The sequence below is a fragment of the Mustela nivalis genome (genome assembly GCF_964662115.1).
Source record: "Mustela nivalis genome assembly, chromosome: 16".
Classification (NCBI taxonomy): domain Eukaryota; kingdom Metazoa; phylum Chordata; class Mammalia; order Carnivora; family Mustelidae; genus Mustela; species Mustela nivalis.
Window position 1 is genome coordinate 15671672 of NC_139035.1, and position 126251 is coordinate 15797922.

Sequence of the window (126251 nt, forward strand, 5' to 3'; positions counted from 1 at the left end):
ATAAATAAATAAATCTTCATTAAAAATAAAACTCCAGGGGCACCTGTGCGGCTGAGGTGGTTGAGCATCTGCCTTTGGCTCAGGTCATGATTACCAGGTCCCCACGTCGGGCTCCCAACTCAGCGGAGAGTCTGCTTTTACCTCTCCCTCTGCCTCTCCCCCTGCTTGTGCTGTCGTCTCTCTCTCACTCAATCAAAATCTTAAAAAAAATAAAACGAAGAAGAAGAAGAAGAAGAAAATACACTCCTTGTACTAAGAAGTAAAAAGACATCCTTCTCACCAGAGACAAGAAGGACTATGAAGCTAAGAAAACTATAGAAAAAACTTTATCACCTTTTTTCTAATCTACGACCTCAGCCCAAATTCTGCTTAGAATTCCTTATGAATAAAAGCTTCCAAACACGCTTTCTTTATCCTGCCAATGTCTCACAAATTTATTGTCTGTTTGTCTAAAGTGCATAAATACTGCCTACCTTGGGCGCCTGGGTGGCTCAGTGGGTTAAGCCGCTGCCTTCGGCTCAGGTCATGATCTCAGGGTCCTGGGATCGAGTCCCGCATCGGGCTCTCTGCTCAGCAGGGAGCCTGCTTCTCCCTCTCTCTCTGCCTGCCTCTCCATCTATTTGTGATTTCTCTCTGTCAAATAAATAAATAAAATCTTTAAAAAAAAAATACTGCCTACCTTGGTCATTTCTTTAGTTTTCAATTTCATTATCTAGCTTCTGGGGGCTAGATAATAATAAAACTTTGGATTTTTTTTTTCTCCTATTAATCTTATATGCATTTCTTACTCCAACTGGAAGACCATGAAGGGTATAGAAAGAATTTTTCCTTCCCTGCGCCTTAAACTCATCAGCCACACACACACACACACGCACTACTTTTTTTCTTTATCCTTTAAATAGGCTCTATGCCCAAAGTGGGGCTTAAATTCGTGACCCCGAGATCCAAAGTTGCATGCTCTACTGACTGAGTAAGCCATGTTCCCCATCAACTAATCAGGCATGATATGTAAATTACATGGAAAACATTGTCAAATAAGTAATACTTAGCCTTCTTTCTACTGTATTTTTGAGATGTGGCACATGTGGATAAAGTCATTCTGCTTCTGCAAAATACGGCCCCTTGTTGCCAGACTTTTGCCATCCTGGTGTTCTGGTAACAGTCTCCTTCTAAATTAGAAAAAATAAGGTACATAATCAATAGCTACAAATTAAACAAATATTTGGAGCTATGGAAACCCCTAGGTGGTCACTTGGTTCTTCCCGGCTACCTGGCAAATACCGTTTTCCAGTTTTTGCGTTACACCACGGGGCATTAAGATGAACTCAAATTATGAATTGACATTGGTAGACTTCTATAAAACTGTAGAAACAGTTTACCAGCAATGTCACATCTACCGGCCCATAGTACTGGAAAGATGATTTTTGTTTGTTCCCAGAGTCCTCCTCCCTCTCGACCCCTGAAATACCTATAGCGGGACTTCATTCCGTTGCCACTTAGCATGGGTTATCAATATGTTCCTGTTATGATGCGTGTGTTTTCTGGATAGATTAAAGCCTTCCCCTACTGCAAGGCTGATGCCCCCACAGTAGCAAAACAACAATAACTTAAAAAGTATATTTCCCACTTGGGGAAATGATCTCCTGTGATCTAACACCCACTCCCCTGGAAAAATCGTAACAAAAACCTTACAAACTTCTTGAAATTCTATCAGGGTATAACCTCCTGCTGACCCTTCTTTTTTTTCTTTCCTTTTTTTTTTTTTTTTTTTTAACATTTTATTTCTTTATTTGACAGAGAGAGACACAGTGAGAGAGGGAACACATGCAGGGGGAGTGGGAGACGGAGAAGCCGACTCCCCACTGAGCAAAGAGCCCGATGCAGGGTTCAATCCCAGGACTCTCATGACCTGAGCGGAAGGCAGCCTCTTAAGCAACTGAGCCACCTAGGCACCCCACTGCTGACCCTTCTTGTCCCCTGCTCTGATGCCCAACTACCATAACTCTCTAATGTCTTATCCTCAAGTCAGTCATGCACAGGTCAGAGAGGCCTCTCTGGATCCCAGTTCAAAGCAACCTGTTGGTCACAGCCTGAGTCTGGTGACTGGGTATTCTAGAAACATCATCAAAGGAAGACAGCCTTGAAGCGCACTAAGAAGGGACCTTACCAAGCTCTCCTGACTACTGACACTGCAGCAAAATGTAAAGTTGCTGGAGACCTAAATCAAATTGATGAGGAAGAGAAGGAGTGGACTTCAAGGTCCACTCCTTTCAAGACAGGTCCAAAATGACATATCAAGACTTCATACTTTATTTTTTAAATTTGTATTTATTATTTATAACTTTATTATTTAAAAAAAATTTTTTTTGAAATCTTCATACTTTAAACATAAAACCCTTTCTCTTTCTTTTCCTTTCTTTTACTCTGACGTTGCCCTGGGAAGATAACGCCCTTATCTTTATCTCCCAAGCCATTGCTGGGGGCAGCGCTGGGGTAGGGATTAGAAAGTGGGCGACCTCTGGAATTTAAAACAACCTTTTATTTTAGCCTAGGAGAAAATCTAACTGTGCCCCGAACTTTTCACAAGCAAAATAAGACATGTCATTGGTCACCTACCCTTAATTTACATTGTTGAGCTTAAAAGGACCTACCAGGAGGCTTTCCTGATTCAGGATTTCACTCCTTTTGGCAGGTCCTTTTGTCCCTAGTTAGAGACAAATGTAGATGAGGCTATGATTAAGAACTTCTCCTTAACTCCTGAAATTATTGCAAAATCTACCGCTAGAGCAATCGCAGCCCAGCAAAGAGCCTCACACTCTCTAGCCAAAGTCATCCTTGATAATCGAAGAGTCTTGCTTGTCTGTTAGCTAAGCAAGAAGTTATCTGCGCTATGGCTAGTACCTTCCAGGTCTGGATTAACACTTCAGAAGAAGCGAAAACTTGATTACATAAAACCAAAGAATAAATCACTTGGTCTAAAAGGGTGACTCCTTCTATAGAGAGCAAGATGGTGTGTCTGATGTCCAGCAGGGGCCGGGGTCAAGCCGTGACAGCAGCAGTTACCGGCACTGCAGCCAGAGATATCGCTGAGACCAGCACCAGCCGCCGACACCCCAGGGCTGATCGCGAGCACAGGCACAGGAGGTCCGCAGGGGCCCCAAACCCATTTAATCCCTTTGAAAAGGGGAAGGTTTTTGCAACAAACTGTCAGCCTCTCCAGACACTGAGCCCTCTATGTCTGACCATTAAAAGAGAAGCAGCTGCCCCTGAAGGCTCTGCTCCATGGATCTGTTAAAGAGCCCAGAACTGCCTGAACATCAGAGGCAGTGAGTGCCCAGCGCTGACTCGGCCCGGACTGAAGCCTCATCTCCACTGCGCACCCACAGACAGACTTTGCACTTGGTTCCCTAACTTCCTACACCCTTCTGTTACCTTGCTTGTCTTAGGTTCTGCTCTGTGTGCTGTGTAAGAACTCAAGTTTAATTTGAAATGTCATTGAGTTTGGAATCCTGAACCTGCTTTATAATTGTGGTTCAGTTTTCTTTACGAGTGAAAAAAGCTGCAGACATTGTAGAAAGACACAGCTCATGTGTGTACCTTCCTAGTGTGTGCACATGACACTTTCCATGAGTCTTTCTTTGATTATTTGATTTTGATTTGTTTGGGTCTTGAGACTATGGCTCTAAAGTGCAGCCCAGGGATACCTAGGTAGCTTAGTCAGTGAAGCGTGGATCTTCAGCTCAAGCCCTGATCCCAGGGTTCTGGGATCGAGCCCCGCCTCCAGCTTCTTGTTCGGTGGAGAGCCTGCTGCTTCCTCTGCCTCCCCTCCCCCTGTTTGTGTTCTCTCTCTCTTTCCCTGACAAACAAGTAAATAAATAAATAAAATCTTTTTAACATTTTTTAAAAAGTAAAGTGCACTCCAAATATGAGGAGTAATCCTGTTTATAGTAATCATGATAATCCCGCTCGCACATTGCTTTCTCTCAAAAGCTGTAACCACCTGATTGCTGTCGTTGACCACCAAGTAAATGATCTGAGACGGCAACTGTAAGGAACAAAGAGAATATGAAACTGAAGCCATGGAGTACCTGGGTGGCTCAGTGGGTTAAGCCTCTGCCTTCAGCTCAGGTCATGATCCCAGCCTCCTGGGATCTAGCCCCACATCAAGCCCCGCATTAGGCTCTCTGCTCAGCAGGGAGCCTGCTTCTCTCTCTCTGTCTGCCTGCCTCTCTCCCTAGTTGTGATCTCTGTCTGTCAAATAAATAAATAAAATCTTAAAAAAAAAAAAAGAAAGAAAGAAAAGAAACTGAAGCCATGACCTGTGAATATCAAGAAAAAAAAGTCATGATCCTGATGGGAGTTGATATTGGGGTCTGACAGTAAACTGTCAAGAAAGAATTCTTGAGATGGTTTTGGTGCAAAACGGTGGTTTCATTAAAGGACGGGGTGGGACCTGCAGGCAGAAACAGCTACACGGGGATTGTGAGGAATGACTGATTATATACTTTTTAGTTAGTGGAAGTTAGGGATAGGGTTAAGTCTAAGGAATTTGGAAGGAGGGCTCCCAGAACCTTGAAAGGCTAGCTGTTGCTGAGATAAGGTTATTTACTACTGTCTAGTAAAACATTCGGCATGAGACCCTTCGGAGTATATCACTGGGTGGGCCATAAGCTTGGAGGATGACTCCTAATATATATCTTCATGGGGCGGGGGGCGGTTACGGTTATCAGAGTGAAGTTACATTAAGCAGAGCAAAGCCACAGTAGGTCAAACATGAAAAGGAAGTCCTTGAGGAAGGTGTAGGAGTGTTAGAGTCCGAGTGCCTCCAGAATCCTGCTTGGAGACCATGCACCTCGGCTAAGTCTGGCCTTTGTTCCATTTTCCCCCATCAATACCACTCAAAAGAACAACAAAAACAGAAAGAACTTCAGTGGTAGCCAAGAGGGGCGCGCTATGCCTTAAATTTTGACCACGTCTTTCAGTTAAGCAGAGAGCTGATTGGAAGGGGTGAATTCCTAAAAAGAAAATCACAGACCCAAAATGGCATCACTTAGGCTGAGACTCCAAACTGGGGCTTAATACATCATCTCGTAGTCTCAACCTCCCCCAGAAAAGTAGTTTTAACTGGTTAGTCAGGAATTTTTTTTTTTTTTAAGATTTTATTTATTTAACAGATGGAGATCGCAAGTAGGCAGAAAAGCAGGCAGAGAGGGGCGCCTGGGTGGCTCAGTGAGTTAAAGCCTCTGCCTTAGGTTCGGGTCATGATCCCGGGATCCTGGGATCGAGCCCCATGTCGGGCTCTCTGCTCCTCGGGGAGCCTGCTTCCTCCACTCTCTCTCTCTGCCTGCCTCTCTGCCTACTTGTGGTTTCTCTCTCTCTGTCAAATAAATAAAATCTTAAAAAAAAAAAAAAAAAAAAAAAAGCAGGCAGGCAGAGAGAGAGAGGAGGAAGCAGGCTGAGCAGAGAGCCCGATATAGGGCTCAATCCCAGGTTCCTGAGATCATGACCTGAGCCGAAGGCAGAGGCTTTAACCCACTGAGCCACCCAGGTGCCCTGGCACCATGGGTTCTTAAATTCCGCAGGTATTTCTATCACTAATGGGCATATAATTGCTATTTGCCTTCCTTCTAAAATCACTGTTGTTCACTGTTCGGCCCATACGAAGGAAATGGATGCTAAACCTTTAGGAAACAATAGAGCTGACAGCTGCTAAGTATGAACCCCAGATGGGCCCCCTTATCCTTTCTCCACTCAATTTTCAAACCTACCTTCGTCCCCAACTGATACTATTATTAGGCAGGTGCCCCACAATCTGAGAAAGACAGTTGGATACAAAAGGGTGTTGAACAGTTATCAGATGGCTCACACGCTGGGCCAAGCAGAGGCCCTATAGCCCTTCTTCTCTTAACCTATTGACTTGCCACCAAATGGGATACAAGTGCTGATAGGAAATAGTTAAGGAACTAAAAAAAACAATTGGTTTTGTCTGTCCTACACGCGATTTCTGACCAAAATACTTGTCAAGTTGTGTACGATCTCACCAAAGTTCTGGAAGAAATCAGCATACCTCGGGAAAGTTTTCCAGCACTCCAAATGGATTTGATAGGTTTGCCACCAGTCTCAAGGCTATTCTTGCCTTCTGATATTGTCTGCCTGTTTAGTGGATGGTCTGACGCTAACCAATTGGAAATGCTCATGCCACAGCAATGGTAAAGAAATTAGTAACTGAGAGGCGCCTGGGTGGCTCAGTGGGTTAAAGCCTCTGTCTCCGGCTCAGCTCATGATCCCATGAGCCCCGCATCAGGCTCTCTGCTCGGCTGGAGCCTGCTTCCCCCTCTCTCTCTGCCTGCCTGTCTGCCTACTTGTGATCTCTGTCAAATAAATAAATAAAATCTTAAAAAAAAAAAAAAAGAAATTGTAACTGAGATTATTCCTCATGTTGGCATTCCTTTATGGATTGAATTAGACCAAGAAACTCACTTTATGACAGAGATAAACCACTTGCTTACAAAAACTTGGGGTCCTCATGAAAATTTCATACTCCGTATCATCCTCAATCATGATGGCAAGCAGAACATAAAAATCTAGACATAAAAGGGAACTCAGGAAAGTTCTGTCAAAAAAAATTGGACTAAAATGGCCAGAAACATTGCAATCGGCCCTTACTAAGACCCAGAATACTCCAAACAGGAGACACTATTTTGAAACAGTGCTTTGCTCCCCCAATACCTACTGACATGCTGAATCTGTCGATGTGACTACCTGGTGGATGAAATATAGAAGACGGATAAATGGCAAGGTATGATGTCCATGACCAGAAGAACATTTCCCCTGATGAGCTACTTGGGCTTTAGACAATCTCTACAGAAGCTCAAGGATTATCCCTTGTCTTAATAATGACAACAGTCAAATTCTTTTTCCCTTTGCATTGAAAAAAGACCCACCATTGGACTTCTCCTGAGTGATACACCAAGACTATATTGCAACCGAACTCTGTGGTTTGATGCTAAAAATGGCATCTTCATTTTTTTTTAATTAGATTTTAAAACTTGGGTGTAGGTGACACACAATGTTACATTAGTTTTTGGTTACAACTTAGTGATCTGGCAAGTTTATACATTATGCTACATGTACCAAAGTATAGCTACTATCTGTCCCATTACATTGCTAATACGATATCATTGACTATATTTCTTATGCTCTGCTTTTTATTCCTGTGATTTACTACTCATTCCATAACTGGCGACCTATATTCCCCTCTCCCTTTTATCCATTATGCCCAATGTCTCATCCTCCTCCCCCCGGCCATCATCAGTTTGTTCTCTGTATTTATAGTTCTAATTCTTCTTTTCACTTGTTTATTCATTTTTTAAATATTCCATTTATGAGGGGAATTATATGGTATTTGTTTTTCTCAGTTTGATTTATTTCACTTAACATAATACCTCTAGGTCCATCCATGTTGTCCCAAATGGCACAATCTCATTCTTTTTTATGACTATGTAATATTTATACAGACACACACACACACACACACACACACACATTTTCCTTACCTAATTATCTATTGATGGACACGTTGCTTCCATGTCTCGGCCATTGAAAATAATGCTGCAATAACATAAGGGTCCATTTATCTTTTTGAGTTAGTATTTTCGTTTTTCCTGCATAAATACCCAATAGAGCAATTACTGGATCATATATTTCTATTTTTAATATTTTGAGGAAGCGCCATACTGTTTTCCACAGTGACTATACCAATATACATTCCTACCAACAGTTCATGAGAGTTCCTTTTTCTCCACATTTTGCTTACAGTTATTGTTTTTTGTCTTTTTGATTTTAGCCATCCCCACCGATGGTGAACGTGATGCCTTCAACTCTGACAAGAGTAAAAGTAACTGTAGCATAGAAGTTTGCCAAATCACCATCTATTTTACAGATCAGCCCTGTACAATATGGGGTAGCTCAGCTGATGCCTTGTTAGATGGCCCAATACCACAGATTATATTTGCCTGGATCAAAATTCTGGTCTGATTAGGCCAGGTGACAAAACTAAGCTGTACGGCTGCCTGAACTGAACCACAGGCCTCCTACCTCAGATGTTTCTCAACTGGTTTTGCTCTCACAGATTGACAGAAGCACATGAAAAAAAGGAGAGGTATGGATGTTAACATTATCAATAGGAAAGGTCATGGAATGCTCTAGACCTTGAAGAGTATAGGCTCCAACCTAACCTTCCATAAACCGCACTATTTTTTTTTATTCCATGGATCAATCAAGTATATACAGAGTTCCCACCTTCATGGTCAGGATGATGTGGAGTTGGATACCTAGCTCCTTCACTCACTGCATACTCCACTCCAAACGCCAGCCAAATTACAAATGTGGGCTCCTTTATTCATGAAGTTGTGCCACATGGATGTGCCATTTGAGAACTTATAGAAAACTGCTTGTGTATCACAACTCCAAGGGTTTTTTTTTTTTTTTTTCTCTCAACCTTAAGGGTCTTACTCCCAATCTTCGGAGATTATTAATTGAAACAAGCCATCCTAAATCTCTCTATGGTAATGGAATAAGAGTCAATACCACCATGCAAACTTTGAAAATACTCTAGTCAGAAGTTAACAGCTTAGCCTCTGCGGTGCTTCAGAGTTGTCACATCTTAGCTACACTAACTGCCCAGCAAGGAGGAGTCAGTGCAATTGTCAGTGAAAACTGTTTCTTCTGTGTAAACTCAATGGGACAATATCTAACTTAAATCTACTAAGGGAAAGGATTAAAAATTTTCATCAGGTAAATGAAGTACAGACATTCTATTGGACTAATCTATTTCCAGGGTGGGGGGCCAGGACTGATTTAATGGGGTGTGGGAAAATGTGTTTTGATTTGTTCTTTTCTTTTGTTCATCTTCATTCTAATTGGTGATCTTTTATCTGTTTGCCAATCTCTTACCACTCAATTACTAGCTCGATTTCTTTCTCCACAGTGACCACCTCTGCTTTCAGTATAGGAGACTTCCAGGAAAGTTTCAGAGGAGAGAACTGTCCAGTCCCAGGGTGGGCTGCCTCAGGAGGTGCCCCAAAGGCATATTGATTATGTTGAGTTCAAATTACTTAAGAAATGGCCAGTGTAGGAAGAGCACTCTGACCTTCCTTTGTTTCTAGGAACCAAGAAATAGATCTCCCATGTGAAGAGTACCCTTCTCCTTCCAAGAGGTAGAAAGAAATAGGGAATTCAGGCTGAGAAGGTTGTATAAACCAACCTCATTGCTTTACCAATTTACAACCCAGCCCCAAATCCTGTTTAGAATTTCTTACTATTTGAAGCTCTCAAATGTAAGTTTTCTTTGTCCTATCAATTCTTTACAAATGTATTGTCTCTTTGTCTAAAAAGTATATAAGCTAGATGTCCTGGTTATTTCTTGGTTATTCAACTTAATTCTTAGACAAGCTGGAAGAATATTGGAGGGAAGAGTGAAAATTTTCCTCCCCAACAGGGATAATAGTAAGACACGTTTATGAAATAACAGAGAAGAGTGGGGAATTTTGATGGACAGAGACTCAAAAATCAGCCTTTACTTATTTAAAAAATGCTCTCAGAACTGTTACTACATTGGCACTAACTAATGAGGACTTTAGTGCCTATACTTGCAAGAGTTTGCAACATGTTCACTGTGGACTAAAACACCACAGGACCTAAAGTCTTATCCAATTGCATTTTGGACTCAGAAGTTCCCATGGTCTAAGAACAGATAACCCCCCCAATTCAAATATTCATCTGGGCATCCTATAAAGTCCTACAAAATACAGAGCCACTAACAAAAAATAAACTAATTATACTTGAACTGCAACACCACATCCTGGAGTGGGTAAAGCAGACCCCTGACAAACAAGGGGAACTCTTCCTGACAATAAGGTCCTAACATGGAAATGTTATATTTCCAAGCAAGGCATACAGATGGAGGGTTGACCCTCCCAAATAAATAAGGAAATTTCAGCAAGGCTGTTGATAGATTTTTCTGGGATATCGAAGCTCGCAGTTGGGACTATCCTGGTCCATGACACTCAACAAGGCATGGTTTACAGATGGGTCAGTCCTCATAATGCCACACGGAGTACACTGACAAGCTGTGGTCTTAAGACTAATGATGGTCTGCTCAGGAGAGTCAGTTCAATATGCTGAACTAATAGCCATAAAATTGGCTACCAATCTATTAAGGAGAATAAGAATAAGATATTTCTTTTCTTAGACTCATGAGCAATCACTAATGAAATAACTCTTTGGTCAGGAACATGGTCAGAAATCAAGTGGAAAATAGGAAAATATAGGTAAGGACATATGGCAGAAAATATCACTGGCTGAATGCTCAGTTTCTTCACATAAATCTCTGCACATCAGAAGAGCAAGTCTGAAGTAACCACGTTTAATAACCAGGTAGACAAACTCACTAGGAAAATGAGTGAGGGGAAGATTCCTAAAGTTTATGTTTAAAAAACACACTGAGGGATGCCTGGGTGGCTCAGTGGGTTGAGCCACTGCCTTTGGCTCGGGTCATGATCCTGGGGTTTGGGGATTGAGTCCCACGTTGGGCTCCTTGCTCAGTGGGGAGCCTACTTCTCCCTCTCTCTGTCTGCCTCTCTGCCTACTTGTGTGCGCTATCTCTGACAAATAAATAAATAAAATCTTTAAACAACAACAACAACAACACACTGATTTGTGGCTGAGGAAACCAATTAAAAATGTAACCATGCATGGGGGCATCTGTGTGTTTCAGTTGCTTAAGCATCGGCTCTAGATTTCAGCTCAGGTCATGATCTCAGGGTTGTGAAACTGAGCCCCTTGTGGGACTCTATGCTGGATATGGAGCCTGCTTCAGGTTCTCTTTCTCCCTCTCCCTCTGCCCCTTCCCCCGCTCACATATGCATGTGCACATGTACTCTATTTCTCTCAAAAAATACATTATATATAATGTATTTTATGTATACCTTACATAATACATTATGTATATATAATATATTATGTATATATGTATAATATAATATGTATATTATAATATACATATTATAAACTGTATATTATATATATAGATAAACCATACACAAGAAGGGCAAGGGATCATACAACCTGAACAGAGATATGCCAAATGATAGGGTCCTTGCGTGGGCACCTCAGCAAACAGCTCATGCTGACATACATAGCACTAGAACATGATTAGAGAGAAGAAATATGTACATACCTACCAAATACCTCCAAATTCAAATTAAGAAATGTGATCACTACTGAAAATTTAAAGCTTGGAGTCCTTTTTTTTTTTTTTTTTTTTTAAAGATTTTATTTATTTATTTAACAGAGAGAAATCACAAGTAGGTAGAGAGGCAGGCAGAGAGAGAGAGGAGGAAGCAGGCTCCCTGCCGAGCAGAGAGCCCGATGCGGGACTCGATCCCAGGACCCTGAGATCATGACCTGAGCCGAAGGCAGCGGCTTAACCACTGAGCCACCCAGGCGCCCCAGCTTGGAGTCCTTTAATGAATACTCCAGATGCCATGAAGCCAAAAGACCCCTCCAGAATAAACAAACTGATTCTATAGGAGCCCTGCCTATATCGGGATAAAGTATACACGTGCTCCATTGGAGTCACGTGGTGAGGAATAGGATTACTCAATCCCTACAGGAAAAATGATCAAAAATGCACCATCAGAGCATCAGAAATCTAGATGCTTACTGTGGTATCCCAGCCGTCGAAAAATCAGACCACAGCACCCACTTCACAGGAAGGGGAATATAAGAAAGCGCTATGGAACCAGGCCTAATATGAAACTTCCTCTTATCCATAACCCAACTGCCTCTGGATCAACGGAATGGTATAATGGTTTATTTGAGCAGAAGTTCAGGTTGCTTACTGATAATCTAGATATGAGAGATTATACCAAAACAATCTGGGAGGTGGCAAGAGCTCTAAACCGCAGATATAGAAAGGATGGAAAAATTCCTATTGAATTAGTATTGCAGGCACCCAAGAGAAAAGAATTAGCACTAACTAATTAATCTAAATTAATACCCTAGAATCTAAATTAAAAGGTAAAGTACTGATTGTTATTAGCAGCATGCGCGACTCATAACACCTTTAGAGAGATCAAAGGAGAAAGCATATTACATCAATTAATCACAATAATTTGATGCCACAGTAAAAATTTCAGGCATGAAAAACCCCATCTTTGGGCACCTGGGTGGCTCAGTTGGTTGGACGACTACCTTCAGCTCAGGTCATGATCCTGGAGTCCGGGGATCGAGTCCCACATCGGGCTCCCAGCTCCATGGGGAGTCTGCTTCTCCCTCTGACCTCCTCGCTCATGTTCTCTCTCACTGTCTCTCTCTCAAATAAATAAATAAAATCTTTTAAAAAAAAAAACCATCTTTGACAGTAGATGCCTAATATTTAGCCTAGCATGATGCAGGGCAACTGTGCTTAGGCCATCATAACTACAGATTTTCTTGGGCAGCAAGAATAACAATAAGGAATAAAAATGGACGCTATTAAAATAGGACACTCCCTTGATGTTGCAGGCAGGAGACTACGCTGCATGGTTAGCTAAGCGGGTCAGCACAGCACACTGTCTACCGCTTGCTATTAGCTGCCGTGCCCACTGCGGCTACCGAGACTCTGGCCATGCCGGCAAGAGCTGTGCACCATGGTTCCAAAGTGCAATGCCACCTTCTGGTCCAGATTCAAGGCCACTGTCTGTGACATCCTCACTTCCTTAACAGATCACCGTCCTGGTCACCTGATTGCCAATGAGGGCTCAGCATTACCGACATCGCCAGCATCACCAAGCCCAACCTCCCCACTCCACCCTTCTTTACCAGCACCGCCGACTTGCTGGGGAACCTTCGCTCAGTGGAAAAACCAGGTACTTCGGGAAGCTGATGCAGTAGGGCAAACCTCCACTTTAATCTCTGCAAGAATCAACAGGGATCCCGAACGTGGAAAAATGCCTACCGGATTAGTATCGCAGGCATCCACAGTGGTAAGAATGAGCACTAATTAGTTCATCAAAATGAATTCCCTGGAATCTAAATTAAAAGGAAAAGGGTTTTGTGCTTTTGTTTTCATGTTTGCGTTTGTTTTTGTTGAGAGAGGGAGAGTGCATGAGCATTAAGGGGCAGAGGGAAAAGGAGAGAAAGAATCGTAAGCAGGCTCCATGCTCAGCGTGAGCCTGATGTGGGACTCAGTCTCAGGACATGATGTCATGACCTGAGCCGAAATCAGGAGTCAGAGGCTTAACCAACTGAGCCACCCAGGCACCCCCCAAAGGAGAAGTATTGATTAAAAAACATAATGATACATACAGTACTAGGGAAATTATAGCACCTGCTGCTATAGTATCCCCAAAGGATCCTGAGGTGTGGGATGAAGATTGGCCTGAAATACTAACTGGCTTTTGGTCGTATGACCCAGCCCAGATACCAAGACGACAGGCAGTGACCTTTGTACTTCTCCCTCATCTTGCTGAAGCAAGAGGAACACTGCACACATGGCAAGAGACTCCATAAAAACGACCCAAACTTAATTCCCAGTTTTCATTATGTTCTAGCATTTCGTTGGTGAAAGAGCAGCGGCTGATTTAGATCTTTAAATATAAATAGGCCAAAAAATGGCTCATATATGCACTTTTTAATCTATATCCACTGCTAGAAAAATAAGAATAGATCCTTAGTCACTATATCGAGACATTAAAAGAGCAGGGACACCCTGTAAAGTGTATGGAGGACTCATAGGAAATGCAGCATAGAACACGTATCTGCCGTCATGGTACTTATCAGGCTCCCACACCCCAGATTTCTACCCCAATACTTATTGTATTGGAATCTACAGTAGTAGCCTATACCTTGAAATTTAATATAAATTTCAAGCCAGATATCAATCTCCAAATGTTGCTCTGTTTCATCTACATTTGTTTATTGTCCAACTTATACTCTATGACCAAACCAGATTTGCTAAAAGGAAAGAAACACATGTGGGTGCCTGCATGGCTCAAATGGTTGAGTGCCTGCCTTCAGCTCAGGTTATGACTCCAGGGTTCTGGGATCGAGTCCTGCATCGGGCTCCCCACTCAGCAGGGGGCCTGCTTCTCCCTCTCTCCCTGCCTCTCCCCTTGCTTGTGTTCTTCTCTCTCTCAAATGAATAAATAAAATCTTTAAAAAATAAACATAAAGGAAAGAAACACTTATAGTTCCTTATTGGACTTTAAAGAGGTTTAATTGGAGGAACAATGACAGCCACTTTTTCTCTATTTCAAATTGATCAAATCACATTTGATTTTTAAAATTTTGAAACCACACAATCTCAGTTGAACATATATGCATGGCAGCTTTGTCAACGTTGTGTACACAGATGGATAAAATTAGCACTACATCACAAAACAGAAATGAATACCACATGGAAGTAAATAGAGCAATGGAAATTTGACATAAAGCAGTTGGAGAAAATGCTAAAAATAATGAAACACTTCAAAAAGTTCATAAACTATATTTCTCCAAGTGTGGATTGTCAATATGAAGGTTAAGCTTGGTTGACATATGAAATCTTTAAAAAAGCTATAATCTCAGGGCAGTGTTGGTCACCTGAGATCATAGACAGCCCAACGAGAAGCAGAGTAGACACCACATATCCCTAGTGGTTCTGATTCCTTGGGCAACTGTGAAATCAGATATTGACACCTGAAGGATGAAACGTGACATTGGGTCCCACACATTTGCAGTTCCCCAGTATCAAAAGGGAAGGTGGAGTCTATAGGCTACGGAAAGATCCCTTATGAGAGAAGGAAAACACATTCCTGAAGGTATGTTGTTGGAATGGAACCAACACCTTTATGACTGTTGGACTTTTGGATATTCATACCTATGAAACAAGGACTGGTGATCATGGCCTTGGTGCCTCCTCCACCAGTTAATACATAACACAGAAACTAGACCAGGATAGGAGGCTCTAAGCCAAATCTCATGCTAGCCTATTGGGGTCAGGAAAAAATAAGGAACATAACATGATAGGATGTGTAAAAATAGAACAGGTAATGAATGCATCAGTAGAAGAAAAAAATATATTTGAGGTCAATGGGTGATAAAGGAACTATTAAAATAACCAGAGAACTATTTCACATTAGACCTCCTAAAATTAAGCTAATAAATATAGGGGTACCTGGCTGGCTGTTGGTGGCATATGTGGCTCTTGATCTCAGGGTCATGAGTTCGAGCCCCACATTGGGTATGGACATTAAGGAAGAAAGGAAAAAGGAAGAAACGAAGGAAAGAAGAAAGAAAGGGAGAAAGGAAGAAAGGGAGGTAGGAAGGGAAGAAGGAAGGAAGGAAAAAAGAAAGACATTTTGTTTTTAAAAATATCTTATAAAGGTAAATCATACATTAGAAGTCAAATTGTTTTGCTATTGATTAAGGAAAACTTCAACTTTTAAATTTTTATTTATTTTTAAGTTTTTATTTATTTACTTGACAGAGAGAGAGCACAAAAGCAGGGGGAGTGGCAGGCAAAGGGAGAAGCAGACACCCCACTGAGCAGGGAGCCTGATGAAGGGCTTGATCCCATGCCCCTGAGAAGGTGATCTGAGCTGAAACCAAGTGTTAGACACATAACAGACTACACCACCCAGGCACCCTGACATCTTCAACTTTTAATATTTGCAGGCTGTGTTCCTAGACTTCCAGGGAAGCTTTACTTCCACATTTAACAAGATCACAGTGACTTGGCAAAACCTCAAAGCATGGGCTCTCATGTCTCCCCTGAGCACACAGTGTTCATCTACTACTTTAAAGAAAGTAACCAAAAAGGAACATTCTGAACACAAAAGAAAAAGGAAGAAAGTTCTCTGGTTTCCCCACAACTGAAGTCATTCAGCCCCGACGTATACTAGAAACTTAAGGTCTGCAACTTTATGAAATGTCCTTTGTCTAAAAGTTTGTAACTTTTTATGTAAAAAATGTGGATAACCCTACCCCCAAATCTTCCTTTCCTGGATCTTTGTGAAGATAGCCTGAGCAGCAGCTTGGCTGGGCTTGGGCTCCAACAAAACTCTCTTCTTCTTCTTCTTCTTTTTTTTTTTTTTTTTTTTTAAGGCATTCTAGAAGAGTTGTTCTCTTGGCACTGGCAATACAAACACGAAGTAAATGGTGTCAGGATGTCCTCATCTCCTCTGTCCCCATGGATGAGATCTCAGAACAGCTGCTGAGGGGACTGCCGGGGTTTGTCCAAAGAGGAAGAAGAAGTAACTACGGCAAGGGGGCATGTAGACGGCAAACACGGAGTTTGTGAGGACCAACCGGCAGTGTTGGGTCTGGGCAAGCCTACCATTTGCTCATCTGAAATCGCGACCTGAAAACCACGGGTCCTGGGGAGTAAGGGCAGCTCTTTCACGAGCAGTGGCCAAAGCCATGCTGCGGCTCCTGGCAGATTCTCTTACCCATCAACACCATCCCCCTTGTTCTCTAGCAACGTGCACCGAGCTCGGTCACAAGGGACATTTACTTCTGCACGGGCCGCACCTGCTCCCCCAATGCCAACTCATGTAAAGGCGCATCTCAGCTAAAGCTGAACTTCATTCCTTTCATCTCCCTTTACAGGACTGTGATTAATTGATCATTGGTTTGGATTAGGTCTTCATGGTTTATGAGAAGACATCCAATGGTCTTGTGAAATGCACAAACACAGTGTGTGGTGTACATTAATTTGCCTCCCCAAAGAAAACAATCTTCAGCAGGAATATGTGCATTTGTGTTTAGGGCCAAGGATTACTCGGATGCCCTGTGCCATCAGCTGCATCAGTGGCCTGCCCTCACTCAACACTTTCTCTGTAAATTGTTTTCTGGCTGGTGTGAACTGGGAGGCCCATTCATGTACCGGGCATGCTCCTTGGGCCGGCCAAGGGCAATCAGACCCTCCATGCCTGCGGAGCCTGGACCGTCCCCAGGCATCTGCATAATCTCCTGGACAAGGGATTCCCTCCCCCCCCAAAAAAATCTTGCTGTGGTGGCACCTTTAAACTGGTGACAGTCCCATCTGGACTGGCCGCCTGGTGGGGTCCCAGACTTACCAATAATCAAGATGCCCAAGTGTCTTTTTTTTTTTTTTTAAGATTTTATGTATTTATTTATTTATTTGAGAGAGAATGGGGGAGGGGCAAGGAGAGAGAGACTCTGAAGCAGACTCCTCGCTGAGCTTGGAGCTCGACCCCACGACCCTGAGACCACGACCCAAGCCAGAATCAAGAGTGAGACACTCTGAGTCTCACAGGTGCCCCTAGACTCTCAGGTGTCTTTTGGTGAAGGACCCCCAGAGCAGCCCACGAGGCTCCACCCTGGCCAGGTGGTCCAGATTCTTCCAGCAGAGTCTTCTGAGAAAGATGGAACATCTGTGTAGATCAGGGCTGAGAATCAGGCAGGTGGCGTGGACAACTGAGAACCCACTCGGAGTCCTAGATTCTCCATACACTTCCCCAGTTCCAAAATCCTGCCGGCCCTGTCCCGCATAGCCTGCCTATGAGCGACACACATCCCGTTAACCGGATCTGGGCAGCCAAGGCCCTCAGCCTGCAGAACTCAGGCAGTCCTGGCCCTCTGTAGAGGCTCCGTGGCAGAGTAGCCCACTCACTGAATGTCTTCCTAAAGCAGCAGAGAGAGAGCACACATGCAAGAGTGAGCGAGGGTACCATCAGGGGCAGAGGGACGTGGGACTCGATCCCAGGACCCTGGGATCATGACCTGAGCTAAAGGCAGATGCTCAACTGACTGAGCTGCCCAAGAGCCCCTAAAGCAACAGGCCCCACGTGGCCTGACTGCCAAATGAGGGTCCCAGGTTTCTGTTGCAATCAAGTTGCTAGGAGTCTCTGAGGTGCTCTCGGAATGCAGTTCTGGCCAAGCAGGCCAGATTCTCCCAGCTCTGCCTCCCACCCTATTCTAAATCCCCGGCTGTCCTGACCTGTGAAAACTGTGCGTGCACAGCCCACCCTGTGTCATTGGGCCTTGGGCTGCAGGGGGCTCTACCGGCCTGGTGGGCTACACCTGGACCCCAACCATCTGTTTGGCCTCATGGTAGAGGGAGCCTTTCTGTCGTCTTTCTGAGACGGCAGCTTTAAACTGGTGACAGTTGGTCCCCATATGAACTGGCTGCTTGAGGGGATCCCAAGCCTTAGGATTAATCGGATGCTGTGTTCTCCCAATACCCCCTCTTGTGACCTGGCCTCACCCGACATGGCCCTCTCCCAGGTCACCGGCTCTCCAGGCCTGCAAGGCCCGCTCATGTGCAGTCCGCACTCTGTCAACATTTCTCTGGCTGCCGAGGCCCTCTGGCCCCTAGAGCTCAGGCAGGATGCCCACCATCTGAACAGACTTAACAGTGGAGGAAGCCACCTTCAGCAACCACTCTGAGCCCACAGCTGCAAATGGTGCCAGTGCGTATGTGGACCTGCTGCCCGATGCGGTTCCAAGCTTCTCTACAACCCAGGGTTCTCAGGTGTCCCCAAATGGAAAATAGACTTTCCTGCCAGCCTGGGCCCTGCCTGGCCCCGCTGAGAAACCTCCAGCTCTGCTTTCGAGGGAAATATTCCAGCATGGGAGGATAGGCCTTGTGGGTCAGGCCTCTGCCTTCTACCCCCCACAGCCTCCTCCTCTGACCTGGCCTCACCCAGCCCTGCCCTGCCTCAGATCACCGGCCCCACTGACTTCCATACACACACAGCATACATCCGGGAAGTTGGCCTCGGGCTGACCTGGTCCTGAGAGCTTATGAAACTACCACAAGGCCTCAACCTAGGGAGAAATTGTTTCAAGCAAACAGCTACAAATGAGAGACAGTGAATCTCAACATGCACTTGCCGCCTGATGAGGTCACAGGCTTCACAAGGAAACAGGCCTCCCGGCTTTCTCCCCGTCAAGAGCTTCTCTGTCCTGCCTACCCAGCCCCTCCTTCACGAGGCAGCTGTAAAACCTCCATATCGGCCTTTGGTAGGTAAGCCACGTGATTAGGCCAACATTCTGGGCCCCTATCAGCCCTCTCCTGGACCTCGGCCTCTCCTGATGCCTGCTCTGTTCCAGGTTCCAGGCAAGCCTCACCTGTACGTCCCCTCAGCCACCACTGGGTAGCCAGGGCCCCCCAGGCCTGCGGAGCTAGGACCCAGGCCCAATCACCTGCATTGCCTCAGGGTGGAGGTAGACCACCCCCCATGAAAATGGAGGGGACTGAAATGGGCTACCGTCAGGCCCCTGGAGGACCGACTGCCGATGGGGCCCCAGGCTACAGTGGCCACCAAGCTCCCAGATGTCTCTTATTGGCAGATGCCCCAGTCAGCCCACCAGATCCAGCCCTGGCAAGGCAGCCCAGATGAGCCCAGCTCTGCTTTCAGGGGACTATACCTGTTTGTGTAGCTTAGGGATCAGGGTCAGGAAGATGCCAGTTATCCGCCATAACGTCCAGGCCTGTCCCATCATTGCACTGTTTCAAGAATGGCTATCTGACCTTCAAGGTTTACTCACATGCAGTCTAACGTCTTTCAGCCGGCCTTGGCCTACAGGGCCGCTCCAGGCCTGCGGAGTTCCACCCCGACCTCAACCACCGGCTTGGCCTCAGGGTGCAGAAAGCCCACCACCCGAAAATCTTCGAGAGGCACCAGCTTTACACCAGCTGCAGTCAGTACCCGTCTAGACTGGCTGGCTGAGGAGGTGAGGCTCCCACAGCAAGTAGGGCCCCCAGGCGGCTCTGACTGGAAGGTATCCCAGCCCTCCTGCCCTGCCGCCTGGGCCCGCAGCACACATCCCTCCAGCTCGGCCTCCGGAGGGAACAGACACATTTGTGTAGAGTGGGACTTGGAATTAGGCGGAGGCCAGGTACCACCAATAACCTGGTCCTGTGACCAAGCCTCTCCCAACACTCGCCCTGCTCCAGGCCCTGGGCCAGCCTGCGCTGTGTGTCCCGTGCATGCGCCGTCCAAATCCGTCAGCCACTCTCCGGAAAGCAGGGGTCTACACGCCGGTAGAGTAGGGCCCATCTCCAACCGCGTGCATAGCCACAAGGATGTTGAGAACCCACCCCCCAGGCCTCACCGAGGCAGCCGCTGACATGGGTGAAAATCAATGTCATGTAGCCTGACCGTCCGCGCGGGGCCCTGGCTTCAGCAGCAGGCCGGGCTCCCAGCTGTTCCTCTTTGGAGGCGACCCCGGCTTGTACAACCCACTCCGGCCAGACAGCTCGGGTGACCCTGGTTAGGTCTTCAGTAGGAACATGCACGTTTGTGTAGGTCAGGGCTGAGCACCGGGCAGTTGCCCTGTCACCCCAGGAGCCCACCCCAGGTCTCTTGCCCTGTTCAGAGCCTTCGCTACCCTGATCTGCACCATCCGCGTACTGCCGTGTGCACCTGTAAGACGCCCGGCAGCCCCGCCCTGCGAGCCTGTGCACCCCCGCCCGGCCTCACTCACCATCGCTCTGGGGTGGCTGCGGCAAGAAAATGGGTAACAGTCGGTCCCTGTGCGGTCTTGCTGCCTGACGGGGTCCCCGGCTTCACAGGTGACTCCTAATGGACCGATACCCTGTCCTGCCTGGCCTGCCTCTCCTCACAAGGGAGTCAACAGCCTCCAACCGTGACTTAAGGCGGGCCAGGGGGCCATACTCCACAGTGGTAGGTAAGCCTTGCCCTAAGGCCGAAGTTCCGACCCCTAAGAGCCCTCTCTTGTGACCCGGCCTCTCCTGACAGGTGCCCTGTCCCAAGTCCCTCACAACAACAATCTACTCATCCTGGAGATGCACATTTCATATCCCATCAGCCGCCCTTGGGCGGTCAGGGGCCCCCACACCTGTGGAGCTACAACCCGTCCCCAACTACTTGCTCAGCCTCAAGGATGGAAGGGGCCCACCGCCCCCCTCGGGACATTGCTCTGTGGTGGCTACTGAAATGAGCGACAGTCAGGGCCCACATGGACTTCCTGTGACGCCCACATGGACTTCCTGTGACGCCCACATGGACTTCCTGTGACGCCCACATGGACTTCCTGTGACGCCCACATGGACTTCCTGTCTGCTGGCTCCCGGGCTTCTGCAGCAGCTGGGGCTCCCAGGTGGCTCTTAGTGGAGGCTACTCGCCCGTTTGGTGGTTCCGACCCGACAAGGCATTACAGATGATGCCAGGGAGGCATTCCGCGGGAATAGGGACATCTGCATCTGTTAGGCTGTGGAGTCAGGCAGTTGCTTTGTAACCCCAAGAGCTCTGAATACCTGAATTCTCCTCGCCCTGCCAGTTCACTGGCTACACCGACCACTGCGATCCACACATGTGCACACTTACACTGTCGGGGTCTTGGGCAGCCTTGGTGCTCCAGGCCTGGAAGCTTAGGCTGGGCCCCCACTAATTGCATCGCGTCTCAGGCGTCAGGAGCCCGCCCTCCAAAATCTTTCTGACTTGGGGCACCACACTGGCCACAGTAAGCCCCTATGTGCAATTTATTATGCCTTTTGGGTCCTGTGTGGACCCATTGTCAAGGTTCACAGGTGTCCCTTAGTGAAGGACACCAAGCCATCCCGCAGCCCCCTGCCACACCCTGGTAAAACCGTCCAGATTCGTCGAGCTCCGCCTTCAGGGTCAGACTGGTCCCTAACCATGTATATAACGTCCTGGGTGTAGGGAGACCACCCTTTGAAAATCCTCGTGAGGCAGCAGCTTTATCCTGGCAACATTCTGTCCTCATTCATGCTGGCTGCAGAGTGGAGTCTCTGGATTTTCCAGTTATCAGGGCTCCACGTGGCTCTCAGTGAAGGAGACCCCCAGTGGGTGGGCCAGGACCAATCCTGGAAGGGCAGTCCAGATTCCTACAGTTTCATCTTCAAGGGAAGTACGCCCATGTGTGGATGTTAGAGCTTGGAAGTAGGAAGAGACCACGGACTCCCAAGAGCCAGCTCTGGCCCCTTGATTCCCCTGATCTTGCCTAGTCCCAGCACCTGGTTTTGCTGATCTGTATGATCTGCGTGTGTGCGGTGTCCAGCCCATCAGCCCCCCATCCGCATCACGGGCCTCCAGGAGCCATGGCCCAGGCCAGCCACCATCATGTAGTGTCAGGTGTGGAGTGAGGCCGCCCTCCATTCTGTGCTCTGAGGCAGCTGCTGAAATGGGTGAGCCTGTCCCTTTCGGACTTCCTGCCGGCTGGGGCCCCAGCCTTCTGCAGCAGTCAGGCTCCAGGTGTCTCTTACTGGAGGATATGTGGGCCAACCGCATTTTCCACTCCCTGCCCTCCACAGCCCTGACAAAGCAGCCCAGAATCCTCAGTGTGGCCTTTGCAGAGAATATATACATCTGTGTAGGTTAGGGCTTAGAATCAGGCAGATGACTTAGACCCATGGTGGCCCGCTGCCACACCTGGACTATCCTTACACTTACCCTGTGCAAGTGCCCGGTGACCTTGACTGCTGTGAACTGTGCGTGCACAGTATGTGCCCTGCCATCCAAACTTGGGCCAGAACTCTCCAGAACTGTGGAGCTCAGGTTCATCCCTAGTCATCCGCATGGCCTGAAGTGTGGAGGGAGCCCACCTGAAAATCACTCTGAGCCATCAGCTAAAATGTGTGGCAGTCCCCATGTGGACTGGCTGGCTGTCGGGTCCTGGGCCTCTGCTGTGATCAAGGCTCCCAGTTGTCTCTTACGGTAAGATACCCTAACCAGGCCTTGAAATCCAGCCTAGGCAAGGCAATCTACACTCCTCCAGCTTTGCTTTCGGGGGAAATATTCACATTAGATGCCACCGATCCCCAAGAGACCCTCATTGAGATCTTGCTCTTCTGACACTGCCCAGTTCCAGTGACCCTGGCTGCCCTAATGAGCACAGACCCTATCAGCAGTCCTTCCCCACCACCTGCACAGCCCCCGGGCAGAGGAGAGTGGCTCCTCGGAATCTTTCAGAGGTGACAGCTTTAAACTGGCAATAGTCCCCATGTGGACTGGATGCCTACTGGTATCCTGGGTGTCTCTCAGTGAAAGCCATCCCAGCCAGTGTGCCCACCCCACCTTGGCAAGGCTGTCCAGGGTCCTTCAGCTGTGCCCACAGGGCAGTATGTGTGTGAGCGTAGATAAAGGCTCAGAATTAGGCAGAGGCTTTGTGCTCTCAACAGCCCACTCTGGGAGCAGCCATCACCCAGCACTGCGAGGAGCCCTCGTGAAGTCCGTTCACACCCCTGCAGCCTGCCTGGGGCAGTGGAGACCCTTCAGCTCTGCAGAATGCCTACTGTTCTTTAACCATCTCTATCGGCTCCATGGTGGAGGAAGCCTGCTCCCTAAAATCTTTCTTAGACGTTTGGTTCATACTGGAGAAAGTCCCCATTTGCTAGCTGCCTGATGTGGTGTCCAGTTTCTCCAGCAAAGCTCCCAGGTGTCTCTTCGCGAAGGCTAACCCTACCAACAGCCCTCCTTGGCAAGGCAGGACTGAGTCCTCCAGCCTTATCTTCAGGGGAACTACTGAATTGCAATTGTGTAGCTTAGGGACTTAGAATCAGGCAGATGCCATAGTGCCCCAAGAGCCTGCATTTTAGACCCGGCCTCTCCCAACACTCGTGAGTGGCAAGTTCCGTGGTTTCCTTGACCTGCACCACCCATACATGCACAGCACAAGCTGCTGGCCAGTCTTGGGCAACTAGAGCTCCTGGGCCTGTGGCGTTCAGGCCCATCCCCCACCACCAGCCCTAACTTGATGTAACATCAAGTCCTTGTTTTGACTGCTTGATGGAATCCAGGGCTTATCAGGAATCTAAGCTCCCAGGAGTCTCTTGGAGGATGTCCCCGCTAGCTTGCCCAGCCCTGCCCTGGCAAGATGGTTCAGATTCCTCCAGCTTTGCCTTCAGGGGAATATGCGTATCTGTGGAGGTTAGGTCTTGAAATAAGGCAAATGCTGTGGATGCAAATGCCCCATGGCCAGTGGGAGCCCACCTACAAAAATCGTTGAGGCTGCCACTTAAAACTGGCAACAGTCAGGGGCACCTGGGTGGCTCAGTGGGTTAAAGCCTCTGCCTTCGGCTCAGGTCATGATCCCAGAGTCCTGGGATCGAGCCCTGCGTCAGGCTCTCTGCTCAGCGGGGAGCCTGCTTCCTCCTCTCTCTCTCTGCCTGACTCTCTGCCTACCTGTGATCTCCGTCTTTCAAATAAATAAATAAATAAATCAACCAACCTGGCAACAGTCATTCCCCGTTGTGGTGGGCTCCCTGATGTGGTCCAGGCTTCTCCAGAAATCAAGCCCCTTAGGTGTCTGTAATCAGAACATACCCAGGCCAGCTCTGCAGGTTCAACAGGGTCATGAGCTGGAGGGGATAGGTCCCAGGCTTGCTGAGCCTTACCACAAAGCTTGGAGGCTTTCAAAGGAAATATATTTAAACTATTTTATTAATTTTTAAAAAATACAAATAGAAACAATAGCGTTATTACTTTAGGGATAGGAAGTCCCTGGAACTTCTCTGCCAATCTTTGAAAACGAACTGGGGAATTTAAATTTACCACAAAGGTGAAAAACCTCCAAAGTTCCGAGACAGTGTCTAGTTCTACACCAGTTTCTTCTAGAAGTCTGGTATCACTCAAGAAGTAATTCGTCTTAATGCAGAATGTAATTAGAGTTTTTCTGTGATAATAATTAAACAGTGATGTATGGTATCATGTATGGTATCAGATGCCCACAAGTCCCTGTTCTAAGTCAAAAAAACAGACTCCAAAAGTAATAAAAGATTAACTACCAGATACACAAAAGAAAATATGGAAACTTGAAAAACAAAACAACTGAATAAAAATTAACTTAAGAGGACATTAGATAATAAATTTTAATTATTTCATATTTTAAAAATATAAAGTTTTGTTTTAAAAATAATCATTTTATTCATGAACAGAGCCAAAAGTAATATACTGCTTCTTTTTAAAAAGTAAGTTTTGAAATAGTAGATAGAAAACTGACAATAGTTTTAGTTGATTGCACTTATACAAGGAAGGAAAAGTGTTTTTTTAACAAAGCCTGAACATTAAAAAAAAAAGTTCCATTTTAAAAGCTTTTGCTAAATTATATTGAAAGGAAGTGATGAAAAACCATATTCAACTGAATGAAGAAACAAAAATTTTTGTTTCATTGGTGATTCGAATCACTGATAGAGGAAATAGTTATACACATTTCATACTGGTTCATCATAGATCTGAGGTAGCACAAGTCAGCAGGCCAACAGAACAATTCTACAAGGCACCATTGGTTTTGTGTGACAGAACACTAGCTGGCACCTGAGATCTAGAAATACAGAAAAAATTCAAACGTGGTATATAAATTTTTCTTCAATTTTCTCTGATTTTATATTGGATTGATACTGATATGATATTTACTTTGTCTTTTTGTTCAGGCAGGTCTTTCCTCAAATCTACTTGAGAGATTCCTTCACAAAGTTGCAAATGTAAATAGTTCTTTCAGGTATGTCCCTACACTCAACTGAATGCCACCTTAAGGCCCTGGTTAGAACAGATTTATATGTTTTTCCTATGACAGATATTTTCCAATAGGTTCCTCTCCCATGTCTCCGTAATCTGCTTTTCGGGATCAATAAAAATCCCTGTATCTTCCTAGTGTTTCAAAAACTCCTTCCATGTCTTAATCATGTGACTTCCTTCATGCTTTAAGCATCAAAATGCTTAAAGCATGAAGGAAGTCACATGATTAAAGGATGGAAGCATTCTGGAAATACTAGGAGGACCTATATACATACACACACATATATATTATATATACATACATATTCTGCTCTCACAACAGCAGAGGCCAAAACCTAGTTGCAATATTCCAAGATCATGGTAATAGTCCCCAGGTATGCCATGTCATGGAACAGACCTTTCCTTAGGTCAAGATAATTTTATTAGAGTTCTGCCTTCAGAGCTGCAATGCCAATCAACTACTATCTCCATGAACACTGTTCTCAATCTTTCTTACTATCACAGAACACGGTTCAACAACTAATATTGGTCACTAAAACCTCTTGGAATCTATTTTATCATGTATGCTTCCTTTTACAAAGTATAACAGCTCTTGCATTTCTTTAATTGTTAGCCTAATGGTATTTCTAACCATCTAGTCGAGAAATGAGCCGCATTATATAATGTTCCATCACTGTGCAACAAGTAAACAGCATGGTGCAGTTAGTTACTGTACCCATATAAAACCTACTGTTCAATTAGTTCCTAAAAATCTGTTCTGCTTAAATGGCACTCAAACTCTCATCCTAGACAATTATAAAATTCCATTCAGGGGAGACAGAAATGATGATCAACAGAAATTAACAACAGCATCAGAAATATGCTTACCAAATACTAACTTATACATTCTTTTTTTTATCTGTACGTCTTTATCTTTCATAAATAGCATGTCTGTACAATAAACCTATATTTCATCTTCTTCCAACACATAAGATTTAATACATTCATTATTTTCCTATCTTCTAAGTTTTTTTTTTTCACTTAATCAGCAATTTTCAAATTTCGTTATCAGTGGAACTCTTTGTTCCAAGGAAGTCCTATGGAGGGAGACTCCCACTATATAAAGTGGTCAAAAGCAGAACTTTCTGCTCTGATCAGTAGGGGAGGGCTGTCAGTAGACACAGCTTAGAAACCACTGCTCTAAAACATTCAAGAAGCTGAAGAAAAGACATTGTCCACTGGAACTTCTTCATTTCCATGATTATAAACCATCTCCCCCTTGTTTCCACTTTTTAAAAACATTTCTTAAGGACAGCTACTTTTACCTCAGCCCATTAATGGGATAAAAAGCATAGAGTCTTACATATAGCTGAGTATTTGAATTCTTATTTCTTTTCACACTATTCCAAAATGCAAATTAGTATAAGATGTAATCCCATGACTGGTTATTAAATAATTAATAATTAATAATTTTAATATTTAAGATGTGATAGAAAAAAGTTTTTAATTACCATTGCTTCATAACTGTAATTGTTCTAGTCCAAGTCCAACACTAGCCAAAAGGCTCGTTATCAAGAAAACAAAAATCACTCTGTAGTCATTCTGAGCAGGTTTTATCTTCTCATGTAATGATTCTGTGGCTATATTTTTGGATTAAAAAAAAAAAGCTTCAGTTATATATTCTATGCATATTTTAAACATGATTGGCTTGAAAGGCCAGGAAAAGAGGTCACGTTTTGTCAAACTTAGAAAGATAATACAAAAGGTTAAAAATGAAAAATTTTTTTTTCTAAAATAAGCTCCTTTGTGCTTGCCAGGCTTTTCATCAACCTCCTTCCACAGAAACAGGTTTTTAAACTGACTTTTTAATAAATCCGTGCCTTCCGAAACCCGACTCGGTGCTTAGCTTATAAAAAAACACCCCTGTTCTTCTATGTTCCTCACAGGCTGGACGGGCAGCACCAGGTGTGAAATGCGGCTCCAGAGCCCACTCAGCTTGTCCGAGTCCATGTGGTTGAAGGAGCGGGGAGTGTCGGAGTTGGTAAACCTGGCCCAGAGTAAATCTCTCACTTTTTCCTCAGTTTCCCTTGGGCCAACACTTGCTTCTAATGTTTCCTCCTCCAGGAGAACAGTCAGCACCAGGGCCACATCTTTGAAGGCGGCATTCTCATGGTCACAATACTTGTAGAAGATCAGGGTAGAGCCCGCGGGAAAGGATTCGAAGTGGTGTACCACAGCAGCCTTCTGGCCATTCTCAAATCCCGAGCTCAGCTCCATGTCAACCAATTGCTTGACCGTGTCACTGTCCTCCAAGGTTCTTCCAGCCCCGTCGATCTGAATGGCGGAGACTTTCTGGAAGGAGGTGTAGGCGTCTGCGACGAGGTGACTCAGGCACTTCAGGGTCTCTCTTCCCTCTTGAGCTGCTGTAAATATGACGGTGGCCGGCTCGGTGGGGTTCGAAGCATTGAGGTGCTTCTGGAGAAATTTACGTCCTCTCTGCCACAAGAAGGAGCTCTGGCCTGGGAATTTATCCTTCAATTGGCTAAACTGAGCCAAAAAGGCCTCTAAAGCTGGATTTTGGGGCACTTGCTGGGCTGGAGAGGAACAGTAGCTATTAACAAAACTTACCAAAGCAATAGTCATAACCATGAAGCAAAGAAAGATGGAGCCTGTCAGAAAATGGGATAATAAAATACAAAATTAGAACATCGACCAGAAACAAAACATGTGGTAAACTGAAATGCATTAGAGATACTGTCAGATTTTACTAATTGTGGAGAGTTTCTTTTGCCTATATCCTCTAAAGTTTGAGATATTAAGGTCTACCAAAAATACTTACTCTCTAATTTCTTAAATTATTTGAAGGTAAAATATTTTTGTTAAAAGGTGAAGTGAAGTTTATGTATTTGTTGCTATAACTAATGATGTGACTTGGAACTATTGGGACAGTCTTCCACCTTCTCGAAGTACCATTACCCACAATAAGCTAATTCGTTCTTTATGGGTCAAAATGTGGAAATGCCACTTGAGAAGTTAAAAAATACTCTGTAATAAAAAGCAGTTTTAGTTTCTTATTTATGAAAATGGGAATTCCCATTTTGTTAAGGATGGTGAAAAATACTCTGTAATAAAAAGCAGTTTTAGTTTCTTATTTATGAAAATGGGAATTCCCATTTTGTTAAGGATGGTGAAATATCTGCCAGGGCCCCTAAAGGAAAAATCCTTAAAACTCTATTGCTCTATTTCACTATTAGTTATTATCAAACACTTTTTTAAAACATATTAAAACAAGCCAAAGAGAAATAAGAGGCTTCTAAATTGGTTAGGAAGATGTAAAACTTTCACTATTTGCAGATGACACAATATTCTATATAGAAAACCCTAAAGAAACCACCAGAAAACTACTAGAACTCAAAATTGAATTCAGTAAAGTTGCTGGATACAAAATCAATGTGCAGAAATCTGGTGCATTTGTATACACTAATAATGAGGCCGCAGAAAGAGAAATCAAGAAAACAATCCCACTTGCACACCAAAAATAATAAGATATGTTGGAATAAACCTAACCAATGAGGTGAAAGACCTGTACTCTGAAAACTAAGGAACACTGATGAAAGAAATTGAAGATGGCACCAAGAAATGGAAAGACATTTCATGCTCATGGACTGGAAGAACAAATATTATTAAAATGGCCAACTGCCCACAACAATCTACAGATTTAATGCAATCCCTATCATAACATCAACAGTATTTTTCACAGAACTAGAACAAATAATCCTAATACGTATGGAACCACAAAAGGTCCCAAAGAGCCAAAGCAATTTTGAAAAAGAAAAGCAAAGCTGGAGGTATTACCATTCCAGACTTGCAGGTATATTATGAAGTTGTAGTGATCAAATAGGACGGTACTGGCACGAAAACAGCCACGCAGATCAATGGAGCAGAACCAAAAACCCAGATATAAACCCATGCTTATATGGTCAATTAGTCTTCGACAAAGAGGAAAGAAAATCCAATGGGGGAAAAAGATGATTTCTCCAACAAATGGTGATGGGAAAACTGGACAGCTACATGCAAAAGAATGAAACTAAATTGCTTTCTTACACCATACACAAAATCAAATTCAAAATGGATTAAAGAACTAAATATGAGACCTGAAACCATAAAATCATAAAATCCTAGAAAAGAACACGGGAAAGTAAGACCTCTGACATCAACCATAGCCACACTTTTCTAGGTATGTCTCCTGATGCAAAGGATATAAAAGCAAAAATAAACTATTGGGACTACAACAAAATAAAAAGGTTTTGCACGGCAAAGGAAACAATCAACAAAACTAAAAGGCAACCTACCTAATGGGAGAAGGTATCTGCCAATGACATGTCCGATAAAGGATTAGTATCAAAAATTTATAAAGGGCTTACACCAATCAACACCCAATAAACAAATAATCAAATTAAACAGTGGGCAGAAGAAATGAAGAGACATTTCTCCAAAGAAGACATCCAGATGGCCAACACACCCATGAAAAGATGTTCAACATCATTCCTCCAGAGAAATGCAAATCAAAAGTACAAATAGGTATCACTTTACACCTGTCAGAATGGCAAGGTCAACAACATAAGAAACAACAGGAAAAGATGGCGAAGAGGCGGAGAAAGGGGAAGGGTCTTACACTGTTGCTGGGACTGTCCACTCCAGTGGTGCAGCGTCCTCAAAAGTTAAAAACAGAGCTACCCTACTACTCAGCAACTGTGCTATTGGGTATTGACACAAAAAAATACAAAACACTAACTCAAAAAGATACACGCACCCCTATGCTTATTGCAGACAAATTATGGAAGCAGCCTGAGTGTCCAGCAGCAGAGGAGTGGATATAGATGTGGAGTGCGTGCATATGTACACACACATAATGGAATATTATTCAGCCAAAAAAAAAAAAAAAAAAGAAGTCTCGTCATTTGCAACAACATGGATGGAGAAAGTATAAGGCTAAATGGAGTCAGTCAGAAAAAGGCAAATACCATGTGATTTCAGTCGTATGTGGAATTTAAGAAACGAGACAAATGAGCAAGGAAGAAAAGAAGAGACAAACCCAAATCACAGACTCTACAGAGAGAACAAACTGATGGTCATCAGAGGGGAGAGGTGAGAGGCGGGGGGGATGGGGACACAGGTGACGGGGATTAAGGAGGGCACGTGCCGTGTCGCGCACCGAGTGATGGATGGAGTTGCGGAATCACTAGCCTGTACACCTGAGACTAACAGAACACTGTAAGTTAACTGTACTGGAATTGAGACAAAACAGAACAACACACTATAAAACAATGTTAAAACTGTTGGAATCTGTTAGTTTTCTAGTTCGAGTTTTCTCCTTTTCTCTGAGGATTTCTGAATGTGAATCAACACAACAACAAGACCAATTTTTTTTTCTCCTACCATAACTCAAAAGATCCTTTTTATCCATCTTTTTTATGGTATCCGGTGCATTCTCTTTGTTTTCTTCCAACTCTTGTGTTTCTTGCTGATGACTCTCAGCCTCTGGGGAGAAAAGGAATATTATTTGCAGAAAATATACTAATGGGGTATCATATACTTTAAAACTCTTACCAAACCAAATTATTAGATTGAGAGGATTTCTGTACTTTGTAAAATCTTATACAAAGCTAACTTTTGTTCTGTCTTTTCCTTAAGGCTATTACTTTCACTCTACTTAGAAGAATAAAATCAAGTGCTGTAAATTCATGTAGGGTTACTGTTGCTACAGTCACTATTCCTCACTGGTCCTCATGTCAAGGACAAAGAAACAAGCATCCTAATATTACAGCCAAGCTTATCTACAATGTGTCTCGAGAAAATGTTCAAAATTAAAAAGGGATTTAAGAAGTGTTAGCTGCGGGCACCTGACTAGCTCAGTTGGGAGAGCATGCACTGGATCTCAGGGTCATGAGTTCAAGCCCTACACTGGGTATAGTAGAGCTCACTCAAATAAATAAAGCATAAATAAATAAATAAATAAATAAATAAATAAATAAATAAAACGCTTTAAAAAATTAAGTGTTAGCTGAACACAAGACTCATTATCACAGAGCAATGGTACTCTTAACTCCAGGCTTCAAGTCATGTGGCAAGACTCCAAGTACACAAAAACAGAGACTCTTTTAAGTTTAGAGATAGGAGAGATTACTGTACAGTTACAAAACAGCTTACAAAAGCAAGTTTGAACTTCTTAGTGAAGGAAGGACAAAAAGCAAGGAATACAAAGTAAAGAAAATTGGTGAATTACATAAAAATGTAGGTGTGGGGCGAGATAGCAATCTTAAAATGTGAAAAGGAGGGCAGTATTTTGTAGCCCTCTCGGTCACTCTACAGCCAAGATGTGTGCTTACGGTGTATGTACTCCATTAACATGAAGAAATAAGATCATCTCCACCTATAAAGGGTCGTGTATTTAGTCAAAGCCCACCCCAAAAAATGGACTTTAAAATATCATATCACAGACTATAAAAGGATCTTTACTGATCCCCTCCTGTAGCCCCACCTTACCCATCATGGCAAAAGGTCTAGCAATGTTAAGGGCTTTGCCCAAGGTCACATAAAGAGATGTGGCTAAGCTGAGATTAGAACAAGGCTTCTCATCTGCTAGGTCAGCTCATTCCATTATATATATATATATATATATATATATATATATATATATATATATAATATATATAGATATATAGGAATGTATGGAATGTATGGAATATATATATATAATGGAATGTATATATGTATGTAATATAATGTATATATTATATATATTATATTATATTATATTATATTATATTATATTATATTAAGTTGCTTCCCATACATAGCCTGCATTTTTAAAACAATATTTTCTTCCTCTATTCAGTGAACCTGCATACTGGTGAAAATCTGATGGAAGATTAATAGTTCATACAAGTCACATTCATTCATTTATGTAACAACTATTCATAAAGTTGCTTCTCTGTGCCCAGTGCCACAGAAACACAATGAATGACAAAGACATAGTCCTTGCCTTCACTGAAGTTACAAACTATCCTAATGATTAGTGAATGAAACACATTATATTATTTGAGATCTGTCACTGACTTATTGGGAAACATGAATTTCCAGTCCTTAGTCGAGTCCCTGAGGCAGAATGTCTTACTTTTTATATTCCTTTGCACTTGGCAAATAGGCGTTTTAGACTTAGCTCTTCTGTGTACTTACGAAATACAAATCTGTCCATGCAATTATAGACAGTGAGAGCTAGGAGAGACCAGCTTTTGGATAGCTCTTATCTAACCTTTTCATACTACAAATAGGAAACTGAAGTACCAAGGAGTTAAGAGACCTGCCCAGGGTCACCCAGGTTAGCAAGTGGTAGGGCCACAACTAAAACTCTTGTGTCTTTTGTGTTCCAGTTAAGGACTTAGCTGCTGCAACTATTATCCTCATAGAAGATAGGATGTTTACTCTCCTTAATATACAAGTGGGGGAAATCATATAGAGAGAAATTAACCGACCTGCTCAAAGTCCTATAAAATATGACTGAGTTAAGGGCACTGGACCATTGATGCTGGTTTTTAAATATACCCATCTCTTGATTTATGCAGCATTTAGTTTCAAAAAAAAAAAAAATTTTAAAAATGTTAAGTAAAACTGTGTTCCTAAAATAAAAAAAATAAATAAAAGCCAGAGGTGAAGTTTTAAAAAGTCAATCTCTTTTTAAAAATCATACTACATTACTACAAACAGTAAGTAAATAAAAATAGTTTAAGGGCATCTGGTGGCTCAGTCAGTTAAGCGCCTGCCTTGGGCTCAGGTCATGATCCCAGGGTCCTAGGATCGAGCCCCACATCAGGCTCCCTGCTCAGCGGCGAGTCTGCCTCTTCCTCTGACCCTTCCCTCTCTCATGCTCTAAATCTCTCTCTCTCTCTGAAACAAATAAAAAAATTTTTTTAAAGTTTAAAAAGGCAGTTTATGTGTTGGAAGCTACTTAAGTAGTGCAATGAGCTAGTCAACGAGATGAGAAACCTCACTATAATCTCAGCTCAGTCGTGTCTCCAAGTGGCCTTGATCCTATGAAGAGAAGTTCTCTAAAAAGTTATCTAAAAAGAAGGCCCCTGACCTATGCTGTGTCCTCAGCAACAGAGCAAGACAAAAGTCCGATGGGCTTCCTCACCTGGTGCCAGCCGTCGCCTCCTCACGGAAGGGGAATGCTCAGGGCTCGGGGCACCCCGAGGGTCCGCGGCGGGTGACTCCGGTGAAACTCCAGGTTCGCTGCTCACCTCCTCAGGCAGGGCTGCAGAGCCGCTCTGTAAGACTGCATCTTCTCTTTCTACCCTGTCACTTGGAGATCTGGTGGGTTCTGGTAGGTTCTGTTCTTCCTGAAAACTCTGGTTGTTCTCATGTTGTGTTTTAGCCTTTGGATAGTCCCCATAATTTGTCCCATCTGGACTGTCTGATTGATCATCTGTGTCTGCACTTCCTGTACCTATGGTTTCTACCCCTTGGTGGACGACGTCATTGAGACCAGAGGCAGAGTCTGGGGTCTGAGCTTCTTCAATGGTACTTTCGGGGACTGTGGTCTCCTGTGCCTGAGGACTTATTGATACGTCATTTTTCAAATCCTTTTGAGGGGCTATTGAGATAAAAATTTATAATTTTTATTGAAAAAAATTCCCTATTTTTTTGTAGTTTAACAAGGTCCCTGATTAATAATAAGGAATATGTGTATAGATTTGATGGTTTACAGGCACTCTTCCTAAACATTACTTCTCTTGATTTCTACTCCAGGTGGTTAAGACAGACTTACTTACTATGTGTTAATAAATCTAATAACACTAATGTAGAACTATTTTGAATGACAGAACCAATTTTTGGTTTATTAAATACATCCTCTTCCCTAACAAAATAATGAAAATAGGCAATAATCATCAAGAACAATTAAAACCACTATGCAGGGACGCCTGGGTGGCTCAGTTGGTTAAGCAGCTGCCTTCGGCTCAGGTCATGATCCCAGCGTCCTGGGATCGAGTCCCACATCGGGCTCCTTGCTCCGCAGGGAGCCTGCTTCTCCCTCTGACTCTGCCTGCCACTCTGTCTGCCTATGCTCACTTTCGCTCGCGCTCTCTCTCTGACAAATAAATAAAATCTTTAAAAAAAAAAAATAAATAAAACCACTATGCAAAAAGCTGATGAGACATTTTATAATGAATGAACCAACTGATCAACCTTAACATCACAGAAAGAGGGAAAAAACAGACATCATTAACCTCCCAGGTCAGTGCAGTGGGAAGTGCACTATACCACCTATGAAGTATTCTTGCCAAATGAACTGGTATCTGATCAAGATTCTAGAGCTACGGGTCATGATCTCAGGGTCCTGGGATCGAGCCCCGCATTGGGCTCCCTGCTCCGCAGGAAGCCTGCTTCCCTCTCTCTCTCTCTCTGCCTGCCTCTCTGCCTACTTGTGATCTCCGTCTTTCAAATAAATAAATAAAATCTTTAAAAAAAAAAAATTCTAGAGCTAATTACTGGCTTCCATGAAATATTTGGATAGAGGAACATATTAAATCATGCATCAAAAAATTAACATAATAATTACTATAATAATAAAATCGATTATTGATTAAATATTTTAAAAAATCATGCCTCAGACTTATAATCGGTAAAACCCCAAATGTGAGAAATTCAAAGGAACAAGAGACTGTTTCTTTCTTTCTTTTTTTTTTTAAAGATTTTATTTATTTATTTGACAGAGATCACCAGTAGACAGAGAGGCAGGCAGAGAGAGAGGAGGAAGCAGGCTTCCCTGCTGAGCAGAGAGCCCGATGTGGGGCTCGTTCCCAGGACCCTGAGATCATGACCTGAGCCGAAGGCAGAGGCTTTAACCCACTGAGCCACCCAAGTGCCCCGAGACTTTGTTTCTTAAATAAAAGCAAGAAATAAAACTGGCAAGAAAAGGAAAAAATGAAAAATGAAGGGTGACCTATTAAGAGAAACTTAAACAGAAGAAATATGTCAACCAAATGCGATGTGTGGCCACCTGTTTAGATCTAGTGTTGAACACACTGTTGAAGAAATATTTATGAGATAAACAGGTAATCTGAATGCCAGATGTTTGGTGATACTAAGGAATTACTGTTCATCTTCAAGTACAATATATTGTGATAATTTTTTTTAAAGATTTTATTCATTTACTTGAGAAAGAGAGCGAGAGTGAGTACAAGCTGGGGGAGCACCAGGTGAGACAGAGGGAGAAGCAGACTCCCTCCCCCCTACCCCCCTCCCCACCGAGGAAGGGAGCGTGATATGGGGCTTGATCCCAGGACCCTGGGACCATGACCTGAGCTGAAGGCAGATGTTCAAGTGACTGAGCCTCCCAGGCACCCCGTGATAATTTTTTTAAAGCATCTTTTTAGAGATAAGAATCGCATATTTAGGGGCGCCTGGGTGGCTCAGTGGGTTAAGCCTCTGCCTTCGGCCCCGGTCATGTTCTCAGGGTCCTGGGATCGAGTCCCACATCGGGCTCTCTGCTCAGCAGGGAGCCAGCTTCCTCCTCTCTCTATGCCTGCCTCTCTGCCTACTTGTGATCTCTGTCAAATAAATAAATAAAATCTTAAAAAAAAAAAAAAGAATCGCATATTTATGACTAAAATTACATGATGTCTAGAATTTGCCTCAATTCAAGAATGTGGGAGAAAGGAGCAAGACTACAGATGAAATAATGTGTTGACAGCAGATGACGTCATTTGATGGGCATGTGGGATTCATCTCATCTCCGTCTCCATGCTTATGTATGTCTCACATTTTCTATAATAAAGCTTAAAAAGAAAGCAACCTAAAAGATATATCAATCAAATATAGTGAGTAGTTCACTAAAAAAAAATCCCAAACCCCAACTGTGGAGAAAAAAAAGATTAGGGAGAAAAAAAAAAAGGTATGAGGTAAGCGGGGAAATGTACATACTGATTAAATGTTTTATGATATTAAGGAACAACTATTAATATCTTTTTCAGGTGTCATATGCTATTTTGGTTACTTTTTTAAAAAATTATCTATAAGAGACGTAAACTGAAGTATGCACAAACAAAATGATATAATGCCTTGGATTTGCATTTAAATATTCCAAGGCAGGCAACATGATCAGCATTATAGGAATGCCTGGGTGGCTCAGCTAGTTAGTCATCTGGCTTCGGCTCAGGTCATGATTCTGGGGTCCTGAGATCGAGTCCTGCATCTGGCTCCTTGCTTGGCAGGGAGCCTGTTTCTCCCTCTGCCTGCAGCTTCTCCCCCTACTTGTGCACACACACAGGCTCCCTCTGACAAATAAATTTAAAAAATGTTTTTAATCAGCATTATGTAGGTTATAATTGAAATTTAGATGTTGAGGGGCGCCTGGGTGGCTCAGTGGGTTAAAACCTCTGCCTTCAGCTCAGGTCATGAACCCAGGGTCCTGGGATCAAGCCCTGTGTTGGGCTCTCTGCTCGGCAGGGAGCCAGCTTCCTCCTCTCTCTCTCTGCCTGCCTCTCTGTCTACTTGTAATCTCTGTCTGTCAAATAAATAAATAAATCTTTAAAAAAAAAAAAAAGGAAAGAAAGGAATTTAGATGTTGAAATTACCATATTGTTTGCCTGAAACTAGTATTACACTGTATTTCAACTAACTGGAATTAAAATAAAAACTTGGAAAAAAAAAAAAAGGAATTAGATGTTGAGTATGTGGGAATTCATTATAGTACTAACTTTTATATATTTTAAAATACCCTCAATAAAAGTTTTAAGTAAATATGCCCTCTTCTGAAATATCTACTTACTTTGCCTATTTTTATCTTCTACCTATACATACAAGCAAGATAAAGAATTTAAATTTCATCTTTCCCTATAACTTAAAGTAGATGGAACGTCAGTTTTCTTGATTTTTAAAAATATAACTCCAAAAATTAGTCTACTGTCCCTACTGTATTTTTCCTAGGTTTCAACTCCTGGAATCTCTAAAACATTAATCTTCCTCATAATTCGGGTCAGATACTATGGTAGACTTCTAAATACAAAAGAATAAGAATAATCATACCAAACTATCAAACTTTTTTACTTCCGAACTTCAGGCTTCCATCATCTGAGATCCTCCCTTAGAAAAGATCTAGATTCCTATAGCACAGATCTGGACAAACCAGTGCTGTACAGACTAGTCTTACCCTCTGCAGGATCCCTAAGTCCTCTGTCCGCCATGTTTGTGTTCTAGCTCTTCAGACTTTGGGATACTTTTTGTTAGTGTCTGGTTTTTCTTGTGAAGATGTCTTGTTTTCTTCTTGTCCCAAGTCCCAACAGACTCATGCTTCCCGTGGACCCAGGAAACAAGGCATTTATACAGTGACTAAAATAAAATGAAAAAAATTAAATGACTTTTTATTCATACATGGAATAAATGCCAATTTTAGCTTTATTTATTCAATCTGTTTAGTTTGAGTAATAGTTCCTCTTTGAAACCTTTCTAGTGAAGAAGAAATGTTTTCTGGCTTTGGTGAGGAGTCAAATCCTTGACAAGTAGAAAAAAGCTTCAGATTATTAAATTTTGCATAGATGCCATAATCTCCTAATACATTCCACTGAGTTGAAAGGATGGAAAATACTAAATGACCAGAATCTTAAAGACAATGTCTTTGAAAATGGAATAAAAAGTAATTCTAAGAGTAGACATTTAAGTCACTGCTCAGTTATTCGTCACTACAGATTTCCTTTATGTCTTCAATTTCTGTCCCATACAAATCTCTCAGCCCATCAGCAGCTTTCACTTATCATTACTAAATAACAATGCACAGGGAGTACACCTACAAACTAAGGTAGCTGCCTTAGGAAATACATATTAGGAGTTGTATCACTGCCTTTGCAGAGATTCCCTCACAGTGTTCTTTTTAGATCTCTTTAATGCCTTTCCATATGGTGCTCAAAGAAGACTGATGTATAATTATGAGCTATATACAAAAGGAATCAAAATCAGAGGCAATTCATAATCAATAAAATATTTCTATTATCATATATACTATATATATAGCATATATATAAATATTATATATAAAAATCACTTTTTTGGTCAGGAACAATAATACCAAAAATTACTTAACTTGTCTTATCTGTAAAAATGATTAAGGACTGCTATGAGGATTAAATACAAAAGTATATGCGAAATAGGTTTGGAAAGGGTTACATTTTTGATGGCCTAGTTGAGAGGCTAGCCAGCTAGCATCGTGTCTTTTTCACCAGCACTCCTCTGTAAAATTTAATTTTACGAGTTGAATACTTTAATCCCAAATGCCTGGTATAATGCCTAGGGTAAAGCAGACTCCCTATTTTAATTTAAAAGAATATGGATAAATAAATGTATGAATGCATAGAGTGGAGCCAATTATAAACGTGAAAGGAAGGGAGGAGTTAGAGACAGGCCTTCTTTCTGCTGGTGTAGACATTCAGAGAACATGTCTCAGATTTGGAGAGTTCGTGGTCACCCTTTTATCTTCTTCAATCTCCTAAGACTAGGCTTTCAACTCTACTTTTCATCAGCATGATATGTTGCAATGAGGGTTTCTCTCCTATCCTAGGTTCATAATAGGAAATAAAAAGTCCCCAGTCTTTTTCTCGTTAAAACACTTTTTTCCTGTTAGCCCAAACCAGGAAAACGATGGGTAAAACTTTCTTATGCACCAGTGACAAAAATTTTAGAAAACAAAGATGCTATTCATAATAACAATAAGGAATCTCATATTAAAAACTAAAAGATACCTGGTAATAAATCTAACAACAGCTATGCAAGAAATTTAGAATGGGGTGAATTTTATGGTATGTAAATTACACCTCAATAAAGCTGTATTTAAAAAAAAAAGAACTTTAGGAAGAAAAGCATAAAACTTTATTGAAGGACATAAAAAAGACCTAAGTAGAGAGATACATCATGTGCATAGACAGTAAGACTAAACCATTGATGCCAATTCTTTCCAAATTAATCTGCATATTCACTGTAAATTGAAACAAAATTGTAAGACAATTTTTGGATTGTTGCATGTTTCTTAGAGAATGGACAGCTGACCCTAAAATTCACACAGAGCAGTAAAGGATTAAAAAGAGGTAAGATAATTCTGAGGGAGGGGAGCTATCTTTGCCCCATACATCAAGACTTATTATAAAACTTACAGTAAATAAAAATGATAGGGCAATGGTACAAGGAACAAATAGAACATACAGAAGAGAGAGCCAGGAAATATATGCACACATAGATAAAGGAAACTGGCTATAAGCGACAAGAGGGAAAGAATGGATTAATGAATAGTTTGAGGACAAGTGACAGTTTAAATGGGAAAAAAATAGATTTCACCCTGCCACCCGACACAAAAATCAATTCCAGATTAGAGACCTACACGTAAAGAGAAAAACTTTCAATTTCTTTATAATCTCAATGTTTTCTTAAAACAAGATATAAAATACACAAACCATAAAGGGGAATTCTGATGTAATCACATATTAATGCTCATTTCTATACAAATCATCAAAATCGAAGTTAAAACATAAATTCACTGACTAGAAAAATATCAGCAACACATATAATAATCAGCAGGGGATTAATATCCAGAACACATAAAGACTCCTAAGAGACAGATAATGCTATGAAAAAGTGGACAAAAGAGTTTAACAGTTTTAACAAATTGTTAAAGCGAAGAGGAAACCTACCATTCTAATGAATCAATAAGAAGAGTGGTCAAGGAAATGCAAAACAAATTAATGACATACAACAGCTTTTTACAACCATTGAGTGGCAAAAACTTCAAGTCAGGCAATACCAGGTTTGGCAAGGATTTGGATATACAGAGTTCTTAAATGCTACTGGCAACAAGGCAAACTGTTACAACTTTGGAGAGCAATATGGCAATATCTAGTAAAGTTAAGATGTGCATGTTCTACAAATTGTCAACTGCACTTTCAGATTTATGCCTCAGAGAAACTTTCGAGGTTGGTGGCAGCATCGCTTAAAATGAGCAAAAATGAGAAAACCCCCTAAATGTCCATTAATAAGGAAGTGGATTTTAAAAAACTGTGGTATATTCTTACAATGTAGTAGCATATATGGCAATTAAAACAATGAATTATAGATCTCAAAAATTTGTAGAAGTACAGCATTATCATTTTTACATACAATTTAAAAAATAAATTTATACTACATCGTGTTTCAAAAGAAGTGTACAAATGGCATAAATAAGAACCACTGATACAAACCACAACCACGGATGTTATCTAAAAAGTGTAAGTTAAAGTCACACATAAAGGAGTATTATGCCAAATGATTTCATTTATATGAACTTCCAGAACAGGCCAATCATGGTCTATGGTGACAGAAGATCTATCAGTGGCTCCTGGGGAAGAGAACTGACTGGGAAAAGGCATGAGGAAACCTTTTGGGGTTAAGAAAGTATCTCATATCTTTATTGAGGTGGTGGTTACGTTTATCATCAAACTTAAAATCTGTACATTGCATGTACCCTCAATAAACTTTATTTCCAGAACTGAACATTATTTCCAAACAACTGAATGCTTTCAAAAATACATTGCCTGCTAGCTAGAATGCAGCCAATACACATTCTGTAGAAGGAACCATCACAGATCTTTCTATAATCTTACAAATGCTCAGCATATACCTTTCTCGTCACGAGGCACACATTCCTGCAGCCCATTTCATTCAGGCCCTTTGTAACAGATCACTGTTCACAGCTGAAATGGTATCCCCTCAAGGCTACAAGGAAGAAGTGGTATAAACATGGAGGTTCTCGACACATCCTTGCAAGAAGTCACATGGTGGGGCACCTGGGAGATCTTGAGGCCACTATTCCCAAAGCAAGTCACCTTTCGAGCGGTGTCTGATCCATATGAGGAAATGGAACCTCTGGACTGATGAATGAAAGTGAGGCAGAGCCTCATCCTGATGGAAAATGGCAATGTTGGAGACATTTTGCAGCGGCAGGAAAAACCCTTCCATAATCATGTCCACAAAAAGACTCCTCTGATGGTATCGTTTGCAAAAAGAACTGAAGAAAACCCATGTGCTTCATATGGCACAATATTTACTTTCAGCAAATCCCTTACAAGTTTGTGAAATGTTGATTTTCGGTGCCCCATACATGGATGTTATGATTCATTTTGCCACTTAAGGAAAACACAGCCTCACCAATGGTGACTATCTGCACTTCCCTGCGACCCTGAATCCTGCAGCAAAAGTTGTATCATTTTACTTTAACAGTCTCTGCATGAGGGCTTTAAATAGGATAAAGCAATAAAGTTTTATTCTCCCTTAAGGAAGAACGCCATAGATGGTACCCTGAAGGATGCTTTTCTTCATTTCCACATCCTGGGACTTCTCTAAATAGGGACACAAATTTGCCTCCCTACTTTTCCTCTGCTGCTGTGATTGCCTTGGGCTCTTTTAAGATGTATCCTTTCTGTTCCATCCATTGTAACAATGGTAATGCTTTGACAACTTGGTAAGTGTTCACAGACTAGTACACTGCCTGACCTTTGCATCTTTTAGTGGACTCCAACACACATGATGAAGTGTCGTAAGGGGAACTCGACAAACTGGTGCACATTACATCTTTATGCACAAATGTTACTGGTGTTACTGAGTTGATTGTCTTTTATTTAAAGCAGTCGATTGTCTTTTATTGCTCTGAACCATTGTTTAAATACATATAAAATAAAAAATTAAACACAGGAACAGGAAGGATACACATCAGCTTCCATTTGATGCTTGCTTCTGCTGATGGAAGGACAGAAACAGGATAAGGACAAGAACGGGTTCCAACTCTATTTGTCAAGTATCTTTAAAAAAAAGAAACTTGAGGCAAATGTAGCAAAACATTAATGTATTTTAGATCTGGTTACCTGGTGAATGTTATTTTCTGGACTTTTCTATATGTTTGATATAGTTAATACTTTTTTAAAATGAGTAATACAATGCATCAGCCTCTGTGAGGAAAAGCATCAAAAGGCAGAGCCTATGATGCTTTTGCCTTTGAGCTCTCAAGCAATGAATTTATGCTACACAGGCCACTTCAACCACAGCCTTCCATGCATTTTGTCACAAGCAGCTGGGAGGAGAAAGGACAAGAAAAAGCTTCCTGTGAGAACAGTATCAGGGCTGGGAGAGCAGCAGGACTTCACCCAACCTCTACTCATCCTGAAAACCTCTGGTCCCACCATGGGGACCAGGCAGGAGGGAGGACGGGAGGGGACAGAGACCGAGAGGAGACCTGGGGAATAAAGGGTAGGTACCAGGAAGCACTGGAATCTGTAACACTTAAGCAATATTTTTTTTTAAGGATTTTATTTATTTTAGAAAGAGGGAGAGCAAGAGGGAACATGAGTGAGCATGAGTGGGGGAGGGGCACAGGGAGAGAGAGAATCCCAAGGCGGGGATCAATCTCATGACTCCAAGATCATGACCTGAGCCAAAACTAAGAGTCAGACGCTTAACCAACTGAGCCATCCCAGGTGCTCCTACGTGGTATATTTAAAAAAAGAGAGAGAGAGAGAGAATCAGAAGCTCAGCAGCTAAGGACAAAAGAGAATCAGTCAATTCAAGACAGTAATTTAGATATAAATTACTAACATGACTAACATGGCAGTCAGGGCCCAATAAATACATATTATCTTCTATTTTTAAACACTTTTTTTTTTTTAAAGATTTTATTTATTTGAAAGAGAGAACAAGACAGCAAGAGCAGAAGCACAAGCAGGGGGTGTGGGAGAGGGAGAAGCAGACTTCCTGCCGAGAGAAGGGAGTCCTGTGTGGAGCTCCATCCCAGGACTCTGGGATCATGACCTGGGCCGAAGGCAGATACTTAATAGACTGAGCCACCCAGGCCCTCCTGCTTTTGGTGTCATTTTAGGCTCTAGGGATAACAAGCAGGTATCCTGGCCCTAAAACGATTTATAATTCTGCTGTAGAGACAACATAAAAAACATACACAACAAAAATAATTGGTAACATTTATTGAGTGCCTTGTTTATGCCAACAGCATCCAAAGCACTTTATGTATTAATTCATTTAATCTTCACAACAGTCTTATGAGGTCTGGACCATTAATATTCTTACTATTTTACAGACAAGGAAACTGACAAACACAGAGCTTAAGAACCTTCCCCCAAAACACAACTAGTAAAGGCAGAGTCAGGATTGGAACACAATCTGACTGTGTGACCCAAGCTTTTACCCATGCCACACACACACACACACAAAAAAAAACCAGAAACAAAAAATGCCTATTGTAAACATAGTATAAAGAGCCTGGTGTCTAGTTCTGAACTGTGACTCTGGATCCTATGACCTGGCTCAACCTACACGTAATCTTTTTTTTTTTTTTTTTAAGATTTTATTTATTTATTTGACAGAGAGAAATCACAAGTAGATGGAGAGGCAGGCAGAGAGAGAGAGAGAGGGAAGCAGGCCCCCTGCCGAGCAGAGAGCCCGATGTGGGACTCGATCCCAGGACCCTGAGATCATGACCTGAGCTGAAGGCAGCGGCTTAACCCACTGAGCCACCCAGGCGCCCCACCTACACGTAATCTTAAAAGTTTTCTCAAACTGCTTGTTTTGGTGCTGCGGAAAGTCTCAGGTGATGTAGTAAATCACACAGCAATTACACCTCCTACAATAATGACTGTAAACGAGCCTGAGAAATGTGATAAGGATTTGCTTGGGGTCCTCCATCCCTGTAGACTTGTCTTTACACCTAAGACATACCGCTGGACTCAGCTACAGACTCCACCTCAGTTATCTTCCCTGAAAGGTACAGGTCCTTCGGTCCTTCATTGGAAGGGACTTAAGAAGTTTCCGGTAATTCAGCATCAAGCTCTAACAATTGGCTTTAATCCCTCTTTCTGCCTCATTCTCCTGTACCTTTTCTAGTTCTAAAGACTTACTACGCGCCCCAGGATTGGCATGCATTATCCCATTTCAAACCCCAGAGTAGGAGGTAGGTATTACTGCACTACCTATGTGGCAGATAAAGTAACTGGAGAGAGAGAGAGAGGTTAAAATGCCCAAAGTCATCTAACAGTACTAGAATTTGAAAATACACACAGGTCAGATGGTGGCAAGACCATTATTTTTCCTATATAATAAGCAGTTTTCAAGCTGTGTTCTCAGGACTTCGCAGACAATCCAGGGCCATCAGGGAAGACTGAAGAAAACAGGAGGGGTATGGTGCATCTCACTCTTACAGATAAGTGTAACCTGCTGTTTGCCACACATTCTTTGGATTCCATGGAATTCTTTTATGCCTCCCTGCTTGCGTGGGCTTCTTTCTCCTCCTATCACTTAAGAGATAATCTTAACTCAGTTACCCCCAATGCAGGAGAGCCTCCTCTTTAGTAAGGTTACTTCCTTCCCAGGTTACCCCAGCACATGTCTCTGAATATTCCACTCTCAGGTCTGCCATAAAATAACTGGAAGTGGTTTAACAGTCATTTAAAAAATGGCCACCAATACATGTAAGTAATAGTATCAATTCTGCCACAGTATGAAGATGATTAATATGGCTCATATAATCTAAAATAGCGGATAACCCTCTACAACATTTGTTTTGAGACTTAATTTTAGGAATATATTTATACTTTATAATTCACTATCTGGAACCATGAATTGGAACATTGTGGAGTATTTTAAGCCAAGTAAAGTCATACTAAGAAGACCAAAGCGGAAGAGCTACAAAGTCCCCTGGATTTTCTGCTTTGCTCCATTTTATGAACTCTGTCACACTGTTATTTCTGAGAGCTGACTGTGTAACACGTTATGCGATGATACAATCATGTCTGAAGGTATTCTTAAAGTAATTTTTAATATTTTTGACTCTTTTCTCCTGTCCATATACTCACAAAGCTCAGAATGACACCACACAGAACTACAGCAGTCCTGATTATTTTAATGAGAAACATGTGACTAATAATCTGAACTAGCACAGTCACCTACCGGCAGTCCTCCAGGAAACCTCTTTATGTGGTAGCAGCAAAGTACAAGAACTATCAACACCTTGTGGTATTAGGAGTACTCAGTTCCCATCCTTTGAAGCCAGATAACTAAACACCATGGAGGTGCTACTGTTGTACTTCTCGAAGTAGCCACAGAGCACCTGGGTAAGAATCTCCTGCACCACTACTTAGAAATGAAGATTCCAGGACCCTGTGAGCAACCTAAGGAATCAAAATTTCTCTAAGATCAAGAAATTTACATGTTTTGACAAACTCATCTAGGTACTGATTTGGAAATCAACAGGACAAATCCGTCTACTTTTTCTTAACTATTTAAAGGAAAGACTGGTTAAAACAATCTTTGGTTAAAACATTTTGCCGAGGGGCACGTGGGTGGCTCAGTGGGTTAAGCCTCTGCCTTTAGCTCAGGTCATAATTTCAGGGTCTTGGGATCGAGCCCCGCATCAGGCTCTCTGCTCAGTGGGGAGCCTGCCTCCCCCCGCCCTGCCTACTTGTGACCTGTCAAATAAATAAAAATCTTAAAAAAACAAAAAAACATTTTGCTGACTTAAAACTGCACGCATGTAGAGTGTTTTGGTCAGTATGTGTTTGAAAAAAACGTAGGGACCAATAATATTGGTCAAAAGCATTACCTCTAAGTAAATTTTCACTTTTTACAAAGAGCTTTAGTACCATAAAGGAGTTCGTAACCAAAGGTTAATGATAAACTAACTCGTCTTCACTCAGTTTAGCAGTCCACACAGTTTATTCCGCAGTAACAGGAGAGAACGTCCATTGCAACAGACATAAGGCAGATACAGGGTAGATCTCTGGGATACATCCTTTATACAGATGAACAAATAACTTTGGGTTTCACAACATGTGGCAGGCATGATTTGTTGCATACCAACAGCCATTCATTCCTCCCTTCTCCCTTCCTAAAAGGACCATGGTTTTATTAGGGGAGACTATGTGCCCTACCCACCCAAGCACTGCTAACCCCATTCCCCTTTGCCAGGTTCCCCCGGCTTATGAACCAGTACTTTCTAATGACACATAAGAAGAAATCTGTGAGGGACTTTTAAGATTTTTTTTCCCAAATAAAAGACACAGACTTGAAAGGCAAAAGCTTTTGCTTCCTACTTCCAGCCTTTGGGAATGAAATGTCTGAATAGCAACAGCCACACTTAGGCTCACCCAGGAAACAACTATAAGGACAAAAAAGCCACCATGATAAGGATCCCAGTGGCGAAGAACAGAGCGAGCCTGGGACCTTAGAACATTGTTGAGCTGCTACACAAGCAACGGGTTATCTAGAATCTTGGGCGGAATTTTAAAATTGTTCAGTGGCCTCTGAGATGTTTTCAACAGAAATTCTAAGTTTTCTCCTGTACTCTAAGTTCCATGATTCTCATCAAGTGAAGGCCAGCATGTGGTCAATGTCCAGCAAGACATTCTTAGTTCTCAGAAAGACGCTTCCTTTAGACTGTTCCTCTTGTCTGTGGAGTCAAGCTTGATAACCCCTTGCCACTTATCTCATAGCACAAATACTTTTCCATTTCCAGGGGAGTACATTCTAAGTTCACTCACCACTAAAACAGGACAGCCTTTGCTTATGTGGTGTCAAGTAAGTAAAGACAGTGGCATTTCTGCATGTTTTTGTGTATCTTATGTAGGTATTACCACTGGTTAATGTACAAGAGGTGGAATTTAGAACAATGCAGTTTCTAATCAAAGTATCTAGCTGTTTTACTGGAATCCTCTATAATCCAGCTTCAAAGTTGCTTTCCCACAAAAGTTACCACTAAAAGTATCATTATGGTACACACAGTACAGGGCCTCTCCTCCAAGACTATCCTGTCATATATCCATAGTAAGGCTGTGGAGCTTTTTAGGATGGGGAAGCTAATTCCAAAACATGGGGAACATAGATTAGACTGGTTCTAGATGAACAGCCCAACTGGAATACTGATTAAATTCATGCTGAACAAAGTATGTGTAGACAATGAGAATAGATCCAACAATTTAAGCAGTTCCCCAAGGTAGTGACAGTTTAGATCAGACTTAGAAAGGAGACATCTTCCCATTCTTCCTTGGGCTACTAGTACAAACTCTAGAGTCTCCATGATTTTGACTGCTTAAGAAGTTACTTGTTTTGGCCAAGTTTTTTGTTCAAGGTTTTGTCCGTTCTGGTCAAGATTAACTGCAATGCAGGGTTAAAGCCAGCTACTCTAGAGTCATGTATCCTTTTTCTAACCAGTGGAGGACCCAGAAGAAATGGGTGGCAAGCTTTTTCAAAGGTCCATCTGGTAAGATTTTGGGGAGCCCACTCAAGTGGGAAAGACCAAGGCAGAACAAGGCTTCTATTAGCAGGATTATCAGGGTAACATTCAGGGCAATAATCAGCTCTGTTAATGCGGTCTAAGAACACCTGGTAACATTCATTTTCAACAAGTTCAGTTTGGTACAACCAGTGGCCTAGTTCTAAACTAGGGAACCACTGTTGCCCACAGTCCGGGCAATGTGAATTATCTGAGAACATCTGGGCCTAGAGAGGTAACACAGAAACCAATGTAACAGTAAAAGGCAACAATGACAAAGAGAGATACCCAAATAACCAGTCCTAGTACAGGTCTGGTTGAGCAATTTCTCAGTCCAACCAACGATACTTGGCGACCGGAGTTAAATTTGGCTTGCACCTCCGTGCAATTCTTCAAGATTTCGTTGTCTATTTTTCACTCAACTGCAACTCAGTCTCTGAACTCACGGGCCGATCCGTCTAGTGTGATCAGTCACTCACTAGCTGCACAGATTCAGAATAGCTCCTTCAAATCCCAGTTTCTCGAGAAAAGACAGGGCTCTAGTCTAAATTGGTTATTTTTTCTTGTGTGTTATCAGCTGGTGGTGTCATGCAGAGGCACTTGGCTTACTCTGCTTTGCTGGTAAGTTATTATATCTGCTTGGTGAAACAGAGCAGCTGACAGGTCCAATGGGTCTTTTGTGGGCGCTGGCACTTGCCGTTGTAATACACGTACCCAAGTCTTAAGGCCTTGGCACTTTACAGCGATGTAGGGGGGTCAGGAAAACCTGGTAGAGTCCTCTTGAATGTGGATCCAATGAAGTCTTTCTTGGGAAGACCTTAATCAGGACCCAGTCACAGAGAAGTAGCTGATGCTGAGTTGGTTGAAGCCTCTGGGAATGCTTCACATACCTGTAAATGATAAAACTTCAGACGACTCATATGGGCTTTGAGTTGCTCATATTATTATTAGAAACATGCATTTGGAAATCAATTGGACCAGTCAAGGTGGATGAAAATTGTCTTGTGGGTCTTTTTATGACAATTTCATAGGGGTTCACAACAATTTATCCATTGGCAGTTAATCTTATGCGTATTTTGGGCACTAGGAATGGTTTTTTGGTTCACTTAGGATTCATACTAGATTGGGTGGCTCAGTCAGTTGGTTAAGCATCTGACTTCAGTTTAGGTCATGATCTCAGAGTCCTGGGATTGAGCCCCAGGTGGGGTTCCCTGCATCTCCCTCTCCCTGCCACGTAAGCACTCACACTCTCTAAGCCTCTCTCTGTCAAATAAATAAAATCTTTTTAAAAACTTCTGTACTAGCTTAAAATTTTTAGGGCTGTATTTCTTTCTTCTAAGTCCTTCTGCACTCCAGTAATCGTAAAGTCTGTATAATCATATTTTATCTAGTAAAACTTTGAGATTTCTTGTGTATCTTTTTTGTGAAATGGGTACCATATATGGTATTCCTGTAATGTGTGGACTAACATTAACAATGGTGACAGCTTTTCTATAATGTACTTTAATCCATCCAGGAAAATGCTTACAAAATCATCAGGAAATATTTTTAATAGCTAACTGTAGGAAGTTGGGAGGAAATCTTTCTGAAGGCTAAAAAAGAAACCAAGAGGGGTATGTCTCATTACCCTTATCTATCTTCATTATTATATTTAAGAAAGAAAGTAAGGTATAATCTTGAGCAGTAGTTCTGAGCAATTTTTGGAAAATATTTAGAAAATCAGTTGGAATTTGCAGGTGCTATCATCATTTTTATACTCCTTCATGACACTTAATATAACAAGTAAAAAAAGGTGGGGTTCTAGATGCATGAACAACTACATAGCCACCTCGGGAATGCTATAGATCAGAAAATGACATAAACCTTGCTTTTCTCCAGTGCTCTTTCTTGTGAATTCTGAGGCTTGATCCTGTGAAAGCATGCAGAGACACTGGGGAAGGCATAAGTGCTAAAACTGTATAAAGATTTGGCCTGAAAAGCAGCAGTGACAGCCTTAGTTGTGGTCAAAGCATTTTCCTTGCAGACCTTCAATAGTAGCTGTGACTGTCAGATTTTAAAATGAAAAAGTTTAAAAGGCAACCAAAGAGCCTCTGACAGTGCTGCAACACAGAGCTCCTATTCTGATGAGAGCCCAGGCTGAGGTGAGGCAGTCAGTGAAGGTACAGGAAGTATTTTCTGAGGTGAGATAACAATGCATGGGTGTGGGCCACCAACTCAGCTCCTCAGGCAAAGTGAACAGAAGGTGTGACAGGGTTCCTGACTTGATACCTTTGTTAGTGACAATACGGGGCATAAAAGATTTCCCGAGGGCCTACTGACAAGAGCCACCACAGTAGAAGTTTCAGTTGCTGAATTGGGAAATCTTCCATGTTTAGTACATGGCAAAGACAGATGATGAATAAAACCCACACAACCATGGGGTTCAACATAAAAGTTAGTAGTAAAGTTATATGGCTAAGTCTAACGTTGAAAAGATAAAGAATTTTGGATTTTTTGAGTGAAAGGGGGATATGCAATTGAAATCACAACAAGATACTATTTCACATCCACCAGACTGGCAAAAATTAACAAGGCTGACAACTGGGGCTGTGTATACTCTAGGCACAACCACCCTCAGGATTCCACATCTCCACTGGCAGTGGCAGAAGGGAGTCCTAACGCTCCAAATACTCAGAATAAACCCACCTTTCCCCCAACTTTTATCTCTCCAACTTCAACAGTCAACAAAGCATTAGAGCTCCAAATACTCCTCAATTAAGAGAATTCTAGTGTTCCTACGTTTCAGACGAGACAGCCCCTCCCCTGGTCCTCTAAAAACCACTATGGGCAAGTGTCAAAAGGGGACCCCAAAGCACTAAGCTTACATTAAGATTACTTGCCACCATCCTCCTTGCTCACTCTTAGCCTTACCACTAACGGATGAGTGAAGAGGGCCTCTTGAAAATGGTCCCCGCGTTATCCTCAAACCCCACCCCACGCCCACTCACAGCTTCACTACCCCTGATGGCCGACCAATCTCATCATACTGTATCTCTGTTTCTACTGACCACTAAGCGAAGCCCAGGGCTTCCTGGTTGTACCTCATCCCCTTAATCTCTAATCCCCATATACGGCCAAGAGCAGCCAAGGTAACATCCCCTTTTCCTTGCCTTATGTTTTCCATTTTGATATATTAAATATTTCAGCTCTTTGTTTCTACGAAAATATACACTCCTTGAGAATAGCGCTTTTTGTCTTTATTTACTGTTGTACATGACCAATAAACATAGAAAGAACAAAAAATCGAATGTGAATCCTTATACCATAGAAGCATAAATTAGTACAACCATTTTTGGAATTAATTTGGCATTATCTAGTACAACGGAACATATACGTGCTTCCTATAACTCAGTAATTCCACTCAAGTATATACCCTAGAAAATTTGCACATTTGTGCTTAAACATGTGAATGAAAATATTCATGGTAGTACTACGTGCAGTAACAAAACAGGCAAAATGGCCATGAACACTAAAATGGATAAATAAATCGAGGTACAGGCATACCTCATTTCATCGCACTTTCCTTTACTGTGCTTCCTAGATACTGTATTTTCAAAACATGAAGGTTTGTGGCAACCCTGCATCACCAAGTCTGTCTGCACCATTTCTCCAACAGTATTTGCTTGCTTTGTATCTCTGTGTTACATTTTGGAAATTCTCACAGTATTTCAAACTTTGCCATTATTAATTATATTTGCTACGGTAATCTATGATCAGTGATCTTTGATGTTATGACTGTTACTGTTTTAGGGTATCTGAGACCATACCCATAGAAGACTGTGAACTTAATAAACGTCTTGTGTTCTAACTCACTAACTTGCTCCCCTGACTCACTGTTCCCCCATCTCTCCCCCTCTCCTCGGACCTCCCTATTCAGAGACACAACAGTACTGAAATTAGGCCAATTAATAACACTACAATGGGCCCTAAATGTTCAAGTCAGAGAAAGAGCTGCATGCCTCTCACTTTAAATCAAAAGCTAGAAATGATTACACTTAGTGTGAAAAGCATGTCCAAAGCTGATAGGCTGAAAAATAAGGCCTATTGCCCCAAACAGCTGAGCTGTGAATGTGAAGGAAAAATTCTTGAGGGAAATTAAAAGGGCTGCTCCAGTGAACACACACATGATAACAAAGTGAAACAGCCTTCTTGCTGATATGGGGAAAGTTTAAATGGTTTGGTTTGAAGATCACACCAGCCACAACATTCCCCTAAGCCTAAACCTAATCCAGAGCAAAATCCTCTCTTGAATCCTACACAGTCTGAGAGACAGGAGCAAGCATAGCAGAAAGCAGAAATCTGAAGCCAGCAGAGGTTGGTTCATGAGGTTTAAAGAAAAGAAGCGGTCTCCGTAACATAGTAACAGTGCAAGGTAACACAGCAGGTGCTGAAGGAGAAGCTGCACATGGTCTGGAAGATCTAGCTAACTTACTGAATGAAGGTGGTTACACTAACAGCAGATTTGCAATGTAGATTAAAGCAGCCTTCTACTGGAATAAGATGCGATCTGGGACCTTCAGAGCTAGACCGAAGAAATCAATGCCTGTCTTTAAAGGACAGGCGACTCTAGTTAGAAGCTAATGCAAAGGCGACTTTTAAGTTGAAGCAGCCACTGCTCATTCCAAAAATCCCAAGGCCCTTACTAATGATGCTATATCTACTCCGCCTGTGCGCTAGAAATGGAAAACAAAGCCTGAATGACAGCACATCTGTTTACAACATAGTTTACTGAATATTTTAAACCCACTTTTGAGGTCTACTGCTCAGAAAGAGATTTCTTTCAAAATACTCCTGCTCCTTTAACAACGCACCTGGTCACCCAAGGGCTCTGAGGGAGGTGTACAAGGAGATTAATGTTGCTTTTGTGCCTTCTAACACAATGTCCATTCTGCAGCCCACGAATCAAGGAGTAACAGACTTTCAAGTCTTACTACTTCTGAAATACGGCTATGGCTGCCACTGGAGAAGGATTCCTTTCATGGATCTGGGCAAAGTAAACTGAAAACTTTCAGGAAATGATTCACCATTTTAGATGCCATTAAAAATATTCCTGATTCACGGGAAAGGGCCGAAATCAACATTAATAGGATGCTGGTAGAAACAGATTCCAATCCTTATAGATGACTGAGGGGTTCAAAACGTCAGTCGGAGGAAGTAACTGCAGATACGATGGAAATTGCAAGAGAACTAGAATTAGGAGTCAAACTGAAGAGGTGAGTGAATTGCTTTCATTTCAATGGATGTGAAGTTGATTCTTATGGATGAGCAAAGAAAGCAGTTTCCTGAGATGGTATCTATTCTTGAAGATGCTGTGAAGACTGTTGAAATGACAACAAAAAAGTTAGAGTATTACATAACTTCGTTGATAAAGCAGTGGCCAGATTTAAGAGGATTGAGTCCAGTTTTAAAGAAGTTCTACTGTGGGTAAAGAAGTTCTACTGTGGGAAAGTGCTGTCAAACAGAATCACACGCCATATGGAAATCATTCATAAAAGGAAGACCCAACTGATGCCCCAAACTTCACTGTTGTTTTATTTTAGGAAATTGCCACAGCCGCCCCCCCCCAGCCTTCAGCAACCATCACCCTGGACAGTCAGTAGCTATCAACATTAAGCTAAGACCCTCCACTCATTAAAAGCTCAAATAACGGTCAGCATTTTTTTAGCAATAAATTATTTTTTAAATTAAGGTATATACATTTTTAAAAAAACACAATGCTACTGCACAATTAATGTACTACAGTACAGCGTAAACAGAATTTTTAGGTACTTTGACTTGACTCCCTTTACTGAGATACTTGCTTTACTGCAGTGATGAGGACAAAAAACCCTCATTATGGCTACACAGTGGAATACTGTACATACAGACACAGATGAAACTCAAGAATATTAAGCTAAAAAAATTAAAAGTAGCAGAACACCCCATCCCACCCACCCATACACTTACACAGTTTGCATTTACATTAAATTTCAATATATTATCTAGGAATATTCAATAAAACTATAAAAGAATGAACGATAAGCAAAGGACAACCATTACCTTTGATGGGAGAGGAAAGGGGATAGGGCTGGGGAGGGCATATTAAAAGCACTTCAGGGACGCCTGGGTGGCTCAGTTGGTGAAGCAGCTGCCTTCGGCTCAGGTCATGATCCCAGCGTCCTGGGATCGAGTCCCGCATCGGGCTCCTTGCTCGGCAGGGAGCCTGCTTCTCCCTCTGCCTCTGCCTGCCATTCTGTCTGCCTATGCTCGCTCTCTCCCCTCTCTCTCTGATAAATAAATAAAATCTTAAAAAATAATAATAATAATAATAAAAGCACTTCAAAGATAATAATTTCGGGGGATGGGCAGATGGTGTAACTGGGTGATGGACATTAAGAAGGGCACGTGATACAATGAGCACTGGGTGTTAGATGAGACTGATGAATCAGTAAACTCCACCTCTGAAACTAATAATACACTGTATGTTAGTTAACTGAATTTTTTAATTTTTTTAAATTTTTTAAAAAGATTAATTTTTTTTTAACTCAGTGGAGGTATGAGGTTCATTGCATCACAATTGTAATGGCTTACAGAATCTCTATTCAATATGTTATAATTTTAAAAAACTACTAGTAGAGTGGAAATAGCAATGGGCTAGAAAGAGAGATTTAGCAAAACCAGAATTCCATATTGTGGACAAGGAAGAGCAGCAGTAGTTACTTTGCCCAGAGGGTAAGATAAAAAGGATAAAAGCCTACAGAAGGATACAGATGTGGGCACCTGGGTGGCTTAGTCTGTTAAACATCTGCCTTCAGCTCAGGTCATGATCCCAAGGTCCTGGGATGGAGCCTGCTTCTACTTCCCTCTGCCACCCCCTCCTGGTTGTGTTCCCTCCCTCCCTCAAATAATTTTTTTTTTATAGGAAGGATACAGATCATCATTTTTCTCATAAAATTGTAAGCAACTACCTCTTCATAGAAATAAAAGAAGCCTACCTGGTGCTGGTGTGGAAAAGAAAGCTCATCTAAGCATATTCCCATAAAGGCATGCATCTGTGTGCAAGGATTTTCACATGGTGCCTTTGTGCTAAATTAGAAAAAAGAACTCTTCTTCCAAGTAAGCTGTAGCCCAGAGAACCTCACGTAGCCCGGTATTCCACAGTAATCCTTTGTCAGTGAGATAATAAGGCTGACTAACAATAACTAACACCAAGTACCACTACTCATTCTAAGCACTTTACATATATTATCTCATGTAATCCTTACAATAATCAATTTTATAGTTAAGGAAACAGAGGTTGAGCAACTTGCAAAGGTCACAGGTCACTGCAGAGAAATCAGTATCTGAATCCAGGCAGACTGGTTCCAGAGCCTGTATAACTTAAATACCAAAGATAGTACCTTTTTTTTTTAATTACATAAATGATGTTTATTTGATTTTTTAAAAATTAACATATAATGTATTATTTGCTTCAGGGGTACAGGTCTATGAATCATCAGTCTTACACAATTCATAGCACTCACCATAGCACATACCCTCCCCAGTGTCCATCACCCAGCCACCCTATCCCTGCCCCCAACGCCCCCGCAACCTTCAGTTTGTTTCCTGAGATTAAGATTCTCTTAAGGTTTGTCTCCCTCCCGGGTCCCATCTTCTTTCATTTTTTTCCCTCCCTTCCCCCCATGACCTTTTTGAAGCAGAAACAGTTAAGCTTTAAAAAACCCCTTCACAAACTGTTTGCTACTCTTCAATGGTGCGGATGGAGAAAATCACCTACCACAATTTTCCATTTCCAGACAAAAAGATCTAGGATAGGTTTAGGGAGTCCTGAATCCCGTGAAATTACATCAGGATTTTTTATGTACACTTGTGCTTTTTTTCTGGAAAGAGAACAGATACTTTTAAACTCCCCAAAACCATTAGGTTGTTAATGGTTCCTAATCATTTTACTACCAAATGTAATTTGTATTCCAGCACATCCCTCCTCAGACCTCATTTTGGAAGGATGTTTAAACAATGAGCATTCTTCCAATAATTTCATTTTCTCATTTTTTTAATTAATCAGATGTCTGCCAATGTCAATCTGCCAATCAAAACTTCAAAGAAGATAATTATTGTTACTAGCCCTAGTTTAGAAATTTTCAGTATTTTAAATTGCAGATAAATATTCAAAATGCCTCTATCATACAGTTGCAAAGAGTTACATATTCTGGATTTGTTTCCTTCCTCAACATGTTATTAGCTTATGTTAAAAGGAGTTCATTTAAAGTAAATATATGATTACTACTTGGCTTGTAGAAATGCTGAAAATACCTTGACAACCACCATTTCTCTACTGATTAAACATAATTGTTTAAGTTACCAAGGGAACTAACCATGTAGTTGGCTCAACACCAAGTACTATAGATATATAAAGAAAACTCTTACAGGACTTCCAGATGTCCAGGGAATCCAGATTGGAAACAATGCTTTGGGTAAAGGTTAAAAGTCTTCAGATGGATATTAAAAGACTGTACGTAGAGTTTATAGGAAATTCTGGAAGACCCACAGAAGCAGAAAGGTTTTCAAACCTTTTAATCAGCAACAGTGGGTAAAAACCAAAGTTTAAAGAGTTTCTCTACTACACAAATGCTATACAAGAGGAAAACAAAAAGCAGGTTTTTCTGTGTGTAAGGACTACAATAAAGTTAAGATCGATTCTTCGTGAAACTTTGGAGACAATTTAGAAAATAGCACTTTAACTGCAAAATGAAAATGCTATTCTAACCCACTGAAATCTGTATCTACTAATAACGGCACCTTAATACACATTAAATATTTATCTTTCCTAAATATTCTATTTCATTCTTTGTTATTTCCTGAATGTCTGTTAGTAAGCAAGCTCAAATCTGCCTTTGTCAGACAAAAATTCTCTTGTTCTTTTTATGGTAGGATAATGTAAGTCTCAGACTGAGTCAGGATTGGGGTGACTTCTCCAGGCAAACATATTCCTTAGAATTCAGCCTCTACTAACTCTTTATATAATATGTAAAATCAGAAGACAAATATACAGAAAAAATATAAAAATAGAAATTAAACCATGAGTTCCCATTTTAATTATTTTCTTCCATGGAGTATTACATTCTAAGGTTAACCAATTTAAAAAAAAATACCTCTTTTTTATATGAGACAATTTCTCTGATAAGTTTCATACACAAATCCAAACCATTCAAGTTTCCTATTTTGTAAGTAGTTTGGAATTTATAGACAGGAGATTAAGGAGTATGGGGATAAACAGGAATGTTCTTTTTAAATTCTCATAATCTAAAATAATTGTGTTAAATATATCATGAAAATAAATGCTCCTTAGAAAGTCTTCAGACTGTTTTGTGAGAAACTGTTTCTAATTTGGCAGAGCTAGAATCGGTGAGAAAAGACAATCAGCACAGATTGTGTCAATCTTCAGCACAACTTACCACATACACTGTTCCCTGTTATGAAGAACACATGAGCCAAACAAACAAACAAAAAAACAATCCTAAGTTAGAAAACAGCTGCCTCTCACTCCAGCAACTGACAGACAAAAACAGGTTTAAGAGGCCTGCAAGCATACCCTAAAACAGAACAGCTGCTTTAGACGTTTATGCATACATTTCAATTGACCTTGCCGTAATGGCCCAAAAGTTATGGTTCAAATTCAAACACCAACAGTAAAATCTTTAAGGTTAATACACAACTTCCAATAGTGGGACCTAGGGCCAAGTTCGGGTATTTCTATTCTTATACGTAGGCTATTTGTGTCTGTGTTTAAAACTAAATTTCTGGGACGCCTGGGTGGCTCAGTGGGTTAAGCCGCTGCCTTCAGCTCAGGTCATGATCTCGGGGTCCTGGGATCGAGTCCCGCATCGGGCTCTCTGCTCAGCAGGGAGCCTGCTTCCCTCTCTCTCTCTCTCTGCCTGCCTCTCCATCTACTTGTGATTTCTCTCTGTCAAATAAATAAATAAAATCTTTAAAAAAAAAAATAAATAAAAATAAAACTAAATTTCTAAGTCTTGCCCACTCCTCTGGACCATATTTATGGTCATAATATGCCAGTATTATTCTCTATCTCGTAAAAAAACTAAAATCTTAAATAAAAAAACCAAGAAACTAACATTGATACAAGTCAGTTAACTAAACTACAGACTTTTCAAATTTCACCAGTTTCTCCACTGATGTCCTTTCTCTGTTCCAGATCCGATCTGGGATCTCAAATCACATTTAGTTGTTAATTCTCCTGAATCTCTAAACTGTGACAGTCTCTTAGTCTTTACAGTTTCTTTTGTCTTTTGTGAACTTACTTGTCTTTGGGACCTTGATACTTCTGAAAAGTAACTGTCACTTATTTTGTAGAATGATCCTCAATTTGGGTTTGTATAATGTTTTCTCGTAACATTTCTCATGCATTTTTGGCAGCAGTATCACCAAAGAAATGATGTTGTATCCTTCTAACTGCATCATATCACTGAGTTCATGATGTCCATGTCCTGCTACTGGTGATGTTAACTTCTATCATTGGGTTAATATGGTATCTCCAATGCCAAGTTACTACTTTTCCTTTCCAGCTGTAATTATCTTGAGAGAGTTTTTCAGAACATTCAGATATCCTGATTTTCCTCAAACTTCCATCCACTAGCATTATAAGTGAATTCTGTCTGTAGTAATTACTACAAGGGCACCTGGGTGGCTCAGTGGGTTAGGCCTCTGCCTTCGGCTTGGATAATGATCTCGGGATCCTGGGATGAGCACCCGCACTGGGCTCTCTGCTCAGCGGGGAGCCTGCTTCCTCCACTCTCTCTCTGCCTGCCTCTCTTCCTGCTTGTGATCTCTCTCTGTCAAATAAATCTTAAAAAAAAAAATTACTCCAGTGCTGTATGCCTGTTGATTTTCTACTTCCTGCTTTTCATTCATTTCATTCATTGGACTTCTTCAGTTAAGAAAGAGTTGTCCCTTTTCCTGTTTGTTTACTCAACTATACCCATTCAACATGGATACTTAACTTCGTTCCCTGACTTAAAATTCAATACTACCATTATTCATTTTGTTGCTCAAATTGTTCCAACTTTGGCCAATTTGAAGGTCCTTCAAGTTGGTTCCCATGTCCTTCCAACAAGCCTCTACATTTTTTTGAGCATTTCCTTAATTTGAAGCACAAGATGTTCTAGGCTCCCTGCTTCAGCCCTGGGATCAACAGTGTTTCAAAAAAAAATCCTCCGTCCTTTTAGCAAAAGATAGTGCTTAAACCAAAGTTTCACTGTCAAATCAACAAGTTGGATAGCCACCACTATTTGTTTCCTTACTAAATTCATTAGCTGGGAATCATTAGCGTCATCTTGGAGCGTATTAGAAATGCAAATTCTTGGACCTGACCCCAGAGCTACTTTAACCAGAGTATTTGAGAGGCTGGTGCAGGCTATGTTTTAAGAGGTTTGCCAAAAGATTCTAATGCTTCACTATGAAGTTTGAGAAACACTACTTTGGAGAAGATTTCTTTTAGTGTAGACCCTATGTTTAATAAACAAGGGAAAATTTACTCTTAGTAACTAACCTTGTATATAAATCATACTTTTACTGACACAGCTAATAAAACCATAGGTGAATGCTTCACTTGTTCAGACAGTCTACACTTCCCTACTCTTCACTATTTTCCTATAAAAAGTTTTTTAAAGTGGTTACAGTAATTACAGATACTGTTATACTTTTATACAAAGAAGTTTTAAGTCAGCCTCCGGGATCAATTCCTGCTTACATATACGACCTAACTTCCATACACTGAAGGTACGAAGATAAAGCCCTTGCAGCACTGTACTCTAAAGTCAGACTGCCTGGGCCTGCACAGTTGTTGGTGAACTCCTCTCTATGTTTTCTGTTTTCTTAACCACAAAAAGGAGTAACACTACCTAGAAAGAAGAGGAACTGAGGGTTAAAAAGATAATGTACCGGGGCGCCTGGGTGGCTCAGTGGGTTAAGCCTCTGCCTTCGGCTCAGGTCATGATCTCAGGATCCTGGGATCAAGCCCCGCATCGGGCTCTCTGCTCAGAGAGCCTGCTTCCTCCTCTCTCCTCCTGCTTTCTCCTCTCTCTCTGCTTGCCTCTCTGCCTAGTTGTGATCTCTCTTTCTCTGTCAATAAATAAAATATTAAAAAAAAAAAAAAAGAAAAAGATAATGTACCACACTTGCCACTATGAGGACACAAAAGAAGCCCTCCAAAACTATTGTTTTGAACTTGGGCTAAAATAAAGTTCTGCTGTTTCTTCACTAGTAGATCAGAATAAAGGCAGACCCAGAGAGCTCTATCCATATAAAACTCTCAGAAGTTAACAAACCGATCTTTCAAATTTGACTTTTTTGTAAAAAGGTTATTATATTTACATTACGTATACCTATGGTGAAGGGCTAAAGGAATATATTTAAAAAAAAAAAACAAAAACAATTTGATCTGTTGAGGTAGTGGAATTATAGGTGAATTTTCTTCCTGTTTTGTTATCAAAATCATGGACCAACTCCCTTAGTGTTAGTAGCCCAATTAGTATTACCAGTTCCCATCTATTGAGTCCTTAAACTATCCTATTTAATACTCCAAATAACTCTATGAATCTCAATTTTGGAGATGAGGAAAAGAGCTCAGAGCAATACAGCAATCTGCCCAAGTCACACAGTGACAGAACAGGAATTCAAACTCAGCTCTGACTCCAAACTCAGTCATGATCAATGATGGGGACAATCATTCTTTATTCACAAAAAGCTTGAGGGGCGTCTGGGTGGCTCAGTGGGTTAAAGCCTCTGCCTTCTGCTCAGGTCATGATCCCAGGGTCTTGGGATCTAGCCCCACATCGGGCTCTCTGCTCAGCGGGAAGCCTGCTTCCCCCTCTCTCTGCCTACTTGTGATCTCTGTCTGTCAAGTAAATAAATAAAATCTTTAAAAAAAAAAAGGCTTGATTTGCTGTGCAAAACTTAAAAGTGTAGTCACTGTATGGACTTCCGTCTTGTGGGACACAATAGTAGTCATAAGATGTAAAACACTAATGAGATTTTAACACAAATTCTATATGCAAAATGAGACAAGCAAACTTCCCGTCAGGAAATTCAAATGGAGCTTCAGAGAAAGGTGGAGTTCCACGGTATACAGTTTAAAATGATGTCTCAGGCAAAAATGAATTACATACAAGACACAGGACATTACTAAAATACTCCCAAATCCTCAAGTATTATTAGCTAAATTTGTAAGTTACTCTATTCATAAGTTACAGGAGCTCTCTGGCTAGTATTTTCTCTAAGGTAGCAAGGAAGATACGTGAAATAGAACTTAAGTGAGTCACTCATGGTTATGTGATGAACCAGCAGTGAAACTGGTAATCAGGTTGTGGACTCTGCCTTCAACATAATAAAAAAATTACTGAGGAGAGGATCTCAAAGTTTCCGTAGCAAGTACCAGTTTTTCAAACCGTTGTAATCCACAAAGGTGCTTCCAAGGGCATTTTTAGTTCTTCTACAATGAAGTTCCTTTTTTTCATTAAATGATTTTCCACTAGCCATGTATATGCTAATCATGTACTTAAAAAATAAAGCTTATAAATATGGGTAGATTCCATGGCCCTAAATATTTTCCCTGCCCCCCAACAGCCCCAATTCTTTAAAAAAAAAAAAAAAAAAAAGGAACAAGTAAAGGGTTTCTCATACAGATCAAAAATAAAATGTTTTAAAACTCAGAGACAAGTAAAACTGAAACAAAAGCAGTATGTAGAATCAGATTAAGAAAACTCCATGTAGAAAGTCTAACAAGCCTGACTGGTAGAACACTATACAGTTTCCTGAAAGAAGAAAAAGGGGTAAACTTTCACAATGGGTATAAAATGCAACTGAGAAAAAAATATGTATGTACATATATAATATATAAACAAAATAATAAATGTAGGTTCTTACCAAAACTTCAAACTTAGCCTTTTTTTTTTTAGCACCATTAAGGCTAAAAAAGGTGGTGGTGGGGGGAGAGTACTGTTTTATAGGATAAAGATGACGACGAATAATGAGACCCTGTTAGGCATGCAGGTAAAGAGTGTAATCTCCATCTGCACTGGCCGATTTCCCGTTTATATTTTGAGACTTACAGAATTCTACTTCTCGTCTCAAAGTCCAAACCAAACAATTATCCCCACCTTAATTTGTTTAATGTTCGTAAGATTTGATTTCTCTTTACTCCAAAACAAAAATATGCCCCCAAACTGCTCCGCTTAAGGTTTTTTGCAGTACGGGGTGGGGGTGGGGAGGGATTATTTCAGAAAAATCTCTCCAAAGGAGATATCAGATCAAATATTAGCACACGGAAAAGTTGTATGTACATTTTACTTACTTACAAATTCTAGCTGGGTCTTAAACTGTGAACTGTCAACGTCAGGGGAGCCCTTCGGGTGTTCTTTCCGCTCCACGACGCCGCCGGGCTGCACCCCTGCTCGGACGCGGCCGATCAGAACGTCTTCCCAGCCCCGGTCCACGTGACACGACCTCCGCGGGGAGGGGAGGAGCCCGCGGAATGCTGGGACTGGTAGTCGGCCCGCCCCTCCTCCTTCTCAGGACGCGCCCCCCTTCCTCCATTCTCCTCCCACCCGCCAAAGCCCGGGCTAGAGGTGTGGCGAGTGCGCCCCACAGAGCCGCCCGGGACCAGCTCCCCTGCAATCCCACAGGAAGGCACCCATCTCTGCAAGACGAGCACAGACTCTAGCCCTTATAAATTTACAGGCTGAAACAACCCATGGCACCAACTCTGTGAGGAGCACTACCCAGTAATGGCAAGCACCAGGCAGACGTGACTTGGAACCTCTGCTAGGTGTGTGTCCGCAAACGAGAGCTTAATCCAAACCTCAGTTTGCTTGTGTCAAATGGGGGCAAGGCTCTTACATACATACCTCATAAGGTTATAGTAAGCAAACGTGCTAATTAACGAACGTAACGGTATTTGCTAAATGACAGTAGTAAATTTTTAAAAATAGCTATTATCTTGATTAATTATATAAATGTTAAGATTGAGAGACAGCAAGGAATTTACGCTAGAACACATGATCAGCCAGGGGCAGCCAAGGAAGTCTAAAATTCCTGTTCCTGATCAACACCAATTCAAAACAACGCAAAGAAATCCCTCTTAAAGCTCACTCTTCCTTATTTTTTCCTCGTAACATTTCTGACCAAGACACTATTTTACTTACTTTGATTTTTATCTGACTCCCATAGAATATAAATTCCAACGCAGGGTTGGTTGTATTTTAGTCTAGTCTTTCACTGCTTTATCCCCAGAACCTAGAGCTGGGTTTGTCTAGTACAGAGCAGAAGCTCAAGTATTTATTTGGTTAATGATTCTTCATGTAGTGGTGATTTTGGGTGCCTTCATCTCTCATTCTTTCTGCTGAAATCACAGAAACACTGTGATTTGGGAACATTCCTAGATGCTGCAATTTCTAATTCAACAAAGAATAAGTATTATATCCCACTTACTTCCTTTAACTTTTTTAAATTTCAGTATAACATTTCCAGCTAGACACTTTCATTTGTATTAAGTCTTTAAAATATTTTTCCTTTTACTTGTGAGAATGGGGAATGAATGGAGTAAGCTACTATTTCTTTAGTTACTTTCTGAATATTTTAAATCTTTAACTTGTAACAATGTTGCTTTTTTAAGATACAAAGTTCTTTCCCTACTGACCAGAAATGTGATTATGCACAAAGAACTGATAGATGCTTTCTCAGTAAATAACTGGATTTCTGCTTACCCTAAACAAAAAACTCTGGTACAAAAATTATATTATTTTTAAATGTTTCTTTTAGAACAGCTGCTTTAGAAATCCAGTGTCAACAACACTAGACTTCTAGACCTAGGCATGAGAGCTAGGTATATAAATAGATGCCAGTCATTTAATCTGAATTTTAATTTTTTGTGTATGTCTTTCTCCAAATAAATGGCAAATTCCCTAAGGATAGAGAATACACATTAATTTAACCCATACATTTACCAAACGTCTATTCTGTGACAATATGGATGTTTGATAAATATGTAAATTAAATTCTTTGTTAGAATCATTTCTTCTCTTACCTGTCTTTTCCTGTGATCCACTGAATTCCTCTATATATCTCAATATATTCCTCTATATTTTCCTGTGATCTCACTGAAGTAACTGTCTAACCTCCAGAGCTCAGGTTCCATCTTGGCATCAGTGACCCAGCAAATCCCTTACACTATTGGCTATGAATCTACTGCCTCTAATGTCACCTCTTATGGGCCAGCCTTGTAGTTTGGAAAATATCTACAGCAGCAAATCTGGTTTGACAAGAGCTTAGCTCTACCTCACAGTGACGAAAGCTGGTATTTGTAAGGTTGCTAGGTGTGGGAGACAGGTATGGCAGAGCTAGGAATATGTATGTTACGTAAGCAAAAGAGAGAAAATCCTAAGCAAATATATGTGTTATCATCAAAGTTACCATACCTGTGACTTTATGATTCCCTATTTGTTTCTTTGGAAAGCCAAAGCCATTAGTTTCTTTCTTAAGCCTTTACAAGCATCTAGTGTAACACAGTACTGATTATTCAATAATATGAAGATCATTTTCTTTGATTGTTCAGTAACATATAGAATCTCTCATCCTTTTTCTTAGTATGTCCCCAAACCTAAGTTTAAAAGGCTGTGTCCGAGTTCCTACATAGAAACTGTACTGGTAAGTGTTTGAAAGAGGTACTTACTATGCATTAATGTTCATAATATGAATTTTGTATATTAATACTATAAAGTTTTATATTATTTGATTACATTATGAGACTTTTATTATGTTAATAATGAGCAATATAATAGGCACCTTATAGAGAAATCATTACTTAAATAAAAGCCAAGTATTACCAAGTATCAATTTCTTCAGCATTTTATCAAAGAATTAAGTCCCACAAATTTTCTAAATACTGTATCATTTTATCCAAGCTGACAACGGAGAATACACTTTTAATTTTCCCTTAAAAGATTAAAAAATAAGTAGCACCTCCTTTGTTACTCTTCCTCCAATTTCTTTGGCTATGTTGTATATTGTAAACAAAACTAAACTAAGCTCCTGACAGGCTAAAATCTAGGTAACTCTAAAGCATGTAACCAGGTCTGAAGCCGAAACTTATGAACTATTGGTGAAAACATAATAACACCTGAAGATTAAATTGAAATTTTTGCCCAGTTGCAACTGAGTCGCTGAAAAGCATGTTTTTTTTTTAAGATTTTATTTATTTATTTATTCGACAGAGAGAAATCACAAGTAGACAGGGAAGCAGGCTCCCTCTCAACGCGGGACTCGATCCCAGGACTCTGGGATCATGAGCTGAGCCGAAGGCCGCAGCTTAACCCACTGAGCCACCCAGGCGCCCCAGCTGAAAAGCATTCTAAGGTGATTTAAAGTACTTGAAATAAACATCTTCAGTTTTCAGAATCATTCATTGTAACTGGTGCCCGAAATTACAATTTTTAAAAAAAGATTTTATTTACTTATTACTTAAGAGATCACAAGTAGGCTGAGGGACAGGCAGAGAGGGGAAGCAGGCTCCCTGCTGAATAGAGAGCCGGATGTGGGACTCGATCTCAGGACCCTGGGATTATGACCTGAGCCGAAGGCAGAGGCTTAACCCACTGCGCCAAGCAGGCGCCCCTGAAATTACATAATTTCTTTACTCACTAAAACCAATTCTGGAAAGCCCTCTAAGAAGACAAGTGTATATGTATGAAGTAACCTTACTCCTTCTCCCAAATACTGATCTTCTCTATGTCTAAATTTGACTAAATATCTGCAGATTACCCGCGTCTGTAAACATGGTACAGAGAGGTGAAACACGTTAACTCTTACCAGGTTCTCTTACTTGGTAAACTAAATACAGGAAACCCTAAGCCAAGTTCAGTAGATCACATCATACCCAGAATCAACATAACAACGGATCACAAGTTAAAATTTTATTGCTCTTACTGAATCCGAGTATTTATTTCTCAATGTCCATAACGCGGCCCCACCTGGGTTTCTGAACAGTGCTACCGGCACAGAGCCTTCACAGGAAAGCCCGAAGACTGCGGAAACTCTGCAAATGGAAATCCACCCGAGTGTGTGCGCGCCTGCAGATACGATTTGGGGCTCTCAACAGGTGACTTAAACTTTAAAACTCGCTGCCTTCTTAAGGAGCTCAAAACTGAAAATTTTTCCAAGAAAAGACGGCACTTGCCGACGTACCCTTAAACCATTACTCCAGAAACACCTGGAAAGGCACGGCGCAGGTAGCAGTCGCTCAGAAACGTTCCAGGAAAACTGCGCAACAGCCGAGGGGCGAGGACAGAAACTTCTGCCCCCGACTTTCGCTCGGCCTTTCCCAGACCCTCGGAACCCGGTGGCAGGACCGGCGTCTCCCGCGTGCGGGTAACACTCGCCCCGAGCAGCTGGGTTCAGGAAAGGCAATCTGCCCGGCCAGTTGTCCCGTCTTCGTCGTCCCCTCCCTCCCTCCCCCAAGGCCAAGGACAGCGACGTCGTCCTCCCTCTCCTCCTCTTTGGTGCCTTCAGCCAGGAGGCGGGAGTGACCCGCAACAGCTGACCCGGCACAGGCACTGCCTCTCCCACAGCCCTCAGGACACACCATGGGCCCAGAGGCGGGTTTGCAGCACAGCAGCGACGACGCAGGCGGCGGCCCCGGCGACTCTCAACTGCCTCCCTGACCACCGCGACCACCGCCCAACACCACGCGAAGTCGTCGCCACCAACGACAGGACGATCTACGGACCCCCCCAAACCACCTTCGCGATCGACTCAAGCTACGTCAACAACTATGGCGGGCGACGGGCGGCGGGCGGAGCCGGGGAGGGAAGGGTGGGGGATCTACGTCACACCCCGGGCCCCCCTACGGGAGGGGAGACGCCGGCTCGCCCCTCAAAATGGCGGTGGCAGTGACGCGCCTGCGTACGGAACTCCTTCGCCGTCGCGCCACGGCCGGCGGGAAGTGAGGTTCTCAGAGGAGCCGCCAGAAGTGTACGGCGACTTCGAGCCCCGGGCGGCCAAAGAAAAGTCCCCGGCGAGAAGACGAGTCCCGCTAGAAGAGTTCCGGCCTGATTCTGCAAAAGAGGAAGTGAGAGAAAGCGCCTACTACCTTCGGTCTCGGCAGCGGAGGCAGCCGCGCCGCCAGGGAGCCGAGGAGATGAACACGCGAAGGACTGTCCGCCAGCAGCAGCAGCAGTCACAGCGGCCCCTGCTCCAGCCGTCTCCGGTTACCACCAGGAGAGGGTTACGGGACTCTCATTCCTCCGAAGGTGAGGCCGCGGGAGGGAACAGTCTCAGCCGCGAGCCGGGGAGCGAGCGCAGCGCGCGGGTGCGAGCGGCGCGGGTGCGCGTGCCCGGCGGGCGGGCGTCCCCGCGCAGCTGATCCCCGCCGGGGCTCCGGTGGCTCCGCGGCGCGGATGGGCGGGCGCCCCCACGCGGGGTCCGCCCCGACCGCAGGCGGGGAAGAGGCGACGGCGGGAGGCTTGGAAAGGCGGTCGGGCGGAGCGACCTGAGCGGGCAGCTGCGCGCATCCCTGGGCATCACCTTGGGGGCTCCGAATCGCCTCTTTCCCGCAGGCCTTCACGGGCGCACGGCGGGTGGGGGAGCGGGCGGGACAGCGGAGCACTTCGGGCTCGGTTTCACTTCGGTCCCCTCTGTCCTGCGGATGTTGCTACCAAGACCACTTCCATTTCCTCTAACTCTCAGAGGCCACAAGTCCCCAGCCGAGAGTTAGGGTGCTGCTGTAACCCTCCAGTCCTTTCCCATCGCCACCCGAGTCGGGGGAGAGAGGGGGGAAATTTGGTCAGTGGGCGTTTCGAGGGATAGCGTAGTGGGTGAATGGACTGGAGACACCCCCCCCCCCCAATATTTACACCGAGGTGGGTTAAGGCAATTCTACGGAACTAGATCCCTAATGTCTGCTAAACTTGAACTCTTTCTCAAGTATGGTGGTCTCTGCAAAAATGCACCGCGTTGGGGGCCCTCGATGTAATCTCATTGGTTAAGTAGCTCGACAAAACGAAATTCTTAACTAGTTTTCCTCTAAATGGGCAGAAAGGATGTTGGCAAAGCGAGTGTGTGGTTTTAGGTAAGTCACAGGGGAAGCAACTCCCTTAAGCCGTCTTCTCCCACCCACCACCTCTTCCCCATCTAACACTGAGTCACAGGTGAAGTTGGTGTTGGCCCCCAGTAAGGCACCTATGAGCTAAAATGCCCGGGGATTGAATCACAATGGAATTACATAGTTAGTGGTAGCCCATTGCCAGATACGAAGAGGAGGTGGATTGTCAGCTCAGAGCGGAGTCCTAGACAACGCCTGTACCTGCTGATGCATAAAGTGCGGACACATTTGAAGATGCGTTGATTTTGAAAACTTGACATTAAAGAGATGTAAGCTGTTGTTGGGTGGAGCTACTCAAGACAGTTTAGCCCGCTTAGTTTTCTCTTTCAAGATTAGAAACTTCCTAAAGACAAAGATCCCATCATCTTTGAAGTTAATTTTATCTCCTTCAATATCTGAAGACCCGCTTTGCACTGGGCCGGCAATAGATTACATTGTATTGACTCTGCCGCAGAGCCTAGTGCAGTTGTACAAGCTAACTTTTTTTTAATACATAAAGAATTTATTTCTATATTAGTCTTTGAGGATCTAAACATTCTTCACACTTCTGCTTTCTTCCACATCATTTCTGAAACTCTGGCCCATCTTTTACATTTCTAAATTAATATACCTTTTTTGTAAAGCATCAGAGCTGAATAGTTGATTTTTATGCTGCGTTAAAGAGTAGTTATACCTGAGTTCCTTTGTTCTGGTACTTCTGATTACATATTTCTAAAGAAATGAATTACTTGCATTTCTGCTTATATATTGTGTAATCTCTACCCACGTCATATGTTCTGAATATTGACAAATGTCATGTCTGTTTTTAGAGGATGAACCACCTTCACAAACTATTTTAAGCCAGACTGTCCCAAAGAAAACTATCCAGAGAACACCAGAAATTCCAGGTAAGAAAAGTGATTTTGTTTGTTGCCTTATCTGCCAGCTTCTTTGTATGTATACATTATAGCCTGGTTCATCCATGATCCCAAATCATAACTTAAAACTTAGAGGTTCAGCGAATCTTCTCTATAGATTGTTTCTTGGATTGAACCATACAGGCATATGTCAAGAAAAGATGGGATGGATACTGATTACCAGCCACTTTGCATATGGTCATTCATTCACATAACTCTGCGGCGTAGATGTACCCATTTTATAGGTGAGGGAACAGGAGCTCAGAGAAGCTAAGACTCTTCCCTACAATTACATGATGTATGATGAACCAGAATTCATGTCTTCTCCAAAGCCTTTTCATTTTCCCCCAAGTACCTCATTGTCACTCTTCTCTGTAACAATTAGCATCTCAGTGAAGTTCATTAAGTGTATCTTGCATGAATATGTCGCACTACTTTCCATTTAAAATGGACTAACTGGGGGGTGCCTGGCTGGCTCAGTAAAGCATGGGACTCTTGATCTCAGGGTTTTGAATTTAAGCCCCATGCTGGGCATGGTGCCTACTTAATAAAAAAATAAAATGGATTACATAGTCTGGATGATAAAATCATGACATGATATGGTCAGTATTTCATCAAATCTAAAATGTCATCAGTTGTAAAATTCACAGCATTGTTTTATGTACCACCTAGAAGGGAGAAATGCTGCCAGTTAAACTCCTAATATGTCATAGATGATATGATGCCTCCCAATTTCAGAGATGTTAAAGTGTAAGAATATTTGTGTCAATTAGTATCAATGTAACATAGAAGTGGGCTACATTGGTAGTCTACTTGAGTTTTAAAAAACTGTTTAAACTATTTTAAAAAGCGGGGGAAAGGATTTAGTTCAGTTATTAATGTTTAGTATCCTTTGGTTTTTAGTTCCATTTATTTTCAGTTTGCTTTTTTTGATATCAGGAAAGTCCCACAACCATAAATAATGGTAACTATGAAATTGACCATCCCTGACTTTTTTTTTTTTTTTAACTCATATCTTGACTTGTTTCCTTATCCATTGCTCTGATAAGATAATGCTTTGGGGTGCCTGGGTGGCTCGGTCAGTTGAGCGTGTCACACTCTTGATTTTAGCTCAGGTCATGATCTCAGGGTCTTGGGATTGAGCCCCACATCAGCCTCTGCACTCAGCGTGGAGTCTGTTTCAGAGTCTCTCCCTCTTCCTCTGCTCCCCCTCCTATGCATGCACATACTTTCTCTCTCTCAAATAAATAAATAAATAAATCTTTAAAAAAAAAATTATGCTTTATAATTTATTCTGTTTAGAATAAGGTTCAAGTTTAGTTCCAAATAAACATACCCTTTATATTTAATGCCTATGTTACTGTGTTAAGATTATAAACTCTCTTGGGAAAATGCTTTGAGGGCACCTGGGTGGCTCAGTCAGTTAAGTGTCCAATCTTGGTTTTAGCTTGGGTCATGATCTCTTGGGTGGTGAGATCAAGCCCCGTATAGGGCTCCCGGCTCAGCAGGGAGTCTGCTTAAAGATTCGCTCCCTCTGTCTCTTCCCTCATTTGCACACATGCCTACTCTCTCCCTCCTCCTCTCTCAAATAAATAAGTCTTTAAAAAAAAAAAAAAAAAGACTAAAGACCCAAACCAAGGGGCCACCTTCTAAAGCAGCCTAATAAAGACAACTACATCATTTGACATCCTGTTTTTGTAAGTTATGGTAAACATCAATTATATTAATTTAGAACAGGTATAGAGTTTGAACTCTTCTTATTGTTCTAAGTTCCAGAATTGATTTATTTTCACATTAAAATAGCCATTGGGTTGTTCATTCAGGTTAGTCCATGTATACTTATATAACTGTTCTGTAATCAGATCATTCTTTTCTGGAAATCATGAAGCTGGTGTTACAATGTGAAATTATATTAGAATTTCATTTTTTCTTACAGTTAAATAGATACTTTTGTTCTAACAGTTGGGGTTTCTAGCTAAACAATCATAGATAAATTTTTCTTAATGCCTACTATTTTGTCACAAACATTTGATTCTTTGGGTGCTGAACATTTGATTCTTTGGAACATTCTTTCATTCTTCAGATATTTGTTGAGCATCTACTTTATGCCAATCCCCATGCTAGGTGCTGCGGATGCAGTGGTGAGCAAAAGCCATCAAGGGACGAAGATTGCTACAAAAGAAGAATACTTGCTATTTTATTCTCCAATTCCTCTCTTTGGCACTCTTTCTCCTTTAAGTAACTTATATAAGGCTATGTATATCATAGAGCATAGGGAAATTGCTTCTTAAAAGATGGATCTGAAATAGTAATTGATGTCTGTAGATTAAATTGAGCTTTAGGTTTTAAACCTGAAAAGAGTGGGAATACAGAAGAGGAAAAGAGGAAAGTTGTAATGATGGGATTATGAACGTGTAAAGGATTTATTTTTAAAGTTATTTCTTTAAGTTCCAATACCTGATGTGTGAAACGCTAGCAACTAAGGTAGATAGTTCATAAAATCTTAAAGCTGGAAGATTGAGGGAAGTCATCTACTCAAAGTTTCTATCAGTGCAGGTTGTCAGCATCCGTACGTATAGTCCCTGATCATTTTCACTGAAGTGGAAATCATTGCCTCACTATCTGTTCTGTTTTGGAGCCAACAGCAATAATTTATTTGTTTAAGTAATGAACTAAAATCTACTTCGTTGTAACTTCCTCTTATTGATCTTAGTTCTGCCTTTTTTGAGCTATGTAAAATGAGTGTAATCACTTCTCTACATCTCTGTCTTTAAGATGCATAGAAACATGCTCAGTAAGTATTTTTTGAACATATGAGCAGCTGACCCTTCAGAATATCTCTTCTAGATACTTTAAAGGGGAAATTGGGTTAAGTCAGTTTTGTCAAAACAAATACAGGCAGTTAGTGTAACGGAGGGGACCAGTGATATCCAGTTCAGAATGGTTTTCACAATTATACCGAGACAAACAGAATGCCTTTTACAGAGAGAGATGAAACAAACATATTATAATCCAAATTTAGATATATATTGGACTTTAGTTTACGTTGTTTAGGGCTCTCTGATAAAACACACCTTGGTTTGCTAGGTTAACATTTTATCTAACGGGATTGGCTTTTCCATTAACCCTATGCCGTTGAACCTTAGTCTGAAACAAATCCTGGCTGGATTAACATTTCATTTAAAATTAGAGCTTGAATTTCTTGAGTATACCTAAGGTTAAAATTTGGACGGACTATATTAACTCTAAGGATGTTAACCCCAAAATTAAAATATGCCAGGAATAATCCCTAATGAGGATAAGCCCCAAATGGAATAAATAATTGAGTTGCTGTTGCAGTGCAAATTTTGGTTCTTAATTGGAACTATTAGAAGAATTTTATTTGGTATTCTTTTCTTTTTATATAACTGTGGTCTGTTCAGAAAAACTGCTTATTTTTCCATCATGTTCATAAACTTTTTATGGCAGGAAACTTGTCTGTAGTTCACTATTATATTCCCATACTTAATGAAAGGCTCAGAAAAACCTTTGTGAAATAAATAGATGATTGTATAATAAATTTGTATGTTTGACATTTCGTATTTTTTTAAATGCGTTTTTTCTATATTAGTGGTGAGTGAAGATCCTATAATCAGCCTGCGTAGACCCCCTCTAAGAAGTCCAAGATCTGGTAAGAGATTGTTTTGTCTGTTAACTGTTTTATAAATATAGTTTTATTTTTAAATAGGTTAGTACTTGTATTCATATGGTTGAAAATTTTAAAGTTATTAAAATACACGATGAAAAGTCTCCCTACCTTCTCTGCCCTTTACTACTAAGTCTCCTCATCAGAGACAACCAATGTCTTCAGTTTCTTAGGTCTTTTTTAGAGATATTTTATGAAGATACAAAGAAATTCATATATTAATGATATTTTCCTCCCTTCTTAACACAAATGTTAGCCCAGTGAACACTCTTATGCACCTTCCTATTGTCTGTTTTTATTTTTACTTACTTTCCATATATAAAGGGCTTCCTCATTCTTTTTAAGAGTTTGTTCTTATATGTTGCTATGATTCTTTTTGCTAGCATGATGATTTTAAACTAGGATTGGGAACTTTTTATTCTTCCCAGCATAGTGCTACTAAAAAAATCAAGACTGAGGCTTTATAGCTCAGGGCTATAAAATTTTTCTGCCTCATTTTTATTTCTTTTTGACTAAGACCTCTAAAAATGTTGCCCTTAAGTTGATTTCATGACTCTGAAAGAAAACTAGTAAAGTTATTCCAGGCAGTTTACTTCTGCTTCATTTTCAGAGTTTATTAGTCAATAAGGGTGCTTTATCATGGGAACTAAAAAACAACCTTATTTATCTTCCCATTGGGTTTTTACTTCTCAGTCCTTTTCTTTAAGAAAAAGTTAGGATGGTTTGCATTTTTTTTGTTTGTTTTTTGGGTTTTTTTTTTTTGATGGATGGATAACTGTTATTTTAAGTATTATAATGATAAAGATCTGTTAAGGTTTTGATGATGAACCTGTGGTAAAGTACCATATGATGCATTTCCTTTTAAGCTCTAATCATTTTCTTGCTATCTCTCTTGCAGATTCGACATACAAAACAAATGGAAATACTAAAATGAGTGAATTAGGTTTGTTTACCTCTAATTTTTATAGGTTTTTTTTTTGAGGGTTTTGGTTATCAGAATACAGGAATATACACATTTAGTCACAGACTTGAGAATATTATTTTGTTCATTATCTTAGCTTGTGGGACACTGTCCCTATGGCCTTGATCTTTCTTAATTGCCCTGGTTTTTAGTCTCTGAAATTACATCATTTGTCATATTATTTAAATTCATAAATGAAGATGTAATAACATACATTTTAATTTTTATTAGACTTTGTTAAACTCAGACTCCTGGGAGAAAAGGGATATCAACTTTGGCATTCACATTTTTTCTTGATTTAGAAAGTAAATTCAAGATGTCTTTTGCAGTAAGTTCAGCATCCTTTCCGATGTTTGCTGAACTGGTTTAAATGCTTTTCAGTGTTTGCTTTGGTGTAGGACATGAGATACCAAGAGTGAACCTACATTGATTGTGGTTGGACTTAGTTTTAAATTTAGAGATGAGTCAAAAAGGAAGGAAGTCTCCCCTTTTTTTTTTTTTTTTTTTTTTTTTTTTTAAGAACTAGTTGCAACTTCTTTGAAATTCATCTTTCACTTAGGCTCAGGCTGATTTCTTAAAGATTTCAGGATTTAGTGTCTGGCTACTGAAAACATTCTTTACATTATGCAACTTACCCACCAGAGTTTCTCAAATGCTTTATTTAAACCCCCCCCCCCCAATTTTTTTTAAGTTATAATCTCTTAATTGGAAGAGAAGTTGGAGCTGAAATAATTCAGCACTTTTACTTTCTATTGTAGATTTTTAAATTATTTTTATAAATACTTTATAATAAGAACTAACTTTTTAAAAACTGCTTTCCGGTTTAAAGAAAAATTTCTACAGGATTGCCAGAGAATGGCGTCTTCTGATTCTTTTTTATGGTAATATTCTTAGAGTATTAAAAGTGGCTATTCATGGAGCTTCAATATTATTGATATCACCAAACTGTTTTTTATACTCTCCTGCTTGCTGCCCCATCCTGACCCTTTCTTCAAAAGCATGGTTGACATTGAATAATCTTAGAGGTACCTCTCTTAAAGGTATCTGTATGGGGAGTCAGCTTCTGAGTAAAATCTTACCTGCAATTCTGTTTTTGTACAGTCTATGAGCTAAGAAAAGAGACTTTGTGTGGCTGGCAGAGTCTCAAATATTTACTATTTGGCCCTTTATGGAAAAAGTTTACCACTTTCTGGTTTATATCAGTGGCAGGAATAGAGACCACAAATCAGCCAAAGTGACATTTGTTTAAGAGTAAATTCAGACAGTTACATACTTGCCTGGACGCAGATTTATTGTAGCACCCCATTATTAGCCTCTGTGGACACCACAAAAAGACAGGAGATACAACGGCTCCTGTATTCTAGCTTGTCTTCTCTTTGGGAAAGCATGAGAGTTTGATTTATGAAATCTATCTTTGTCCTCAGACAAAGCACAAAATAAAAGTTTTATTTCCTTGCATATCCTTCACTTCTCACACCAACACATTCGATAAGTCTCTAGGAATAGAAAGTCTGTAGTACAAATATACCTGGAACTTTGTATTTTCCTTAAAAACTGTAGCCAAGCAAAAGCAGGTGATACAGTTAGTAGTTGGTTTCCACCAGAAGAGATGGTTGTAAGTGATCTATTCTTATAACAAGCAAGTTCCTAGGACTTCTGAAAGTACCTTTCCCTAATTGGATGAGATTATTGGAAAAGTAGTACCTCCTTAACAGCTCCTTTAATTATTGCCATTTGTCTACTAAATGGCACAGCTTTTACGATTTTTTACCCTCTTGGGCCCACTTTATTTGGAATCGGGGGTGGGGAAGGCTCTAGGCCTGCTGGGCCTGCAGCAGTGCTCACACTGGGCTGATGTGCCTATTGACCCTAGAGCCCACTGTGCCACTCAAGGCAGTATACTGCTCCATGCTGTGTCTGTAGTACCACAGGCAGCCCATGTGGCCCATGAACAATGACCCATTGGGCTAAGGGCCCATAGCTCCTTCGGCGATAACTGGTTGAGGGCAACCCCTTTGGTCTTGGAGATCTTGTGGTCCTGATGGAATGGCATCCCTTTGCAGACCAGGTAGTAGGTAATGTCAGTGGCCAGAATGTCTAGGCTAAGACCTGTACCATGTTCTCACAGTGGATCTGAGGGACACCGGTGGTAGGGAATGGTGAGTTCTGGAGATCCTGGGGGGTGAAGTTGCCAGCCCCAGGCCCAAGCTCTACTCCCCTCAGCCAGGATGTCCCCACCTATGGGCGGTTGTACTCAGACCTAGCCTATTCTCTCTGTTTTGCCACAACTTTATAATATTTTAACTATATTTTTAAAAATTAAGGGTATTACTGCTCCAAATAAGAGTTTAATTTCTCAAAGATTCTGTGTAAGCATAGTGAAGAATAATACCTTTAAAAAAAATAAATGTTTTTAACCTTCTACATGTAGAAGCCAAGGAGTTTAAAAAAGAGGAAGATGAATACAAAAGAGGGAAATGAAATTAAAACTTTTGTATAGTCCTAGATGCTGCTGATTCATCAGTTGTATTTAAATATTTATTCTTTGCAGCTTAGATTAAAAAGATGAAAACGGAATGTTTAAAACCTTGCATGAAACCTAATCATTAAGCACTAATTTCACAGTATTTTCTTGAGTTGTTAAGTAATGTTGTCATGGTGTGAGAAATATTTTTTTTTTTAAGATTTTATTTAGTTATTTGACAGACAGAGATCACAAGTAGGCAGAGAGGCAGGCAAAGAGAGAGAAGGAAGCAGACTCCCCGCTGAGCAGAGTGCCCGATGGTGGGGCTTGATCCCAGGACCCTGGGATCATGACCCGAGCCAAAGGCAGATGCTTTTAAACCCACTGAGCCACCCAGGTGCCCCATGGTGTGAGAAATATTAACGAAAGCCTTAACTTAAAAATTTATTCTGTGATATAAAAATCTATTCATTTATTAAATATTTTATTTTTAATAACCTTCTCTATATCAGTGACTGGCCTAATAAATGCTAGAACCATAACGAGCCATGGGATTTTTTTTTCTCTAGCTCTTATACTCATGATCTAATGGAAAAGAAAAACCTGTTGGGAAAATTATTGTAATTTTCTAAGTGTTAAAATGGTGCTATGTGTATGTGATAGCGTGGAGGAGAGGTTGGGCAGGTTTCATGAAGGAAATAGCATTTGACCTGAATTTTGAAGGGTCAGTAGCAAGCAGAGTGGGGAAAGAGATTTGCAGGTACTTGTTAATGTCTTGTAATAGACATCTCTGTTTATCTTCAGAGTCTGTGCAGTATGAGAAATTAAACCCTTTTGCATTAGAGACAATAGTCTCAGATTAGCTGTGACTCTGAGATATGTTAAATAACTTCTAGGATGACAGTAGACTTGGAATTCTTGACCTTCATTTACTAAAATGAAAACCATGTTAAGCATCTGCCTTTGGTTTGGATCCTGGTCCCGGGGTCCTGGGACCGCGCTCTGCATCAGGCTCCCTGCTCAATAGGAAGCCTGCTTTCCCTCCTCCCAATCCCTCTGCTTACATTCCCTCTCTCACTGTCTCTCTCTCTCTGTCAAATGAATGAATAGAATCTTAAAAATATAAAGTTAGGGAAACTTAGTTTTTAAAAAATTGTAAATATAGTCAAGACAATGGGTAGACTGACATAGTGATGATTATTATCAAATCAAATAAATGTATAGGTTTTATTATTATTTAGAACATCTAATTCATGACATATCTTTGGATTATGCATAAGGCACAAGGATATTAGTGATATTATCAAGATAACCGTGTTTAGCAAGTTACTGTTCGTCTTGAATACTATTGATAAATATTATTAGAAACATAAAATTCTATAGAAAGGGCTTTTAAAGACTAGAATCAAAGATTTAAAAGTGTTCAAAAATCGATAAAATCCATGATATATTGAATACTTCAAATATAATGATAGAAAAAATGGGAGCTCCCTTATATAAATTGGTTAAAAAATTTCTTAAATTATCCCGCAGACTGATTAGATAATACATACATAAACAAAACAAAGGAAATTGAATTTTCAGCAACCTGTATATGAGGGATTGATTATTAGGTGAATTGGCTCTAAAGAAATTGACCTGGAGTTTAAAAAGTACATGGAAATAAATTAGGATCGAAAAGGGAAGGATAACTGCACTATACATTCCCCTCACACACACACACTGGTAGCTCAGTGAAGGAATATACAGATTCTAAAATCAATTCAGCCTTAAATTTTGCTATACCAAATAATTTTTTAATTATATAAAACAATGCCCTAATATAAATGTGACTTCAGCAAAACTGCTTTGTAAATGAGTTACACTTAGAGGTTCTTGGAACCTGAGAAGAGTTCAGCACTCTGTCTTTTCTTTATCCTTAATTTATTTTAAAAATTGAGATACTTCTGGTTTCCCTCCTTGTCCACGTGTAAGAAGCTTGGAAGTCACCATGCCAACCTAACAATAAACACAACTGAAAAATCAAAAGCTCTTTTTGGATCTGTGAGAAAGGAGAGAACGCAGGGCAAATCCTTGCCTCCCAGAGTAGAGAGACAAATACAGGATATCTTGGCTTCCCAAGAGCAAAGACTGAAAAGTGGAGACCTCTGCAGGAACCAGTTCTGGGGTAGAAAAACCTGAGCTATAACTGATCAATTGTAGGAGGCTCCATGTGAAGTCTGAGAGTGAAAAATGCCAAGGGGACCCAGTCAGCATGGTGCCCCCACTGTACTGTGAGGTTTACCTCCAGGAGCTCAACCAAATCCCCATAGTAAGTACCAGAGAAAAATTCTCTCATGCTTTGGCAGGGAGAGGGGGGAAAGGAATCATTTGGAAATATATCCGATTAACAAGGCCTGCCTTCAAGGCAGTCGAGTTAACCAGAGCCTGACCTACTGGAGTATTATCAGCATGCAGCTGGGGGGAAGGAAAATAACATACGGCAGGCCACTCTAGACAACCTGTCCCACCTAAGGAAGAAAGAAAAACAATGAGAACCACTTGTGAAGTTCACAGTTCAGAGGCATAAACTCACTGAAAGACTAAGAATCACAGGACTCAGGAGCCCTCCCTTTCCCTCCCCCCAGACCTCATCACTGCATTTCTGAAGGCTTGTTTACAGCAGTTCCTTTTACCCAGTCCACCATGTTCAGCTGTCAGGACAGAAGATTAAGATTTGGTGTCAAAACATACACAAAGGTGGGTGCCTGATTTCGGCTCAGGTCGTAATCTCGGGGTGGTGAGATCAAGCCCTGCATCAGGCTCTGAACTGATTATGGAACCTGCTTCAAGATTCTCTCTCCCTCTTCCTCTGCCCCTCCCACATTCATGTGCGTGCATTTGTTCTCTCTCTCTCAAAGAAAAAAAAGGGAAAAGACCTATCAAAGGGCAAAAAATAATTTGAAGAACCCACCAACATCAGAACCAGATACAATAGGAATGTTAAGAGTTATAAGACCAGAAATCTAAAACAACTATGATTGATTTTGCTAGAGAGTCTAACGAGTAGAGTAGACAGCATGCACAAACGGACAGTGTAAACAGAAACAGAAATCCTAAGAATCAGAAAGAATCGCTAGAGATAAACACTCTAATAGAAATGAAGACTGCCTTTGACGGACATCATAGATTGGATATGGCTGAGGAAAAGAAAGTTCTGTGCTAGAGGGCATATCGATAGACTACTCAAATAAATGATAATGTGATACGATAGAGGTGTTAACTATGCTGTGATCGTGGTAATGCAATATATAAATGTATTAAGTCAGTGTGTTGTAGACAGACTTACACAATGTTTATGTGTCAGTTACATCTTAATTTTAAAAACCAGAATTCTCAACCAAAAAGAAGTATCAAGGACTGAAAAAAACACCACCCAAGGACTATATAGCTATAAAATGTTTAACACACATAATGGGAGTGGCAAAAGAAGAAAAAAGGACACAAGAAATACTTGAGACAATAATGATTAAGAATTTCTTCAAGTTAATGTCAAGATGCCAAATCACAGATTCAGGAAGCTAAGAGAACACCAAGCAGAATAAATGCCAAAAAAAAAAAAAAAGAGAGAGAGAGAGAGAGAGAGAGAAATACACCTAGGTGTTTATCATTTTCAAACTACAGAAAATCAAAGACAAAACCTTAAAGAAGCTAGAAGAACTGACCTATAAAGGAAAAAATAGAAGAATTACATTCAAATTTTCTTCAGAAACCATACAAGCAAGGAAGGAGTAGAGTGAATGATTTCAAGTGTAGAGAGTAAAAGACCAAGCCTAGTACCTTGCAAAATTACCATCAAAGGTAAAGCCTTTAGCCAGGCTAACCAAGGAAAAAAGAAAAAAGAAGAGATAAAACTAAGAAAAAAATGTCACAAATTACTATATATAGAAGCAGAGGAATTGCTTCCCAGCTCATCCTGTGAGGCCAGTATTCCCCTAATACCAAGCCTAGACAGATACAAGAAAACAAAACTACAGATCAATATCTCATGAACATAGAAGCAATAGTCTTCCACAAAATATTAGCACAATGAGTCCAAACCAAAAAGAATTGGGCATGTGACTGGTTCAAGTCAGTAAAGCTTGTGACTGGATCTGGGGGTTGTGAATTTAAGCTCCACATTGGGTGTAGAGATACACTACAACCAAGTAGAATTTGTCCCAGGCTGGTTCCACATTTGAAAGTCTATCGCATAAACAAACTAAAAAAGAAAAATGACGTGATCCTGTTGATATATATAGAAAAAGCATGTGACAGAATCCAACACCCATTCATGATAAACAGGAATAGCGGGGATCTTTCTCAGTTTCACAGTACTACAAAAAATCTAAACAGCTAACATCAAAATGGTGAGAAACTGGAAGCTTTTGTATTATTACAAGTGCTAAAAAGAAATAAGCTGTCAAGCCATGAAAAGCCATAAAGGAACCTAAATGCATACTTAGGCAGAGATGGTCCTGCTCACCATTCCTTATCAACATTGTGCTGGAAGTTCTGGCAAATGTAGGTAAGACAAAAGGAAACAAAAGGTATACAGGTTGGGAAGAAAGAAAGAAAACTGTCTTTGTTCAATGGTAATAGAATCATCAATGTAGAAAATCTAAAAGAATGGACAAAAATAGGAACTAGTAAGTAATTATATAGCAAGGTTGCAGGATGCAAGGTTAATATACCAAAGCTAATCACTTCTACATACCAGCAAAGAACGAGAGAAATTTGAAATTGAAAACACTACAATTTATAATAGCATGCCCTCCCCAAATGACATACTTAGCTATAAATCCCAAGATTTGTACAAGATTTATATGAGAAAAACTATAAAACTGAATTAATAAAATCACAGAATTTTTTTTAAAAAATAGAAATATTCCACATTCACGAATGGGAAGACTCAGTGCTGTCAAGATATGGCTTCTTTTCTACTTAATCTATAGATTCAGTGTATTTGCAATGAAAATCTCAACAACTTATCTGAAGTTACAAACCTCTGCTCTGCAAAAGATGATAAGGAGACAATAAGAACAAAAGGCACAGACTGAGCGCAAATACTTGCAAATGACACATCTAATAAAGGACAACTATCCAAAATACACAAAGAACTGTTAGCACTCAACAATAAAAACACAACCTGATTGAAAAATGAGCCAAAGACTTAACAGACACCTCAATGGCAGATACACAGATGGCAAGTAAGCGTATGAAAAGATGCTCTACATTATATGTCATCAGGGAAATGCAGTTTAAAACAATATACCGCTACATATCTCTTACAATAGCCAACATCCAAAAAACTGGCAGTGCCAAATGCTAACAAGAATGTGGAGCAAGAAAAACACATTCATTGTTAGTGGGGATATGAAATGGTACATACACTTTGAAGACAGTTGGATGGTTTCTTGCAAAACCACATTCTTACTATATAATCCAGCAATTACATTCCTTGGTATTTACCCAGAGGAGTTGAAAACTTAATGTTTACACAAAAACCTGCACACATATATAGCATCTTTATTCATAATTGCCAAAACTTGGAATTAACCAACTTGTCTTTCAGTAGGTGAATGGATAAATGAACTGGCACGTCCAGACAATGGAGTGTCATTCAGTGCTAAAAAGAAATGAGTTATCAAGCCATGAAAAGACATGCAAGAACCAATTATGACTTTCTGGAAAAGGCAACACTATTGGGACAGTAAAAAGATTTGTGGTCATCAAGGATTCGGTGGTGGCGGCGGTGGTGGTGGTGGTAGTAGGGGAAGGATGAATAGAATGGAGCCCAGGATTTTTTTAGGGCATGAAAATACTCTGTATGATGCCGTAATGACGGATACATGTCATTATACATTTGTCTAAACCCACAGAATGTGCAACACCCAGGAGTGCACTGTAATGTAAATTAGGGCCTTTGGGGGATTATGGTGTATAATATAGATCCATCAGTGGCACCACTTCTCAACAAATAGACTACTCTAAGGGGAGATGTTGATAATGGAGGAAGGAGGCTATGCATGTTGGGTCTGGACCATATAGGAAATCTAACTACCTTCCCCTCAGTTTTACTGTGAATCTTAAACTGCTCTTTAAAATAAAAGAATTAATTTAAAAAGTAATGATCATTGCTGACCGTATGCCATTATAAACTAGACTGATGTAGTGGTAGATGGGCAGTAGACTAGAAATCAAAAGAGCCCTGTGTTCAAGTCTTTTTTTCATCTGTTCTGACACCCTTAGAAAAGTCATTTAATATCTATGAGCATTACCTAGGAAATTATTCCCTTATGACCTTGTGAGAATCCGATCGCAGACATGAAGGTTTTTAGAAAATTAACTAGCAGCATTTAAATATCAAGGGCTTAACTATTATGAAGATAATGATGTAAGACATAACCACTGATTTTTTTTTAAGAAAACCTCTTTTTGCATGCTGTGGGGTAAGTTATAGGAATAAAGAAAGTAAACTGCTGTATAAAAGACAAGTACAGTAATACATGCTTAGAAAACTCCAAATGGGAATTCCCTCCAAAAGGGAATGATACCTTTTTATACAAATGGAAATATTCATTAAAAAATTTAAGAGAATAGCACTAAGGCATATTTGGCTTTCCATTTTTCGTCTTGGAAAAGAAAATTGAAAAGACAGTCTACCTAAAGATCTAGATTAAAGTGGAATCTAATATACCAGATTCTAGCTTTTTAAGAGTAACAGTTACTATGTGCAGTTACAGTTAGTTATACCAAAAATTTTACAAATATATTTCACATATTGATGTACATTTGCCACTCTTACAGTAGGAATAGTTTGACCAGTGTTATATTAATATAATTAAACTGACCTGAACAGAAGATTCCTAAATTCACCATAAAATTTGTTGACACTTGTCTTTCACAGTAGTTTTCCCTTTTGGAAAGCAAATACAGGTTAAGATAATTAGAGGGAAAAGAAACAGATTTCGGCTTTGTGAGCAATCTGATTCATGCTACTTCTCAAATTGTCAAATGCAATATTTTAGCCCAATTAATGCAAGGCCACATTTGGATTTATCTCCCTTCAATTAAAAACCTTTCAGAATACCCCATATAAAAATACTACATTTAAAATTTGTTTGATACATTGTGTCATTTGTCTTTGTCCAGATTATCTGCCTCTGAGAAATAGTGGTGTTCATGAACTTGCTGGAGCTACACAGTTTCTTTCCCTCTTTCTTTGTTTTTGGCTATATCAGTGCAATAAAGAACTGGTTTGTCAGTTCTGCCAGGATGGTGGGTGTCTTAACAGTGTGTAGGGACTCTGGCAAATAGGAGAATGAGAATACAGTTAACCTATATAGGGACTGGAATATTTGTCCACAGAGAATTTAATGTTTCCTGCAACAGGTTACATTTTAGAGTTCAGATGGACCTGGCAGCTAAAGGAAAAATAAACTTTCTGATTCTAGTTTCTGTCAGACTTATTTCTCAGATAACCTAGAGGTAAATGATACATATATTTTTAAGATTTAATAGAAAAAAAGTTGGTTGGTCTGTCTTTGTGTTCCCTTTCCTAAATTACATGCTCTTACTTATTTGAGCTTTAGCTTTTGGTATTACATGTGACATGTCTGCTTTTCTTTTCTAGAAGCCACCAGTATCCAACAGAAAGTCAATTTTTCTGAAGGAGGTATTTTCTTCTAAAATATTCTAAATCTTTTTTTTTTCTTTTTTTTTTTTTTTTTTTGCCCATTAACATGAGGTGCAGTTTTGATAGTACTTTAGAAAGAGTAGAAAATAGTGTTTTTCTTCGGGAAAAGAAAAAAATCCATGCTTATCTGAACTCATAATTGGGCAGGTAAAATAGGATAAGAGTGAGGGATGATAGTCTTTATATGCATTTTAAGCATCTTTTGTCTGAGTTGTTCATTTTAAGCAAAGTTAATAAAAAGATTCTGGCATATGTTGGCCTCTGACTATGGTATTAAAATAATCATTTTTCCAAAATCAGCCTGTAAATAGTACAATAAATTTAGTCCTATTTTAGAACCCACATAATCTAAGGTTACCTGCTTACTAGATTTTGTATATAGATATATGTGTACATCCCCCTTTCAGAAACACAGAGGGACATATGTATACACGTGTGTGCCTATATAAATCTTATCTATATTTACACACTATATATAGTTCCCCCCATAATGTAGAACTTTTCCACTACTTAATGCTCAATTGTTCACTCTTTGACTCTATAGTAAAGCCTCAGAATATAATCTTATAGATATTACTCTGAATATCTGTTTGAGAGATAATTATGTGCCTCAGAGAACATTAATGAGCCCAATTTTAGCTTGTAGGAAAATTTGCGATCCAGAATAGTAAGCATAATAAATAACAATTCTATATCTGATAATTCGAGAGGTCTCATTTTAATGTTGAATTACTTGTTTTTTAATCTAGATCATTAAAGTATTGAGTAAAGACTCTACTAGTGTATGATTTACTTCTTTTTAGGAGAAACTGAACAGGATGATCAAGACAGCTCTGACAGTGATATTACTACTGTTAAGGTCAGATCCGGGGATTCTCTTGATTCTGGAGGTAACATTGCTTTATATACGTATGACTTTATCTTAGGAGCTGTCTTTTTAGTTAAAATATAAAGGTATTTGTGAATTTGCTTTTTAAAAAAATACTTCAAAGTGTTTTATTAAAAGTTGTGAACTTTTTTACTATTTATTAAAATTACTGATTTCATGTGTGCATCTAATTAGTACTGTAATGCCATGTAACAACTAAATAAATAAGTCACTTTTTAGCCTACTTTGATATTAATGGAATAGAAGACACTTTTTGTGCTCAAAAGAAGAGTTATTTGTAGTTTTTTAAAAACATATTATAGAGGGGAATGCCCGGGATGGCTTAGTGGGTTAAGCATCTGCCTTCAACTCTGGTAGTGATCTCAGGGTCCTGGAATTGAGCCCCATGTCAGGTTTCCCTCTTAGCAGGAAGTCTGCTTGTCCCTCCACCTCTGGCCCTCCCTCCTCTTGCATACTCCTGTGTGTGTGTGTGTATGCACACATTCTCTCTCTCCCTCTCAAAGAAATCTTTAAAAAAATTTTTTTACATCTTATAGAGAAACTGATCTCATTGGCATTGGTACTCATTACACCAACAGGAATGTTAGTTAGCTTTTAGGAAGTTTTAATATACCTAGGTAATTGCTTTTATCTCTGGATTGTTCAAATTCACGCCAGGTCAATAATAACAGTTTATGATTGTTCACGTGAATTTGTGTAGTAAAGGAAAGAAGTGACTGAAGAGAAAAAATACCAATTGAGTTTTAAGAGGCTGCGGAACCAATTTGTAAACTCTGCAGATAATAAATTTATATTTTAGTCCTATGAAAGAGTCAGTTTTTACTTTCCCCTCACTACCTTTTGAGAATTTCTGTAATTCCTGTTTTACTTCATCGTTCCATTTTAAAAATAAGCTCATAAGCCGGCATATGGGCATTTGGTATTCTCTCTGTTTTCCACCCTTCCTCATTTTCCCCCATTCTTTCTTGATACAGAAATCCCAAAGGAGATATGCACCATTCTAGCATAGTGGTTAAGAACATGGGCTCTGGAGCCTGAATCCCGGGGTTCCAGTCCTCCTCTACTAGGTTGGTGCCCTCGGGCCATTGTTTAACTTCTGTGTTCCTCAGTTTCCTCATCTGGGTTTTTAAGAGGTTAAATTAAGTCACATGTGCAAGCACCTAGAAAGTACCTGTCACATAGTAAGCACTGAAATTCATCGTTCTTATTAGTTTTGGTATAAGTATACACAAAGCTCTAAAAATTAGAGACTGATTAAGCCATTCATATAGCCAATAATTTGACGCCATTGCTACTAGCATATAGCTCTTCTAAACTACGTAAACCACAGGCTCTGTGATCCCTTTAGAATTCTAGTAAATTCTTAATGAAGCATATACCCGCATGTGGAAGAAAATTCTAGCTAAAGAACAAAAAGGGGAGCATATTAAGAAGAACACATATTTTCCTAGATTATTTCTTGGGCTAATTATCACAGAAGAGGTACAAGAAGAAACAAATGAGCCAAGGGGGAAAAAGAGAGAGAGAGGCAAAGAAACAGACTCTTAACTATAGAGGACAACCCGACCAGTAGGGGAGGGTAGGTGGGGAATGGGTAAAGCCGGTGATGGGATTAAGGAGTGCCTGTGCTGTGCTGAGCACCAGGGAGTATATGGAAGCATTAAGTAACTTAATCCTACATCTGAAACTAGTAGTATACCATATGTTAATTAACTGGAATTTAAATAAAAACAAAACAAAACCAGATCCATTGGAGTGCAGGAAGAAAATACTAGAATTTCATGTATATTTATATTTCATCCATTTAAAATGTCTTTATTTTATAATAAATGCAACATATTAGTTAATATATTATTTTAGTAATATGTTTTAGAGATTGATGCTTGGAATTTTTTAGTAATAGAATATGGTAAGAAAGGGGCGCCTGGGTGGCTCAGTGGGTTAAGCCACTGCCTTCGGCTCAGGTCATGATCTCAGGGTCCTGGGATCAAGCGCCGCGGCATGGGGCTCTCCGCTCAGCAGGGAGCCTGCTTCCTCCTCTCTCTTTGCCTGCCTCTCTGCCTGCCTCTCTGCCTGCTTGTCATCTCTCTCTGTCAAATAAATAAATAAAATCTTTAAAAAAAAAAAAAGAATATGGTAAGAAAAATATTTAGCCACCACCTTGAATATGCTCCTGCTTCCTCAAATGCTCCTGCTTCCAAGATAACAATCTGATTGCTTTTGAACAGGTTTAGTTATGATTCCCCTCTTTATATGAAAACAAGTTTTTAAAGAAGAGTAGACTAAAATATATAATGTATTGGCCACTTACAAGAAAAATTTGAGGCAAAATGTGTAGTAATGATTTCAAGAAGATCCATGATAAACTAAATGTTCCCAACTCAAAGCTTTTATTATCTCACTTACCTCATGCCATGTTCCATATCTTACATTTTTCTCTTTAGGAAGTGGTTAGGGAAAGTTAATTTTTTAGATCCAACATGACTCTTTAGAAACTTTTTTTTTTTTTTTAAAGATTTTATTCATTTATTTGACAGAGAGAAATCACAAGTAGATGGAGAGGCAGGCAAAGAGAGAGAGAGAGGGAAGCAAGCTCTCTGCTGAGCAGGGAGCCCGATGTGGGACTCGATCCCAGGACTCTGAGATCATCACCTGAGCCGAAGGCAGCGGCTTAACCCACTGAGCCACCCAGGCGCCCAGAAACTTTTTAAAAATAAATTGTGTGCCCAAGTGTTGAATTCCCTGGGGTTTTATTGAATATCTTTGCTTCTTTATTACTCATCGTTCTCCTATAAAATAAGCACTTAAAAAGTATACTATACTTTATAGTGTACTGTATTTATTTTTGTTGCTGTTTTTTTTTTAGATCAGACCACCAGATCATCAACTCAATATCCAGAATCATTTTGGCAGCCATCCCAAAGTAAGTAAAACCGTGTCTTCAGTTCTTAAAAGTCTATCTCAGTGTGTGGTCAAATGCTCTTCTTTTTTAAAGATCCTCTTTTGCAGTTTAACATGCAGTGTTCAAAAAGAGATCTAGTGAATGCTAAAAAACTCACTCAGCATCTTGAATTTGCTTCAGTTATGTACTTAAGCTTGAATTTAAAAAACAAGCCATCTAGATTCCGTGACTTGTTGAATGTCCTTGCTTCCCATATAAATTTCTTGACTATTTTCAGTTTAATTTAACTAATGTAGTTTGAGTCTCCTTAGGTGTACATATTGTAATAAGGATATAAAATTTTATATGTAGTATGATTTGAGCTCTGTTGCAAAAGTTTAGAAGATTGAATAAGTAATAAACCAAGGTATAATAAAAAGTTAATGATAAACTAGGTGGTAGGTATATAAAAATCTTTTAGCCTCACAGTCTTAAAAATTTTCACAATGTGTTGAGAAAATTTAACAAAAGAAAAGATTAGAAAGTAATACAGTAAAATGCTAATAACAGTGATTTGTTCAGGATGGTAGAGTAATTGGTGACATTTTTCTTTTCCTTCTGTATTTTGCAGATTATATACCATGGATATGTATTTCTTAGATCAAGCAGAAATGATAATTTCTTCCCTTCCATTTATAAATCAAGTCCCAGACTTTAATTATTAATCAACCTACAATATCCTTGTATATAAAATTTTCAAGGACTTTTTTTTCCTTTCCACATCACCTTTTTTTTTTTAAGATTTTATTTATTTATTTGACAGAAATCACAAGTAGGCAGAGAGGCAGGCAGAGGTGGGAGTGAAGCAGGCTCCCTGCTGAGCAGAGAGCCTAATGTGGGGCTCAATCCCAGAACCCTGGGATCATGACCCAAGCCAAAGGCAGAGGCTATAATCCACTGAGCCACCCAGGCGCCCCTCTACATCACCTTTTTTTAAATACGAGACTGTCTTATTTATTTACTTACTAAATAAATAAATTAAAATCTTTATTTATTTATTTGTTGCAGAAAGAGAAGCAGGCTTCCTGCTGAGCAAGGAGCTAGATATGGGACTTGATCCCAGGACCCTGGGATCATGACCTGAGCCAAAGGCAGAGACACTTAACTGACTGAGCCACCCAGGTGTCCCATGAGACTGTTTTTAAAGAAAAAGTCTTTAGAAATCTCTTTTGTAATTACTGTGTTCATAGAATTCCATTTTATTTCACTTTTTATATATTTAGTTTTTGGAAGGTTTGGGGTTTGAACTTAAAACTGCAATAAAACAAGCCACTGAGACAGGAAAATAAATCATTTGTGTAAAATTACTTGCTGAATTATCTGGTATCTTTGCCCTTTGTTATTCTATATCTTTGATCTTTGGACGCTCTTAAAAGTATCTCCATATAGGGTCCCTGGGTGGCTCAGTGGTTTAAGCCTCTGCCTTCGGCTCAGGTCATGGTCTCAGGTTCCTGGAATCAAGTCCCACATTGGGCTCTCTGCTCAGCGGGGAGCCTGCTTTCCCGCTCTCTCCGTCTGTCTCTGTGCCTACTTGTGATCTCTCGCTCTCTCTCTCTCTCTGTGTCAAGTAAATAAATAAAGTCTTTAAAATAAAAAGTATGTCTGTATATAAATTATGCTACATGCATGCAGTGGAATACTTTTTTAGTTATGAAAAATGAATACCTAGTATACTAATGAATAGGTGATTGAGATATATATCCTCAAATCTAAGATGCCATTATTTTATGTGTCACCAGTTAAACTGTGACATATCCTTGATTATAAGATACAGATCTAGGGATACCTGGGTGGCTCAGTCAGTTAAACGTCTGCCTTCAACTCAGGTCATGATCCCAGGGTCCTGGGATCGAGTCCTGCATCAGGCTCCTTGCTCGGCAGGGAGCCTGCTTCCCCCTCCCCCCCTGCCTGCCTCTCTGCCTGCTTGTGATCTCTGTCTGTCAAATAAATAAAATCTTAAAAAAAAAAAAACAGATACAGATCTAAGTTAGAGACTTTTTTTTTTAAAAGTACTTCTTGGGGTGCCTGGGTGGCTCAGTCGGTTAAGAGTCTGATCTTGGTTTCGGTTCAGGTCATTCTGGTTGTGGGAATGAGCACCGTGTTGGGCTCTGCACTCAGTGCAGAGTTTATTTGAGATTCTCTCCCTCTCCCTCCCCTTCTGCCCTCCCACTTCCCACGCTGCTCCCTCTCTGTTCCCTCACATGCACATAGGCTCTCTCAAATAAATAAGTCCTTAAAAGACGTTTTAAAAAGCATGTGTCTGCTTTTTTTAAAAAGCATTTTGTTGGTATAGACTGAAAATAAATCTGAAAGAATGTTCATACATCTTACTCACTATGATATTCCTGCCCATAGTATGTACTTAATAAATATTTATGAATTTTTAAGTTCTACATTTCTAAAATGTTTTATTTCTTTTACAGCTAGTATATATTGCTGAAAAAATTGACAAATTTACTGTGACATTTGTATCAATTGTAGAAATAACTCATTTCTTAAGGGCAGATTTGGATATTTATTTTGTTATAGTTGTTTGAAATACCATTTCTAGTTGTCCCATTGTATCATTTTACAGTTGTTTTTAGGTACCATCCCAAAACAAAAAAATAGCATCTTTCTCTCCATAACTGCTTTGCAATGCCCACAACATTGCTTATATAGTATATATTAACATATATGGACTGCCTGGGTTTATATCTCAGCTCTGCTCCCTCTAGATACGTAATCTTGGACAAATGATTAGTTTCAGTGTCCTGTTTTGTAATTAGGAATAATGGGATCAACCACATAAAATGTGAAAATAAGTAAAATTATGCTTCATACCTGGTAAACATTCACTGCATACAGCCATTATTTCGATGGTATTGATCCAAAAGTTGACTTACTAATATTTAATTCTTGAATACTTTCAAGTTTAGAAAAGGGGGAAAATGGATATATCGCATGTTTGGGACTGATGAAAGAAAGGTTTGATTTTGGGGGGATTTTTTTTTTGGTTTATGGTATCCATATTATATAACTAAAATGTCTGTGCAGTTCTTATTTCCATATGTTGTATGACCTTCTCTTTCTGTTCTGTTTCAGGTCGAGACTTCATAACTGTTGATAAGCATCCTTCTGTGCTAAGTATGTGGTTGGTTTGTCTGTCCTTTTATCAGTCAAGTAATTTTGAGTAGCATTTGAATAGCATTTTAGATTTAGATTTGAATAGCATTTTAAGTAATTTTATCTTCTTTGCCTTTTAATCCCACCACACATTGGTACCAAATGTGTAATTACTCTGTGATGCAGAAATGTGTTTAGGACTATTTTACCTGAAGTAACTTATTTACAAGAATAAATGGTGAACTTTTTCTTCTTAAGTAATACTGAAATCAAGTTCAGTTATTATTGAATTCAGTCATTCTCAGACCACAACAAAGGACTTGTACATAGGTTTGTCTATTAGGTGATTATATATTTATTTGTTGCCTATTTTAAGTAGTGGTTCATCCTTCATGGTATGATCTTTTAACGTTATCTTTTACTTCTGAACCTATTGATTTTGTTATTTTCCTCCCCAAATTTGTTTTGCCTCGGTGATAAATTTACCTTGTAAATTTGTATGGTATATATTTTCAAAGTATGTGAAATGATAATCTTGATAAATGTATTTGCTTCAGGCTCGGGATATCAAAAAAAACCTCAGGAATGGTTTGAACAAGCTGCAAGAATAAGGGCTAGGACACAAAGTAAGTTGATAAATCTCTACCTATCCCTGAAGTAATTGTAAGTTTATTTGTTATCTTCATTATTCAACATACAAAAATACTTAGTTCTTCAGATAGGGATTTAGACTGTGATTTCATTAATAAAGAACAACTATGATTACTGGTTATTTCCATCTGCTTGGAGGAGCAGAAGATGATGTGGGAAAGCTGGTGGATGATGGGTCCAGACTTCACAAGTTGTCAGTTCTGTCTACTCTCCTGACAGTACCTGGTTTTTATTTGTAGCGGACTTTGTTTACTTTTATATAAATAACCACTTAGAGCAACTCTGCCTGCCCATTGTATTAAGTAATAAATATTGAAACCTACAAATAGTAAATTCATGTTTAGGTTTAAATGTCACAAAATTTGAGAAATACCATAGATAGATATGATGAAATAATCATGCTTTGAGTTCAGTGTCTTTCAAAATTTCTATAGCTGTGTCTGGATTAAATCTTGACTGTGTTAAAAAAGAAAAAATAAGTCCCCCTTAACCTTTTATACCTTCTTTATTCATCTAACCACAATAAATCTCAAGGTCATCAGGTACTCCCTTACTTTTTATTTAGATAATATGAAAATTCCCATCACATATTTCTTGCTCAAGAAATGACTAGCTGTAGCGGGGCATCTGGCTGGCTCAGTTGGTGTGACTCTTGATCTTGGGGTTGTGAGTTCAAGGCCTACACTGGATGTAGAAATTACTTAAAAATAAAGTCTTAAAAAAAAAAAATGAAAGGAAATGACAAACTGTAATAGGACAAGATTATCTTGTAGTAAACAAACCTCTGTGGCTTTGCTTTTCCATCATCAGCAAAGTAGTGACAGTCACAGCTCAGTTTTTCCCACCAGTGAATTTATATCCCACATGTGAGTTCTTCAGCCGACTAAAATTAAAAAAGCATTCTATTCTTGCTTTATTATTGGCTGTCATTCCATATTGTATGTACCTTGCTATCAGAAAACCATTTCTTGGGGCGCCTGGATGGTTCAGTTTTAAAGTGTCTGCCTTTGACCCAGGTCATGATCCCAGGGTCTTGGGATCGAGCCCCACGTCAGGCTCCCTGCTCAGTGGGAAGCCTGCTTAACCCTCTCCCACTCCTCCTGCTTGTGTTCCTGCTCTTTCTCTCTCTTTCTCAAATAAAATCTTAAAAACAAAAAACATTTCTTCTTACAGTTTGCTCTTTATGACCTATTATAATAAGAAAGATAAATATTAATTATTTAGCTTACTAGGATTATGTTCATAACGAGTATCAAAAATTAAAACTTAGGGGTGCCTGAGTGGCTCAGTTGGTTAAGTGTCTGATTCTTGACTTCAGCTTAGGTCATGATCTCAAGAGTTGTGAGATTGAGCTCCAGGTCAGGCTCTGTGTTGCGTGCGGAGCCTGCTTTAGATTCTCTCCTGCTCCTCCCTTCCCTGCCTTCTCTAAAAAAAAAAAATTAAAACTTACTTTGTAGATCTGCGAAATATATTCTTAGAAGTAAAAATGGTTGGGGCGCCTAGGTGTCTCAGTGGGTTAAAGCCTCTGCCTTCGGCTCAGGTCATGATCCCAGGGTCCTGGGATCAAGCCCCGCATCGGCTCTCTGCTCAGCGGGGAGCCTGCTTCCCCCTCTCTCTCTCTGCCTGCCTCTCTGCCTACTTGTGTTCTCTGTCTAACTTGTGATCTCTGTATGTGATATAAATAAAATAAAATCTTTTAAAAAAAAAAAGTAAAAATGGTTGAGTTTAAATATATACACTATATAAATCTGGGAGATCTGGTGTGTTAGTTCTTTAACTGTATAGTCTGTATAATTTATAGCAGATACATTTCTTCCAAGTAAGTGAAGTATAGTACACATTGTTACCAAAAAATGTTTCTATAATTTTTATTTCCTCTGATAAGACACTGTGCCAATGCAGTGCAGAAAGAAAAATAATGATGTTGAAGATATGATTGGAATGTAGAAATAGATCTTTTTAGTTGCTAAATTGATAGCTAAGTCTTGGTACTTTATCTGTTTGCCTCCCTACTTTATCTTAACTTAGTGTACTTATTATGGCTTAAGTAACTGTATACTGATCAATAGCCATCTACCATATATAGTTTTGAGAGTTATATAGAAATTGTGTACCAGAAGTAGGATGCAGATACCAGAGTTTTTTAGACATTTAACCACATGAGGACTTTAAGATAAGAACAGTGAACACGAAGAAAATATTTTCGATGAAAGTGGAAGACTGCAGTGATTGTCATACAGTCTTATAGACCCTTTCAGTCCAAAATCATTTTAAAAAATTGTTTGCTTAGCATTCTGAATTTCATATTTCATTAAGTTTACATTTCTGCTTTTTTAGTGCTAAAAAAAATTAATTTTCAGATTTAGGTGTTCAGGAATCTAGGATTTTAAATTCTTTTTTTTTCTTTTTTTTTTTTTTAAAGATCCCATTCATTTATTTGACAGAGATCACAAGTAGGCAAAGAGGCAGGCAGAGACAGAGGAGGAAGCAGGCTCCCTGCCGAGCAGAGAGCCCTATGCGGGGCTCCATCCCAGGATCCTGAGATCATGACCTGTGCTGAAGGCAGAGGCTTTAACCCACCCAGCCACCCAGACACCCTGGGGTTTTAAATCCTTATTGTCATCCTGTGTTAGCACTACTTCCCTGGGTAGACAGGTCCCAGTTTGGGTTTCTGCCTATGTCCTACCCTTTTGGAGAGACACGAAAGAGAGTTTGGAGTTAGAGCTCCAGTCCCAACTCTATTACTTACTAATAGAGAGATCTTGGTAAAGCTCCTTAACCTTCGTGAACCTCAATTTTCTTTCCTTTAGAGATAATAGTGCCTATAATTAGGTTATTCTAATTAGCTTAAAATGTATGTGAACACAATTTTTAAGTAAATAATAAATGAATAATTACTAGTGTTATTGTTAACAATATATTGTATAATAGTAATAACAACTATAAAAGAGTCATGCCCTCTGCTCTTGACATTTATAGAGTGACTGATTGTTACTATACTCTTCAAACTGGAAAATCTTGAGCTTTATCCTTTGTGTGTGTGTTTTTAAGGAATTTCTGTCACTGTTTTTTTTTTTTTTTTTCATTTATTTATTTGAGAGAGAGACAGAACACAAGCGAGGAGAAGGTCAGAGGGAGAAGCAGACTCCCCATGGAGCCCGATGCAGGACTCCATCCCGGGACTCCAGGATCATGATCTGAGCCGAAGGCAGTCGCCTACCCACCTGAGCCACCCAGGCACCCCTCTGTCACTGTTTCTAATAAATTTTTTTTTAAAGATTTTATTTATTCATTTGATAGACAGAGATCACAAGCAGGCAGAGAGGCAGGCCGAGAGAGAGGAGGAAGCAGGCTCCCTGCCAAGTAGAGCTTGATGGTGGGGCTTGATCCCAGGACTCTGAGATCACAACCCGAGCCGAAGGCAGCGGCTCAACCCACTGAGCCACCCAGGCGCCCCTCTAATAATATTTTTTAATAAGAGGGATAGTGATGCTCTGCCTGAGCAGTAGGTACCTTATTAAGTTTGTCCCTGTTCTGTGAAGTTTATATTGCATGTTATATAATAACTGTTCTTTAGCTGTCCATCATTAAAATCATTATAGAAGACAACAATTTTCATACATTATCTCATTTGAACTTTGCAACCATGGAATAAGATATTCAAAATAAACATTTTTTTCTTAAGATTTTATTTATTTATTTGACAGACAAAGATCACAAGTAGGCAGAGAGGCAGGCAGAGAGAGAGAAGGAGGCAGGCTCCCCGCCAGGCAGAGCCCGATGTGGGGCTCGATCCCAGGACCCTGAGATCATGACCTGAGCCGAAGGCAGAGGCTTTAATCCACTGAGCCACCCAGACACCCCAAGATAAACATTTTCTTGATGGCTTTTTTTTTCTACGACAATTGTATTGCGTTTCACATGTCCTTTCCCTGCAGTTTCCTCTACTCCCATCCTCATAACATTTTTAGTCATTTTACTAAAATATGATTGCATACATAAAGTACATAAGTACATAAAGTATGCATGCATAAAGTATGATTGTATACATTTAATGTATACAACTCAGTGAGCTTGGAGATAAATATACATCTGGGAAACCGTGACCATCTGGGAAACTATGCCATAGTATATCATCTCCAAAAGTTTCCTCACACCCTCTTTATTTATTATTATGTGTGTGTGTGATAAGAGCACTTAACATAAGATCTACCCTCTTGGCAAATTTTAAATATACAGTACAGTATTGTTAACTATAGGTGCTCTGCTTTATAGTAGAGTTTTAGGACTTACTCATCTTGTATAACTGAAGCTTTGTACCCTTTAATACCTCCTCATTTTCTCCTTCCCCCAGAAACCACCGTTCTACTCTCTGCTTCTGTGTATTTGACTATTTGATTCCTCATAAAATGAATTGTCAGAACCTACCACTCTGTTGTTTTATATGATGCAAAACATTGTAGATTCAATATGTATTATTAACACTATTAAAAATTAGAGGATATGGGACACCTGGGTGGCTCAGTTGGTTAAGGTCATGGTCCCGAAGTCCTGGGATTGAGTCCCATATCCGTGCTTCTCCTGCTTTGCGGGGAGCCTGCTTTTTCCTCTCCCTCTGCCTCTCCCCCTGCTTGTGCTCTCTCTCTCTGTCAAATAAATAAATAAAATCTTTAAAAAAAAAAAATAGAGGATAATGTGAAAAAGATATTTGTATTTACTTACAGGTATAATGATTCATACCAGGGCACCTGAGTGGCTCAGTGGGTTAAAGCCTCTGCCTTCGGCTCAGGTCATGATCCCAGGGTCCTGGGATCAAGCCCCACATCGGGCTCTCTGCCTGGCAGGGAGCCTGCTTCCTCCTTTCTCTCTGCCTGCCTCTCTGCCTACTTGTGGTCTCTGTCTGTCAAATAAATAAATAAAATCTTAAAAAAAAAATGATTCATACATTGATAATGAAGAAGCAGCAGTATGATTGTTTTATGGTAGCCTGGTGTAACTGATTCCTTCCTAGTAGCCTAACCTATATACTAATAAAGGGATCGTTATAACATTTTTATAGCATAAAGTATTACAGTCATATTCATAATACAGTATTGGAAACATTGCTTTTTAAAAATCATTTACCTTTGATGATAGGCCAATAAACAGTTTCTCCAGTTACTAGAGAGAGAGGTATACGGTATCCTATTTTTTTGAAAACAAAGTTATGAAACAGTAAGAAAACTGACATTATGAATTTTATATGAAGTATCACTCCTTTTATGCCTATAAAAGGATAGGCTATCCTCTTTCATACAAGTCTTGCGCACATGTTCTACACAGTGACTACTTAGGAGAAGACAATGACACAGAAACATCTCCCACAGTTCTTGTCATACAGTTAATTAGATTTTCACACCAAGACATTCATACACATAAAACAGATAAGCTCATTGACTGTGCAGCGTGTTGGTTATTTATTGTTCATTAGGTGGAAGTGCATCACCATAAAGGTCTTCAACCTCGTCTTTGTATCACGTAGGCTGAGGCAGAAAAGGAAGGGTTGATGTTGCTGTCTTCAGGGGGCAGAGGCTGAAAAGGTGGACAATGTAGAAGGGGAGGCAGAGGGGCGCCTGGGTGGCTCAGTGGTTTGGGCTGCTGCCTTTGGCTCGGGTCATGATCTCAGGGTCCTGGGATCGAGCCCCGCATCCGGCTCCCTGCTCCGCAGGAAGCCTGCTTCCCTCTCTCTCTCTCTCAGCCTGCCTCTCTGCCTACTTGTGATCTCCGTCTTTCAAATAAATAAATAAAATCTTTAAAAAAAAAAAAAAAAAGAAGGGGAGGCAGAAAAGCAGGCACATACCGAAATACTTGATTTCTGTCTGATTTTTTTTTTTTGCCTTCTCATATCTCAAGAAATGTGTCTATATGGCACCAACTTTCTTCCACCATTTTCTTTAGTTTCAGTGCCTCTATCATAAAAAAGAGTACATGTTATAAAAGAAGTCAAAGGCAGTCTTGAATAATTGGAAGCCTTCTGCCAGATTATCTAACGTCAGTTTTTTTTCTGACAGTTCTCGGTCTTCTGCCTTCTTCCTCAGTGCAGGCCCACTCATCTCCATCAGGTCATCTTTTAATTCCTCTGATGTGCTGTTTGCTCATGAGTGTCTCCAAGATGCATATCTTTGTTTTTAATTCCAGTATAATTAACATACAGTGTGATATTAGTTTCATATATACAGTATAGTGACTCAGCAGTTACTCAGAGCTTCTCCCAGAAAGTGTACTCTTAATCCCCTGCACCTGTTTCCCCCTCCTCCCTCCTACCTCCCCTCTGGTAACCATCAGTTTGTTCTCTATATTTAAGAGTCTGGTTTTTTCTTTTGTTTCTTTTTTCTTTTTTGCTTTCTTTGTTAAGTTCCACATATGAGTGAAGTCATATGGTAGTTGTCTTTCTCTGACTAGTTTATTTCACTTAGCATTATATGCTCTAGATTCGTCCATGTTGTGCAGATCGCAAGATTTCATTTTTTATACACACACACACACACACACACACACCCCAGATCTTCCTTATCCATTCATCTATCAGTGTACACTTGGGTTGCTTCCACAATTTGGCTATTGTAAATAATGCTGCAGTAAACATAATGATGAGTGTATCTTTTCAAATTAGTGTTTTCATATTCTTCGGTTAAACACCCCATAGTGGAATTACTGGATCATAGGGTAGTTCTCTTTTTAGTTTTTGGAGGAACCTCCATACTGTTTTGCACAGCAGCTACACCAGTTTGATTCCCACCATTAATACAATGAGGATTATTTTTTCTCCTCATCTGTGCCAACACTTGCTTCTTGTGTTTTTTATTTTCTCCATTCCAACAGGTGCGAGGTGATATCTCATTGTGGTTTTGATTTGCATTTTCCTAATGATGCGTGATATTGAGCATCTTTTCATGTGTCTGTTGCCACCTGTGTCTTCTTTGTAGAAATATCTAGTTCATGTCTTGTGTCCATTTTTAATTGGGTTATTTGTTTTTGTGTGTGTTGAGTCATAGTTCTTTCTCTATTTTGGGGACTAATCCTTTATCAAACATGTCATTTGCAAATATTTTCTCCTATTATGTGGGTTGTCTTTTAGTTTTGTTCATGATTTCCTTTGCTGTATAGAATTTTTATTTTGGTGGAGTCCCAGTAATTTATTTTTGCTTTTGTTTCCCTTGCCTCAGGAGGCCTATCTAGAAAAGAAGTTGCAGCAGCCGATGTCAGAGACATTATCACCTGTGCTGTTTTTTAGGATTTTTGTGGTTTCAGCTCTTACATTTATTTAGGTCCTTAATTCATTTTGAGTTTCTTTTTGTAGATGGTTTAAGAGAGGGGTCTAGTTTTATTCTTTTGCATGTAGCTGTCCAGTTTTTCCAACACTATTCGTTGAAGAGACTGTCTTTTTACCTTTGCATATTCTTTCCTCCTTTGCCGAAGATTGTGTAATAATGAGTTTTTTTCTGGGCTCTTTATTCTGTTCCACTGACCTTTATATCTGTTTTTGTGTCAATACCATACTGTTTCGATTACGACAGCTTTTTAGTATAGCTTGAAATACAGGATCTATATCTTGAAACCCTTCACCCCTTACCTTTTCTGCCACATCCATGATTTCTTTCATGATTTCCTTGATTGGCTGTATTGTAAATCCTCTGAGGTCATACACATCTGGACTGTTTTCTCTGGCAGGAATTTATTGTTTTGGGTTTGATGGCTTTTTCTGTAACACCTATGGCACTACTGTCAATTTTATGCAACTATTAATACTGCATCTTTATGTTCATTTACATTTCTTTCAGCTGCAAATGGCACCATGTACAGTCTGTGTGCATAAATTCTGATAAATGTTGACTTTTGTCATTTGTGTGTATTTTATGATAGCAAATGATAGAAGAGTATCTACATATGTTATGTGTTCACAAAATATCTTTTTCTTAATATTTGAAAATACTTCTAGGCTATCCATTTCTACTGTAAGTTTTTTCAAATTGTTCTAAGCCATTAAAAAATTTTCCAATCTACTTATTTTTAAAAATAAACATATGGGGGCACCTGGGTGGCTCAGTTGGTTGAGCGTCTTCCTTCAGCTCAGGTCATGGTCCCAGGGTCCTGGGATCGAGCCCCGTATCAAGCTCCCTGTTCAGCAGGGAGCCTGCTTCTCCCTCTGTCCCTCCTCCTATTTGTGCTCTTTTTCTCTCTCTCTCAAATAAATAAAGTCTTTTTAAAAAATTCACATATAAGTGGACCTGCACAGTTCAAACCTATATTGTTCAAGAATTAAGTATGTATGCCACATTTTTTATCTATTCATCCATCAGTGGACATTTAGGTTGCTTCCATGGCTTGGCTATTGTGTATATTACTGCAGTGCACCTGGGCACACATATCTCTTCAAGACCCTAATTTCATTTCCTTTGGGTATACCAAAAGTGGGATTGCTGGATCATCTGGGAATTTCATTCTTCAGTTTCTGAGGCACCTTTATATTCTTTTCCATAGTGGCTATAGCAATTTAAATTCCTACCTACAGTGTACAAGGGTTCCCTTTTCTCTACATCCTCTGTACATACCTTGCTCTTGTTTTTTGGATAATAGCCATCTTAACAGGCGTGAGGTGAATCTTACTGCGATTTTGATCATGTAGCTCATCCTGTTTTTTTTCTTTTTTAAAGATTTTATTTATTTATTTGACAGACAGAGATCACAAGTAGGCAGAGAGAGAAGGGGAAGCAGGCTCCCCGCTGAGCAGAGAGCCTGATGCGGGGCTCGATCCCAGAACCCTGGGATCATGACCTGAGCTGAAAGCAGAGGCTTTAACCCACTGAGCCACCCAGGTGCCCCAGCTCATCCTGTTTTTTAAGTGTGCTATAATCCCATGGTCTGTTTTTGCTTTTGTTTCCTGTGTTTTGGTGTCATATATAGGAAATCATTGCCAAGACCAATGTCAGGAAGCTTTTTCCCTGTCTTTTTTTTCTGAGAGTTTTATGGTTTGGGGGTCTTTTTTTTTTCCTTAAGTTTTCTTTTTTTAAGCAATCTCCACACCCAACATGGGGCTCAAACTCACGAACCCAAGATCAGTTGTCACATCCTCCTCAACTGAGCCATCAAGGCTCAGTTATTTGATTCTTATGTTTAAGTCTTGAATCCATTTTGATTTTTTGTGTATGGTGTAAGAGTCCAGTTCATTCTTTTGCTTGTGGATATCCAGTTTTCCCAGCACCATTTATTTTAGGAGACTGTCCTTTCCCCATCATTTATTGTTGGTACCCTTGTTAAAGATCTCTTGATCATATCTGCATGGTTTTATTTCTGTACTCTGCTCTCTGCTGTTGGTCTCTCTGTTTTTATGCCAGTGCCATACTGTTTTGATTACTCTGGCTTTATAATGTATTTTGAAGTCAGGAAGTGTGATATCCCCAGCTTTGTTGTTCTTTCTCAAAATTTCTTTAAACTATTTGGAATCTTTTGTGTTTCCATACAGATTTTAGGATTGTTTTTTATTTCTGTAAAAGATGTCATTGGAATTTTGATTGAATTATCCTGAATCTGTATATTGCTTTGGGTAGTATAGACATTATGAGAATATTAATTCTCCAATCCACGAACATGTGGATTTAGTTGTGTCTACTTCAATTTTTACTTTAAGATTTACTTATTTGAAGAGAGAGCAGGAGAGGGGAAAGGGTCAAGGGAGAAGCAGACTCCCCGCTGAGCTGGGAATCTGATGTGGGACTCAAAATGGAGCTCTGGGATCATGACCTGAGCCAAAGGCAGTCACTTAACCAACTGAGCCACCCACACGCCCCGTCTGCTTTAATTTTTTATTAGTGTTTTATAGTTTTCAGTGTACAAGTCTTTCACTACCTTGTTTAAGTTTATTCCCAAGTGTTTTATTCTTTTTGAAATAGGATTATTTTCTTTGTTTTTTTAATTTTAAAATTTAAAATATTCTGAGTTGTGGAACTATTATATTTGTTACATAATAACTGTATAACTAATGTTATAAGTATAGTATTATTATAGTTATATATTATATGGTAGTTAGGTATTACATAAAAATATATCTCATTTGATCTTTTTATATAATAATGTATAGTACAGTATTATAGTTTCATATTATTATAATTATGTATTATTATAATATCATACATTGTTTCATTTGATCTTTGCGACCATAGAGTAAGATATTCAAGAGAAACATCATTTGATGGAATTTGTTTGTTTTAGTAATAGAGTTCTTAACTATGGTGACCTAACTTGGAAGTTTCTGAATAATGTAATTTCTTAGGCTAAACCAGTAATTATAGAACAATATGACTTTAGAATGCAGGTTGATGTCATTTTGTTTCATTTGAGGTTTTTTTGTCATATGACCAAAAATAAGACTATTTCTGTATCTTAGCAGTGCTAATTTTATACCTCTAGTTTAGTCCATTATTTCTCAAATGAAAGCTCTTGGCAAACACCTGGAAGGTCGTTTATAGATACATAAGTTATAAAACTCCAGGCAAATGATGGGTAACAGTATTGGTAAATGTAGGTCATACAAATTAGTAACTCAGCTTCTTCACCTTCTGAACCCTGTCTTTCCATTTCTTCTTTCTTTTATGTTAAAATCTGTGGTCATACCAAGAAGTATGGAGGGGGAAAGTAAAGAGTTAGGATAGTTTTTGTTTGCTAAACTAATGATAGAAATAGAGATTTGGTGGAGTCATAATAAAATTATTTTTAAAATATTTGGTTTAACCATAAACCTAAATAAAACTGAATTGTCTCTCAATAGAAATGGTGAAAGATTTTTAATATAATTTTTAAAAATATTTCTCATATTTCAAATGATCAGAGGCACCAGAGCAAATATTTGTATCAGTCTGAGGTAGAGAATAGAATTAACATTGCATTTTACCTAAAACTTAGCCTTGTCCAGTTAGCTCAGTAATCCATAATCCATATTTTGTCCTTTTTTCCCTCTTACAGCATCATCACCAGGCAAGAGCTCAATATATGGCAATTTTTCAGATGGTATAACATGTTTTTGTTTTAGTTGTGCTTATTTTCTTTGTTCTCTTAACTTTGTGCCATAAATTTCACTACTTCCATTAAATAATTTGGGTCAAATACTTTAAGGCTTTCTAACAAAACAAATGTACTTTATGCTTTATACTAGACCCCATGGCATGCTGTGAATAATTATGAAAGAAATAACTCTTGAGTCTCAAGGAGCTGTCGGTCTAACAGGCATCTAGATCTTCCCACATTTTCTTCTATTTCTGGCTGATTTCTGCCTTATATTCTCTTGGTGAAATTTGTATTTTCTTTCTCTGTTGGAAATACTTAAATTATGAACCATAAATTGATAGTCTTTATTATTCCTATCATTAGATGACAGCATTCAGAAATCAGAGCTTGGAAACCAGTCTCCTTCAACCTCTAGCCAACGTAAGTTTGTGTATTCAGTTTCTATTAAATGAGTTTCTAAAATTGGTCATACATAATTGTTTTAAACTTTTTTGACAGCAAAAAATAATGCTATTTGAAGAGTTATATTTTAAGCACTTAGGAGGAAAAAGTGTGTATTTTACTAGCAGTGAAATTCTTTAAGGACAAACTATATGAAACAACATCTGGTTTTCCCTTTCACTTAATTAGCCATAAGATCAAAGTAAAAAAGCAAAACTACTAATACCAATAGCCAGGTGAACCTAGCTGTGTCAAAAGAAAGATGGCACATGGCATGATGTAATAGGATTACCACGGGTTTTAGAGTTCACAGACCTGTATTTGGATTAGATTGGACCCCTTAACCTTCTGTCACAGCCTTCCAGCAAGTTTCTTTAATTCTCTAAGCGTATTTATTATCCCGAAGAGTACTAAGAAAGTAACAGTGACTCTCACTTTGGTCTCAGTACTACTTTCCACTAGCAAGATTAGTACCTTTAAGGAACTTTTCTTATGTAATATGGGCTATACCTATCCATATTTACCTAGAAATTAAAATTGAAAAACTTTAAAAATACCTACTTCTTTTTAAATAATTTAGTAAGAATAATGACAGATTGCTTATATTTAGTAAGAATAATGACAGACATAGAGGAGATTTTCTAATCTCTTCAATGTCTGGGTTTATAAAATAGAGCTGGATTCTCATATCAGCTTCTGTATTCAGTTGTTAAATATATTGTTTTGGTTGCGGTATATAGAAAAATCCAGCTTTATACAGATAATGTAGATTTTTCTAATAGTTTAAATATAGTTTGGAATATTCTCTTTCGATACTGTCCAAAACTCAAAAAGTTACTTAATATGTAAGATCTGAAACCAAATTAATGACTTTTTTTGTGTTCTATTACATTAAAATTGGCCTTTCTTGGGACGCCTGGGTGGCTCAGTTGGTTGGGCAGCTGCCTTTGGCTCAGGTCATGATCCCAGCGTCCTGGGATCGAGTCCCACATCGGGCTCCTTGCTCCGCAGGGAGCCAGCTTCTCCCTCTGCCTCTGCCTTCCACTCTGTCTGCCTGTGCTCGCTCTCGCTCTCTCTCTCTCTCTCTGACAAATAAATAAATAAAATCTTTTAAAAAAAAATTGGCCTTTCTTGCACTTGGAATAGAATATCATGCACTGATCATTGGGAAAATACTGGGTCACTAAATTATATCGATCTTGCGAATGTCGACACATTTCTAAGACAGTATAAAAAGATCGCATTTGTTAATATCACCACCAATCTTGAGAGAAAAAGTCTTTAAGGGTTCAGGAGCTGTCGAGTTTATAGTGTCAGATACAGTATTTCCACAATCCTGATTTTCACTTTAAACTGTGAATTTTATAATTGGCAACAAATATTGTCAGTTGTTTTCCTAGAAACAGCAGGCTCACTTTGTTCATTTTCAAGAAAATGTCTGGCAAATAAATACTCAAGTCTGACTAACCATAGTTTGTCCCTTGTTTTTGAAAGTACTAGTTCAGTTCAACTCAGTTGCACAAAATTATTTTCCCTGAGAAAACTACTGTACTGTGCCAGGTAGCAGAAGCACTTTATGTACATTTCCCAGTTCTTTGCATACTTTATTGAGATTTGCATTCAAGGGTTGAATTTTAATATGATAAATAATTTTAACTGTTCTATGAAGCAGTTTCGCTGATAGCCCTAAATGCATGGCTGTGAGTACAAAGACTACATTAGCACTGCCCTGTGATCTATGCTAAGGTATCATTTGTTTTTTTCACCATGGCTTTGCACCATCAATGCAAACGTCAACATGGTGGGAAAAGTCAGAGAACATCTTAGTGTTACGAGACTAACTTTTTAACCTCAAGGACCCTCTTGGAAGGATCTAGAGGTACCCAGCAATCACAGTTTGACAACCATTGCTCTAAAAGGTTCATAGTACAAATAAAATAGAAGGTGTAAAAGTATTGTTCCTATTCTATTTAAATGAAGTGGCATATGAGAAAGTATTTATAAACTGAAAAGCGCTAGATAAATGTAAATTGATATTATTGCCAGTAATAATTAGGAATGAATTACATAATCAGTTTTACTGGTATTAACTTGCATTCCACAAAAGGTGGGCATCGGTGCAATTAAAGGGACAGCTAGCTACTATAAAATATGGAAGACTTTCACTTACAGTGCATCCTTTTTTAACCCCTTTATATACTTCAGAAACATTACATGTCTGGATAATAAGCTGTATGAATTTGGGGTGTCTAAATTTAAAACTATATTATCAAATGACTTTTATTATTGTTTGCCTCCCAAATATTAGCAGTAGTAATAATAATAGTTCTGCCTTAAAATAATACTATTTCCAGGGTGCCTGGGTGGCTCAGTGGGTTAAAGCCTCTGCCTTCGGCTCAGGTCATGATCCCAGGGTCCTGGGATTGAGCCCCGCATCGGGCTCTCTGCTCAGCGGGGAGCCTGCTTTCTTCTCTCTCTCTCTCTCTGCCTGCCTCTCTGCCTACTTGTGATCTCTGTCTGTCAAATAAATAAATAAAATCTTTAAAAAAATAATAATAAAAAATAATACTATTTCCGACTTGCTTATGCCATTTTGTATCTTTGAATTCTGCTTTTTCCTTTTAAGGCTTTTTATTATTTTGACATTGAAGAGACACATGCATACTTATATGCCTAAAACCTATGGGTGTGAAATTTTCTTAAATACATGTGAGGAACATTTCTTTTTTTTTTTTTTTAGATTTTATTTATTTATTTGACAGAGAGAGAGAGATCACAGGAAGGCAGAGGGGGGGTGAAAGCAGGCTTCCTGGTGAGCAGAGAGCCCGATACAGGGCTCGATCCCAGGACCCTGACATCATGACCTGAGCTGATGGCCTCTGCCCAACCCACTGAGCCACCCAGGCACCCGAGGAACATTTCTTTAAGAAAGTAAATTCAGGGGCACCTGGGTGGCTCAGGGGGTTGGGCCTCTGCCTTCAGCTCGGGTCATGATCTCAGGGTCCTGGGATCAAGCCCCGCATCGGGCTCTCTGCTCAGCAGGGAGCCTGCTTCCCCCTCTCTCTCTGCCTGCCTACTTGTGAGCTCTATCTCTCCGTCAAATAAATAAAATCTTAAAAAAAAAAAAAAAGTAAATTACTAGCTCCATTCTTTAAATTCCTTCCTCTTTTATCTAATGTTTATGAAGAGTAATACTGATTTTAAGTCACTTGTCCTTGAATCTAAGAAAATGGTATTTGAATCTGTCATTTCTTTCTTTTCTTTTTTTTCTTTTTTCCTGTCCTGAGCAGAAGTGACTGGACAACCCAAAAGTGCATCTTATAGCAAGATGTGGTGGTGGCTACTTGTTCTGATAGTTTCTTTGGCTCTTGGGAGTTACTTGTTCCCTCATCGTCCTGAGGTGGAAACCACTGCTGTTCAAGAGTTCCAGAACCAGATGAAACAACTTATGAATAAGTATCAAGGTCAAGATGAGAAGCTGTGGAAAAGGAGCCTCACATTCCTGGAGAAACATCTGAACAGCTCCCAGCCCCGGCCTCAGCCTGCTATCTTGCTGCTCACTGCTGCTCGGGATGCGGAAGAAGCGCTCAGATGTCTGAGTGAACAAATTGCCGATGCCTACTCTTCCTTCCGGAGTGTCCGTGCCATCCGGATTGATGGGACAGGCAAAGCTACTCAGGACAGTGATGCTGTCAAACAAGAGGTAGATTGGGAACTGAGCAATGGATTCCAGAACGGCCAGAATGCTGCCGTGGTACACCGCTTTGAGTCACTGCCTGCAGGCTCCACTTTGATCTTCTATAAATATTGTGACCATGAAAATGCAGCCTTCAAAGATGTAGCCTTAGTCCTGACTGTCTTGTTGGAGGAAGAGACACTGGGCACCAGTCTAGGCCTAAAGGAAATTGAAGAAAAAGTGAGAGATTTCCTCAAAGTCAAGTTCACCAGCTCGGACACACCCAACTCCTACAAACATATGGATCCAGACAAACTGAGCGGACTCTGGAGCCGTATTTCTCACTTGGTCCTGCCTGTCCAACCTGAAAATGCCCTGAAAAGTGGCATCTGCTTATAAGTCTGACAGAAGACAAATCATGTCTCAAGTTCTGAGAATTTTTCAGACTTTCTAGCTAGAGACGGGATTCAGAGCTCTTTTTGAAGGAACTGGTTTCTTTTTAAAGGAAGTCAAATTCTTATGTAAACATGGAACATCTAAATCATTTATTCAACCTAATTATCTGTTACCTGAGAGAATCATTTCTCTGTTTCCTTTGAGATCTGTGTTAACGATCTCTGAGGACTATAAATCATATGGGATCCCATAGAGGATCTGTTTAGGTTCAGGGTTGCAACATTATTGCTATGGTATGACCAGACCAGGTTGCGGGGGTTGGGGGGGGTTTAGGGTCCTTCCTATGAATCCTCTCAATTTTTTAAGTTAGATTTTTCACAGAGTTTGCTATTAGTAAGGCAGCTCTCTAAATGCAACTGTGGGTTTTCCCATTTTGTTCTCTTCTACATTATTAGGTGTGAGTTCCTTAGCTTCCCCTTGTAGGAACGAGAGTAATGAAAGGTCACCAGAGTGTGTTTTGGGATTTTTTTTTTTTCTTTGTTTTTGGAGGGCGGGAGAAGGAGACAAGGCAAAAGAGAAATTGTCGAATGAAGAAGGAAAGGGGGGAAAAATCTTCAAGATGAAATTTAAAATAAGCCACTGAGACTTAGGTCTCTCAGACATAGCCATATGAACTCCATTCTCGGTGAATTCTGTTCGGGTTTATTTTTCACACAGCCTTTTCTTCCTTTAAGAAATTTTTGGTCCTCCAAAGGATTTTGAAGCATGTGTATTCTAAGGTTTAGCATATTTGTTCATTTGTCTCTGAAGGGTGTGGTCAGTTCAGAGCAGTTTATTTTGGAAATATCCTGAAGCCTTTGTTTTGAACTCAGAAATGCAGTTGCAGGAATTGGTAAACCATTGGTCCACCAGCTTTCCTAGACTGCTGAAGAAGGACTTGATTCTCTGCGTGCAGTCCTAAGTCCTTTAATGACACTCTTATGACAAATGTAAAGATTTACTGTACACGTGATAAATTTTATTAAGAGTGCCTCAAGCCAAAATGAAAGTAAACTTGGCCATATGTGAAGAATGTTGAAATGTACTATTGTGCATTCCTGTGCTACTGTTGTGTTTCAGGTGTCACTTAGCTTCTGTAACTGAGATTTCTCAAAATTTGTCGACCGCTGTGCTTTTCTTAAAATCTTAAGATTCCGGATCCACCATGGTTTTGTTTAGTTTCTTATTGTCTACAAAACTTAAAATGAAAATAACTGTTTTTAGAATACTAGAGGCAGTCATTGACTTAACCATTTACCTGTTGAAGATCCCATGCCTGGTAGTGGGGTGTGGTCTGGTTTCCCCCAGCTACAGGACAACCAGTATTCCTAAATTTATACCCTTTATTGAAATTTGCTCCTGACTGTCAGAAGTCAGGCCATCTGATTTATAGAGGATTCTAAAACAAGAGTTTTTGAAAAGGCTTATTTTATACACATATATTATATGGAGAAACAAATGTTTTTATTAAATGTTTCGCTGACCAAAATAATTTTAAAGAAATTAACGTTACTTATATCTTTCAGGAAAAATAATTGTAGCAGCTGATCTGTAAATGACTTTAGAAGCTATTTTAGTAATTTAAATAAATTTACTTTCTTGGTTTTTACTCTATGTCTTGTAAACTTAATGATTTATAAACTTTTGGGGTTTTTGTCAGTTAATCCTAGAGCTTTCTTGACACTTGAACAATTTTAGTAACTTCCACTAACAGGAACAAAGGCCAAAGAACTGGAGCTATTCACAAGTATATTGGTTTAAAGATGTAATCACCATGGTTTTCTGTTTCGTGCAGGTATTTGAAGTATCACTATGTTGGAATTAATTTAGGTTTTCCTGGCTTGGCAAAAGTATCTACAGCAGTGTTGCTCAAATTTTTTCTTCTTACCTTGGTAAAGAGCCTTAATAAGATACTGTTTTTTCTAATTGTCTACCCCCTAGAACCACACATATACACTGTACCTGTTCATGGACTATTTATTTTTGTCCTTTATACATAAGAAGATAAAATTTTTTGCCCTCCAAGAACCAATATTTGTCCCCGCTGAGAATGTAAGCTCAAGAACACGTGTATTTGATTTAATTTATGTATGTATGTGTGTGTATTTATCTATTCATTACGTAGACTCCACGCCCAGCATGAAGCCCAATGTCAGGCTTGAACTTAGAACCCTGAGATCAAGATCTGAGCTGAGATCAAGAGTCAGATGCCACCGGGGCATCCCGAGAACATCTGTATTTTGGATGCTGCCTGAAACGTTCTGTTTTCTGTTTATGTTATCACCCTTTTGGGAGGGAAAATTTAGTAAGTCATCAGCTTGAAAATAGGAGCTAGGGTATCTAGCAATTAAGCACATTGTGACTTTGGGTGGCAACACTGGCCCAGGGAAAACCACAGCACAGAAATCTTAGAGATTTCTAGAAATTAATTTGCTTCCCTTCCTTTAATGACTTTCTTATCTTTAGGGAATTTTTCTAGCTCTCCAGTTCTCAAAACAAAGGTAGGAAGTAAACTTGATTTTTATTCTATGAAGAAAACTGTAACTTCTTTGCATAGTTCATGCCCTTAGTTAATACCTAAAGACACAAAATCCAGTTTCCCTTTGATCTTAGGTCTTTGGAAAGTGGCCTTTATGTTGGCAATGTAAGGAAGCATTTCTAGTGACTGGATAATGGACAGTACTGGTACATTGTCTCTATCAAGGTCATAGAGTAAAATCTTACAATCTGAGGATTCTACTGGCATTTTCCACCTGGGAAGAAGATGTGAGTCCTGAGTTGGAAAACAAGCCAAGAAGGTTGTCATCGACTAAAAGGAAACTCCTGCCTTGAATATCTTTCTCTCTTTGGCCTGGATTTAGAGAAATCCTGACATTCTTGCAGCCTCTTGGGGATTGTAGAGAGCCTGTCACCTGAGCATATATAGGCAGAAACCCTTCACCATTTACATATTGTACCCTTGTCTTTTGCCCATTCCTAGACACATCTGGAATATTTCCTCCTCTCTTGCCTTCTCCCTTTCCCCAATTTTATGCTTTGCCAATTCTTATTTGTTTGTTCTTCGGGCTCAGTTTTTTAGGCAGACTGCTCAGATATTTGTTGAATAAAAATTGCACATCCTACCTAATTAACTGAAGTAGGCTAAGTCGTATCTTAGTACTTCACCTGCTCTTTTTCTGTTATTCCTGAGCCTTTTTCTAAAGCTGTAGAACTATTTCACGGGGCACCTGGGTGGCCCAGTGGGTTAAGTGTCTGCCTTCTGCTCAGGTCATGATCCCAGGGTCCTGGGATAGAGCCTGGCATCAGGCTTCCTTGCTCAGCGGGGAGCCTGCTTCTCCTTACTTGCTGCTTCCCCTGCTTGTGCTTGCTTTCTGCCTCTTCTCTCTCTGTGTCAAATAAATAAAATCTTTAAAAAACATTTTTAAAAAAGTAAAGCTATACAACTACTCCAGCCTCATTTCAGTAGTGCTATCAGTAATTTAAGGAAGAGGACCGATGCCATGGGATACTGGTTCTTTTCCGGTGGAAGCAAGGATTATTAGTGAGGGGTCTCCAAGGGGAAGGTGAATGGTAAGAGACAAAACTGGAAGGCCATGAGGTCTTTATGCTGAGATTCAAAATTTGAGTTTCCTTTAAAAAGCAAGTTTTTGTTACATCTTATATTGCCTAAGAGGGAAGTACAGTCCAAATAAGGGATGGCTATAGGTGTGGAGAGAAGAAGGATAAGAAAAAATATTTAGGTAGAAATGACAAAGTATGGTTAATTGAATGTTAGAGAAAATACCTCATAGAGGACTTTTCAAAGTGCTCTACTACTAAAAATACCTCTTCAATTAATTTCGCCCCTGTATCTTCTTTCCCCCAAATACTGAGCACACAGTGGCAAACTAAACTCTTACCTCTGCATGTCTTTGTTGACTTCTAGCAGTTTGAAGTAGAGATAGACACATATTTCGTCAGGAATTGTTTGATTGTAAAATACCCTGTCTAACCAGAAGAGAAGAGGAGGGTGTTGTAAGAATGCATTGCAGCCTCCAAGACTTCAGAGACTGGTAATGAGGGGACAGCTCAGCTGCCATTTCCTCTGCCTCTCTACTTCCGGCTTGCTTTCCCTTAGTAACCTCGCCTTTGTGATTTAACTACATCAAGAGGGTGAACTTGATTGACTCAATCCAGTGTATGGATGATCCCCCAAATATATATATAATGAAACATAGCTGCCTAGCTCACTCCTTTAACAGGGACCGAGGTGGGAATGGGGAATGGCATTCTCCTGAAGTCAGGCCACCAAGTGGGCAGATAGGGTTAAGGCACAACAAAACACATCTTCAAATCTATGAAGACCTTTATGTGACATGATGCTGGTTATTTCATTTCGTTTTCACTTTAAAAAATGAAATAAAAGGGCGCCTGGGTGGCTCGGTGGGTTAAAGCTTCTGCCTTCGGCTCAGGTCATGATCCCAGGGTCCTGGGATTAAGCCCCACATCGGGCTCTCTGCTCAGCAGGGAGCCTGCTTCCCCCTCTCTCTGCTTGCCTCTCTGCCTACCTGTGATCTCTGTCTGTCAAATAAATAAAATAAAAAAAAAAAAAGATTTTAAAAAATGAAATAAAAGGTGATGGAATCACTATTAAATTTTAAAATCTGTGTCTTGATCGTGGCTCTGTCTAGATGAATTTGACCTAAGCAAGTTATTTATGTGGCTCTGCTACAAAAGTGTGCTGGTTTCTTCCTATTGCTTCTGTGTTTTTTTTTTTTTTTTTTTTTTTTTTAATGCAGAAAAAACAGTTATCAAAACTTCAGGTGCTATCTTAATATGCAATGGCTACTATTAATTTGTTATAAGTCCCTCATAAGAACACTGAGCTTTAATTTTCAGACTGTGTCTTGGGCAAGTGTGGTGGGAGACTGTGTACCTGATTCAAATTTGATTTTTTTAAGTTTCTCCCCACCAAACCCAATTTTAGAGAGTACCATTCTTGGGCTAAACTTGAGAATCTTCTCCATGCTATAGAGCCCTTTACAGAGAACATTCACTCAGTAGGTATTCTTGGTGGACAATTTTTAAAAAAAAAATCTTTCAATCTCTCATAGTTTAAGTGGACTCCTCTCATTTCATCTACCAGATAGATGGAAAAGATCTACATAAAGGTCTTCATATTTGAATATGTATCAAGTTGTCTGTTACCCTTTCTTATTTTTTGTCAACTACTTGCTAAGTGTTTATTAAAGCTGCAAACACTGTTTCAAGTGTTTCACATGTATTAACAGGTTCAAGTCTCATGATAGCTCCATGAGGTAGTAGTTACCCCAATTTAATAGACAGGAAGCTGAAGCACAGAACAGTAAATGACACTCAAGAATACCCATGAAAAAAGTGGTAAAGCAGAAATGTGAATTTAGACAATCTTGAGTTTAGCCAGTCTGGGCTTTAAAACATCTCTTGTCAACCACAGTGTACATAGTCTCTAAAACCACCAAATACGGTATTTCTCCCCAATCTATTCAGGCTCTATACAGATTGGAATATTTTTCCATTTTGAAGGTTCTTATTTGTGGCTCTCCTTTAAACCCCTGTCTTTATTTCCTCCTTGTCCAGCTTTGTGGAATCCAATATTGCTCAAACTAGGAGTCTAAAGAATTTTGCGTAGGAAGAATTTGACTCATACTTGCTTAGGCCAGCATCTTGCTTCTGGAACTCAAGGCCTGCAGTATGGACTCACAGTGGGTCCTTTTTGAAATAGCTGTATGTAACCTAGGTGTTAGCTGTCCCTACATACCACACCGCCTCTGTCTTTGTCCTCACAGTCTTGATGCAAAATGGCACCTCTTTGAATTGCTGAAAAAGAAGTATAAAGGCTCAAGCTTCTAAGCCCAACACAGTGCAATCTTCACTCCAGAGTTTTCCCATGGAGTTAGCTGAGGTTATGCGACCTGTATTATAGTGTGACGCCCCCCTCAATCCGATCCTGCTTCCTTCGCCTCCTTTCCATAGGTGTTCATACCAAGGGCATTCCCTAGTAAACATACAGCACACTAAATTCTGTCTGAGTCTCCTTCTTAGAGACCCCAACCTGTGCCACACTCTAAACTTAGTGTATAGATGGAGTGAATGACAGCTAATATTTTGTGCCAAGCACCATGACAGCACCATATATATGGTATCTCATTTAGTTTTCAAAGTCTTTTGAAGTACATACTATCTCCTTGTTATAGATGAGAAAACAAAGACACAAAGACATGCCTACCTATTGTAGATAGAATTTGAACTCAGCCCATCTGACTTCAGAACCTGCATTCTTAACCATCAAACTACATTCTATCCCATGATAATATCTACTTTAAAAATTATTTTTAAGTAATCTTAAAAATTAACCAACATAGGGTTCAAAACTGCAACCCGGAGATCAAGAGTCACATGCTCTACTGACTGAGCCAGCCGGGTGCCCCCATAATCTCTGCTTTTTAAGTGAAATGTTAAACCATATCTTACAAACCATAAACATAAAATGGATATAAGTTAGGGAAATGTAGTGCCTGACTTACAGACTCACTTCATTAACTGGTGAAATTTACACCTCTCTAGAGAGAGAAAAACTGGCAGGTTTGAAGCTCTGTTAGAATACCTTTCTAATAACAAAAGCAGGCTAGGGTTCTGATTTCCTAACCTGAATGTACATGGAACTAGATATTTAAGATCTTTCCCAATGCCAGTGCTACAAATTTGCAAAGGTTCTAATATCTGAAAACACTGTAAAGCCCAAAGTATTTTGTTTGATGGCTTCTCTGAAACAGTCTTTACCTCAGGCAGTTCATTCTCTGTCCATTGTAAAACAGATGATTCAAATGTGGTTGTGTAGCATAATACTCGCTTTTTGAAATACAACATCTTCGTGGGCAGGTTTGAAATGAAATCTTTCTCATTGGAAATTGTCCCAAAGAATTAGATCTTCTGTCACTCGCTGGTAGGTTCCAAAGACCAAAGTTTCGCTCTTTTGAAATATTTGTCTTAGCCTTGGACATGCAAGATGACAGACACAGAGGAGACCAAGTGTTTTTCTGTTCAGGAAATGCAGCCAACTTTCTATCTCTGACTTCACCTCTAAATACTAATTGTTACTGAGTCAGCAGCGCTATGTTTTGAGTCATGTGGTTGTTCTTGAAGGAACTATTGACCTTTGCCATTTTTCCCGGAGGAGAACTATGTATATTAGATGATTGGACTATAGGTTAAGCTCAGATTTAGTTCAAGCAACTAGACTTTTGCCTTTATATTATGTTACCTCATTCCTCTAGGAAAGCGGCAGAAACATCAAAATTTACAGCAGTCTCCACATCTGCCTTAAATCTTTCAAGAAGTGTTCAGGGAGGAATATAAATATATATGCACGTCCTAAAAATTACCTTTAAATAACACAAACAAGTGGGATGGTCGAATAAGGTCAATGTAAGTCACATAGTTATAGTTATCTCCCATAATTAGAAAGTTGTTCAATGCTCTATATTTGTTTCAAATCTTAAACATAATCAGACAAACCATAAGTGACTCTTAATCTCACAAAACAAACTGAGGGTTGCTGGGGGGAGGGGGTTTGGGAGAAGGGGGTGGGATTATGGACATTGGGGAGGGTATGTGCTTTGGTGAGTGCTGTGAAGTGTGTAAACCTGGTGATTCACAGACCTGTACCCCTGGGGATAAAAATATATGTTTATAAAAAATAAAAAATTAAAAAAAAAATCTTAAACATAATCATAGGAGTTAAAACAAACAAACAAATCCCAAACCAACCAAATTAAAGCATGGTCTCATGGTTTCTTCAAAGCATCAACTCTCCTCAAAGCAATGCAAACAGCAGGGTGCCTGGGTGGCTCAGTGGGTTGAGCCTCTGACTTGGGCTCAGGCCATGGTCTCAGGGTCCTGGATTCAGCCCTAAGTCTGGCTCTCTGCTCAGCAGGGAGCCTGCTTCCCCCCTCTCTGTCTGCCTGCTGCTCTGCCTACTTGTGATCTCTCTGTCAAATAAGTAAAAATTTTAAAAAGTCTTAAAAAAAAAAATACAAACAGCACAATGAAGTCGAAATACGTGAAGAATATAATTAGAAATGTGTAAAGCCAGAAAGCAGCTGAATAGGAGAAGTTTAGGATTAAAGTGCTGGGATAATCAGCAAGCCTGGTAAAGTCCATTTTTCAGACAGTATGAGGTCATGCTTAAGATAGTGAAATACTTGTGGCGCCTTTCATCTGAGGTTTTCCAAGTGCTTTGCTGACATTATCTAATAGCAAATATTATTACCCCCATTTTATAGGTGGAGAAACTAAGATACCAAGAGATTAAATAACTTACTTAAGTATGTACAATGAGTTGGTGATGGAACCAGAAATTTATTTCAGGAATCTAATCTACTTTTCTGTTCATATCACTAGGTCAGCTTTCCAGATCCAAGAGACATTTATTGGTGTAAATGTGTATTAAATGTACTTTTAAAACTGATATTATCTTCTGTAAACAGTTAAATGAAAATGCTTTTGTTGGAAGTCATGGTTGCTTTTCATGGGAGAAATTTAAGAGGTGATTCAAAAATAAATTATCCCAGATTCAAAAAATTATCCACATTAAGTTTAGGTTACTTAGTAGAACCTATGTTAGGTATCTAATATAGAAATTATGTGAAATTATGAAATTATGTCAGTTAGTGTCCAATGTCCTAATGGTTATTCTGTGTGTGTGTGTTTTACATTATTTTTGGTAAGGTGGACATGAACAGGAAAAGTTAAGGGATTATTCTCACTTTTTATTCCCACTCAACTCAGAGCTGTTCCTGAAAATTCTGTGGGAAATTTCTATGGGAACAAATTATGAGGGGAGAGGATGGTTCTTGTTTGTCATCCCTTCAAGAATGTTACTTTGACTTTGGTCCTAATCTCTAAACTCTTTAGATTTTTTATAGTCTGCTTCATGAACACAAACTTTTTGGAGTTGGTATTACTACTTCTGACAAAAATCACAAACACAGGGGTGCCTGGTGTTTCAGTTGGTTAGGCAACTATCTCTTGGTTTTGTCTCAAGTCATGATCTTAGGGTTGTGAGATCCAGGCCCATGTCAGGCTCTTCGGCCCTCTGCCCTTCCCGCTTGTGCTCTCTCTCTAAAATACATAAACAAATAACCAAATAACCCTTCTTTAAAAAATTCACTAATATAGATTGTTATATTTATATATACTAATATCAAATGCTTGTGCTAAAAGTAAACTAATCACAGGGCAAAAATAAAGTTTGGTAATATTAACTGCGTGTGAACTCGAATACATTTCAAAATGGAGAATTCATCAATTTCTCCTTCATTTTGGCCTGAGCTCAAGATTAAGGTTACTGATGGGCGATCAGGTTAATTTAGGGCAGAGAGGTGCATATAAACATCCACAGATATATACATACTTACTTTTACCACCTGTGTGGTATGGTTAAAAGGTTACCAGAGAGTTGGACAAACAGAAAAAATCATGGAGGGGCGGGGCACAGTCAGGAGAAGAAACAGGCTCCCCGCTGAGCAAGAGCCCAATGTGGGACTGGATTTCGGGACCTTGCCAACATGCCCTGAGCCAAAAGCAAACACTTAACCAACTGAGCCACCCAGGGTTCACTTCCAGTGCTTTTTTTCTAAAGAGGTTCCAAATTCTTAAAGTAGCCTCACTGTGTACTGGAACAGGGACACCTTCCGGACTCAGAAGATGGAGGTTTCACATGTAGTTCCTCCACTTTTCGGCCAGCGACCAAAAGTAAGCCACATCATGGCTTCTGGCTTCAGGTTCTCCATCTGTGAGAGAGCGATTGTGGTGATACTCCACAGGTTTTGGTATTAAGCAAAGACAATGTGTGCGAATAACTAAGATTACCAAATGTTGTACAGGAGTTATTTATATTTATATTTATATTTATATTTATATTTATATATGCTGTATAAAATTAGTTATATAAAATGCATATGAGGCACCTGGGTAGCTCAGTGGGTTAAAGCCTCTGCCTTTGGCTCAAGTCATGATCCCAGGGTCTGGGATCCAGCCCCGAATCGGGGCTCTCTGCTCAGCGGGGAGCCTGCTTCCTCCTCTCTCTCTGCCTGCCTCTCTGCCTGCTTGTGATCTCTGTCTGTCAAATAGATAATTAAAATCTTTTAAAAAATGCATATGTTTTAGTTATAACCACTTATATGTGTAAAATAATTATCGGCCTGTGTTAGAACAGCATATATGTTTCCATAAAGTTTTCCATTCATGCTTAATCTACGTGATCCCTTGTATTTCCAAAACCAGCTCTCTCTTCCCCAGCGCTCACACTCCTGCCTGTCAATTTTTCTGTCTGGCAGCTCCAGCTGCTTTTGCCCCTTATAACATTTTGTTCGGGTAGTAGGGTTTGTAACCAAATGCTCACATGCTTTTATTTCTTGTTTCAACAGGTGGGGAGCACCCAATCCTGGGATTCCAGAAGGGTTTTTTACTGGCTGATAAGCCCCATTATAACCTGTGGGTCTTCTTCCACACTGGGCACCCAGCTGCCTTTTTCTATTTTTGGAAGGGCCACAGAAAATCTGTCAAGAGTTTAAAACTTTCCACAGCCTGTAAATAGGGTGGTTCATCCCTTGCAAAATATAACCTGGGTTGGTTACATGTAACCTTAGTCTGACTTACATTCTTCAGCACTTTTTTTTTTTTTTAATTGCAGCTGTCTTGCTCTGCAATGTTCCACTGCATGTTTCATTTGTATTATTGGTCCATAAAACAGCATCCAAACGGAGAGATGCTCTAAAAAGTCTTCTCTTTAAGAGTGTTTTGAGAAAAAGGGGGGGGGGGACTTTGTACTGTAAAGGGATTACCATGCCTTTTAGCTAAGCTATTTAAAAAAAATGCCAACAGGGAAAATACTAAAATCTTTTTAGTATTAGGCAGTCAACATTAAATGAGACTAGTCTTTGAAGGTGCATGGAGGTAAAAATAGGAAAAAAGAATTTTTAAAGCTTAAAATTTTTCAAAATCACCCGTTTTGGAAGTACTCTTGTTCTTAATAGCCATAAAACTTAATTTGGGGGAAATAGGAAAGACTTGGGACTTAGATTTAGACATATTGGTTGTCTCATTCACAAATCTTATTGAGGAATCCTAAGAAGATGAAAGCAAATCATAGTAACATAATGATCAAAAGTTAGCCTCACGGGATACATGGGTGGCTCAGTGGATTAAAGCCTCTGCCTTCAGCTCAGGTCATGATCTCAAAGTCCTGGGATGGAGACCCGCATCAGACTCTGCTCAGAGGGGAGCCTGCTTTCCTTCCTCTCTCTCTGCCTGCCTCTCTGCCTACTTGTGATCTCTGTCTGTCAAATACATAAAACCTTAAAAAAAAAAAAAAGAAAGTCAGCCTCACTTAATCCAGACCCACTCCCCAACACCAGAGTCTATTATTTTTATGTACTATTATATACTTGTATGTAAATATGAGAGAATATGTCTAGAATTATTTTGATTTTTATTTACATAAAAGTTAGACTGCATGGTGAGTGCTGTGAAGTGTGTAAACCTGGTGATTCACAGACCTGTACCCTTGGGGCTAATAATACATTATATGTTAATTTAAAAAACTGCAGTCATCACTTAAGCAAGAAGCATTTTTACAGTCAACAACACTTTTATTTAAAAATGTGTTTTGGGATGTACCACTGTTTTCAATGTCTCACAATTACTACAATAAATTAATCCATTATTTAAAGCATGTATATTAAAAAAAAATCAGCATCGGATTTGTTCTAAATCCTACTTTGCTTTTGACCTTATCAGAAACGGAAAAAGGAAGAAACTCACTAACCCCATTGCTTGGCTCTATTCTCCCCAGCATTTCAGTGCTCAATGTAAGGGAGAGATTAACCATCAAAAGTGAAGTGTGGATTTGAAGAAATTTTCCAGATAATTCAATACCCCAAAAGCTACTCTGAACTGAATAACCAGATATCTAAGAAGTAGGCTTTGTTTTTTCTTAAAATTTTACCTAGTTCTCCTAGTCTACTTCATTGGTAGAATGAATTTACTTTAAATTTTTAAAATTTTTTAATTTTTAATTTTTTTATAAACTTATAATGTATTATTAGCCCCAGGGGTACAGGTCTGTGAATCACCAGGTTTACACACTTCACAGCACTCACCATAGCACATACCCTCCCCAATGTCCATAACCCCACCACCCTCTCCCTACCCCCTTACCCCCAGCCCACCTCAGTTTGTTTTGTGACATTAAGAGTCTATTATGGTTTGTCTCCCTCCCGAGCCCATCTTGTTCCATTTATTCTTTTCCTACCCCTCAAACCCCACATGTTGCATCTCCACTTCCTCCTATCAGGGAGATCATATGATAGTTGTCTTTCTCCGATTGACTTATTTCGCTCAGCATAATACCCTCTAGTTCCATCCACGTCATCGCAAATGGCAAGATTTCATTTCTTTTGATGGCTGCATAGTATTCCATTGTGTATATATACCACATCTTCTTTATCCATTCATCTGTTGATGGACATCTGGGTTCTTTCCATAGTTTGGCTATTGTGGACATTGCTGCTATAAACATTCTGGTGCACATGCCCCTTCGGATCACTACCTTTGTATCTTTAGGGTAAATACCCAGCAGTGCAATTGCTGGGTCGTAAGGTAGCTCTATTTTCAACTTTTTGAGGAACCTCCATGCTGTTTTTCAGAGTGGTTGCACCAGCTTGGTAGAATGAATTTGTCCATCTATCAGTTCCGTTTTTCACTAACTGTTAGAACTAAAGGCACAGCATTATGTTAAACAGGCTTTATTTATTTATGTTATTTTTTATTTTTTAAATTTCATACTGTTAAATTAGATTCAGGTGTACAATATACTTATTTTTTTAATATAATTTTTTATTTTTTATAAACATATATTTTTATCCCCAGGGGCACAGGTCTGTGAATCACCAGGTTTACACACTTCACAGCACTCACCAAAGCACATACCCTCCCCAATGTCCATAATCCCACCCCCTTCTCCCAAACCCCCTCCCCCCAGCAACCCTCAGTTTGTTTTGTGAGATTAAGAGTCACTTATGGTTTGTCTCCCTCCCAATCCCATCTTCTTTCATTTATTCTTCTCGTACCCACTTAAGCCCCCATGTTGCATCACCACTTCCTCATATCAGGGAGATCATATGATAGTTGTCTTTCTCTGCTTGACTTATTTCGCTAAGCATGATATGCTCTAGTTCCATCCATGTTGTCGCAAATGGCAAGATTTCATTTCCTTTGATGGCTGCATAGTATTCCATTGTGTATATATACCACATCTTCTTGATCCATTCATCTGTTGATGGACATCTAGGTTCTTTCCATAGTTTGGCTATTGTGGACATTGCTGCTATAAACATTCCAGTACACGTGCCCCTTTGGATCACTACGTTTGTATCTTTAGGGTAAATACCCAATAGTGCAATTGCTGGGTCATAGGGCAGTTCTATTTTCAACATTTTGAGGAACCTCCATGCTGTTTTCCAGAGAGGTTGCACCAGCTTGCATTCCCACCAACAGTGTAGGAGGGTTCCCCTTTCTCCGCATCCTCGCCAGCATCTGTCATTTCCTGACTTGTTGATTTTAGCCATTCTGACTGGTGTGAGGTAATATTGCATTGTGGTTTTGATTTGTATTTCCCTGATGCCGAGTGATATGGAGCACTTTTTCATGTGTCTGTTGGCCATCTGGATGTCTTCTTTGCAGAAATGTCTGTTCATGTCCTCTGCCCATTTCTTGATTGGATTATTTGTTCTTTGGGTGTTGAGTTTGCTAAGTTCTTTATAGATTCTGGACACTAGTCCTTTATCTGATATGTCGTTTGCAAATATCTTCTCCCATTCTGTCAGTTGTCTTTTGATTTTGTTAACTGTTTCCTTTGCTGTGCAAAAGCTTTTGATCTTGATGAAATCCCAATAGTTCATTTTTGCCCTTGCTTCCCTTGCCTTTGGCGTTGTTCCTAGGAAGATGTTGCTGCGGCTGAGGTCGAAGAGGTTGCTGCCTGTGTTCTCCTCAAGGATTTTGATGGATTCCTTTCGCACATTGAGGTCCTTCATCCATTTTGAGTCTATTTTTGTGTGTGGTGTAAGGAAATGGTCCAATTTCATTTTTCTGCATGTGGCTGTCCAATTTTCCCAGCACCATTTATTGAAGAGGCTGTCTTTTTTCCATTGGACATTCTTTCCTGCTTTGTCGAAGATTAGTTGACCATAGAGTTGAGAGTCTATTTCTGGGCTCTCTATTCTGTTCCATTGATCTATGGGTCTGTTTTTGTGCCAGTACCATGCTGTCTTGAGGATGACAGCTTTGTAATAGAGCTTGAAGTCTGGGATTGTGATGCCACCAACGTTGGCTTTCTTTTTCAATATCCCTTTAGCTATTCGAGGTCTTTTCTGGTTCCATATAAATTTTAGAATTATTTGTTCCATTTCTTTGAAAAAGATGGATGGTACTTTGATAGGAATTGCATTAAATGTGTAGATTGCTTTAGGTAACATAGACATTTTCACAATATTTATTCTTCCAATCCAGGAGCATGGAACATTTTTCCATTTCTTTGTGTCTTCCTCAATTTCTTTCATGAGTACTTTATAGTTTTCTGAGTATAGATTCTGTGTCTCTTTGGTTAGGTTTATTCCTAGGTATCTTATGGTTTTGGGTGCAATTGTAAATGGGATTGACTCCTTAATTTCCCTTTCTTCTGTCTTGCTGTTGGTGTAGAGAAATGCAACTGATTTCTGTGCATTGATTTTATATTCTGACACTTTACTGAATTCCTGTATAAGTTCTAGCAGTTTTGGAGTGGAGTCTTTTGGGTTTTCCACATATAGTATCATATCATCTGCGAAGAGTGATAATTTGACTTCTTCTTTGCCGATTTGGATGCCTTTAATTTCCTTTTGTTGTCTGATTGCTGAGGCTAGGACCTCTAGTACTATGTTGAATAGCAGTGGTGATAATGGACATCCCTGCCGTGTTCCTGACCTTAGCGGAAAAGCTTTCAGTTTTTCTCCATTAAGAATGATATTTGCGGTGGGTTTTTCATAGATGGCTTTGATAATATTGAGGTATGTGCCCTCTATCCCTACACTTTGAAGAGTTTTGATCAGGAAGGGATGCTGTACTTTGTCAAATGCTTTTTCAGCATCTATTGAGAGTATCATATGGTTCTTGTTCTTACTTTTATTGATGTGTTGTATCACATTGACTGATTTGCGGATGTTGAACCAACCTTGCAGCCCTGGAATAAATCCCACTTGGTCGTGGTGAATAATCTTTTTAATGTACTGTTGAATCCTATTGGCTAGTATTTTGTTGAGTATTTTCGCATCTGTGTTCATCAAAGATATTGGTTCATCAAAGATTTTGGTGGGATCCTTGCCTGGTTTTGGGATCAAGGTGATGCTGGCCTCATAAAATGAGTTGGGAAGTTTTCCTTCCATTTCTATTTTTTGGAACAGTTTCAGGAGAATAGGAATTAGTTCTTCTTTAAATGTTTGGTAGAATTCCCCTGGGAAGCCGTCTGGCCCTGGGCTTTTGTTTGTTTGGAGATTTTTAATGACTGTTTCAATCTCCTTACTGGTTATGGGTCTGTTCAGGCTTTCTATTTCTTTCTGGTTCAGTTGTGGTAGTTTATATGTCTCTAGGAATGCATCCATTTCTTCCAGATTGTCAAATTTATTGGCATAGAGTTGCTCATAGTATGTTCTTATAATAGTTTGTATTTCTTTGGTGTTAGTTGTGATCTCTCCTCTTTCATTCATGATTTTATTTATTTGGGTCCTTTCTCTTTTCTTTTTGATAAGTCGGGCCAGGGGTTTATCAATTTTATTAATTCTTTCAAAGAACCAGCTCCTACTTTCGTTGATTTGTTCTATTGTTTTTTTTGGTTTCTATTTCATTGATTTCTGCTCTGATCTTTATGATTTCTCTTCTCCTGCTAGGCTTAGGGTTTCTTTCTTGTTCTTTTTCCAGCTCCTTTAGGTGTAGGGTTAGATTGTGTACCTGAGACCTTTCTTGTTTCTTGAGAAAGGCTTGTACCGCTATATATTTTCCTCTCAGGACTGCCTTTGTTGTGTCCCACAGATTTTGAACCGTTGTATTTTCATTATCACTTGTTTCCATGATTTTTTTCAATTCTTCTTTAATTTCCCGGTTGACCCATTCATTCTTTAGAAGGATGCTGTTTAGTCTCCATGTATTTTGGTTCTTTTCAAACTTCCTTTTGTGGTTGAGTTCTAGCTTTAGAGCATTGTGGTCTGAAAATATGCAGGGAATGATCCCAATCTTTTGATACCGGTTGAGTCCTGATTTAGGACCGAGGATGTGATCTATTCTGGAGAATGTTCCATGTGCACTAGAGAAGAATGTGTATTCTGTTGCTTTGGGATGAAATGTTCTGAATATATCTGTGATGTCCATCTGGTCCAGTGTGTCGTTTCAGGCCTTTATTTCCTTGCTGATCTTTTGCTTGGATGATCTGTCCATTTCAGTGAGGGGAGTGTTAAAGTCCCCTACTATTATTGTATTATTGTTGATGTGTTTCTTTGATTTTGTTATTAATTGGTTTATATAGTTGGCTGCTCCCACGTTGGGGGCATAGATATTTAAAATTGTTAAATCTTCTTGTTGGACAGACCCTTTGAGTATGATATAGTGCCCTTCCTCATCTCTTATTATAGTTTTTGGCTTAAAATCTAATTGATCTGATATAAGGATTGCCACTCCTGCTTTCTTCTGATGTCCATTAGCATGGTAAATTCTTTTCCACCCCCTCACTTTAAATCTGGAGGTGTCTTCGGGCTTAAAATGAGTTTCTTGGAGGCAACATATAGATGGGTTTTGTTTTTTTATCCATTCTGATACCCTGTGTCTTTTGACAGGGGCATTTAGCCCATTAACATTCAGGGTAACTATTGAGAGATATGAATTTAGGGCCATTGTATTGCCTGTAAGGTGGCTGTTACTGTATATGGTCTCTGTTCCTTTCTGATCTACCACTTGTAGGATCTCTCTTTGCTTAGAGGACCCCTTTCAAGATTTCCTGTAGAGCTGGTTTGGTGTTTGCAAATTCTTTCAGTTGTTGTTTGTCCTGGAAGCTTTTAATCTCTCCTTCTCTTTTCAATGATAGCCTAGCTGGATATAGTATTCTGGGCTGCATGTTTTTCTCATTTAGTGCTCTGAAAATATCATGCCAGCTCTTTCTGGCCTGCCAGGTCTCTGTGGATAAGTCAGCTGCCAATCTAATATTTTTACCATTGTATGTTACAGACTTCTTTTCCCGGGCTGCTTTCAGGATTTTCTCTTTGTCACTGAGACTTGTAAATTTTACTATTAGGTGACGGGGTGTGGGCCTATTCTTATTGATTTTGAGGGGCGTTCTCTGAACCTCCTGAATTTTGATGCTCGTTCCCTTTGCCATATTGGGGAAATTCTCCCCAATAATTCTCTCTAGTATACCTTCTGCTCCCCTCTCTCTTTCTTCTTCTTCTGGAATCCCAATTATTCTAATGTTGTTTCGTCTTATGGTGTCACTTATCTCTCGAATTCTCCCCTCGTGGTCCAGTAGCTGTTTGTCCCTCTTTTGCTCAGCTTCTTTATTCTCTGTCATTTGGTCTTCTATATCACTAATTCTTTCTTCTGCCTCATTTATCCTAGCAGTGAGAGCCTCCACTTTTGATTGCACCTCATTAATAGCTTTTTTGATTTCAACTTGGTTAGATTTTAGTTCTTTTATTTCTCCAGAAAGGGCTTTTATATCTCTCGAGAGGGTTTCTCTCATATCTTCCATGCCTTTTTCGAGCCCGGCTAGAACCTTGAGAATTGTCATTCTGAACTCTAGATCTGACATATTACCAATGTCTGTATTGATTAGGTCCCTAGCCTTCGGTACTGCCTCTTGTTCTTTTTTTTGTGTTGAATTTTTCCGTCTTGTCATTTTGTCCAGATAAGAGTATATGAAGGGGCAAGTAAAATACTAAAAGGGTGGCAACAACCCCAGGAAAATATGCTTTAACCAAATTAGAAGAGGTCCAAAATCGTGAGGGGGGAGAAAAGGGATAAAAAGAGGTTCAAAAAGGAAGAAATAAAAAAAAAAAAAGAAAAAAGAGAAAAAAAAAAGAAAAGAATTTAAAAAAAAAAAAGAAAACACCTAAGAAAAATATAAAAAAGAAAAAATATATGTATTAGATAAACTTTCAGAAAGTGGTTGTTTTTCTGTTTCCAGAATTGCTGTTCTTCTTCTCTTCGATCTGCCGATGGATTTTCAGGTGTTTGCAATCTTTAGATAAGCTATCTAGCTGATCTCTGGCTAGCTGAAGTAGTCTCGGCCTGCTACTTCTCCGCCATCTTGACTCCTCCCCGTACAATATACTTATTGAGCAGTATAACAGTTGGTGTCCAATATTCAATGCTCACATCAAAGTAAGTGTGCTCTTAATTCCTTTCACCTATTTCACTTATTCCCCGCCCACCTTCCCTCTGGTAACCCCCAGTTTCTTCTCTATAGGTAAGAGTTTGGTTTTTTTGTTTTGTTTTGTTTTTAATTTTAAAGAGAAAGAGAGGGAGAGAGCACACACAAGCAGGGAGAGGGACAGAGGGAGAATCTCAAGCAGACTCCCCCGTGAGCGCAGAACCCAATGCAGGCTCTATCCCAGGACCCCGACATCATGACCCCAGCTGAAGTCACAGTTAGGATGCTTAACCAACTGAGCCACCCAGGCACCCCAGTCTGGGTTTTTAAAACAAGTTTGTTTTACTTGCGATCATGAAGAAGGGGCATGCCGTTTGTGAAGGACATGTTTATCTTTTCCATGTTAACTTGACACAATACAGGATGTACTTCCCAAATTCTAGCGACCTTTACCAACCAGTATGAATGAATAACTCAAAAACAGGGTGGGAGAAAGTATAGTTCCTACTGAGGATTTAACTGTCTGTCCTACAGTCCCAGTACATCTGCAAGCCATGTCCTATACTTCAAGAGAAATATATGTACCCTAAAATCAGAATCCTTACTTACATTATTAGATCCATCCAGGTTAAATTCCTTGTTCTAGAATCACAGGACAAGTCAGTGTGAATAGAGGATGTGGAATCAGATCTAGGTTGGATCAACAACGCCCTGCTACTCAATATGAAAGATTCAAGCCCTTATAAGCCCTGCGGTATTCTACCACAAAGATTTCATTCTCAACAACTAGTTTGTATAAAGTCAATATTAGTTGTATTTATAGATTATTTCGAGTGGGTTTTTTTTTTTTTTTGAGAGAGAGAAAGAATGGATGCTCAC

General features: G+C 39.9%; 3 protein-coding genes across 5 annotated transcripts; 1 reads left to right on the forward strand and 2 right to left on the reverse strand.

The window, feature by feature from the left end:
* Positions 1-24819: 24819 nt before the first annotated feature.
* Positions 24820-67130, reverse strand: LOC309849339 (torsin-1A-interacting protein 2-like). Of its 2 annotated transcripts, none has more exons than XM_082701750.1 (5): positions 66992-67130; positions 37681-37859; positions 33664-34122; positions 30909-31010; positions 24820-28138 (listed from the first exon to the last, which is right to left on the reverse strand). In XM_082701750.1, the coding sequence occupies exons 2-5, from the start codon at positions 37712-37714 to the stop codon at positions 27372-27374; spliced, it is 1362 nt and encodes a 453-aa protein (XP_082557876.1). In that variant the 5' UTR covers positions 37715-37859; positions 66992-67130; the 3' UTR covers positions 24820-27371. The 2 variants fall into 2 exon arrangements, with proteins under 2 accessions (XP_082557876.1, XP_082557875.1); XM_082701749.1 differs by lacking the exon at positions 66992-67130 and adding an exon at positions 62205-62387.
* LOC309849346 (torsin-1A-interacting protein 2) lies at positions 43502-62317 on the reverse strand. The gene is made up of 2 exons (XM_082701766.1): positions 62201-62317; positions 43502-48704 (listed from the first exon to the last, which is right to left on the reverse strand). Exon 2 carries the CDS (start codon positions 48033-48035, stop codon positions 47640-47642), a length of 396 nt encoding a protein of 131 aa, XP_082557892.1. The 5' UTR covers positions 48036-48704; positions 62201-62317; the 3' UTR covers positions 43502-47639.
* Positions 64640-108517, forward strand: TOR1AIP1 (torsin 1A interacting protein 1). 2 transcript variants are annotated; one of them, XM_082701744.1, is made up of 12 exons: positions 64640-67151; positions 68812-68889; positions 72509-72568; positions 73482-73526; positions 83663-83704; positions 84529-84615; positions 87481-87537; positions 90640-90681; positions 91218-91286; positions 102310-102354; positions 102715-102771; positions 106083-108517. In XM_082701744.1, the coding sequence occupies exons 1-12, from the start codon at positions 66674-66676 to the stop codon at positions 106865-106867; spliced, it is 1845 nt and encodes a 614-aa protein (XP_082557870.1). In that variant the 5' UTR covers positions 64640-66673; the 3' UTR covers positions 106868-108517. The 2 variants fall into 2 exon arrangements, with proteins under 2 accessions (XP_082557870.1, XP_082557871.1); XM_082701745.1 differs by lacking the exon at positions 102310-102354.
* The last annotated feature ends 17734 nt before the right edge of the window (positions 108518-126251 follow it).

What these genes read in the sequence shown, in the direction of transcription:
- LOC309849346 (XM_082701766.1), bottom strand. Translation starts at nt 48,035, where the DNA reads ATGTTCTCAGATAATTCACATTGCCCGGACTGTGGGCAACAGTGGTTC.
- TOR1AIP1 (XM_082701744.1), top strand. Translation starts at nt 66,674, where the DNA reads ATGGCGGGCGACGGGCGGCGGGCGGAGCCGGGGAGGGAAGGGTGGGGG. An exon ending in GGACTCTCATTCCTCCGAAG is followed by an intron (nt 67,152 to 68,811) that starts GTGAGGCCGCGG and finishes GTCTGTTTTTAG; the next exon opens with AGGATGAACCACCTTCACAA. An exon ending in GAGAACACCAGAAATTCCAG is followed by an intron (nt 68,890 to 72,508) that starts GTAAGAAAAGTG and finishes TTTCTATATTAG; the next exon opens with TGGTGAGTGAAGATCCTATA.
- LOC309849339 (XM_082701750.1), bottom strand. Translation starts at nt 37,714, where the DNA reads ATGGCGGACAGAGGACTTAGGGATCCTGCAGAGG. An exon ending in GAGGCGACGGCTGGCACCAG is followed by an intron (nt 31,011 to 33,663) that starts GTGAGGAAGCCC and finishes TTTTCTCCCCAG; the next exon opens with AGGCTGAGAGTCATCAGCAA. An exon ending in AAAGGATCTTTTGAGTTATG is followed by an intron (nt 28,139 to 30,908) that starts GTAGGAGAAAAA and finishes ATTTTCTGACAG; the next exon opens with GCTCCATCTTTCTTTGCTTC.